The 107,882-nt window shown below is 35.4% G+C and overlaps 1 protein-coding gene, 6 long non-coding RNA genes and 1 pseudogene across 9 annotated transcripts; 4 read left to right on the forward strand and 4 right to left on the reverse strand.

Moving 5' to 3' along the window:
* The first annotated feature begins 2,586 nt into the window (after window positions 1–2,586).
* On the forward strand, window positions 2,587–6,063 carry LOC126927454 (omega-amidase NIT2-like; annotated as a pseudogene).
* A 23,785-nt stretch (window positions 6,064–29,848) lies between these two features.
* Window positions 29,849–30,456, reverse strand: LOC126927471 (uncharacterized). The gene is made up of 2 exons (XR_007715514.1): window positions 30,308–30,456; window positions 29,849–30,191 (listed from the first exon to the last, which is right to left on the reverse strand). It is a non-coding gene; the product is annotated as an uncharacterized LOC126927471 (long non-coding RNA).
* Window positions 30,457–32,339: 1,883 nt separating this feature from the next.
* LOC126927456 (G-patch domain and KOW motifs-containing protein-like) lies at window positions 32,340–55,157 on the forward strand. 3 transcript variants are annotated; one of them, XM_050743585.1, is made up of 5 exons: window positions 32,340–32,554; window positions 32,665–33,018; window positions 33,098–33,201; window positions 53,033–53,291; window positions 53,562–54,665. In XM_050743585.1, exons 4-5 carry the CDS (start codon window positions 53,073–53,075, stop codon window positions 54,084–54,086), a joined length of 744 nt encoding a protein of 247 aa, XP_050599542.1. In that variant the 5' UTR covers window positions 32,340–32,554; window positions 32,665–33,018; window positions 33,098–33,201; window positions 53,033–53,072; the 3' UTR covers window positions 54,087–54,665. The 3 variants fall into 3 exon arrangements, 1 of the variants encoding a protein (XP_050599542.1); XR_007715497.1 differs by lacking the exons at window positions 32,340–32,554; window positions 32,665–33,018; window positions 33,098–33,201 and adding exons at window positions 52,622–52,735; window positions 52,815–52,918; window positions 55,090–55,157 and having other exon boundaries at window positions 53,562–54,518; XR_007715498.1 differs by lacking the exons at window positions 53,033–53,291; window positions 53,562–54,665 and adding an exon at window positions 33,316–34,880 and having other exon boundaries at window positions 32,344–32,554.
* LOC126927467 (uncharacterized) lies at window positions 36,512–37,279 on the reverse strand. Its single transcript, XR_007715510.1, has 2 exons — window positions 37,064–37,279; window positions 36,512–36,999 (listed from the first exon to the last, which is right to left on the reverse strand). It is a non-coding gene; the product is annotated as an uncharacterized LOC126927467 (long non-coding RNA).
* Window positions 55,158–60,615: 5,458 nt separating the features above from the next.
* On the reverse strand, window positions 60,616–95,435 carry LOC126927461 (uncharacterized). The gene is made up of 2 exons (XR_007715503.1): window positions 94,724–95,435; window positions 60,616–60,987 (listed from the first exon to the last, which is right to left on the reverse strand). It is a non-coding gene; the product is annotated as an uncharacterized LOC126927461 (long non-coding RNA).
* LOC126927463 (uncharacterized) lies at window positions 64,145–98,948 on the forward strand. The gene is made up of 2 exons (XR_007715505.1): window positions 64,145–64,353; window positions 97,607–98,948. It is a non-coding gene; the product is annotated as an uncharacterized LOC126927463 (long non-coding RNA).
* LOC126927475 (uncharacterized) lies at window positions 81,351–82,092 on the reverse strand. The gene is made up of 2 exons (XR_007715518.1): window positions 81,810–82,092; window positions 81,351–81,693 (listed from the first exon to the last, which is right to left on the reverse strand). It is a non-coding gene; the product is annotated as an uncharacterized LOC126927475 (long non-coding RNA).
* LOC126927462 (uncharacterized) lies at window positions 83,852–86,388 on the forward strand. The gene is made up of 4 exons (XR_007715504.1): window positions 83,852–84,062; window positions 84,173–84,526; window positions 84,606–84,709; window positions 84,824–86,388. It is a non-coding gene; the product is annotated as an uncharacterized LOC126927462 (long non-coding RNA).
* Window positions 98,949–107,882: the final 8,934 nt, after the last annotated feature.

Here is a 107,882-nt window from a genome sequence, read left to right on the forward strand (position 1 = left end):
TATGGTTATATATGGGATTGTTAACAAATAAAAATTAATCTAGGTGTTATTAAAGAAATTTGTTTCACCTTCTAAACTTTTTGATGATTGGTTTACTTTGAATATTTTGCATATTTTTGCATATCATGAGCATTTTGTACATTTCTATACATTCAAACTTTCTATGAATATAAAATGATCCGCACTACTATCTACTTCATAGTATACTCTATACGTTTAAAATGCTCCATTAGAAGCTTAAATCTATCAAAATACAGCTCCTAGGGAAATGTGAATTTTCACATGAACACATAATATCGATTTTCTCATTGAAACGTATAGGCAGGTATATACTAGCATAAGCCACCTTCGGCATTTGGCCGTATGATGCAGCACTAGCTCTGTAACATAGAAAACCATAGGCGTCAGTTCTTCTTATTTCCTCTTTGATATATGTTTACTTTAATGTCACTTATTCAGACGCTTGATACATTGTCGGAATGAAATTTTAGTAATGTGCAAGTAATTTTGAGTAGATTAATAAAGTATAATAAGATATTAGATTCATGTACGTAGATTCAAGTGACATCAATCTTTATGTCTAGTATATACATGTGTATTGATCTATAAGTCAGTGTTAAAATAACAAATAAATGGCAGAAGAAGGAAAGAAGATTTCCTTCGGTTTTGCGAAATCTATTAAGAAACCTGTGTTAAAAAATGCTATTCCACAAGAAAAAAAGAAAGTTGATTACATTGAATGCCTTGATGAGAAAGGTATTAAAGTAATAGGGTGAGTTCAAAAAGTAAAATTTATAATCAAGAAACATATAACCTCAACCTAACCTATAAAAATCACCAATAGCGGAATATATATATTTGAAAACAATTTTTTTATTTCAATGAGGAAGAAAAAAAAGATGAACCTCTAATTATTCCATTACTAGGTTCAAAAACCTGGCATGATAGAATTCTTAATAAAATAGATGCAGACATTTTCCTTCCGAAGGCAGATAAGGAAAAGGTAGGAGACGCTAGTGTTAACGAGGCAAAATCAAAGCTATCTAATGGAAAAACATCGCCAATAATATCAATAAAGAAAGAGCCAGTTGAAGATAGTGAAAATAAAGTTGTTACTTTAGAAGAGCAAGCGACTAAAGAAATCATTGGGGAACTTAAGTCAAAGAATAAATATGAAACTAAAACAAATGATTTAACTTTACCTTTAGTAGAAGATGAATCATTAAGAGGCAAAGAACAGGTACGTTATCAACATATTGATGTGCAATGCACAGATGTATTACATTTGCATATTATAAATATCGTTTTGTATTTTTCAGTCTACGTTAGAAGATTATGAAAAAATTCCTATTGATGCTTTTGGTGTAGCAATGTTAAGGGGAATGGGATGGCAACCAGGAAAGGGAATTGGTTGAAATGAAAAGTATGAATTTTACTCTGGATTAAATTAATTATATGTATTTAATACATCACTTATTGGAAAGTAAACAGAGAACATCATTTTTTATTTCACAATCGTTTATTCTAACTATTACAGATTAGTAGCAGCTGTCATACCAGAATTACGACCAAAAGGTATGGGTCTTGGAGCAGACAAAGTAGCATTGCAGAAGAAAAATACAGATTTCAAAAAAGAAGAGGAAGAAGTTAAAATCGAGAAAGGAACATTTGTGAAAATTATAGCTGGAGAACAAAGTAATAATTATGGTCAAATAGAAGGATTCGATGATGATGCAGGAAGGCTCATAATAAAACTAGCTCTTGGTGGAAATATAATATCTGTAAATGAATTTATGGTACAGCCAGTGACTAAATCAGAATATTCTAAGAACTCAAAAGTTCAAAGTTAATATGAAGTGTTAGTTTTTCATTAAGGGACATTTAAGAAAATAAATTTGAATTGACATATACATATAAAGACATAATCGGACATGTAGAAAAACTAATTCAAGAGTACCTGTAAGTGTGTTGTTGCATGCAATTTTTTAAAGGTCCCTTCTATCTTTATATAAAATATGATAAATGTAGAGGTTTTAGATTTCAGTATTTTATGGGGTTAATTTCAGATACAAAAAAGTATGAGGAATATAAGGACAAGGAATCCAAGGGACTCAAGCAAAAGATGGATAGAAAAAGATCAATGTCCCCTGACCCCGAAGACGGTGAAGAACAAAAGTAGTAATAAAAGAAAGAAAATCGGAAGTACGATGCACAATAAGAACAAGTATGATAAAGTGGGGGATAAAAAATCAGAAAGACGAAAAAGACGCTCCGAATCTAATGATGACAGCGATAGTGATTCTGAAAAGAAGAGACGGAGAGAAAGAAGTAACTCTAATAGTAATGATTCTTATAAATTAAAAAGATTGAAGAAGTCAAAGAAACGTAAGAAGTACGATTGCTCGTCTGAAAGATCAAGTAAAAAACGAGACGACGAGAAAGATCAAGATCTCGATCATTTAGTAGGCAGTAATATTTTCCAGGAACGTATTCGGTCATTTTACTTTCAAGATAAATTGTACAATTTTATTTATACAGATTTTATAATAAAGTGTATTTTTACAAAAGTATATTTCTTTTCTTACCCTTAACTGAAAATTACATTTAATTATAATATGTAATAATGTTTACAATTACATCAAAGTTAATGTCCTAAACTTTATCAATAATTATTAAAAATCCCCGCGTATTGCTTACGTAATGTTGATATCGAGTAATACCATACATAACCTCAAAGAACATTATGATACTTACGAACATCGTTAAACAAGTAGTGCGAACGATGTCGAGTAAGTATTCACTATGTATAAAGTATTTATAAATAAAAAGTATGGGAAATATATAACCGAGTGTATTTAACTTTTCCAACATTTTAGCATTTCGCTTGGCGTTGGTACAACTTCAAGTAAATGAAGTAAAAAGCAAAAATGTAGAGCGGGCAGTTTCCTACATTTCAAGCGCGAAAGAGCATAATGCTGATATTATCGCTCTTCCTGAATGCTTTAATTCACCATATGGAATACGTAATAATTTGTTTCTTTTTCTAATAATTTATTATATGTATAACAACTATATAGAAAAAAGTAAAAGTAGACAAATTACCTTAACGTTCATACTTCCATAAAGATTGTGAATTGACTCGAGAATATAGAATTTCCCCATTTTTATGATTATCGTGATTTTTGTATAAATATATTTTTTAAGATACTAATAATTAGGTACTTATAAACTAGTATTATCAATTATTTTGTATTTATAATTCCACCTATAATAGTTAAAAATTAAAGTTAGTTAAAATCTAACTTTATGTTTCAAAAAGTACTAGCAAAGTCGTTAAGTAACAAGTCACTGGTACTGACCCAAATAGCATGATTGTAATTAAACATTTCTAAATATTCATTTTTCATCTTGAACCTGTAGAAACAATTTATTATATGTACTATTATCTAAGTAATTATATATTTAAGTAAATCTAAATATAAAATTTAGTTATTTTAATAATTTAAAAAATAAAAAATTGACAAACATTTCAACCTAATTTATGGTTGGAACAAAGGACAGTTATTTTTCATTAATTGAAATATTGCAATGCAGAATAGTTTCCAAAATACGCCGAGAGTATTCCTGATGAAACGGTGAAACGAGCGTTGCTTTATCGAAGGCAGCTAAGGAAAACAGCATTTATGTAGTTGGTGGTACGATACCTGAAATAGAGGGCGATAAATTGTACAATACCTGTACTATTTGGGGTCCCGATGGAACTTTGATAGCAAAACACCGGAAGGTAAATAATATACCTCCATGTGGCTTTGAAATTGAAAATATTGGGGTGGAGAAAGTGACTCTATCTAGGAATAATTTAGGAATATGCATATGTACATACGTGTACTATAACCAATTCTATAATTTAAAAAATATGTTATAGGTTTATAAAATACGTTTTGATACGAGAAACATACATTTTTGTCGTAATATAATATATAAATTTTTGTACAATATATTTGTTTTGTAATATAAATTTTTCACATAGGAAAAAACTTAGTTTTTCTTAAAAAATATTCCTTCTCAAATATTATTAAATGATAAAACTTTTTAATAAAAGAAAGTGATAAAAACGCTGTCAGTTATTAAATAAAAAACAATTAAAGTTTAGAAGTTCGTAACATTGATGTTAAATTACAAAAGTTACAGCAATAGAGTTAGCAACTATATTTTTATGTTATTAGGTACATCTATTCGACATCGACATTCCCAACAAGATTACTTTCCGAGAGAGTGATTCACTCAGTCCTGGTAATTCCCTAACAATGTTTGATGTGAAGGGCTGCAAAATAGGTATTGGCATTTGCTATGATATCAGATTCGAGGAAATGGCACGCATTTATCGGAACAAAGGTACAGTAGCTTAATCGAACAATACTTAACTAGCATGAAAGTAACTATCTTTCTTAAATATATTCTATATAAAATATAATCAATATAATCTGTAACTCTGTATAAAAAGGAGCTTAATTTAAAAAACCAGTATATTCGCTGAAAATGAAATAAATAAAAGAATTAGAAGCACGACAAGAGGACTGTTCTCGCATATTCATAAATTATGGAATATGGACTGTGCAGCTACAAAGTTAACTAAAATTCAGTGGTCTCGTATTTCCCGTTTCTCTGTGTTAGGTTGCCAAATGCTGATATATCCGGCGGCATTCAATATGACCACTGGACCACTGCACTGGTCATTACTTCAGCGTTCCAGAGCGAATGACAATCAATTATACGTCGCCTGTATATCACCGGCTCGTGTTCCTTCAGCAAGTTATGTCGCATGGGGACATACACAGTTGACAAATCCCTGGGAGAAAATCCTTTATGATTTGGAAACTCAGGAAAATATGGTGGTCACCGATATCGGTAATTTCCAGCTTAACATTAAAAGCGAGAAATCCATGATGTAATTAACTTTTAGTCTCGTTGGTTCATCGATTTTGCCGGCTCCCTCTGTATTTGTTGAATTTATTAGCAAGCATTACTTATTACTTCGTATGTTTTTCTTTTCTCTCAGATTTGAAAGTTGTTGAGGAAGTAAGGGCTCAGATACCTACATTTTCTCAAAGACGTACGGATTTGTACGACACTGTCTATAAAAAGGAGTAACTCTACACTGAAACAGAAAATGTTTTCTTATAATATTTCTACTACAATACCGTTTTTTTTTTTTTTTTTTTTTTTTTTATGACTTATTACTAATTACTTATCATTTGTACTAAATGAATAACTCAATTAAGAAAACCAAAATGTTATAAATAATAATCTGTATATCTTGTGTATCAATATGTAATTGGATATTGTAATAATATTGGAATGTCTTTGATCAGGGATATGATAAAGAACACGCGAAGACTACGTTCTTTTGAACATCTTTAATATCCATCATTTATAACATTAAACATCTTTTTAAATATTTAGATAGATTAATACGTAACTCTTTATATATATAAACATTAATTTGAAGTTACAAGCTTAGAGAAATTGGTCGATTAATATTTATAGATCGGCTGTCTTGATGAAAGGCTTAAAGAAAGCAAAAACATAACAATGTCGCAAATATAATTTATAGTTTAACTTCTTTCTTGTATCTGTCTGCCTTTCACGATGTTTTACCAATTACAATAAGTAATTTCGACTTCTTTGCGCTCCGTTTTAACGCATTCGAGACCGAAAGAAATTCATATCAATCAGTAGGCATAATATATATAACTGTACATAATATATTATAGTATAACATAGTATATAATTTTATATTTTAAGAACATGCGGCATAAAATTTAAGATTGTCATCGACTTAAAATTAAAATATGAAAAGAATATTCCAGAGAGAGAAAAGCACAGTATCATTCTAACAAAACATTCAGATCGTACTGACACCCAGGAATCGTATTACAATAAAATCTCGGTCTCGAATGAATTAACACGAACGATTAACATGAAACACACTTGCGGCTTAAACACCTTCGATATCGAGGAAATTCAAACTTTACAAATAAAAGCAGCCTGTTCCTCTTTCCACCACAGACTCTCATACCATATCCGCTCTTATCCAGGCTTTTACTTGAAATCTCTGTCTATTTACAATTTAAATTTACCCGGACCACTCGTTGAGTCGGCAGCCCTTTATAAATATATAATGAACCCAGAACATATACCTGTGCCCCTAGCTGGTATCAGCTCTAGTAACGTTCATACCGGAACTTTCATACGACGCCAATTTGTCACGCGTGAACATCGATTCTTTCAGGGGTCACGGCTTTATGGGATTATATCCTTTAAAGTAATTAAAGTGATACTAATGATACAGAATTTTTTACAAATATTTAATATGTCCATAAAATAGGAAGTTTCGTGCTCTCTTATTTTATATTAATTATAAATTAGTAAGTTTTACATTTGTTATCTATAGATTTAATAAATTATTAAAATTCCATGAAGACATATTCTGGAACACATTAGAAGATTTTGCTGTAATTTACAACGGATGCTCCGAGTACGAACAGGCAGTAAACGAACAAATAGAAATTCAGGCTATTGTGGTAGTATAGCTCACGTGGGATTTTAAGCTCGAATTGGACTTAAACGTTACGATCGTCGTGAATAATTACGATATATACCCTGTACGACGAGCAGAGAATCTTAAATTATTAACGGCAATTCCTTTGTGCAACGTGCAATTTTATTAACGGCCTGTAACGAATGAACGGCTCGTTTTGAATAAAGTTTACATTTAGAAAGTAAACACAGAAACACATTTTAAGAAACTAAGATATCGAGTTCTACTTGTAAACATCAAGTGCTCTTCGTTTGAGAAGATTACGAGTCTCTTCTTCGATAACGACATTAATTAAGAAGTTTCGATACCGTTTATGACATTAAGATCTCATTAGTAAAGTTATATCATTAAAATCTTACTGTTCCTAGAGAATATAATATAGTTAAAACTTCCAGAGGATCAACAGGTAAAGAAATTGTTGATAAAAGCATTGTTAGTGACAACTGACTGTAATCGATATCTGCTGGGTGAAGTCGTGTGTTCTGAGAATCTGTGTTAATGCAAGGATTCTGTTACAAATCATCAACTAATGAGCCAGCGGGCACGTCCGACCGATCGATCGATACCACGAACCTCGAATGAATTAACGCTCAAGGTGGAACGGATTTAATAGATCGAGTGTTAGTGTAATTTGACACTTTGTTTACACTTGCTTTATGCAAACAAAGTTTGATGTTCTGAACTCGATGGTTATAAGATCTTATTGAAACTCCAGTATTTCACCCGCACGGTACGACACTTTGTTGATGATTGTCCTTGTATGTTGTTGATACTCCCCATCAGCCGTTAAATTTTGTTCGTCTATCGTACTTTTCTAGCCAGAGGTTTTCCCTGATGTTTTTCCCTACTGTCTAAGTCATCAGGTTTGCAGCTCGGGGAGGACAGATAATTCGGAATTTCCCAAAGGAAGGAGAGGTGCCGTCCGAGCCATAAAGGGACGGTCACTCAAAATGCCGAATAGATTCATTTAAATAATTATGAGAAACAAGTAAGTTTTGTAAGCACAAGTTTTCAAATGTTATAGTTTGAATCTGTTCTTATAATTTTAAAAAGACCTTACAGCCAGGATCTCTAAAAAATTCGATGAAAATTCTCATGAGACATCAATTGAAACAATTAAACGCAACAGAGAATGGGTATAATCATATAATTCCTCCCCATTTCAAAATTCATTCATATACATCGATTTTTGTTTTCATATTTGTTTTATGTGTGAAGAATATGTATTTATTGGCATCAAAATATTTTCTGTTTCAATTCCTGGTCATTTTAGATCGAAACTTCCAAATATCGTTGATTAAAAATTTTTTAATTTTTAAAATGAAAGGCACTAGTTATAGGACAAAAAGTTGTTTCAATTATTTGAACATTCTGCTTCATTCCTACAATAACATATTTTATTTTAAATGAAAACAAGAAACAATACTATTGTGTATAAGTTTAACGGAGTGACACAGGTGATTTGTAGCTAACACTGTAGCTAACATAGTTTCTGCAATATACCCTTTAATCGAATAGAAACAAGGGGATTTTAGAAATTTCTATTAACCGACAGTATTGTCAACAAGTTTTAACAATGACTGAAGGTTGCAAAATTAAATATAAAATGATTTATTAATAGCATATGCAGTGTTAAATTTGTAAATAAGCAGTTTATCTTTTAAGAATAACAAAGACACCAGAAAATAAAAATAAAGAATATTCTAATTATATTGCAAACTAACGAATAATGTAAAGAATTTATTTTTGTTATCTATATCACAGATTTTAGGTAAAATATTAATTTACTTATTATTAGGAGATTGAATTTGAAATATAATTATAATTTATAAGGGACACCTTTAAACTAGCAGATATTTGGTAGCAGTTCTCTAGCCTTTGTACAATATAACACAGTTCAGTTTAATTGAGTTTAATACCTTTGACCAGCCAGTTTCCAATTTCATTTATGGCATAATCTCCTGACAATTTCATACCCTTCGAAAGAAACACGATTTTCTATTATTGTTTTACAATCGCGGAATATGATCAGTGTTTCAATTAAGCTCCACTGTTTTAATTTCCCGTCTACGCACGATGTGGGTACACCGTTTTTTTGTTGTTTTTAGATACAAGTGACGAGAAATTATGAAATGATATTTTAAATTTAAACTGATTTCATTCATTGATTTATTGTAGCGACAATGGTAACTTGTTTAAATAAAGATTTTATAAATAAAATATTTAAGGTCTAAAATAATAAATTAACACATGTGAAAACATTAAAGCTGTTACCCTTATTCATGGTCTTGTTGGAACGTGTTTAACGAGCGTAACGTAGGCGTGGAAACGAAAACGTTGAGACTCTTGTGGCGTAAAAAGACTGAATTCCTCATAAAAATACAAGAAACGAATACAAGAAACGTGCACATAGTTTATTCTCGACCTTGGATACATAGAACCAAAAAAAAAAAAGAAAAAAAAAATGGGTTTTCTGAAACTTTCGTTTCTCGTGATGAGTACTTTATGATGCAATAAAAAATTTTGTCTGAAAATTATACTCAAGATCAATTTCATGATCCATTTTCTCTAACAGATCTCCATCTTCCACAGCTATAACAAATAATTTTTTCACACTCTATACATTTAACATCGATTATAATTCTGATAATTGAAACACCGAACATCAATGTGTTTATTCACTACGCTAACACAGATAACAATTAACAACTTTGACAACTTCCTGGACACCCTGGGCAATAGATTCATAGCTGGATTCCTCGGCTGATCTCTCCTCTGATCATTCCCCCGTGATAGTAACATAAATGTCCCCTCCTATTGAACCCTTCACTTGTGCAGAGATCATAGAAGCAATCAGTCGCCTAAACCCCAAGAAAGCAGCAGGTCACCACCTAATAGGAAATAAAGCAATCAAGTAACTTCCGATAAAAGGGATTGCACTGGAAAAAAACAAGAGATTAAGAAAAAATTCTGAAAGAGACACAAATCAGTAGTATTATTTTATATTACTTTGCGAATTACTTTTCAAAGTAATTCGCAAGTAAGTAATTTCAAAGTATTTCAAAATATAGAATAAAAAAAATTAAAATATTACAATTACCATCAATAAGCTCAGCGTCCACATATGACTATGTGACACATAGTGATTGACGCTTCCAGATATGGGACTATGGTTCTGAAGTGAACCATTTCTGGGTGAGTCATCGACGGTAGTGACATTAAATTCGATCGGATCTTCTGTGGGGTTTAGGCATTCGATGTTGCAACATCTGCGTTCAAAGCGGAACTTCTTGCACTTCTGTAATAAAAAGAAATCGATTAATTGTACGGATCAATCGTCACTAGACTATTTGAAAATTCAGGTTATTCAAAGAATGAAAGAAGAAGGAATTGCTCCAATTCCACCATTGCTTTAGCAAAACTAGTATTTGAGAACCATTAGTCAAATATATTATAACACTAATACTAATACTAACGGTTTCACCGTCGAAAAGTGGATCTTTCTAGCATGTCTACGCAAATGAAGGTTGGAGGGGGGGAGGGGGAGGGGGGAACTGTACATGCGCCAAACACCTTTACGTTCGTAATTTTTCACACAAATTTACAACTGTAGGGAAAAAATTATCTCTGATGTTTCAGATGTTAGAAATTGACAATATCGCATAACGGAATGCTGTGTTCTAGATATTCTATTTTTGTTACGAAAGTGGTACAAACGAAGTCCTTAAGAATAGTACAACAAAATCGGTTGACGTTAGGTTATCATGCAGATATCGCGGCTTTTGCTTTGGAAAGCACGCAACTGCCAGTCTCGTCGTCCCTTGTAAACGAGAGAAAGATATTGTAATTGGTCGGGATTAACATAAAACTCGTCGCATGCGATCAGATGGCCTGAATGTTTAAAAAACGAGAGTAGAGTGCGTGCTACGTGGTTCTAACAGTTTAGGCGGAAACTAATTATTGTAACCGGAGCCGAGATATGTAGCGATATTACTTTCCTCGACAAAGCGTATAAGGTGAGGAAAGAATCGCGATAAGGTAGAACAAGAGACAGGAATTCTTTACGTAAAGCAGATCTGTCAACTAGATAGAGATCCTACAGCTATAACTACAGTGAATCCGTACTCTGGCGAATTGTCGTTTCACAAATAAAGCTTCTGAAAAACGGAATTCATAGAATATAACTGCTGTTGTAAGAATCTATATATCTGATTTTGCTGCCGTATTTGTCAGAACGTTTGTTTATCAAAAAAACGCATCCTCTGTAATCTTCTGTAGTTTAACAAGGCACAGTTAATAAAAGAGATAGAGCGTTAAACGGTGACGATTTAATCACAGTTAAATAGATATTGGTCTCTTTAGTTAAAATGCCCTATGATTTATTTGCATCATTTTTTTTCCATGCAATTTAAAATATTTAAATAAACAATATTTACCAAATATTCAAATATTTAAAGAAACAGTAGTCCATACAATATAATTTTATTTGATGGTTATTTGATATTTAATATTTTGGTTTACATACAAAATTGAAATTATACTTTGCTTGAGGACAAAAATTCTAATTGCATTCCTAACATATACCAATAATTATTGATCGAAATAGAAAGAACTGCAGGACTAGGAAGATTACTTAGCATCTTATATAGCCTGGCAAGGCTCGAACGTTTCATCTTCCTGTAGATTTTCTTTGCTTTTAGACTTTCCTTCCATTTCTCTGAATTGGTATCTTCTGTACACTATTTATAAAAGAAGAATAAATTACATGTTACATCCAAGTTACCAATCCAAATAATTTTAAGTAAGAAAAGAGATCTAATGCAGCAGTTTCCACTTAAATATAGATCCGACGATTATTTACGAACAAATAGTATAAATCTTTTAGCAATATGAAATTCGCAATATTTATTCAAATATTTATATTTATAGTACGCCATTAGCAAAGAAGACATGTTTGCGTGCGTTATCGATTTTACGCTTTTGCCACGCAAACATGGAAATTGCGATTCGAAATTGAATTTGCACTGGAAACGGTTGACGTTACGACATCAATAACATATTTCAAAAACACTGACGATATCATACGGAATCAGAGAGATTCTATGAGAAGTTAAACGCATAATCATCCTATTGTAAATAACAGGAACAGAAAGTACACAAGGAATAATACAGAATCATCCTATCATCCTATCCTATTATACAGGATTGCTTTGATTCGAGCTCAAACATAGGGAAATCTGAAAGAATTTTTCGCAGAATTTCCTTCCCCTTTGAATTAGCTTTTATACAGAACGACTTTAACCTTTTCAAGGAAATACCTATAGAGTGTGACGATCTATGATTTTAAATAGAGAGGTATATCTGAAAAGAGGTGGATGTAAAACGTAGCATATAAAACGTAGATCAAATCTTTATTCAAGGATTTTTTCTCTTCGCAGAGAATCAGGTTTTCAAGAACGATCGAATATGTATGCACTTGATTTACACGTGAAGTTGTCATTAAAAATATTGTTGCGTTTAAAAAGATAAATATTCATTTAAATTTAATGAAATTGTTAGTCCAATTGTTTTAAGCTTAAAGATATGTAGGTGTCACATTTATATATTGAAAACCTGGGAGCGGCATTAATTAACAAACCTAGTCACGCGCACACGTACTTTAAAACCATGCTTGAAAATCGATATTCCCTGAAACAATGCATCGTTCTGCGCTTCCAATTTATTTTCGCACGAAGAATCAGTCCATTCATCGTTGCCGTCACCATCGCTACTGTAATCTATATTACTCGAATAAATTCTATATCTTGATTGGAAAATCGCATATTTTAACGAACTTTCTGTGTTTTTTTTTTTTTTTTCTATGATTTTAATTGGCAATTTCCGAAATTGAACTATAGCTTGAGAATAAACCGATAATATTTGAGGGTATATATACATACATCATGTTTTTGATGGGTTTTGTAGTAAAATAATTGTAGAAAAAGCAAACTTTTTAAGAAAAAATTACCATATTCGAGTAATAAATTATAGAAAATTACCAATGTAATTCAGCTAATTAGTGCCCCAGTTAATTTCGATGTTCACTACCACGCCACTTAAGAAGTGGTTTCGTGTCCGAGCGGATTTCCCCCACGTAAAGAAAAAAAGAAAAAGAAACAGGAAAAAAAAAGAAAAAGAGAAAGGAAAAAAAAGAAAAAGAAAAAGGAAAAAAAAAGAAAAAGAGAAAGAAAAAGAAAACGAAAAAGAAAAAAAAAGTTAATTTGGATGTTATAAAATGTTATATAACCAAGAACTTATCTTCTACTTGGTAGTCGCATAAGAGAAGACCGAGCCATTGAATCGCTCAAATAGATTAGCTGATTCGCTTAACGTAATTTTACTTCCGATGACGTAAACAAGAGCAGAAAGTACACAAGTAATAATACAGAAATGTCAAATGTACAGAAGAATAAATTTCGTTAAATCATTAGCACGTAACATTTCCTTATAATTCCATTTGTGTATAGCAAAATAGCTTGTGTGCTTTCATGAATTATAATTGATATTTAGAAGCTTTCATGTAGGTAGATATATAACTCGTGTTAATTAGTAATTTAACAATACATCATGACAACATATCATTTTCGTTTCTTCGTTTATCTCGTTATGCGCGTAAACGAATGTGTAAATAAAGACATATAATCAACGATAACATGTAGTGGCAAACATGATAATTATCGACAAAGGAGAATATTGGTGAAATGATTGTGGGTGATTTCACTCGGTGTATCGGTACATAAACTTTGATAGACATTGCCGGTGGATTCGCTGTCGGTGAAATCGTGTCGATGAAATAATTGTCAGTGATTTAAAGATAACCCAATTTATTGATCTCCCCTTCATAGAGTTGTACGTCTCTCTATAAAACATATTCTACCTGGAAGGGCTGAAACATTTAGCTTAGTCACACTAAACTGGACTGGACTGCAAGTAAGAAGATTGAAATGCAAAATTCACGTGTGAGCGCAACGGTTTAGATGGAAAGTTCGATAAGGCGATTATGTATATTAACCCGAAAGAAAGCTCATGGCTTTGCAACGCGTTACACGCAACACGGAATTTCCCTCGCTGAAATAATCCTATTACAACGATACGATTTTCCTTAACAGATCTCGCAATGTAATTCTCCCTCTACAACTTTTTATTAGGTTTGAAACACGAGAGTTTCGAAGCTCTGCAAAGTCTCGCGAATCTAGAAGTCGAGTTTCAACGTATTTTCGCTTCTTATTTTATAGCTGTTAATAGTTATTATCTCACTCTGCACGTACATCAAACGAGTACTTATGTAAATCCAAAGGAAACGGAAACAACCGAGAATAATTGAGGATAATTCGAATACGTACCGATTAGTAAAGTGTTTGGCAAAGAAAAAAAAAAGGAAAATTGTATCGGAGAAATAGGGGAAAAACGGTGGCGTACATCAAGCAATCTTTATGGCTGTAATACATTTATTATTCATTTATGTTCATTTTCTATCGCGTAACAGACGTTGAAATAACTGGCAGAACGAGCATATAAATCTTGTATCGCTCGACCTGACTTTTCCCGATGGAAAAATATTCACCAGCCTGGGATCGTGCATCGCTAATTACTCCGTTCTACTTTTCGAACGCGTTTCCATCCATACAGGAAAGCAAGAAGGCAAACCCTATCGCACAGTCATGAAGAGATGCAAAAGCAAGAAACCAACCAACGACATGCCGATCGACATGGTGGAAGCAGTCCTACAGAGGCTATTCACCATGGGACACGGACCCTCCCATTACGAGGGCCGCGAAGAGGCAGAGACCGAAGAAGAAGGAGACATCAGCTTCAGCGTCGTCATCGGCGAAGGCGATGTCGTCGATGCCGCCGGAAGAATGAACACCAAGAAGGCTGCAGGAGTCGATGGAAGACTCCTGGACTGCTGGAAGCAGGAGCTGGAAGCAAGCTGGAACCAGACTGCTGGAAGACGGCCAGAGTAATACTGCTAAGGAAGCCGGGAAAGGATCCCAGTCTCCCTAACGCGTACCGGCCGATAAGCATACTCCCAGCCATGAGCAAGATCTGGGAAAAATGCTTTAAGAAGATCATCGAGAGATGCATCGGAACGGACCCGTTCCATCGGAGGCAGTATGGGTTCAGAAAGAAGAATTAGCTTAGCGAATACCGATAAGAACAGGAAGAAGCTGAAACGGGCACAACGAACGGCCCTGTGCATAACAACGACGGCATATCGTACCGTCTCCCACGCGGCACTTTGCGTGTTGACCGGAAATCTCCCGATCTACATAAAGATAAAGATGCTCGGAGAGACTTACGAGTGGAACAAGATCCATAAGACCAAGATCGGCGCGGATGACGGCAACGAGCTGAAGGGGGAACTGGAGGCGCAAGGAAATTAATACCGAGTGCGCTGCTATTTACCAAAAAGAAGATGGACATCGATCATCACAGCATGCAGCTGTTAACCGGGCATGGGAGTGTGGCGGCACTCGACACTAACTAGTGTCGGACGACGGCAGCGACATCTACAGCCCCCAGTGACAATTACAGCGGACCAGGCCCAACTACCACAGCTATCACGCACGTCCAATAAATATATAACGCACACACGGCCACCTCTACAGGAGTTTCGGTGTCTATAGAAAGAGGATTGGCAAGAGCAGCGACAGCAACTGTCTCGACTGTGGAGACCCTAACGACGATGCAGAGCACGCCCTCTTCACGTGCCCGAGGTGAACGGACAGAAGGATTGAGCTGGAGAACGCTCTTGGCGAGAAGATAGACGTGGACAATCTGATCGCCACGGTGACCGCCAAGAACGAGAGCTGGGATAAATTCAGGCAATTTCGCAAGACCGTCATGTCTCACAGGAGGGTGACAGCGAAGGCCTTGAAGGAGGCAAGGAGGAGAACGAGAGCAACAACAACTACGCGGAGCAGTGAAGGCAGAGATACAAGACAACAAAGAACCACAGAAGGAGATCAGCCCAGTATTCTGAACTAGCTGAGAAGATGACGAGAGCAATACTGAATATACAGAATAGCTGCCCGACGAAGAAGATACAACGGGGCATGAAAGGACAACCCTGATGACTGCCGACAGGTTTTACCGGGGTTGTCTGTCCTCAAAGCAAAGGAAAAAGGAGGAGGGGTTTTTAGTGGGTATGGCAACAACATCCGCCCGAGTCCCACATAACCCAGTGATGCGGATCACTGGGTATGCGTAACAGCATTTTCCCCTCCTCACGCAAAAAAAAAAAAAAAGAAAAAAAACTATACACTCTATCAATTTTAAGTTGATAATTTCGTTATTATATAATTTTTCTTAGTCTAAACTGAATCCAGGAAGAAGAACTTTCATCCAATTACATACTTCATTAATTCATGAATTGTATTCGTTACCGTACGTACAAAAAGAAAGTTGACTGATATAAAAATTCAAAGGATAGAACTTCTAAGCTCGCGATTGGAAACAGATTCAGTTCAATGGTTTAATTTGCCATTTAATTGAATTCTCTGGCAATTTCAGCGAACTGTGGGCTTTAAAAGTGTCCCGCATTCAAACGCAAGACTTCTCCTCCACCTTTCTCTTTCTTTCAATTCCAACCTCAAGTAATTGACCTATTAATTCGACGATATATTTACATGCTCGCAAGGGATTCAAACAACTTCGTTGCGTTAAATTCGCAATTATAACCAACAGGAATGTCTCAATCAATGTGCAGCTCGAAACAAATAATAGATAATTAACTTTTCAATATAACGATTGATATGTTTGATGAAGAAAAATGTATGAATTTTTAAAAACGTCTCCTAGTACATTTAGCATTTTTATAGTAAAAACTTAGAACACACACGCACACATATACTATTCCATGAAATGATTTACACAGCTATGAGTCTAATCCTATCATATTATAAAGGGATGAACGAACTTTTCCTAATAAATATAACTTTATACAAAATCTTGTTTAAAAAAATTAGTTTTTTATTCTCACTAAATTAATTTAATATCAGAATATATAATTTTAGTCGTTATCAAAATTTTATGTCAAATGCGTTCATAGATATATATATAAATAAATGTCTAATCCTATGTATTTATTTCAACTGAAATCTTAACTTAAATATTTATTAACAATATTCTGACGAATATGCAATGAAAGATAAAAACAAGTTTATTTTTCCTATAGAATGTCTCATGCTTCTTACTCATTTTATGTTTCTCGTTGTCAGTGCGTAACTACTTATCAGCCGCATGAATGCTAAGTTTTACTACTGAGAAACGAAGAGACATATAGATGCAAATATACGCTATCTCGCGTGAAAAAACATCAGATACATTAACCAGAAGGAATATCCGATACATATAAAATTCATAGCGTAGTTATTTATACATACGGAATATTTCTTTCTGTATGAAATATTCTTTCTTCTGAATTCTTATTATAAATGTATGTCCATTTCCTACCTTAAAATGTCTCTCCTTTGAAAAACTCCATTTAAATATAACGATCAACAAAATATTACCAATAAAAATATTGAAACGAGATGCTGAAAGAACCTTTTAATGAAGTACAAATGATTATTTCAACTTTAATTCTGTTAAATTTGAATTGAATCATTTATAAACCGAACAGGTGTATAAAATTTTATTGCGTAAAAATCGTGAAGCTGAAAATTAGGAACGAATAACGAATGAGTAACCTAGTTTCATTAAAAGGTACGTGTACGCCGATCCGTGTAACAACTTCGACACTCCAATTATTATAAAGCATGTATCCTTCAGAGATTTTTTGCGCGAACGCAAGATACCTTTTACACGTGCAACTGAATAAGTGGAACGTGATTTTCGATATTTCTTCTTGTAGAACTTGTAACAACGTAACTGTTTCACGAATATTTTCCCTGACACTTTTACAACGATGCGTAGAAATCTCCTTTTATAATTAATAATTTCAGCATTTCTCTGAACAGTTTCGTTGCGATTAAAAAATATACAAAGCTTACGACGTGCTTGTTTAAAAATATTTATATGGAACAAGATTTCGAATTTGTCGCATCAATCGCGATCTCAGCAGGTGTAAATTAATTCGTTCTAATGAACGAATAAATTAAACGACTCGTGACAAAAATTATCCCTGTCCATGTTTGTCTTTCTAAAACTAATTCAAGGCGAGTTAAATGAATCGCTGTGTACCCTATTCGCGCAGCATGTGTTTTAACGACCAGCATGCAAGCGTTAACGGTGTACTTTAGTTTCTCATGGTTGTGTTAAGCTGGTTGCTCTTAGAATGAGCATATACTTACCGCAGGAATTGAACAGCGGAGACGCCCGCAAGATGTTGACTTCGAATTGTAACATATGCAGTGTATGCAAATCCAAGGTCCCGGCACATACATCTGTCCATGTAAGACAGATCGTCCTTCGAAATCAGTACAGTTTCCTCCTAAATGCACTGAAAACGATTACCAGCGTCAATATCTTTGTCACTCGACAATCGTACGCGCAGTTACGCTAACCGTTTTAACGCCACGCAGCGTGATCACTCTATTCGCGTACCGTGGTAAATTGTGCCACGATGTATGGTCACGATCATTAATTCGCAACGCGCTCAAGCGTGCTCGTCGCGAGTCATATCAGAGTTTCCTCTCGTAATTACTCGTTTTTCAAATAATCATAAACCAAATAAAAAAAAAAACCAATATAAAAAATTACCTCTTGAATCGGAAAACCAAATCCTGCATTATAGAATGTTATCACACAAACGAAACGCAGAGCATAAATATTTCGCAAACTTTTGAGTGTTTGTTGTAACGCTTCCAGTATAACCGATGAAATGAAGCGCGAGCACGTCGAACGGTATATTTCGATGAAAAAAACAGGATGAAAAAGGGCAGCGCGATCGCGTCGATCGGTACTACTCGCAAATAAATAAACGAAGCGCTATCGCGCTGCACAGCACAAACCGATACGGAGTCTTGAAACATCCGACACTAAAACGGTTAATAACATTACGAAAACGACCGTACCAGGAAATTTTTGTTCAACGGATCCGCATTGCGGCTATCACGATGCTCCTTCGTTGCATCGATGCTTCATCGATGAGATTAAAGCACCGTTGAAATAGGTTATTCGATTTCTTACATGGGCAAAAAGTTTTTATATCGTGTTTGCTGTTTTACTTCGCAAGTGTGCTTTACAGTATACGTTAGAACTCCAAGTCGAGCTATCCGAGTTAAAGTCTCTTGAAACTTAAAACGGCACTTAAAGGATATAGGTATAATAGAAGGTTCGTTTAAAATTCAAAAGTGTATATACGTACATATACATTTGAATAAAAATAGCGGATAATCTCAAGTAAAAAAGTAGGTTCGTGTTAGTAAAATGGTTTCAAAATACTTGTCAAAAGTCAAACGACTTGACTAATTAAGAATGGATGTAAGAGATTGAAAGCAAAGGGCATCTAAGAGTATCAATTAAGTAACAAACTCACGGTGACAAAGAGGTTTTCACTCGCTCGAATTCAAATAAATCGGTTAATTTGAGCGAAACTTTAGGTGCACGAGAAGCGACACGCGTCCTCAAGGACTACGAAGGTTCTACTCGAACGAATGAAAACTTTTCTCTGGCCCGGTGTGTATACACAAGACGTGCGAATTTAAAGTGCAGATTGTATTAATTGAAATAATTGGTTGGTTTGATCAAATTAATCGTTTTAAGCTGAAATGACGAAGGTCATCCAAGTAATTGATGTCCACTGTAATTATTTGTTAATCGCGCGTGGAATCGGAACGATTCGACCTCGTTCCAACGCGAATCGTTACTAAGGCAGAGACGGCAATTAATAATTGTCGCGTCATTTGTTCGATCGTGTTCACAAATTCAAATACGGCTGAGTGGCGAAAACCATTTATAACACGTCCCGTACCGCGTAGGTCGTATACATATCTCAGGATGAATTTTTCGTACTTCGCCGCATATATTCTCCATGTCAGACATACCATAAAATATTTCGTGCAATCGCGTATTCCTGTCTAATGTCAGGAATTCTCTTTCCATAGGTCTGCGTTTTCCATATTATCTATTTTGCTTATCAGTAAACATTCTTACAATTTGTGATTAATACTGTACGTACAAGAACGTTAAGTTTTTGACGTTGTAATATTTCACATGAAATAATAATGGCTGTATATCGACTAACTTATTAATTAATTAAATTCGTGTATATCAAGTTTCCTATCATTTAATACTTTCGTGTAACTACAGAGATTTGATACTATGAAATGAAATATAAAACTTGGTAAAAAAACGCGCTTCGTTAGGAAATGAGGGTAATGATGCAAATATTTTTTGTAGCCATTATATAGAATTTCGATGGTATAATTAATCAGTATCAACTTACCAGCCCCTGACGGGAAGAAAGTGACGAAAATAACCTGCAAGCAGATGAGAATTGCAAGTATTTTCGAGTACAGGTCCTTCATGGTTGTAAAAGATCAGGGGATGTTGTCGCTCTAGAATAGGCGAAAATCAGCTGTTTCAATAACTGCTTTGTGGGCACTGGAGTGCGTAGACCAGAAATATCTGCGACAAAAATCAGAATACATTTGTTTTCACATGATTCGATCAATTTTGTGTAGGACTAAGCTGATTGAACCTAACACGGGATAATTGTCCAACTTACGACCTTAACAAGCCCGCTTGATTCTCTATAAGTGCTTGAAATTGATGCTTGTATTCTTTCCAGATTAACAAGCTTTGCCCCCCCCCAACCCCCTCCCTCTCTATTTCCTTAGATCGAGTTAGACTGCCACAACATATTATCTTTCTTCTTTTCTTTTCTTTTTTTTCGATCTTTTAAAGCCTTAAATCGCTGGTTATTATAGTGTATACATTCAATTACTCTGTAAGTCGTAAGTACATGTTTTACGTTATTTTTTATTTTCCAGCTAAATTCCACAAAAACAAGAAATATACTTCCAACGTGTTTTCACGTGTCTCTAGCAAAGATCTGAAAAACAAGTTGCGGCGCAATTTAAAACGACAAATAGCACCGTGTGTCTCGTTGTGGCAACGCACGCTTCGTCAGCTTTTTAAAAGCGCTCTCTGTCTGCTTTTTTCTCTCTTCACCGCCTATTCGTTTTTTCTTAACGAGTGAAACCGTTTTTACGAGGACGGGAGCACAGAAATGACGTACTGGCAATTCTGTTTCGTGATGACACAAGCAGCCCGGTTTCAGTGAATTAAACCTGGCCCCAAGCTTCCAATTATCTCTCCCTTCCTTTCCTTTATTTTTCCCTTCTATATCGAGTTTCAGGTTTTCTAAATTTCCATTACAATCAACTATGGCTTTTCTCTATTTTATATGTTAGCCGATGATTCATGGCAAAAACGTCGGCTGTAAAAATATTTGGAGTTGCAACAGCAACAAGTGTGTTTTCTCAAACAGAAAATATTGGAAGCGTATTCGTTGGCAAAACAGTTCACGGATAGTTCGTCCTCTGCTTGTTATTTGTTTCAATACCGTTAGCAAATAAATTCATGAAACATAGTGGTGTCGCATAAATTGAAAATAAAAGCTTTGCGTATACTTGGCAGTTGAACTTTGGCTATTATACGTATGTTATATATGTAGTATCGTGGACAAAAGGCCTAAGATATCTGCCGAACCATAAACAATGCCGCGAGAGCCGCGGCATCGTCGGGTACATCAATGTGTCGTCGGTTCTTTTTAAGTGGATAGTTTCGTGGAAAGGGCCTGCGTGACTCTGGCCACGGGCGTTTCGGGACACGTGTCCGATAGGACGGGAAAAGACAAAGAGACGCTAAAGGCAGTGTTAGTTGAGAAGCCGGAGAAGACGGATGCAAAAGGTGTGCAGAGTGTGACTTGAGAAGCGAGAGCGAGCGAGTGTAGAAGCGGAAGAGTGTGAATCGGGAAGTCGGAAGCCGTCTATGAGAATAAGACGTACGACAGCATCGTAATCATTTCGTTGCTTCGAACATTATTTATTAAATCAAAACATCATTACTTGTCCTTTCCTCTAAGACCCATTAAGATACTACATATATATATATATATATATAGAAGATTGCTTAGAATTTGGAGCTTAATAACATATGTCAAAATCATTGACATTAAAGAAGGTGAACCTTACTTACGAAATTTCCTTCCGTCAAATGATACATAAAAATTGAAAAAAATAATATACATAGTTTTGACTTTCTTCCGCATTATAATTTGAATCACTCGATTTATTCGACTAAAGATAATCAAGCAATAACCTCACTTTACACGTATTCTCATCACGTGAAATAGATCACATCAGGGATTTTCAAAAGTCGATGGAATATTAATGGCGATTAATTATTTATGGATGTATTCTGCACGGTTAAAGCAATCGCCTAGTGAATTATCGAGTTCCAGGAATATGAGCGGTAAACAGGATTGCAGCTATAAATGACTCTCTAACGTGTATATTAGAGATGAATTTGATCATTTATCCTCATAATATGAAATACGCTTTCAAGTGGAAATCATAATTAACAATTTCTGGCAGCGAAAAGTAAATAAATCGATACGTTTAAATCAATATTAGAATTTCTTAATATTTTTATCAAATATTTTTATCAAATATTTTAACATCGTAGAAGTGTCGTTGGAGAGAAATATTAGGTTGTTCCAAAAGTTTCTTTCGGTTTATAAAGAAATGATAGATGTACGATATTTTTTGCATTATATTATTTTATTCAATTATGTGCGATCCACCTTTCTCCAATTTAATATAAAATAACATAAAACAAAAAATGCTGTGTATCTATCATTTCTCTATAAAACGAAAGAAAATTTTGCGAAAATATAATAGAAATTTAGCTTTAACACAATATAAAAATGGATTGTTATGCCCCTAGGAGATAAGAACAATATGATTAATATTAATAATGAATACGTTAACGTAACGAAAAGCAGCTTTTGCAGAAGGCTATAACCTGAAAATGTTTACTAAAGAATGATAACATGAATTTTCTTAAGTACCCCATTTGATACTTAATCTGCTTTGTAAATACTGTACGTCCTAACTTTGAAAGAATGCAATTTTAGCCAGAATGTTTCAAATTACCTAGCCGTATTGTTTCCTTGTAATGTAATTTATATTTACATTATCTCGCGTAATTCTTTCCACTTTATTGACTTCTAAACGTTAATGTAATATAATTTTTATAATATAATTTTAATCGAAGTTATTTAAAATTTGTAGTATCTCATCCCTACTAGAATAATATTAACAAATGTGCAGAGCTCAAGTCGAATAACACCGGCTCAGATAAATGATCATCAAACTTACTTTTGTTATCGTCGATGTCAGTGATTTTGAACCAGCCAACGTCCATGGCAATCAATATTATTTAGCCGGTCTTAACGCAATGTAAAAAGCAAAAAAAAAGAGGAAGGAAGGAACAGGGAAGCAAAGAGATAAAACGAATTTTTCATTTTCTCGAAACTAGATCGAGTTTCAAGCTGCTCGTAAAAGAGTCTGTAGCCAATCCGACTAAATTCGACGAACCGCGCTTGAAAATTCCCAGAGAACTGTGATAACCATCGAAATCTGTACAATTTGTCGATTCATCGCTTGATTAAAAAATGGAACAAAATGAGGCTGATCAGCCGGCCTTTCAACTTCTAATGATCCCTATCGTTTTACCCTAGGTTGAATGCTACGATATAAGCCGAAACAGCTATAAGTAGGGTTCACGTGATTGCCGCCATCTATTATTCACGCGTTACACATTCGCCAGACAGACGCGTCTAACGGTTGACATTGTTTTCTACCCTCAGTTCCAACGCAATTACGTTGCTACGTGCAATCAAGTCTCGAGTGAAGCTAATGATAAGTTGTTGTTCGATCCTACACAATTACTAAAATTATTCAAATTAAACTAATTTAGTCTAAAAAAACAAGTAATTTCGTTATATATTTCCTTTCATAATAAGCCATGGTTGGAATATAGTAGCTGACGAAAATATTCGTATATTTGTAGAAACATTTTAGGGCTGTATTATGCATAACGGCACTATAGAATTAATACTGTAACAGAATTCTACTATCATGGTTATGCTGGTAATATTCGAAACAAATCTGAAAATCTATGTAGATGTTGTAAGATATTCAGTACGAGTACTGTGCATTACTGGTATGTACATAATCACGACGAGATAAGGAAGGTACTGTTCTCTATTGCTCATCGCTACCCGTTGCTAGTAGCAACGTACTATGCATATATATCTCGTAAAGATTTTAAATGTAGCCAACGAGACCATTTTTAATATTTGACTATCGTGACCCATTACAGTTTCATCACTTTCGATTAATTGAACACGACCCGCACCTTAAGACTAAAATACACAATATAAGTATGGCACAGAAAATCTTTTAAAATTTACGGACGACTATTTATGGTATTTAAAGGCAGCAAAGATAATAATTAGCTGCGGATTTTCCTCGAATCGTAGCATACAATATGGAATCTGATTATTAAAAATTACAGTGGAAATACAGTGGATTTCCATAAGATATTCGTGCTTGTGGCATTTTGGAAATAAATTCTTAACCCAAATGGACGACCTCGATACTCGAGAAATTTTGTGAAGCTGACGTCAATGGCGATATGTACTGTTGTTGTGCTATCATTTCATAGTAAGCTGTATTGATTGCACTTCTATTCACGGAATTGATTTATTCCACACAAAAGTTGACAACAATAATCGAAAAAAGAAAAATATATTACCGCCTTTCACATCAGCATACACAAGCACATAGGATTTCACACGAATATACACACTTGTAAATTCGACGAAACGATCAAATTTAATTATTTTTCGATTTTTCGGGCATCAAGTACTACATCAAACGTTACACATCAAACGTTAAAATACGGCGAGCATACAAAATGTACAAACCACTCTAAATTAATTAACTTTGAACGTTATTGATTAATTAAAACAAACCACTGTTGCGTTGAGTTTTACATTTTAAAAAGTTGTTATCCGTTTTTGCTTTGTTTAAAACTAAAAACAGGACTACGTTCATTGTAAGTCGTAAATATCCCTTTTATTTATTTAAACAAACAGATATTTAAACAAACAACTTATAAATATATAATTTATTTACGTATATTTGTAATATCTGTTTTATAAATTTGTACAACCATTTATCCATTTATCTATTTTATTTGCATATAATTTTTATAGACTTTTTTTTCTTTTTTCTTATTTTTTTTTTTTTTTTTATTTAAGAACGAAAAATTGTGATTCTATTTTAAGACATGTCAGACTGAAGCGATACGCGATATATATTTCTATTCGGATTTCACCGTCGTCGTAATCGATGCTATTGGAAACGTTTCACGATAGACGTCTTACAAGCGCTTGCAATGTCCGTCATGTGTAAGGCTCTACCACTGAATCGCGGCTGCCATTTAGTGATTAAGGTCGATCACTTAGAGACGTTAATCCGCCATAATGGTGAGCAATACATCGAAGCCATTATTGAAAGCATAGTTACGCGTTAATTTCATCGATCTTATTCACAAATAGAAGTGTACAAATTATAGGATTTCCAAATATTTAGTTTAGTTAAAAGGAGATATGAAAATGACAGGTATATTCAAAGGATAAAACAGAACCGTACGATTGTAAAGTTTCAAATCATTATAACTATTTAAATTTGAAAAATCTTACTATATTTATACAATATATTTTTATTAAGAATGGAAGAAATTTCGAAAAATCCGCCAACACTTTTTACTATCGTCTTGAAGCACACCATATGTTAAGCTTCTTCGTCGTTACAAATTTTATCGCGGATGTAACGAACGTTTCGAACATGTAGCACGCACGCGTCAACGCCTACATTTGGATTTTAAATATATGTTTTATGCATTAAATGTATTTGTACTTTCTTGCGCAATTTCTTTTAATTTGTTACGATATGGAGGGTTTAATTACGTTTAAGATATCTATCTGAATCCTTTAAATTCAATGTTCTTTAAAACATTACGTTACGTAAAATAATCGTTTTTCCACTTTATTGTATCATAAAATAGTTACTTAAATTCATATTACTTAAAGAATCTTCCTACAGAAAGAATAAAAAAGAATAAAATCCTATATGTTAAATTTTACGTGGTTGATGGAATACATAGCGATGACGAGAACTAACTACAGACAACAAGAAACTATTAGCGAAGGCAACTGGTGACTATGAATGTCGTCTTTATAATATGTGGCGACTAAGGAGAACAACTACCAACTACGGATAACAAGTAACAACCAACTGTCTCGTTTCTAAGGGGCAACTAACTTGCAATTATCCTCCTTTGATGGTTCCTGTAGCGTGATATACGTCTTGAACGTAGTTAAAGAATATGGTCGCTGCTGAATGGCGATTTGACAGCAAGGCGATCCCGCCAGTTCAAAGCTTGACATTGCAAGCTACCGAAGACCATTAATCTTGTTATCGAATATCTAGCTTTCAGAAGAACCCTTGTGATATGATATGACGTCATGACATTTTTATGACGAAGATGAACAAACACCGACCTCTAACGAAACAAATTTTTATTAAGTGCCGTATGTGGGTTGCAGGCCGGCCAACCAAGGAAATTTATCGAATGTATAAAGTAAAATATATACGAATATATTGGATATATCATAAAATGCCCGCGTTATATCGTCTAAAGAAAGCTAAATTTAAGGAATTAAAAAATTGAAATACCAATTATAAGAGAGTTAATTAAATTCAAACCTATCGATGGTCTCATAAAGACCTATATTTCCTGGAAATTGATATCTTTCGAATTCTAAATTCTCCTTAGAAAGTATCATAGAGAAAATATGAAACTTGAAAAGTACATCACGCTGATGCCTCGATAAACCGTCGTGTCGATAAATCCATGTGTCCGAGCGATGAATTTTCCCCAAACAACAAAAAACTGAAGGGAAATCTTCTTTGAAGGACGTGACAAAAGGTAGGGGAAGCGGGAACAATGATCACGCGATAAACTGATGGTGTACGTATAGAACGTGTACGTATAGAACGTTGCGAGAGAATTATCGAGAAACAAAAAAAGAAAAAAATAATCGTTGGCCGGCGCGACTATACGCTGTCGACGGGCAAACAGCGACTGAGACTAACTGAAACGAACTCTGTCGCAGTACGAGCACGGGCTGCGTTCGCGGGTCGATCGAACACGTTCTGCGCCTCTCCTCGGCACCGGCGTCAAAGCCACCCCCGATGGCTGCAACGCACTGGTGCACTTGGTGGTCCTTCCTTTTTCGTGTGATATTATACCAGCATCTGTGATGCCATTTCAAAGACCGCAATCAAAGCATTAAATGCCAGATTAAAGCGACGCGATAATATTACCCCAATATTCGTCCGTAAATGTTACCGTATAGATGTTTAATGCTTTATTATGCTTCGATAAAGCAATAACACAGAAATAATTGCATTATTATGCTTCGAATAATTTACTATCACATGAATCGTTCCACAAGAAAACATATGTTTCACTTTTCCCCGTAGTATGATTGTAATTTATAACAAATATTTATAATTTATAATTTAAAATATTTATAATTCACTGAAAGTATCTTCCTGTCACGATTATAGGCGTAAAATGTCAAATTAAAAGTACCAAATTAAAAACATATGGTATCCCGAAACCAAACGTACGACATGGCGAATCACGATGATACGATAAAAATTGATCTATGTCTTGATTTATTCAAACAGAACGAACTTACTCGAACTTTTCCAGAATAAACGATTTATCCGATAATATCCGTCACTAGCTTCTCTTCCTTCAACGGTAACAACTGACACCGAAAGCTCGAGAGACCCGAACGGTGAGACGTACCCAGAAGCAATGCAGTTACCTGGGCAAAGAGTCCCAAAGACCAAGGACGTAGGAAATTTCGAGAAACGGAAATGGAAACTGGAGTGGCGCGTCAATCAGCACTGACGGAAACTAATAAAAATGGAAAAAACCAAACTAATTCGTTTCACAAATTATTAAAACGATATTATTGAAAATTTCACTCGATTTTCTCACTGCACACGTCAATATTTGTCGAAATATCAATATTAAAAAGTTAATAAAAAAAAATATCCTCTTTCTTCATACCTGTCTTTCTCCCGGGCGGCGAAGGAATACTAGAATGTTCGAGAACAACGGATACTTTTTGATTTTATCTCAATATCAATTTCAATCTTTTTAAACGAAATATAATCTGAACGATGAAACGTTTGATCAAATAATGTTCTTCGTTCGATGCTAAAGGAAATTGAGAAGAAACATCGAAAATTCGTTAATAAAACGAATTTCTTTGTTTCTGTTAAATAATAAACTTGATATACGTATTGGTTTTTAAAATCAATATAGCTAACCAATGGGCACACTTTTAACAAGGGTGATGGAACATACCAAAAATCTTTCAAGATGGTCTTGGCAACGGAAGAGTCGAAAATATGACAATTATGAATGAAAAATTCTAATATTTTACAGCTGGCAACGATAAACAACTCCAGATATTCTCCTAATTAATTTACAACAAATTCGCGTATATGATCGATAGCTGACGTCACTGTGTCCCACAGCCCTTGTAAAACGATAAGAATTTCCTGGGAAACTTGTAGCCACGAAATGAAAAAGATGATAAAACTTCTAACAAGAGTACTGAGACGAGCAACTTTGTACTTACCCCTTCGGAGTAGGGAACGTGATTAAACGTCCGCGAGTTCGAAACTTTTGTAAGTCACTGCACGGCCGCTGCTTATGGTGGAAATGTAATAGATATAAGTACAGAGCGCGTGAGCGAACTAAAAACGCGATATAGGGGTAAAGAGAGAGACCGTTCCGTCCTTCTCTAATGCCCGCGTACTTGTACCGGAAATGTGTAACAACGGTAAACGAGCGCCGTCAGTGTCCACTAGTGTGCATGCCTGATTAAACAAGGACAGAAAATGCTTATATACAGCCTTCTCTTTCTATTTCCATGTCGCATCCATCTTACTATACAGTAGACAGGATTCGACTATTCCATCATTATATTCGCACCCTGCTTACGTGTGAACTAACATTGCCATGACAACAAATCGTTCGTCTCCTGTTTGATGCTCAGTTTTCAACGGAGTTGAAGGGAAACTTTATAAGAGAAAGGAAGTGACGGATTGTCTCAAAGTAATAAACGAAAATTCTCGTAACTATCGAAAAACGATAGTCAATACAAGGATATCATTATCACATTTAAAACTATTACAATGAACGGTGATTTATCGCTGCAAGGTACCACAAATAAGATATCTCATAATTTGCGAAAAGACTTTGGAACTTCCATGACAGTCATGAGTGTGTTTTGTCATTGATTTGCCATATTGCGTTTTTCACAATTGTTGTTCATTTTTTGTGATATTTTACACTCGCACATAGTATCTATGATTTTTTCTTTCGATAATTCTTATAATTATTGTCAATAATTAATTATTTATAACCATTTACGCTGTATTATATATCATTAAGATTTATCTTTGCACGTATCAAGATAGTAGATAACAAAATTATGTTTATATATTTATATTATGTGTATATATTTAGATATCTTCTTAGTTGCAATTTTTTCGAATAATATCGGCGACCAATCGAAATAGAAATTAGTGCGGAAAGAGGGGAAGGAACCAAAATTTGAAAATCGACATCGGTAACTCAGTAGTTATAGAGTAACTCAATCGATAACGTAGATTAACTAGTTATAAATGAAAATATATTTAAATTCAAACTTTAAAAATTAGAAATTAAAAGGCAGAAGGCAAAAAATTATCGCCGAGGATTTATATAATAATAAATAGACAGTACATTCTTTTTGTCTGTCTTACCTAGAAATAAAACAGTTAATTGATGATTATCGTATAGTGTGTACTCATAGCATAAAATTTGTTCAATGAATTAAAAATTATATTTTTTAGATATGTAGACATTAGCGATGTATTAATCCGGGAAGCTCGTCTACCTCGGAAATATCGAGTCTGCGACAACGTCGATTTGGAAATTATTCTTACAGAATATGAAAATTATTACAAGATGAAATTCCAAAAATATCCTATATTGTGCAAGAAAATAACTGAAAAGGAAATAAAGACGAGGGAAATGACAAATGCGAACAAAGTGTAAGAATTTAAATTATTTAACACTATTCAACGTTCTCAACGTATTCAACGTATCGATTACAATATCATTCAATCTTTGAAGAAGTAGTAAAACGTGTCAAATCTGTTAGCAAACAAACGAGAAGTGAGTCTGTATCTGGGTCTGTGAAAGGGAGGAATGCACAACAGAAGATGAGGGGTGATGCTACGGATGATATTAATCTCGCAATGACAGTGACATCAATTTTCGCCAATGAAAGCGATGAATCTTCATCAGAAGAGGAGAGCTATTTAACATCTTAATGGAACAATCCACGCAATCAAAGATATCAAAATAGGCTCAGAAGCTTTATATAGACAATCTGGAATTATGGAAGATTATTGAAGACATTTCATGCGTAAGTTATTTTCGATTAATATACGTATTGTAAATACTGATTTCAGTAAAGCTTTAAATAACGAATTACATAACACTTACGGAAATTAATACGGAGATTATGCGCCATTTCATCTTTGTATTGTCGTAGGAAATCATACTGACAAAATTAAATGTATATTGGGACAACATCGTAGGCCTAGAGGAATGTAAATCTGCTATTAAGGAGGCCATTGTGTATCTCCTCAAGTACCTTATCTTTTTTAAAGGCCCATTTTCTCCCTGGAATGTCAATGCACCTTTTTTAACATAACGGCCAGCTCATTGGTGAGCAAATGGAGAGGTGATTCCGAGAAGTATATCCGTGTAAGTTGATTTCCTTTGTCTATGAAGAAGAGATTCTGGAATATATCATATATAATAATAATCATATATAAATAGAATAGTTACATTAATACATTTGTTAAACTGAACAGGTTTTATTTGAACTTGCCTATAATTTTTCGCCTACAATTATTTTTATCGACGAGATTGACTGGATAGGCACAAATAAAGGAGTAAACTGTACATTGTCTGAACCTGCAAAGAGATTCAGATCAGAACTTCTTTCTAGATTGGATGGATTAGTATCTAACGAAAATTCTAATGTAGTTCTTTTGGCTGCAACTAATTGCCCTTGCTATGTATATCACGCTATTTCAATGTTTTCTAAGTAGAAAATATCTTAATATCATAATTATTCATTATCTTAATCTTAATTATTGTGTTGTGCGGAATATTCCTTTGTTATTATTAATATAACAGAACAATAATATTTATTGTAAATATATTATTAGGGACATTGATGCAGCTTTACGCAGATGCCTTGAAAAGAAAATATACGTATCATTACCAAATGAAGTTACTCGACTTGGTATGTTCAAATTATACCTTAGCAACCAGTTATTAGAGAATATGGATGTTGTAAACCACATAATAAAATCTACTGAAAAATATTCTTGCGTGGATATAAAATTGCTTTGTAAGCAAGCATGGCTGCTCGAAATAAGTCCAATATGGGAAAAACTTGAAAAAAAAAAAAAGAAAAAAGAAACATCTGTTACGACTTTGAAATATGAATTAAAGAATTATGAAATAATAGCAAAATTGTTAAAAAACAATGTCACCTACAGTTACGGATGTGGATAGATATGAAGCGTGGAATAAATATGTATGCCATAAGAACATATTTTAAAAAATATAAATGCTTATCATATAAAAATATAAAAATATAAAAATATAAAAATATAAAAATATAAATGGTTATAAATTATTAATATAATTATCGTTCGAAAAATTGTTCGTGTGCGTGCATTTATGTGTGCGCACGCGTTATAAACAAGTTTGAAATGTTCGTTCTACATATATGTATACGTGGTATACATCTTCCCTTATAATATATAATATGTGTAATCTGAGTGGTAATATCTCCACGTATTACATATGTGTTAGTGTATTTTATCGATAATCTGTCTTTTATTTCCTCTTATCTTATTAACGCATGTATGGGCGCGTATATGCGCCGGGCGAAAGCTATGGTTATATATGGGATTGTTAACAAATAAAAATTAATCTAGGTGTTATTAAAGAAATTTGTTTCACCTTCTAAACTTTTTGATGATTGGTTTACTTTGAATATTTTGCATATTTTTGCATATCATGAGCATTTTGTACATTTCTATACATTCAAACTTTCTATGAATATAAAATGATCCGCACTACTATCTACTTCATAGTATACTCTATACGTTTAAAATGCTCCATTAGAAGCTTAAATCTATCAAAATACAGCTCCTAGGGAAATGTGAATTTTCACATGAACACATAATATCGATTTTCTCATTGAAACGTATAGGCAGGTATATACTAGCATAAGCCACCTTCGGCATTTGGCCGTATGATGCAGCACTAGCTCTGTAACATAGAAAACCATAGGCGTCAGTTCTTCTTATTTCCTCTTTGATATATGTTTACTTTAATGTCACTTATTCAGACGCTTGATACATTGTCGGAATGAAATTTTAGTAATGTGCAAGTAATTTTGAGTAGATTAATAAAGTATAATAAGATATCAGATTCATGTACGTAGATTCAAGTGACATCAATCTTTATGTCTAGTATATACATGTGTATTGATCTATAAGTCAGTGTTAAAATAACAAATAAATGGCAGAAGAAGGAAAGAAGATTTCCTTCGGTTTTGCGAAATCTATTAAGAAACCTGTGTTAAAAAATGCTATTCCACAAGAAAAAAAGAAAGTTTATTACATTGAATGCCTTGATGAGAAAGGTATTAAAGTAATAGGGTGAGTTCAAAAAGTAAAATTTATAATCAAGAAACATATAACCTCAACCTAACCTATAAAAATCACCAATAGCGGAATATATATATTTGAAAACAATTTTTTTATTTCAATGAGGAAGAAAAAAAAGATGAATCTCTAATTATTCCATTACTAGGTTCAAAAACCTGGCATGATAGAATTCTTAATAAAATAGATGCAGACATTTTCCTTCCGAAGGCAGATAAGGAAAAGGTAGGAGACGCTAGTGTTAACGAGGCAAAATCAAAGCTATCTAATGGAAAAACATCGCCAATAATATCAATAAAGAAAGAGCCAGTTGAAGATAGTGAAAATAAAGTTGTTACTTTAGAAGAGCAAGCGACTAAAGAAATCATTGGGGAACTTAAGTCAAAGAATAAATATGAAACTAAAACAAATGATTTAACTTTACCTTTAGTAGAAGATGAATCATTAAGAGGCAAAGAACAGGTACGTTATCAACATATTGATGTGCAATGCACAGATGTATTACATTTGCATATTATAAATATCGTTTTGTATTTTTCAGTCTACGTTAGAAGATTATGAAAAAATTCCTATTGATGCTTTTGGTGTAGCAATGTTAAGGGGAATGGGATGGCAACCAGGAAGGGGAATTGGTTGAAATGAAAAGTATGAATTTTACTCTGGATTAAATTAATTATATGTATTTAATACATCACTTATTGGAAAGTAAACAGAGAACATCATTTTTTATTTCACAATCGTTTATTCTAACTATCACAGATTAGTAGCAGCTGTCATACCAGAATTACGACAAAAGGTATGGGTCTTGGAGCAGACAAAGTAGCATTGCAGAAGAAAAATACAGATTTCAAAAAAGAAGAGGAAGAAGTTAAAATCGAGAAAGGAACATTTGTGAAAATTATAGCTGGAGAACAAAGTAATAATTATGGTCAAATAGAAGGATTCGATGATGATGCAGGAAGGCTCATAATAAAACTAGCTCTTGGTGGAAATATAATATCTGTAAATGAATTTATGGTACAGCCAGTGACTAAATCAGAATATTCTAAGAACTCAAAAGTTCAAAGTTAATATGAAGTGTTAGTTTTTCATTAAGGGACATTTAAGAAAATAAATTTGAATTGACATATACATATAAAGACATAATCGGACATGTAGAAAAACTAATTTAAGAGTACCTGTAAGTGTGTTGTTGCATGCAATTTTTTAAAAGTCCCTTCTAATTTTATATAAAATATGATAAATGTAGATCGGTCCGTCGTGTCCAGTAGTTGGGTGACTAGTGGGTTGTGGTGGTTGTTGGCTCTTGTGTTATATCTGCTTCTGGACTTGTGTATTTCATCTTTGACTGTAGGTATCTTGATGTCACGGTGGATTGTTTCGTTGGTAACATACCAGGGTGCATTTGATAGGGATCTTAGCGTTTTCGATTGGAAGCGTTGGAGTATTTCAATGTTGGAATTACTTGCTGTTCCCCATAGTTGGATTCCATAGGTCCAGACAGGTTTTATTACGGCCTTGTAGAGGATTATTTTGTTCTGTATGTTTAGTTTGGAGCGTCGGCCCGTGAACCAATAGAATTTTCTTAATTTTTCCTTTAGTTGCTTTGTTTTTTCTGAGATATGTTTTTTCCAAGTTAGCCTCCTGTCCAGGGTCATGCCCATGTATCTTACGGAGTCCTTGCTTGGGATTATTGTGTTGTTAATGGTGACCTGGGGGCAGGTTTGTTTTCGGAGCGTGAAGGTTACATGAGAGGATTTTTTTTCGTTTATTTTGAAACCCCATTTTTGGAACCACTTTTCCATGGTGTCGATACTTCGCTGGAGAGTGGATGAGGCAATTGCCGGGTCTGCGTGGGTAGCTAATAGTGCTATGTCGTCGGCAAATGTTGCTATTGTTACCTCGTTTGCTATAGGTAAGTCGGCAGTGTAGATGGAAAACAGTAGGGGTCCGAGGACACTACCTTGGGGTATGCCGGATTCTATTGGGAATGTTGCGGAAGTGGCGCCTAGACATTTAACTATGAATTGTCTGTTGGTTAGGTAGGATTTTAAGATGGAGTAGTATGGATGAGGTAGGATCTTTTTGAGCTTGTAGAGTAGCCCTTTATGCCATACTTTGTCGAATGCCTGTTGGATGTCTAGGAATACCGCTGAGCAGTATTTTTTCTTTTCAAGGGTTTGGCTGATCATGTGGGTTATGCGGTGGATTTGCTCTACTGTTGAGTGTTGTTTTCGGAAGCCGAATTGGTGGTCTGGGAGTGTTTTCAATTCTTCTAGGAGTGGAAGGAGACGATTCGTGAGCATCCTCTCGAATAGTTTAGACAGGGTAGGTAAAAGACTGATTGGGCGATAGGAGCTGGTTTCATATATTGGTTTACCGGGTTTAGGGATGAGGGTGATCAGTGAGATTTTCCAAGCCTAGGGAAAGTGTTGAAGGCGGAGGATAGCGTTAAAGATTGATGCGATGAGTGCAATCCCTTTTATCGGAAGTTCCTTGATTGCTTTATTTCCTATTAGGTCGTGACCTGCTGCTTTCTTGGGGTTTAGGCGACTGATTGCTTCTATGATCTCTGAAGAAGTGAAGGGTTCAATAGGAGGGGACATTTGGAAGGGAGTGTGCAGATATTCGGTAACGTCCGCTGCAGCTATGGAGGAATGGAGTTGGAATACTTCAGTCAAGTGTTTGGCAAATAGGTTGGCTTTTTCTATAGGGCTACGCGCCCATCCACCCTGCGGACGGCGGATTGGAGGTATTATTTGTGGGAGGCGCGTGAGTTTCCTGGAGGCCTTCCATAGTGAGTAGTTGGAGTCGGCTGTGGGGGACAAGCTGGCGAGATATTTGTGAAAACGGTCATTATTGTAGTTTTTTATAGTTTAGGATAGTTTTCTAGTTGCGTTGTTTAGTTTGCGTTTGTCCTCCGGTGTTCTATGGGTCTGCCATATGCTTCTTAGTCTACGTTTTTCTGCTATTTTTTTTAATATGTACTGGGGGTATTCGTGATTGCTGATGGACGTTTTTGCCGGTGTGGAGAAGCGGATAGCGTTTGTTATGCTCGTGTTTAGGTATTCCGTGGCTGCTTCGATGTCTTCATTGGTTTTTAGTGAAGTTGAGGCTGAAGTTGTGTGTGTAAAGACTTCTCTAAAGAGCTGCCAGTTGGTGTGTTGGTTATGTATGGAGCCATTACGTGTATTCTCGATGATAGTTGAACTGACTGTTACTATCACGGGGGAATGATCAGAGGAGAGATCAACCGAGGAATTGATTTGGACGTGTCTTGACGAGATATTTTTAGTTATGAGGAAATCAAGGAGATCGGGTATTTTGTTTGTGTCGGTGGGCCAGTGTGTGGGTTCGTATGTGGTAAGGTAGTTGAGCTTGTTGGTTATTATGCTGTTGAGGAGGTTTTTGCCTCTTACTGTAACCAGTCTGCTGCCCCATTGGGTGTGTTTGGCGTTGTAGTCTCCTCCAGCTATGAATCTATTGCCCAGGGTGTCCAGGATGTCGTCAAAGTCTTCTTTGGCGATGGAGTGTCTGGGAGGGCAGTATACAGCTGAAGTGGTGATTGTACCATGACAGTCTTCTATTGCTACGTTTGTTGCTTGGAGGTAGTCTTTCTGGAATGGTGGAAGTTCGTAGTGCTTAATGTTTGATTTGATTATGATTCCGGTGCCGCCGTGGGCCTTTCCGCTGGGGTGTTGGGTATGGTAGAACTTGTATCCGTTTATGTTCAGGTAGTTTTTATCGGTGAAATGGGTTTCGGATATGAGCATCACATCGATTTGCTGTTGTTTTAAGAATAGTTCTAGTTCAAATTTGTGCTGAGCTAGACCGTTGGCGTTCCGCAAAGCTATTCGCATTGGTTTTATTTTGCTTCTGTGCGTATGAATTTGTCCATGAAGAGTGTGAGTAGTGACAGCAAGTTGTTAATTTGCTCTGTTTGCTTCTCGATAAGTTTTTCGAGTCTGGTGAAGTTGTCTGTGTTTTGTGGGGTGGGAATTCTATTTTCTGTGTGTACACTGTGGGTTTTCGAGTTGTTTACGTTTCCTTGTGTTGCCTGCGCGTAGGATACTGATGGTGAGGTGAGTTTTTGGGGTCTAGGTTCTTGTATGGTTATGTCCTTGGGTCTCAGTTTTGGATACTTAATATTATGTAGTGTTTTATATGCTGAGCATCCTTTGTAGTTCGTAGGATGCTCTCCTTGACAGTGGATGCACTTAGCGGGGGTTTCGGGGGATTTAGTGTATTGGTTAGTGGGGTGATTACCTGCACATTTTACGCACCGGAAGTTATGGTTGCAGTATTTCTGCGTGTGGTCGTACCTTTGGCACCTTTTACATTGTACTATTTCTTTCTCTACAAGAGGTGGTTCGAACTTAACTATGGAGTTTATCAGCCGGTTGACGTTGTAGATTTCTTTGTTGTTCCCTTTTTGTTTTAAATCTATGAAGAATAGTAATAGTGGGTTTTTTGAGATTCTATGTTTAATGTTGCTTATGTTTGTTACCTCATGGCCAAGATTTTGAAGTTCGTACTTTAGTTCATCTAGGTCGACTGAGTGGTGGATGTTGCGTAGCACCACACGAAAAGGTCTTTCTTGTTTGAGCTGATATGTATGGAATTTAGCGTTTAACGTTTTTAGCAACTTAGTTAACTTTCTACAGGCGTCTGGGTGGGTCGGCAGAATTTTCACGTGGTTGTTGTTAATTTTTAACTTGTAGTCCTCTTTTCTGATGTCTTTTTCAATGGTCCTTATCATTGACTGTATGTCGATTACGTCGTCAATGAATATTGGTGGAGGAGGGGGAATTTTTTGAGTATGGAGATTATTTACCTTTTCGGTTGTATTCATGGAGTCTTCCGTAGACTCCAGTATTGAGAATCTATTGAAGGTGGTCACCTGGCTGGCTGGTGGTTTAGTTTGACTCTTATTCACATTTGTCTTGGTTGGTTCCAGCTTGCGTTTTTTCGAGTGATGGTCGTTTACCAGGATAGATGTGTTGCCCCCTTGCCACGGGGGAGGAAAAACGGCGGAGTTATAATTTAGCTCCGGAGAGCCTGTTTGGAATGATAGAGCCATCATCGAGCTAGTTAATTCAGTGTGGAAGAACTAGACGAGAGGCTGTTAACCCTTAGCTAGGTTTGTTGGATTTGCTTTCGACAGATGGGCGTCACGTGGAGTTTTGTGAACTTCACAGGGCACTGGACACACGTCTCGGCACTCAGCAGCAACTGGATGGTCACGTGCTGTTTTGTGGACTTCGCAGGACACTGGACACACGTTTGCACGCCTCGGCACTCACCAGCAAACTGTTCACGGTAACGCTGTCGAGGAAAACTATGATGGGTGTGCCTAAGGGCACGAAATCATCGGATTCGTGGAAAAAAGCCTTCGTTCGGAAAGTGAGGGAAATTGGCGTTACTGTTAATTGGTCAATTTCCATGTTGGTGGTTAGGGAAGGGTGCTAGCCGCCCTTAAGAGAGAGTTCGAGAAGAGGAAGCGTCGTTCGTGAGAAAAATAGATTTCTCCTATTTTCTCGTAGTTGGAACGAGGACTGTTTGTCGGTTTGAAGGACTTTAGTTAAACAAATCTTAAGATTTATAGCGAATTTATATTTATTTATAGATATCCTCGGGCTAGCTGAACATGTACTGTGGAGACGCGTCGACATCTGGTAATCATCTTACTCAAAGAATAGAGTCTGCGTGTGGCGAGGCACGGGACAGAAATCGTTGAAATGCTTACCATCGTGCCCCGTCCCAAGTATTTCTTTTAAGGAGAGCTATAGAGTTACTTCATGCCTTTGTTAGACAAAACGTTCATCCCTTGACCGCGATTACGTTCGGCGACTGGTTGTCGCCTCGAGCCCGAGCTCACTATCATAAATCTCAAATAAGTACAGTCGGATCGAATGACAACAGTTTCTTAATTCGGCTATGGTGAAATCTAAATTACAGTACTGGGGGTATTCCCAAAGTTCCGAAGGGAAGGTTCCGGTGTTCTTTCATCTCCGACATATATATATATATAATTCTATATTATGCCTACTGATTGATATGAATTTCTTTCGGTCTCGAATGCGTTAAAACGGAGCGCAAAGAAGTCGAAATTACTTATTGTAATTGGTAAAACATCGTGAAAGGCAGACAGATACAAGAAAGAAGTTAAACTATAAATTATATTTGCGACATTGTTATGTTTTTGCTTTCTTTAAGCCTTTCATCGAGACAGCCGATCTATAAATATTAATCGACCAATTTCTCTAAGCTTGTAACTTCAAATTAATGTTTATATATATAAAGAGTTACGTATTAATCTATCTAAATATTTAAAAAGATGTTTAATGTTATAAATGATGGATATTAAAGATGTTCAAAAGAATGTAGTCTTCGCGTGTTCTTTATCATATCCCTGATCAAAGACATTCCAATATTATTACAATATCCAATTACATATTGATACACAAGATATACAGATTATTATTTATAACATTTTGGTTTTCTTAATTGAGTTATTCATTTAGTACAAATGATAAGTAATTAGTAATAATTCATAAAAAAACGGTATTGTAGTAGAAATATTATAATAAAACATATTCTGTTTCAGTGTAGAGTTACTCCTTTTTATAGACAGTGTCGTACAAATCCGTACGTCTTTGAGAAAATGTAAAAACATACGAAGTAATAAGTAATGCTTGCTAATAAATTCAGCAAATACAGAGGGAGCTGGCAAAATCGATGAACCAACGAGACTAAAAGTTAATTACATCATGGATTTCTCGCTTTTAATGTTAAGCTGGAAATTACCGATATCGGTGACCACCATATTTTCCTGAGTTTCCAAATCATAAAGGATTTTCCCCCAGGGATTTGTCAACTGTGTATGTCCCCATGCGACATAACTTGCTGAAGGAACACGAGCCGGTGATATACAGGCGACGTATAATTGATTGTCATTCGCTCTGGAACAGTTCGCTGTTGAGTGTCGAAGCGTGCAGACGTGTCTCTAGTGCCCAGTGAAGTTCGAAAGTAACACGTGTCACCCAACCGTCGAAAGTGAACACAGCGTGCTCTTACCCTCCCAAGTGTTTCCTATCCGCCAGGCAGAAGAAAAGCCTACGCGCCTAACCCCAACCCGAACCTTGCCTCATAGCCTCACGACTAGTTATTCATATTGAAATAGCTAGCTCAATGATGGCCCAGCAAACACGACCAGGCTCGCCTGTGCAAACTCACAACTACCCCGCGCTACTACCCCCCCCCCCCCCGTGGCAGAAGTGCAGCAGATCCCACCGTGCCAACGACGCCAATAAGGCGAAAAAACGCAAAATTGAACCAAACTCGAACGAACAGCCAACAACACAAATTAACACTCATAATAGGTTCGCAATATTGGAATCCTCAAACGACGCCATGGAAATCGCAGGCCCGCCAACAAACCACCACGCACGGAGAAGGCCCCCTCCCCCACCAATATTTGTTAATGATGTCATTGACACCCAGACTATGATCAAGTCCTTAGAGAGAGATATCTCCAAGGAGGACTACAACCTGAAGATAACCAACAATCGAGTCAAAATCCTGCCGACGAACCCAGAAGCCTACAGGAGGCTTACCAAGATACTTAGGGCCCTGAACGCCAATTTCCACACCTATCAACTCAAAGAAGAAAGACCTTTCCGGGTGGTGCTACGAAACATCCACCACTCTGCAGACATCGACGAGCTAAAAATAGAACTATCGAAACTCGGCCACGAAGTCATCAATGTCAGCAACATAAGGCATAAAGTCTCGAAAAACCCGTTATCCCTATTTTTTATCGGTTTAAAACAGAAACCCAACAATAAGGAATCTACAACATCAGTCGCCTAATGAACGCTATAGTAAAATTCGAACCACCGCAAATCAAAAAGGAGATAGTGCAATGCAAAAGGTGCCAAAGATACGGGCACACGCAGAAATACTGCAACCATACCTTCCGCTGCGTCAAATGTGCAGGTACACACCCCACCGACCAGTGCAGTAAATCACCGGAAACCCCAGCGAAGTGCATCCACTGTCAAGGTGACCATCCTGCCAACTACAAAGGCTGCTCAGCCTACAAAACACTGTACTCAAACAAGTACCCCAAACTTAGAACAAAAGAGGTAACCTACCAAACACCCAGCGCACCGAAATTCATCTTTACCCCAATCCCCCCAACCAATCAAACACCCAGCCCTACCAAATTCACCACTCCCTCAACCTCCTATGCCCAAGCGGTACAAGGCACTCAAAATATACCAAATAGCCATAGGGATCCTCCTCAAAATAGTGCCCCCAACTCACCTGATACAGACAACGTCTCTAGGCTTGAAAAGCTAATAGAGAAACAATCAGAGCAAATAAACAATTTGCTATCGCTACTAACACTCATTATGGATAAATTAATACGCCCCGACGCAAAATAAAACCAAGACGCATAGCTCTGTGGAATGCCAACGGTCTAGCGCAACGCAAACTTGAACTAGAACTCTTCCTAAAACACCAGCAAATCGACATAATGCTCATATCTGAAACCCACTTCACCGACAAAAACTACCTGAACATAAACGGATACAAGTTCTACCATACCCAACACACTAGCGGAAAGGCCCACGGCGGCACCGGAATCATAATCAAATCAAACATTAAGCACTACGAACTTCCACCATTCCAGAAAGACTACCTCCAAGCATGGTCTTGAAGACTGTCATGGTACAATCACCACTTCAGCAGTATACTGCCCTCCCAGACACTCCATCGCCAAAGAAGACTTTGACGACATCCTGGACACCCTGGGCAATAGATTCATAGCTGGAGGAGACTACAACGCCAAACACACCCAATGGGGCAGCAGACTGGTTACAGTAAGAGGCAAAAACCTCCTCAACAGCATAATAACCAACAAGCTCAACTACCTTACCACATACGAACCCACAAACTGGCCCACCGACACAAACAAAATACCCGATCTCCTTGATTTCCTCATAACTAAAAATATCTCGTCAAGACACGTCCAAATCAATTCCTCGGTTGATCTCTCCTCTGATCATTCCCCCGTGATAGTAACAGTCAGTTCAACTATCATCGAGAATACACGTAATGGCTCCATACATAACCAACACACCAACTGGCAGCTCTTTAGAGAAGTCTTTACACACACAACTTCAGCCTCAACTTCACTAAAAACCAATGAAGACATCGAAGCAGCCACGGAATACCTAAACACGAGCATAACAAACGCTATCCGCTTCTCCACACCGGCAAAAACGCCCATCAGCAACCACGAATACCCCCAGTACATATTAAAAAAAATAGCAGAAAAACGTAGACTAAGAAGCATATGGCAGACCCATAGAACACCGGAGGACAAACGCAAACTAAACAACGCAACTAGAAAACTATCCAAAACTATAAAAAACTACAATAATGACCGTTTTCACAAATATCTCGTCAGCTTGTCCCCCACAGCCGACTCCAACCACTCACTATGGAAAGCCTCCAGGAAACTCACGCGCCTCCCACAAATAATACCTCCAATCCGCCGTCCGCAGGGTGGATGGGCGCGTAGCCCTATAGAAAAAGCCAACCTATTTGCCAAACACTTGACTGAAGTATTCCAACCCCATTCCTCCATAGCTGCAGCGGACGTTACCGAATATCTGCACACTCCCTTCCAAATGTCCCCTCCTACTGAACCCTTCACTTCTTCAGAGATCATACAAGCAATCAGTCGCCTAAACCCCAAGAAAGCAGCAGGTTACGACCTAATAGGCAATAAAGCAATCAAGGAACTTCCCATAAAAGGGATTGCACTCATCGCATCAATCTTTAACGCTATCCTCCGCCTTCAACACTTTCCTCAGGCGTGGAAAATCTCACTGATCACCCTCATCCCTAAACCCGGTAAACCAATATATGAAACCAGCTCCTATCGCCCAATCAGTCTTTTACCTACCCTGTCTAAATTATTCCAGAGGATGCTCACGAATCGTCTCCTTCCACTCCTAGAAGAATTGAAAACACTCCCAGATCACCAATTCGGCTTCCGAAAACAACACTCAACAGTAGAGCAAATCCAGCGCATAACCCACATGATCAGCCAAATCCTTGAAAAGAAAAAATACTGCTCAGCGGTATTCCTAGACATCCAACAGGCATTCGACAAAGTATGGCATCAAGGGCTACTCTACAAGCTCAAAAAGATCCTACCCCATCCATACTACTCCATCTTAAAATCCTACCTAACCAACAGACAATTCATAGTTAAATGTCTAGGCGCCACTTCCGCAACATTCCCAATAGAATCCGGCATACCCCAAGGTAGTGTCCTCGGACCCCTACTGTTCTCCATCTACACTGCCGACTTACCTATATCAAACGACGTAACAATAGCAACATTTGCCGACGACACAGCACCATTAGCTACCCACGCAGACCCGGCAATTGCCTCATCCACTCTCCAGCGAAGTATCGACACCATGGAAAAGTGGTTCCAAAAATGGGGTTTCAAAATAAACGAAAAAAAATCCTCTCATGTAACCTTCACGCTCCGAAAACAAACCTTCCCCCAGGTCACCATTAACAACACAATAATCCCAAGCAAGGACTCCGTAAGATACCTGGGCATGACCCTGGACAGGAGGCTAACTTGGAAGAAACAAAGCAACTAAAGGAAAAACTAAGAAAATTCTATTGGCTCACGGGCCGACGCTCCAAACTAAACATACAGAACAAAATAACCCTCTACAAGGCCGTAATAAAACCTGTCTGGACCTACGGAATCCAACTATGGGGAACAGCAAGTAACTCCAACATTGAAATACTCCAACGCTTCCAATCGAAAACGCTAAGATCCCTATCAAATGCACCCTGGTATGTTACCAACGAAACAATCCACCGTGACCTCAAGATACCTACAGTCAAAGATGAAATACACAAGTCCAGAAGCAGATATAACACAAGAGTCAACAACCACCACAACCCACTAGTCACCCAACTACTGGACACGACGGACCAGATCCGCAGACTAAAAAGAAAATACCCTCTAGTTTAAATCCTTAGTTTCTACTAGAACCAACAATATAAAACTATTATGGTCCATGTCATTGTATCACGCCAAATTAAATTAATTACTGAAAATTCTCAACGAGAACTGATTGTAAATATTCTAATAAAAAAAAAATCTCTAAAAAATTCGATGAAAATTCTCATGAAACATCAATTGAAGCAATTAAACGCAACAGAGAATGGGTATAATCATATAATTCCTCCCCATTTCAAAATTCATTCATATACATCGATTTTTGTTTTCATATTTGTTTTATATGTGAAGAATACGTATTTATTGGCATAAAAGTATTTCTGTTTCAATTCCTGATCATTTTAGATCGAAACTTCCAAATATCGTTGATTAAAAATTTTTTAATTTTTAAAATGAAAGGCACTAATTATAGGACAAAAAGTTGTTTCAATTATTTGAACATTCTGCTTCATTCCTACAATAACATATTTTATTTTAAATTAAAACAAGAATCAATACTATTGTGTATAAGTTTAATGGAGTGACACAGGTGATTTGTAACTAACACTGTAGCTAACATAGTTTCTGCAATATACCCTTTAATCGAGTAGAAACAAGGGAATTTTAGAAATTTCTATTAACCGACAGTATTGTCAACAAGTTTTAACAATGACTGAAGGTTGCAAAATTAAATATAAAATGATTTATTAATAGCATATGCAGTGTTAAATTTGTAAATAAGCAGTTTATCTTTTAAGGATAACAAAGACACCAGAAAATAAAGATAATATTCTAATTATATTGTAAACTAACGAATAATGTAAAGAATTTATTTTTGTTATCTATATCACAGATTTTAGGTAAAATATTAATTTACTTATTACTAGGAGATTGAATTTGAAATATAATTATAATTTATAAGGGACACCTTTAAACTAGCAGATATTTGGTAGCAGTTCTCTAGCCTTTGTACAATATAACACAGTTCAGTTTAATTGAGTTTAATACCTTTGACCAGCCAGTTTCCAATTTCATTTATGGCATAATCTCCTGACAATTTCATACCCTTCAAAAGAAACACGATTTTCTATTATTGTTTTACAATCGCGGAATATGATCAGTGTTTCAATTAAGCTCCACTGTTTTAATTTCCCGTCTACGCACGATGTGGGTACACCGTTTTTTTGTTGTTTTTAGATACAAGTGACGAGAAATTATGAAATGATATTTTAAATTTAAACTGATTTCATTCATTGATTTATTGTAGCGACAATGGTAACTTGTTTAAATAAAGATTTTATAAATAAAATATTTAAGGTCTAAAATAATAAATTAACACATGTGAAAACATTAAAGCTGTTACCCTTATTCATGGTCTTGTTGGAACGTGTTTAACGAGCGTAACGTAGGCGTGAAAACGAAAACGTTGAGACTCTTGTGGCGTAAAAAGACTGAATTCCTCATAAAAATACAAGAAACGAATACAAGAAACGTGCACATAGTTTATTCTCGACCTTGGATACATAAAACCAAAAAAAAAAAGAAAAGAAAAAGAAAAAGGAACAAAAATTTTTATTGGTTATTTACCGAAACTCATTGTATCATTTTTATTACTCTATATAAAACGTAGAATCATATACTGACGAATGTTATTTCGAATTTCTAACTTCAGAACGATAATTACATATTTGAAATTACCAATAAGTGGTAGTAGCATTAAAAATATTGAATATTCAACGAGATGAAATATAGGTAAGGTAGTTAAAAGAAAAAAGATTGAAACGTTCGATGTAAAACGATGAAATTAAATGATTGGATTTGAAAACTTGATTCGGTTTAATAATTCGATGAAAAAAGTATTCATCCTATGAAAAAAGAATTCATGTTCCTGTCGATATATCAACGACGTGCGCCGTTACTTCCCACTGCTCTGCAATTCAAATGCAATACTCGAATATACATGGCGAAAGAAATGGAAATTGAGCAATTTAAGGGAACGAATTACTCTCGCGTCCACGTAACTTCAAAATGTATCACGTGTCGGTGTTTGCGAAACGAAATTCGTCGTTGTCCAACTAACACGCTTGCAGATGCTACGTTCACTTTGTTGCATATAGGGCTTAAATATATGAACAAATAGAACAGCGCAACTGTCACTAGCGTAATTTTTAAAGTGAATTAATGCATAATCTCGTCATCTACGTTTGACCATGATTATGGCAGTGATCATTGTTATATACGAATCTTCGTGCAATATATGTGAAAATTCGTGGTTGTCCAATTAACACGCTTGCTGATGCTACGTTCACTTTGTTGCATATAGGGCTTAAATATATGAACAAATAGTACTGCGCAAGTGTCACTAGCGTAATCTGAACGTGTTAAAGTGAATCAATACATAACTTCGTCATCTATGTTTGACCATGACTACGGCAGTGGTCATTGATATATGTGAAGCTTCGTGGAGTAGATGTGAAAATTCGTCGTTGTCCAGTTAACACGCTTGCAGATGCTCCGTTCACTTTGTTCCATATAAGGCTCAAATATGTGAACAAATTGAATGGAGCAACTGTCATTAGCGTAATTTTAACGCGTTAAAATAAATTAATGTATAATTTCGTCATTTACGTTTGATCTACGTTTTTTCATCTACGTCATCTACGGCACCTACGCGAATCTTATCGATTACGTCTTTGGCAGTGTTCGTTGCTATAAATGAAACTTAATAGTTGTTGAAACCGCTCGAAAGTCGTGTTCCTAAATCATTCCCTCGTCTCGTATCGTGTTTATCAAATGGAAAAGGAGATTGTGTTTTAATGAAATCGCTTGTTACTATCAATCTTGCTGTGTCACTCGCATAGGAGAAGAAAGTGAGGAAGGAGAAAAAAATTAAGGTAAGGTCATCAATGAGCAAAATGTTTAATGTACATTAAAATTGAGTCCGCTGCAACCCTCGTGACTTTTAAAATTCCATACGTATATTGTTATACGTAACATTGCCATATTAAATATATTCGATCAAATATTCAATCTCGTTCCCTGAAAGCTGTTCCTGGATATCTGGTTGGATACTTTACGCACGGAAATAGAGAGTGTTAACAGTAACAAACCCTCTATGTAGTGTTTTTGCTTTGCTCTTTTGAACAGGTAGATGACATTTTGCTTCGAAAAACGGATATATATACCACGGATATGCACATACAGAGTATGTGTATCGATATACACATTGATATACACCTTTGTACAAAGTGTCAAAAAAGTATTTATCGCGGTATTTTTTTCAAGCCATTCTACACCTTCGATTTGATGAAAATTGGTTAAATAAGTGTAGCGCAAAATTGATCTTGACCACAATTTTCAGTGTCAAATTGTTTTTCTATTGCATCATATAGTGCTCATTAGAAAGGAAAGTTCCGTTGTTTTAGAAAAAATGTTTGAAATTTCATTAATACTTAGACTGATTTTATTCATATTTTAAGGTCAAATATGGAATACAATAACATCAATACTAATATCTACTTTTTTGTGCGAATTACTTTACATTTCAATCTTCCTTGATACGCCGTGACAAGCAAAAGTGTAAACACAGCCCGTTGATTTTATGTAGAAAGCGAATGTCGAAGGTATAATGAGAAAATAGCATTATTTGACCATTCCACAAAATAATTTACCTAAATAGTAGTTAATTCTATTGGATATAATAAACGTGAAGTAGTACTAGTGGACGAAATACCTATGTTGAAACCTTGATTCGACGAGTATAATTAATGTGCAAAACTGTAAACATGGTTTGAGATGTCCATTTTTGTAAAATGTTTTGTACATTATTAATGCTAATGAAAATTAACTATTACATTTCGTTAATAATAACTTGTAGTTACTGTTACCTAATCTTTACCGATCACTTGAAAAATTAGTCTTTTACATTTATGTGTTTACTTTTTTCGCTCGTCGCAGTACATGTTTAAGTCAGATATGAAATATTTGGCGTATTCCAGCGGCTTTGATTAAATCTAAGATGTTGGACCATTGTCAAAATGAAATTACTTAGCATCATATATAGCCTGGCAAGGCTCGAACGTTTTATCTTCCTGTAGATTTTCTTTGCTTTTAGACTTTCCTTCCATTTCTCTGAATTGGTATCTTCTGTACACTATTTATAAAAGAAGAATAAATTACATGTTACATCCAAGTTACCAATCCAAATAATTTTAAGTAAGAAAAGAGATCTAATGCAGCAGTTTCCACTTAAATATAGATCCGACGATTATTTACGAACAAATAGTATAAATCTTTTAGCAATATGAAATTCGCAATATTTATTCAAATATTTATATTTATAGTACGCCATTAGCAAAGAAGACATGTTTGCGTGCGTTATCGATTTTACGCTTTTGCCACGCAAACATGGAAATTGCGATTCGAAATTGAATTTGCACTGGAAACGGTTGACGTTACGACATCAATAACATATTTCAAAAACACTGACGATATCATACGGAATCAGAGAGATTCTATGAGAAGTTAAACGCATAATCATCCTATTGTAAATAATAGGAACAGAAAGTACACAAGGAATAATACAGAATCATCCTATCATCCTATCCTATTATACAGGATTGCTTTGATTCGAGCTCAAACATAGGGAAATCTGAAAGAATTTTTCGCAGAATTTCCTTCCCCTTTGAATTAGCTTTTATACAGAACGACTTTAACCTTTTCAAGGAAATACCTATAGAGTGTGACGATCTATGATTTTAAATAGAGAGGTGTATCTGAAAAGAGGTGGATGTAAAACGTTGCATATAAAACGTAGATCAAATCTTTATTCAAGGTGTGGCGGCACTCGACAAGCCGAAAAATCAGCAGTACCCCGGCAGCGACATCTACAGCCCCCAGTGACAATTACAGCGGAACAGGCCTACTAACTACTACAAGTATAACTCACAACACGGCCACCTCAAACGATTTTTCTCTTCGCAGAGAATCAGGATTTCAAGATCGATCGAATATGTATGCACTTGATTTACACGTGAAGTTGTCATTAAAAATATTGTTGCGTTTAAAAAGATAAATATTCATTTAAATTTAATGAAATTGTTAGTCCAATTGTTTTAAGCTTAAAGATATGTAGGTGTCACATTTATATATTGAAAACCTGGGAGCGGCATTAATTAACAAACCTAGTCACGCGCACACGTACTTTAAAACCATGCTTGAAAATCGATATTCCCTGAAACAATGCATCGTTCTGCGCTTCCAATTTATTTTCGCACGAAGAATCAGTCCATTCATCGTTGCCGTCACCATCGCTACTGTAATCTATATTACTCGAATAAATTCTATATCTTGATTGGAAAATCGCATATTTTAACGAACTTTCTGTGTTTTTTTTTTTTTTTCTATGATTTTAATTGGCAATTTCCGAAATTGAACTATAGCTTGAGAATAAACCGATAATATTTGAGGGTATATATACATACATCATGTTTTTGATGGGTTTTGTAGTAAAATAATTGTAGAAAAAGCAAACTTTTTAAGAAAAAATTACCATATTCGAGTAATAAATTATAGAAAATTACCAATGTAATTTAAAACTTCAAAAGAAGAATCTATTACATGTAATAAAGAGAAGGACTTGTTCACGAACGGTAATTCAACAAATACATGCGTTGCAGAAACATAGTTTTGCAAGGGAGAAGAATCTCTCTAGGAACTCGACGATGTCACGTCAAGAGAAAATTCAATAAAGTGATTACTAACCGTATTACCAGCGGCAATTGTGTGTCGGCAATTCGTAAATAAGTTAGTCGTCTATTTGGAGAAACGTCGCTGGCAATATCGTCACATTTTAATTACGTCAGCGCTATCAATTGGTCTTGGAAGAAAATTTACCATTATGTACTTTTGCCCACGGCGTCGTTCCAACAAATGAATCCGAGTTTTGAATCGCTTACTCTTATATCACGAATTTGTAACGGTGTTTCTTCAAACTTTAAACGATTGTAATGAATGCCTTTGCGTACAAAGACTGATACCAGGTTTGACTAGAAGCTTCAGCTAATTAGTGCCCCAGTTAATTTGGATGTTCACTGCCACGCCACTTATGAAGTGGCTTCGTGTCCGAGCGGATTTCCTGCACGTAAAAAAAAAAGAAAAAGAAAAAGGAAAAAAAAGAAAAAGAGATAGGAAAAAGAGAAAAAGAAAAAGGAAAAAAAAGAAAAAGAGAAAGAAAAAAAGAAAAAGAAAAAGAAAAAGAAAAAGAAAAAAAAAGTTAATTTGGATGTTCACTACCACGCCACTTAAGAAGTGGCTTCGTGTTCGAGCGGATTTCCCCCACGTAAAAAAAACAAGAAAAAGAAAAAGAAAAAAAAAGAAAAAGAGAAAGGAAAAAAAGAAAAAGAAAAAGAAAAAAAACTGTTAATTTGGATGTCCACTACCACGCCACTTAAGAAGTGGCTTCGTGTCCCAGCGAGTTTTCCCCACGTAAAAAAAAAAAAAAGAAAAAGAAAAAGAGAAAGGGAAAAGAGAAAAAGAAAATGGAAAAAAATAGAAAAAGAGAAAGGAAAAAAAAGAAAAAGAAAAAAACAGTTAATTTGGATGTTCACTACTACGCCACTTAAGAAGTGGCTTCGTGTCCGAGCGAATTTTCCCCACGTAAAAAAAAAGAAAAAGAAAAAGGAAAAAAAAGAAAAAGAAAAAGGGAAAAAAAAGAAAAAGAGAAAGCAAAAAAAAGAAAAAGAAAAAGGGAAAAAAAGAAAAAGAAAAAAAAAGTTAATAAATAATAAATACATTTGTTAAACTGAGCAGGTTTTATTTGAACTTGCCTATAATTATTCGCCTACAATTATTTTTATCGACGAGATTGACTGGATAGGCACAAATAAAGGAGTAAACTGTACATTGTCTGAACCTGCAAAGAGATTCAGATCAGAACTTCTTTCTAGATTGGATGGATTAGTATCTAACGAAAATTCTAATGTAGTTCTTTTGGCTGCAACTAATTGCCCTTGCTATGTATATCACGCTATTTCAATGTTTTCTAAGTAGAAAATATCTTAATATCATAATTATTCATTATCTTAATCTTAATTATTGTGTTGTTCGGAATATTCCTTCGTTATTATTAATATAACAGAACAATAATATTTATTGTAAATATATTATTAGGGACATTGATGCAGCTTTACGCAGATGCCTCGAAAAGAAAATATACGTATCATTACCAAATGAAGTTACTCGACTCGATATGTTCAAATAATACCTTAGCAACCAGTTATTAGAGAATATGGATATTGTAAACCACATAATAAAATCTACTGAAAAATATTCTTGCGCGGATATAAAATTGCTTTGTAAGCAAGCATGGCTGCTAGAAATAAGTCCAATGTGGGAAAAACTTGAAAAAAAAGAAACATCTGTTACGACTTTGAAATATGAATTAAAGAATTATGAAATAATAGCAAAATTGTTAAAAAACAATGTCACCTACAGTTACGGATGTGGATAGATATGAAGCGTGGAATAAATATGTATGCCATAAGAACATATTTTAAAAAATATAAATGCTTATCATATAAAAATATAAAAATATAAAAATATAAAAATATAAAAATATAAATGGTTATAAATTATTAATATAATTATCGTTCGAAAAATTGTTCGTGTGCGTGCATGTATGTGTGCGCACGCGTTATAAACAAGTTTGAAATGTTCGTTCTACATATATGTATACGTGGTATACATCTTCCCTTATAATATATAATATGTGTAATCTGAGTGGTAATATCTCCACGTATTACATATGTGTTAGTGTATTTTATCGATAATCTGTCTTTTATTTCCTCTTATCTTATTAACGCATGTATGGGCGCGTATATGCGCCGGGCGAAAGCTATGGTTATATATGGGATTGTTAACAAATAAAAATTAATCTAGGTGTTATTAAAGAAATTTGTTTCACCTTCTAAACTTTTTGATGATTGGTTTACTTTGAATATTTTGCATATTTTTGCATATCATGAGCATTTTGTACATTTCTATACATTCAAACTTTCTATGAATATAAAATGATCCGCACTACTATCTACTTCATAGTATACTCTATACGTTTAAAATGCTCCATTAGAAGCTTAAATCTATCAAAATACAGCTCCTAGGGAAATGTGAATTTTCACATGAACACATAATATCGATTTTCTCATTGAAACGTATAGGCAGGTATATACTAGCATAAGCCACCTTCGGCATTTGGCCGTATGATGCAGCACTAGCTCTGTAACATAGAAAACCATAGGCGTCAGTTCTTCTTATTTCCTCTTTGATATATGTTTACTTTAATGTCACTTATTCAGACGCTTGATACATTGTCGGAATGAAATTTTAGTAATGTGCAAGTAATTTTGAGTAGATTAATAAAGTATAATAAGATATCAGATTCATGTACGTAGATTCAAGTGACATCAATCTTTATGTCTAGTATATACATGTGTATTGATCTATAAGTCAGTGTTAAAATAACAAATAAATGGCAGAAGAAGGAAAGAAGATTTCCTTCGGTTTTGCGAAATCTATTAAGAAACCTGTGTTAAAAAATGCTATTCCACAAGAAAAAAAGAAAGTTGATTACATTGAATGCCTTGATGAGAAAGGTATTAAAGTAATAGGGTGAGTTCAAAAAGTAAAATTTATAATCAAGAAACATATAACCTCAACCTAACCTATAAAAATCACCAATAGCGGAATATATATATTTGAAAACAATTTTTTTATTTCAATGAGGAAGAAAAAAAAGATGAACCTCTAATTATTCCATTACTAGGTTCAAAAACCTGGCATGATAGAATTCTTAATAAAATAGATGCAGACATTTTCCTTCCGAAGGCAGATAAGGAAAAGGTAGGAGACGCTAGTGTTAACGAGGCAAAATCAAAGCTATCTAATGGAAAAACATCGCCAATAATATCAATAAAGAAAGAGCCAGTTGAAGATAGTGAAAATAAAGTTGTTACTTTAGAAGAGCAAGCGACTAAAGAAATCATTGGGGAACTTAAGTCAAAGAATAAATATGAAACTAAAACAAATGATTTAACTTTACCTTTAGTAGAAGATGAATCATTAAGAGGCAAAGAACAGGTACGTTATCAACATATTGATGTGCAATGCACAGATGTATTACATTTGCATATTATAAATATCGTTTTGTATTTTTCAGTCTACGTTAGAAGATTATGAAAAAATTCCTATTGATGCTTTTGGTGTAGCAATGTTAAGGGGAATGGGATGGCAACCAGGAAAGGGAATTGGTTGAAATGAAAAGTATGAATTTTACTCTGGATTAAATTAATTATATGTATTTAATACATCACTTATTGGAAAGTAAACAGAGAACATCATTTTTTATTTCACAATCGTTTATTCTAACTATTACAGATTAGTAGCAGCTGTCATACCAGAATTACGACCAAAAGGTATGGGTCTTGGAGCAGACAAAGTAGCATTGCAGAAGAAAAATACAGATTTCAAAAAAGAAGAGGAAGAAGTTAAAATCGAGAAAGGAACATTTGTGAAAATTATAGCTGGAGAACAAAGTAATAATTATGGTCAAATAGAAGGATTCGATGATGATGCAGGAAGGCTCATAATAAAACTAGCTCTTGGTGGAAATATAATATCTGTAAATGAATTTATGGTACAGCCAGTGACTAAATCAGAATATTCTAAGAACTCAAAAGTTCAAAGTTAATATGAAGTGTTAGTTTTTCATTAAGGGACATTTAAGAAAATAAATTTAAATTGACATATACATATAAAGACATAATCGGACATGTAGAAAAACTAATTCAAGAGTACCTGTAAGTGTGTTGTTGCATGCAATTTTTTAAAGGTCCCTTCTATCTTTATATAAAATATGATAAATGTAGAGGTTTTAGATTTCAGTATTTTATGGGGTTAATTTCAGATACAAAAAAGTATGAGGAATATAAGGACAAGGAATCCAAGGGACTCAAGCAAAAGATGGATAGAAAAAGATCAATGTCCCCTGACCCCGAAGACGGTGAAGAACAAAAGTAGTAATAAAAGAAAGAAAATCGGAAGTACGATGCACAATAAGAACAAGTATGATAAAGTGGGGGATAAAAAATCAGAAAGACGAAAAAGACGCTCCGAATCTAATGATGACAGCGATAGTGATTCTGAAAAGAAGAGACGGAGAGAAAGAAGTAACTCTAATAGTAATGATTCTTATAAATTAAAAAGATTGAAGAAGTCAAAGAAACGTAAGAAGTACGATTGCTCGTCTGAAAGATCAAGTAAAAAACGAGACGACGAGAAAGATCAAGATCTCGATCATTTAGTAGGCAGTAATATTTTCCAGGAACGTATTCGGTCATTTTACTTTCAAGATAAATTGTACAATTTTATTTATACAGATTTTATAATAAAGTGTATTTTTACAAAAGTATATTTCTTTTCTTACCCTTAACTGAAAATTACATTTAATTATAATATGTAATAATGTTTACAATTACATCAAAGTTAATGTCCTAAACTTTATCAATAATTATTAAAAATCCCCGCGTATTGCTTACGTAATGTTGATATCGAGTAATACCATACATAACCTCAAAGAACATTATGATACTTACGAACATCGTTAAACAAGTAGTGCGAACGATGTCGAGTAAGTATTCACTATGTATAAAGTATTTATAAATAAAAAGTATGGGAAATATATAACCGAGTGTATTTAACTTTTCCAACATTTTAGCATTTCGCTTGGCGTTGGTACAACTTCAAGTAAATGAAGTAAAAAGCAAAAATGTAGAGCGGGCAGTTTCCTACATTTCAAGCGCGAAAGAGCATAATGCTGATATTATCGCTCTTCCTGAATGCTTTAATTCACCATATGGAATACGTAATAATTTGTTTCTTTTTCTAATAATTTATTATATGTATAACAACTATATAGAAAAAAGTAAAAGTAGACAAATTACCTTAACGTTCATACTTCCATAAAGATTGTGAATTGACTCGAGAATATAGAATTTCCCCATTTTTATGATTATCGTGATTTTTGTATAAATATATTTTTTAAGATACTAATAATTAGGTACTTATAAACTAGTATTATCAATTATTTTGTATTTATAATTCCACCTATAATAGTTAAAAATTAAAGTTAGTTAAAATCTAACTTTATGTTTCAAAAAGTACTAGCAAAGTCGTTAAGTAACAAGTCACTGGTACTGACCCAAATAGCATGATTGTAATTAAACATTTCTAAATATTCATTTTTCATCTTGAACCTGTAGAAACAATTTATTATATGTACTATTATCTAAGTAATTATATATTTAAGTAAATCTAAATATAAAATTTAGTTATTTTAATAATTTAAAAAATAAAAAATTGACAAACATTTCAACCTAATTTATGGTTGGAACAAAGGACAGTTATTTTTCATTAATTGAAATATTGCAATGCAGAATAGTTTCCAAAATACGCCGAGAGTATTCCTGATGAAACGGTGAAACGAGCGTTGCTTTATCGAAGGCAGCTAAGGAAAACAGCATTTATGTAGTTGGTGGTACGATACCTGAAATAGAGGGCGATAAATTGTACAATACCTGTACTATTTGGGGTCCCGATGGAACTTTGATAGCAAAACACCGGAAGGTAAATAATATACCTCCATGTGGCTTTGAAATTGAAAATATTGGGGTGGAGAAAGTGACTCTATCTAGGAATAATTTAGGAATATGCATATGTACATACGTGTACTATAACCAATTCTATAATTTAAAAAATATGTTATAGGTTTATAAAATACGTTTTGATACGAGAAACATACATTTTTGTCGTAATATAATATATAAATTTTTGTACAATATATTTGTTTTGTAATATAAATTTTTCACATAGGAAAAAACTTAGTTTTTCTTAAAAAATATTCCTTCTCAAATATTATTAAATGATAAAACTTTTTAATAAAAGAAAGTGATAAAAACGCTGTCAGTTATTAAATAAAAAACAATTAAAGTTTAGAAGTTCGTAACATTGATGTTAAATTACAAAAGTTACAGCAATAGAGTTAGCAACTATATTTTTATGTTATTAGGTACATCTATTCGACATCGACATTCCCAACAAGATTACTTTCCGAGAGAGTGATTCACTCAGTCCTGGTAATTCCCTAACAATGTTTGATGTGAAGGGCTGCAAAATAGGTATTGGCATTTGCTATGATATCAGATTTGAGGAAATGGCACGCATTTATCGGAACAAAGGTACAGTAGCTTAATCGAACAATACTTAACTAGCATGAAAGTAACTATCTTTCTTAAATATATTCTATATAAAATATAATCAATATAATCTGTAACTCTGTATAAAAAGGAGCTTAATTTAAAAAACCAGTATATTCGCTGAAAATGAAATAAATAAAAGAATTAGAAGCACGACAAGAGGACTGTTCTCGCATATTCATAAATTATGGAATATGGACTGTGCAGCTACAAAGTTAACTAAAATTCAGTGGTCTCGTATTTCCCGTTTCTCTGTGTTAGGTTGCCAAATGCTGATATATCCGGCGGCATTCAATATGACCACTGGACCACTGCACTGGTCATTACTTCAGCGTTCCAGAGCGAATGACAATCAATTATACGTCGCCTGTATATCACCGGCTCGTGTTCCTTCAGCAAGTTATGTCGCATGGGGACATACACAGTTGACAAATCCCTGGGAGAAAATCCTTTATGATTTGGAAACTCAGGAAAATATGGTGGTCACCGATATCGGTAATTTCCAGCTTAACATTAAAAGCGAGAAATCCATGATGTAATTAACTTTTAGTCTCGTTGGTTCATCGATTTTGCCGGCTCCCTCTGTATTTGTTGAATTTATTAGCAAGCATTACTTATTACTTCGTATGTTTTTCTTTTCTCTCAGATTTGAAAGTTGTTGAGGAAGTAAGGGCTCAGATACCTACATTTTCTCAAAGACGTACGGATTTGTACGACACTGTCTATAAAAAGGAGTAACTCTACACTGAAACAGAAAATGTTTTCTTATAATATTTCTACTACAATACCGTTTTTTTTTTTTTTTTTTTTTTTTATGACTTATTACTAATTACTTATCATTTGTACTAAATGAATAACTCAATTAAGAAAACCAAAATGTTATAAATAATAATCTGTATATCTTGTGTATCAATATGTAATTGGATATTGTAATAATATTGGAATGTCTTTGATCAGGGATATGATAAAGAACACGCGAAGACTACGTTCTTTTGAACATCTTTAATATCCATCATTTATAACATTAAACATCTTTTTAAATATTTAGATAGATTAATACGTAACTCTTTATATATATAAACATTAATTTGAAGTTACAAGCTTAGAGAAATTGGTCGATTAATATTTATAGATCGGCTGTCTTGATAAAAGGCTTAAAGAAAGCAAAAACATAACAATGTCGCAAATATAATTTATAGTTTAACTTCTTTCTTGTATCTGTCTGCCTTTCACGATGTTTTACCAATTACAATAAGTAATTTCGACTTCTTTGCGCTCCGTTTTAACGCATTCGAGACCGAAAGAAATTCATATCAATCAGTAGGCATAATATATATAACTGTACATAATATATTATAGTATAACATAGTATATAATTTTATATTTTAAAAACATGAGGCATAAAATTTAAGATTGTCATCGATTTAAAATTAAAATATGAAAAGAATATTCCAGAGAGAGAAAAGCACAGTATCATTCTAACAAAACATTCAGATCGTACTGACACCCAGGAATCGTATTACAATAAAATCTCGGTCTCGAATGAATTAACACGAACGATTAACATGAAACACACTTGCGGCTTAAACACCTTCGATATCGAGGAAATTCAAACTTTACAAATAAAAGCAGCCTGTTCCTCTTTCCACCACAGACTCTCATACCATATCCGCTCTTATCCAGGCTTTTACTTGAAATCTCTGTCTATTTACAATTTAAATTTACCCGGACCACTCGTTGAGTCGGCAGCCCTTTATAAATATATAATGAACCCAGAACATATACCTGTGCCCCTAGCTGGTATCAGCTCTAGTAACGTTCATACCGGAACTTTCATACGACGCCAATTTGTCACGCGTGAACATCGATTCTTTCAGGGGTCACGGCTTTATGGGATTATATCCTTTAAAGTAATTAAAGTGATACTAATGATACAGAATTTTTTACAAATATTTAATATGTCCATAAAATAGGAAGTTTCGTGCTCTCTTATTTTATATTAATTATAAATTAGTAAGTTTTACATTTGTTATCTATAGATTTAATAAATTATTAAAATTCCATGAAGACATATTCTGGAACACATTAGAAGATTTTGCTGTAATTTACAACGGATGCTCCGAGTACGAACAGGCAGTAAACGAACAAATAGAAATTCAGGCTATTGTGGTAGTATAGCTCACGTGGGATTTTAAGCTCGAATTGGACTTAAACGTTACGATCGTCGTGAATAATTACGATATATACCCTGTACGACGAGCAGAGAATCTTAAATTATTAACGGCAATTCCTTTGTGCAACGTGCAATTTTATTAACGGCCTGTAACGAATGAACGGCTCGTTTTGAATAAAGTTTACATTTAGAAAGTAAACACAGAAACACATTTTAAGAAACTAAGATATCGAGTTCTACTTGTAAACATCAAGTGCTCTTCGTTTGAGAAGATTACGAGTCTCTTCTTCGATAACGACATTAATTAAGAAGTTTCGATACCGTTTATGACATTAAGATCTCATTAGTAAAGTTATATCATTAAAATCTTACTGTTCCTAGAGAATATAATATAGTTAAAACTTCCAGAGGATCAACAGGTAAAGAAATTGTTGATAAAAGCATTGTTAGTGACAACTGACTGTAATCGATATCTGCTGGGTGAAGTTGTGTGTTCTGAGAATCTGTGTTAATGCAAGGATTCTGTTACAAATCATCAACTAAAGAGCCAGCGGGCACGTCCGACCGATCGATCGATACCACGAACCTCGAATGAATTAACGCTCAAGGTGGAACGGATTTAATAGATCGAGTGTTAGTGTAATTTGACACTTTGTTTACACTTGCTTTATGCAAACAAAGTTTGATGTTCTGAACTCGATGGTTATAAGATCTTATTGAAACTCCAGTATTTCACCCGCACGGTACGACACTTTGTTGATGATTGTCCTTGTATGTTGTTGATACTCCCCATCAGCCGTTAAATTTTGTTCGTCTATCGTACTTTTCTAGCCAGAGGTTTTCCCTGATGTTTTTCCCTACTGTCTAAGTCATCAGGTTTGCAGCTCGGGGAGGACAGATAATTCGGAATTTCCCAAAGGAAGGAGAGGTGCCGTCCGAGCCATAAAGGGACGGTCACTCAAAATGCCGAATAGATTCATTTAAATAATTATGAGAAACAAGTAAGTTTTGTAAGCACAAGTTTTCAAATGTTATAGTTTGAATCTGTTCTTATAATTTTAAAAAGACCTTACAGCCAGGATCTCTAAAAAATTCGATGAAAATTCTCATAAGACATCAATTGAAACAATTAAACGCAACAGAGAATGGGTATAATCATATAATTCCTCCCCATTTCAAAATTCATTCATATACATCGATTTTTGTTTTCATATTTGTTTTATGTGTGAAGAATATGTATTTATTGGCATCAAAATATTTTCTGTTTCAATTCCTGGTCATTTTAGATCGAAACTTCCAAATATCGTTGATTAAAAATTTTTTAATTTTTAAAATGAAAGGCACTAGTTATAGGACAAAAAGTTGTTTCAATTATTTGAACATTCTGCTTCATTCCTACAATAACATATTTTATTTTCAATGAAAACAAGAAACAATACTATTGTGTATAAGTTTAACGGAGTGACACAGGTGATTTGTAGCTAACACTGTAGCTAACATAGTTTCTGCAATATACCCTTTAATCGAATAGAAACAAGGGGATTTTAGAAATTTCTATTAACCGACAGTATTGTCAACAAGTTTTAACAATGACTGAAGGTTGCAAAATTAAATATAAAATGATTTATTAATAGCATATGCAGTGTTAAATTTGTAAATAAGCAGTTTATCTTTTAAGAATAACAAAGACACCAGAAAATAAAAATAAAGAATATTCTAATTATATTGCAAACTAACGAATAATGTAAAGAATTTATTTTTGTTATCTATATCACAGATTTTAGGTAAAATATTAATTTACTTATTATTAGGAGATTGAATTTGAAATATAATTATAATTTATAAGGGACACCTTTAAACTAGCAGATATTTGGTAGCAGTTCTCTAGCCTTTGTACAATATAACACAGTTCAGTTTAATTGAGTTTAATACCTTTGACCAGCCAGTTTCCAATTTCATTTATGGCATAATCTCCTGACAATTTCATACCCTTCGAAAGAAACACGATTTTCTATTATTGTTTTACAATCGCGGAATATGATCAGTGTTTCAATTAAGCTCCACTGTTTTAATTTCCCGTCTACGCACGATGTGGGTACACCGTTTTTTTGTTGTTTTTAGATACAAGTGACGAGAAATTATGAAATGATATTTTAAATTTAAACTGATTTCATTCATTGATTTATTGTAGCGACAATGGTAACTTGTTTAAATAAAGATTTTATAAATAAAATATTTAAGGTCTAAAATAATAAATTAACACATGTGAAAACATTAAAGCTGTTACCCTTATTCATGGTCTTGTTGGAACGTGTTTAACGAGCGTAACGTAGGCGTGAAAACGAAAACGTTGAGACTCTTGTGGCGTAAAAAGACTGAATTCCTCATAAAAATACAAGAAACGAATACAAGAAACGTGCACATAGTTTATTCTCGACCTTGGATACATAGAACCAAAAAAAAAAAAAAGAAAAAAAAAATGGGTTTTCTGAAACTTTCGTTTCTCGTGATGAGTACTTTATGATGCAATAAAAAATTTTGTCTGAAAATTATACTCAAGATCAATTTCATGATCCATTTTCTCTAACAGATCTCCATCTTCCACAGCTATAACAAATAATTTTTTCACACTCTATACATTTAACATCGATTATAATTCTGATAATTGAAACACCGAACATCAATGTGTTTATTCACTACGCTAACACAGATAACAATTAACAACTTTGACAACTTCCTGGACACCCTGGGCAATAGATTCATAGCTGGATTCCTCGGCTGATCTCTCCTCTGATCATTCCCCCGTGATAGTAACATAAATGTCCCCTCCTATTGAACCCTTCACTTGTGCAGAGATCATAGAAGCAATCAGTCGCCTAAACCCCAAGAAAGCAGCAGGTCACCACCTAATAGGAAATAAAGCAATCAAGTAACTTCCGATAAAAGGGATTGCACTGGAAAAAAACAAGAGATTAAGAAAAAATTCTGAAAGAGACACAAATCAGTAGTATTATTTTATATTACGTTGCGAATTACTTTTCAAAGTAATTCGCAAGTAAGTAATTTCAAAGTATTTCAAAATATAGAATAAAAAAAATTAAAATATTACAATTACCATCAATAAGCTCAGCGTCCACATATGACTATGTGACACATAGTGATTGACGCTTCCAGATATGGGACTATGGTTCTGAAGTGAACCATTTCTGGGTGAGTCATCGACGGTAGTGACATTAAATTCGATCGGATCTTCTGTGGGGTTTAGGCATTCGATGTTGCAACATCTGCGTTCATACCGGAACTTCTTGCACTTCTGTAATAAAAAGAAATCGATTAATTGTACGGATCAATCGTCACTAGACTATTTGAAAATTCAGGTTATTCAAAGAATGAAAGAAGAAGGAATTGCTCCAATTCCACCATTGCTTTAGCAAAACTAGTATTTGAGAACCATTAGTCAAATATATTATAACACTAATACTAATACTAACGGTTTCACCGTCGAAAAGTGGATCTTTCTAGCATGTCTACGCAAATGAAGGTTGGAGGGGGGAGGGGGAGGGGGGAACTGTACATGCGCCAAACACCTTTACGTTCGTAATTTTTCACACAAATTTACAACTGTAGGGAAAAAATTATCTCTGATGTTTCAGATGTTAGAAATTGACAATATCGCATAACGGAATGCTGTGTTCTAGATATTCTATTTTTGTTACGAAAGTGGTACAAACGAAGTCCACTTAAGAATAGTACAACAAAATCGGTTGACGTTAGGTTATCATGCAGATATCGCGGCTTTTGCTTTGGAAAGCACGCAACTGCCAGTCTCGTCGTCCCTTGTAAACGAGAGAAAGATATTGTAATTGGTCGGGATTAACATAAAACTCGTCGCATGCGATCAGATGGCCTGAATGTTTAAAAAACGAGAGTAGAGTGCGTGCTACGTGGTTCTAACAGTTTAGGCGGAAACTAATTATTGTAACCGGAGCCGAGATATGTAGCGATATTACTTTCCTCGACAAAGCGTATAAGGTGAGGAAAGAATCGCGATAAGGTAGAACAAGAGACAGGAATTCTTTACGTAAAGCAGATCTGTCAACTAGATAGAGATCCTACAGCTATAACTACAGTGAATCCGTACTCTGGCGAATTGTCGTTTCACAAATAAAGCTTCTGAAAAACGGAATTCATAGAATATAACTGCTGTTGTAAGAATCTATATATCTGATTTTGCTGCCGTATTTGTCAGAACGTTTGTTTATCAAAAAAACGCATCCTCTGTAATCTTCTGTAGTTTAACAAGGCACAGTTAATAAAAGAGATAGAGCGTTAAACGGTGACGATTTAATCACAGTTAAATAGATATTGGTCTCTTTAGTTAAAATGCCCTATGATTTATTTGCATCATTTTTTTTCCATGCAATTTAAAATATTTAAATAAACAATATTTACCAAATATTCAAATATTTAAAGAAACAGTAGTCCATACAATATAATTTTATTTGATGGTTATTTGATATTTAATATTTTGGTTTACATACAAAATTGAAATTATACTTTGCTTGAGGACAAAAATTCTAATTGCATTCCTAACATATACCAATAATTATTGATCGAAATAGAAAGAACTGCAGGACTAGGAAGATTACTTAGCATCTTATATAGCCTGGCAAGGCTCGAACGTTTCATCTTCCTGTAGATTTTCTTTGCTTTTAGACTTTCCTTCCATTTCTCTGAATTGGTATCTTCTGTACACTATTTATAAAAGAAGAATAAATTACATGTTACATCCAAGTTACCAATCCAAATAATTTTAAGTAAGAAAAGAGATCTAATGCAGCAGTTTCCACTTAAATATAGATCCGACGATTATTTACGAACAAATAGTATAAATCTTTTAGCAATATGAAATTCGCAATATTTATTCAAATATTTATATTTATAGTACGCCATTAGCAAAGAAGACATGTTTGCGTGCGTTATCGATTTTACGCTTTTGCCACGCAAACATGGAAATTGCGATTCGAAATTGAATTTGCACTGGAAACGGTTGACGTTACGACATCAATAACATATTTCAAAAACACTGACGATATCATACGGAATCAGAGAGATTCTATGAGAAGTTAAACGCATAATCATCCTATTGTAAATAACAGGAACAGAAAGTACACAAGGAATAATACAGAATCATCCTATCATCCTATCCTATTATACAGGATTGCTTTGATTCGAGCTCAAACATAGGGAAATCTGAAAGAATTTTTCGCAGAATTTCCTTCCCCTTTGAATTAGCTTTTATACAGAACGACTTTAACCTTTTCAAGGAAATACCTATAGAGTGTGACGATCTATGATTTTAAATAGAGAGGTATATCTGAAAAGAGGTGGATGTAAAACGTAGCATATAAAACGTAGATCAAATCTTTATTCAAGGATTTTTTCTCTTCGCAGAGAATCAGGTTTTCAAGAACGATCGAATATGTATGCACTTGATTTACACGTGAAGTTGTCATTAAAAATATTGTTGCGTTTAAAAAGATAAATATTCATTTAAATTTAATGAAATTGTTAGTCCAATTGTTTTAAGCTTAAAGATATGTAGGTGTCACATTTATATATTGAAAACCTGGGAGCGGCATTAATTAACAAACCTAGTCACGCGCACACGTACTTTAAAACCATGCTTGAAAATCGATATTCCCTGAAACAATGCATCGTTCTGCGCTTCCAATTTATTTTCGCACGAAGAATCAGTCCATTCATCGTTGCCGTCACCATCGCTACTGTAATCTATATTACTCGAATAAATTCTATATCTTGATTGGAAAATCGCATATTTTAACGAACTTTCTGTGTTTTTTTTTTTTTTTTTCTATGATTTTAATTGGCAATTTCCGAAATTGAACTATAGCTTGAGAATAAACCGATAATATTTGAGGGTATATATACATACATCATGTTTTTGATGGGTTTTGTAGTAAAATAATTGTAGAAAAAGCAAACTTTTTAAGAAAAAATTACCATATTCGAGTAATAAATTATAGAAAATTACCAATGTAATTCAGCTAATTAGTGCCCCAGTTAATTTCGATGTTCACTACCACGCCACTTAAGAAGTGGTTTCGTGTCCGAGCGGATTTCCCCCACGTAAAGAAAAAAAGAAAAAGAAAAAGGAAAAAAAAAAGAAAAAGAGAAAGGAAAAAAAAGAAAAAGAAAAAGGAAAAAAAAAGAAAAAGAGAAAGAAAAAGAAAACGAAAAAGAAAAAAAAAGTTAATTTGGATGTTATAAAATGTTATATAACCAAGAACTTATCTTCTACTTGGTAGTCGCATAAGAGAAGACCGAGCCATTGAATCGCTCAAATAGATTAGCTGATTCGCTTAACGTAATTTTACTTCCGATGACGTAAACAAGAGCAGAAAGTACACAAGTAATAATACAGAAATGTCAAATGTACAGAAGAATAAATTTCGTTAAATCATTAGCACGTAACATTTCCTTATAATTCCATTTGTGTATAGCAAAATAGCTTGTGTGCTTTCATGAATTATAATTGATATTTAGAAGCTTTCATGTAGGTAGATATATAACTCGTGTTAATTAGTAATTTAACAATACATCATGACAACATATCATTTTCGTTTCTTCGTTTATCTCGTTATGCGCGTAAACGAATGTGTAAATAAAGACATATAATCAACGATAACATGTAGTGGCAAACATGATAATTATCGACAAAGGAGAATATTGGTGAAATGATTGTGGGTGATTTCACTCGGTGTATCGGTACATAAACTTTGATAGACATTGCCGGTGGATTCGCTGTCGGTGAAATCGTGTCGATGAAATAATTGTCAGTGATTTAAAGATAACCCAATTTATTGATCTCCCCTTCATAGAGTTGTACGTCTCTCTATAAAACATATTCTACCTGGAAGGGCTGAAACATTTAGCTTAGTCACACTAAACTGGACTGGACTGCAAGTAAGAAGATTGAAATGCAAAATTCACGTGTGAGCGCAACGGTTTAGATGGAAAGTTGGATAAGGCGATTATGTATATTAACCCGAACGAAAGCTCATGGCTTTGCAACGCGTTACACGCAACACGGAATTTCCCTCGCTGAAATAATCCTATTACAACGATACGATTTTCCTTAACAGATCTCGCAATGTAATTCTCCCTCTACAACTTTTTATTAGGTTTGAAATACGAGAGTTTCGAAGCTCTGCAAAGTCTCGCAAATCTAGAAGTCGAGTTTCAACGTATTTTCGCTTCTTATTTTATAGCTGTTAATAGTTATTATCTCACTCTGCACGTACATCAAACGAGTACTTATGTAAATCCAAAGGAAACGGAAACAACCGAGAATAATTGAGGATAATTCGAATACGTACCGATTAGTAAAGTGTTTGGCAAAGAAAAAAAAAAGGAAAATTGTATCGGAGAAATAGGGGAAAAACGGTGGCGTACATCAAGCAATCTTTATGGCTGTAATACATTTATTATTCATTTATGTTCATTTTCTATCGCGTAACAGACGTTGAAATAACTGGCAGAACGAGCATATAAATCTTGTATCGCTCGACCTGACTTTTCCCGATGGAAAAATATTCACCAGCCTGGGATCGTGCATCGCTAATTACTCCGTTCTACTTTTCGAACGCGTTTCCATCCATACAGGAAAGCAAGAAGGCAAACCCTATCGCACAGTCATGAAGAGATGCAAAAGCAAGAAACCAACCAACGACATGCCGATCGACATGGTGGAAGCAGTCCTACAGAGGCTATTCACCATGGGACACGGACCCTCCCATTACGAGGGCCGCGAAGAGGCAGAGACCGAAGAAGAAGGAGACATCAGCTTCAGCGTCGTCATCGGCGAAGGCGATGTCGTCGATGCCGCCGGAAGAATGAACACCAAGAAGGCTGCAGGAGTCGATGGAAGACTCCTGGACTGCTGGAAGCAGGAGCTGGAAGCAAGCTGGAACCAGACTGCTGGAAGACGGCCAGAGTAATACTGCTAAGGAAGCCGGGAAAGGATCCCAGTCTCCCTAACGCGTACCGACCGATAAGCATACTCCCAGCCATGAGCAAGATCTGGGAAAAATGCTTTAAGAAGATCATCGAGAGATGCATCGGAACGGACCCGTTCCATCGGAGGCAGTATGGGTTCAGAAAGAAGAATTAGCTTAGCGAATACCGATAAGAACAGGAAGAAGCTGAAACGGGTACAACGAACGGCCCTGTGCATAACAACGACGGCATATCGTACCGTCTCCCACGCGGCACTTTGCGTGTTGACCGGAAATCTCCCGATCTACATAAAGATAAAGATGCTCGGAGAGACTTACGAGTGGAACAAGATCCATAAGACCAAGATCGGCGCGGATGACGGCAACGAGCTGAAGGGGGAACTGGAGGCGCAAGGAAATTAATACCGAGTGCGCTGCTATTTACCAAAAAGAAGATGGACATCGATCATCACAGCATGCAGCTGTTAACCGGGCATGGGAGTGTGGCGGCACTCGACACTAACTAGTGTCGGACGACGGCAGCGACATCTACAGCCCCCAGTGACAATTACAGCGGACCAGGCCCAACTACCACAGCTATCACGCACGTCCAATAAATATATAACGCACACACGGCCACCTCTACAGGAGTTTCGGTGTCTATAGAAAGAGGATTGGCAAGAGCAGCGACAGCAACTGTCTCGACTGTGGAGACCCTAACGACGATGCAGAGCACGCCCTCTTCACGTGCCCGAGGTGAACGGACAGAAGGATTGAGCTGGAGAACGCTCTTGGCGAGAAGATAGACGTGGACAATCTGATCGCCACGGTGACCGCCAAGAACGAGAGCTGGGATAAATTCAGGCAATTTCGCAAGACCGTCATGTCTCACAGGAGGGTGACAGCGAAGGCCTTGAAGGAGGCAAGGAGGAGAACGAGAGCAACAACAACTACGCGGAGCAGTGAAGGCAGAGATACAAGACAACAAAGAACCACAGAAGGAGATCAGCCCAGTATTCTGAACTAGCTGAGAAGATGACGAGAGCAATACTGAATATACAGAATAGCTGCCCGACGAAGAAGATACAACGGGGCATGAAAGGACAACCCTGATGACTGCCGACAGGTTTTACCGGGGTTGTCTGTCCTCAAAGCAAAGGAAAAAGGAGGAGGGGTTTTTAGTGGGTATGGCAACAACATCCGCCCGAGTCCCACATAACCCAGTGATGCGGATCACTGGGTATGCGTAACAGCATTTTCCCCTCCTCACGCAAAAAAAAAAAAAAAAGAAAAAAAACTATACACTCTATCAATTTTAAGTTGATAATTTCGTTATTATATAATTTTTCTTAGTCTAAACTGAATCCAGGAAGAAGAACTTTCATCCAATTACATACTTCATTAATTCATGAATTGTATTCGTTACCGTACGTACAAAAAGAAAGTTGACTGATATAAAAATTCAAAGGATAGAACTTCTAAGCTCGCGATTGGAAACAGATTCAGTTCAATGGTTTAATTTGCCATTTAATTGAATTCTCTGGCAATTTCAGCGAACTGTGGGCTTTAAAAGTGTCCCGCATTCAAACGCAAGACTTCTCCTCCACCTTTCTCTTTCTTTCAATTCCAACCTCAAGTAATTGACCTATTAATTCGACGATATATTTACATGCTCGCAAGGGATTCAAACAACTTCGTTGCGTTAAATTCGCAATTATAACCAACAGGAATGTCTCAATCAATGTGCAGCTCGAAACAAATAATAGATAATTAACTTTTCAATATAACGATTGATATGTTTGATGAAGAAAAATGTATGAATTTTTAAAAACGTCTCCTAGTACATTTAGCATTTTTATAGTAAAAACTTAGAACACACACGCACACATATACTATTCCATGAAATGATTTACACAGCTATGAGTCTAATCCTATCATATTATAAAGGGATGAACGAACTTTTCCTAATAAATATAACTTTATACAAAATCTTGTTTAAAAAAATTAGTTTTTTATTCTCACTAAATTAATTTAATATCAGAATATATAATTTTAGTCGTTATCAAAATTTTATGTCAAATGCGTTCATAGATATATATATAAATAAATGTCTAATCCTATGTATTTATTTCAACTGAAATCTTAACTTAAATATTTATTAACAATATTCTGACGAATATGCAATGAAAGATAAAAACAAGTTTATTTTTCCTATAGAATGTCTCATGCTTCTTACTCATTTTATGTTTCTCGTTGTCAGTGCGTAACTACTTATCAGCCGCATGAATGCTAAGTTTTACTACTGAGAAACGAAGAGACATATAGATGCAAATATACGCTATCTCGCGTGAAAAAACATCAGATACATTAACCAGAAGGAATATCCGATACATATAAAATTCATAGCGTAGTTATTTATACATACGGAATATTTCTTTCTGTATGAAATATTCTTTCTTCTGAATTCTTATTATAAATGTATGTCCATTTCCTACCTTAAAATGTCTCTCCTTTGAAAAACTCCATTTAAATATAACGATCAACAAAATATTACCAATAAAAATATTGAAACGAGATGCTGAAAGAACCTTTTAATGAAGTACAAATGATTATTTCAACTTTAATTCTGTTAAATTTGAATTGAATCATTTATAAACCGAACAGGTGTATAAAATTTTATTGCGTAAAAATCGTGAAGCTGAAAATTAGGAACGAATAACGAATGAGTAACCTAGTTTCATTAAAAGGTACGTGTACGCCGATCCGTGTAACAACTTCGACACTCCAATTATTATAAAGCATGTATCCTTCAGAGATTTTTTGCGCGAACGCAAGATACCTTTTACACGTGCAACTGAATAAGTGGAACGTGATTTTCGATATTTCTTCTTGTAGAACTTGTAACAACGTAACTGTTTCACGAATATTTTCCCTGACACTTTTACAACGATGCGTAGAAATCTCCTTTTATAATTAATAATTTCAGCATTTCTCTGAACAGTTTCGTTGCGATTAAAAAATATACAAAGCTTACGACGTGCTTGTTTAAAAATATTTATATGGAACAAGATTTCGAATTTGTCGCGTCAATCGCGATCTCAGCAGGTGTAAATTAATTCGTTCTAATGAACGAATAAATTAAACGATTCGTGACAAAAATTATCCCTGTCCATGTTTGTCTTTCTAAAACTAATTCAAGGCGAGTTAAATGAATCGCTGTGTACCCTATTCGCGCAGCATGTGTTTTAACGACCAGCATGCAAGCGTTAACGGTGTACTTTAGTTTCTCATGGTTGTGTTAAGCTGGTTGCTCTTAGAATGAGCATATACTTACCGCAGGAATTGAACAGCGGAGACGCCCGCAAGATGTTGACTTCGAATTGTAACATATGCAGTGTATGCAAATCCAAGGTCCCGGCACATACATCTGTCCATGTAAGACAGATCGTCCTTCGAAATCAGTACAGTTTCCTCCTAAATGCACTGAAAACGATTACCAGCGTCAATATCTTTGTCACTCGACAATCGTACGCGCAGTTACGCTAACCGTTTTAACGCCACGCAGCGTGATCACTCTATTCGCGTACCGTGGTAAATTGTGCCACGATGTATGGTCACGATCATTAATTCGCAACGCGCTCAAGCGTGCTCGTCGCGAGTCATATCAGAGTTTCCTCTCGTAATTACTCGTTTTTCAAATAATCATAAACCAAATAAAAAAAAAAACCAATATAAAAAATTACCTCTTGAATCGGAAAACCAAATCCTGCATTATAGAATGTTATCACACAAACGAAACGCAGAGCATAAATATTTCGCAAACTTTTGAGTGTTTGTTGTAACGCTTCCAGTATAACCGATGAAATGAAGCGCGAGCACGTCGAACGGTATATTTCGATGAAAAAAACAGGATGAAAAAGGGCAGCGCGATCGCGTCGATCGGTACTACTCGCAAATAAATAAACGAAGCGCTATCGCGCTGCACAGCACAAACCGATACGGAGTCTTGAAACATCCGACACTAAAACGGTTAATAACATTACGAAAACGACCGTACCAGGAAATTTTTGTTCAACGGATCCGCATTGCGGCTATCACGATGCTCCTTCGTTGCATCGATGCTTCATCGATGAGATTAAAGCACCGTTGAAATAGGTTATTCGATTTCTTACATGGGCAAAAAGTTTTTATATCGTGTTTGCTGTTTTACTTCGCAAGTGTGCTTTACAGTATACGTTAGAACTCCAAGTCGAGCTATCCGAGTTAAAGTCTCTTGAAACTTAAAACGGCACTTAAAGGATATAGGTATAATAGAAGGTTCGTTTAAAATTCAAAAGTGTATATACGTACATATACATTTGAATAAAAATAGCGGATAATCTCAAGTAAAAAAGTAGGTTCGTGTTAGTAAAATGGTTTCAAAATACTTGTCAAAAGTCAAACGACTTGACTAATTAAGAATGGATGTAAGAGATTGAAAGCAAAGGGCATCTAAGAGTATCAATTAAGTAACAAACTCACGGTGACAAAGAGGTTTTCACTCGCTCGAATTCAAATAAATCGGTTAATTTGAGCGAAACTTTAGGTGCACGAGAAGCGACACGCGTCCTCAAGGACTACGAAGGTTCTACTCGAACGAATGAAAACTTTTCTCTGGCCCGGTGTGTATACACAAGACGTGCGAATTTAAAGTGCAGATTGTATTAATTGAAATAATTGGTTGGTTTGATCAAATTAATCGTTTTAAGCTGAAATGACGAAGGTCATCCAAGTAATTGATGTCCACTGTAATTATTTGTTAATCGCGCGTGGAATCGGAACGATTCGACCTCGTTCCAACGCGAATCGTTACTAAGGCAGAGACGGCAATTAATAATTGTCGCGTCATTTGTTCGATCGTGTTCACAAATTCAAATACGGCTGAGTGGCGAAAACCATTTATAACACGTCCCGTACCGCGTAGGTCGTATACATATCTCAGGATGAATTTTTCGTACTTCGCCGCATATATTCTCCATGTCAGACATACCATAAAATATTTCGTGCAATCGCGTATTCCTGTCTAATGTCAGGAATTCTCTTTCCATAGGTCTGCGTTTTCCATATTATCTATTTTGCTTATCAGTAAACATTCTTACAATTTGTGATTAATACTGTACGTACAAGAACGTTAAGTTTTTGACGTTGTAATATTTCACATGAAATAATAATGGCTGTATATCGACTAACTTATTAATTAATTAAATTCGTGTATATCAAGTTTCCTATCATTTAATACTTTCGTGTAACTACAGAGATTTGATACTATGAAATGAAATATAAAACTTGGTAAAAAAACGCGCTTCGTTAGGAAATGAGGGTAATGATGCAAATATTTTTTGTAGCCATTATATAGAATTTCGATGGTATAATTAATCAGTATCAACTTACCAGCCCCTGACGGGAAGAAAGTGACGAAAATAACCTGCAAGCAGATGAGAATTGCAAGTATTTTCGAGTACAGGTCCTTCATGGTTGTAAAAGATCAGGGGATGTTGTCGCTCTAGAATAGGCGAAAATCAGCTGTTTCAATAACTGCTTTGTGGGCACTGGAGTGCGTAGACCAGAAATATCTGCGACAAAAATCAGAATACATTTGTTTTCACATGATTCGATCAATTTTGTGTAGGACTAAGCTGATTGAACCTAACACGGGATAATTGTCCAACTTACGACCTTAACAAGCCCGCTTGATTCTCTATAAGTGCTTGAAATTGATGCTTGTATTCTTTCCAGATTAACAAGCTTTGCCCCCCCCCCAACCCCCTCCCTCTCTATTTCCTTAGATCGAGTTAGACTGCCACAACATATTATCTTTCTTCTTTTCTTTTCTTTTTTTTCGATCTTTTAAAGCCTTAAATCGCTGGTTATTATAGTGTATACATTCAATTACTCTGTAAGTCGTAAGTACATGTTTTACGTTATTTTTTATTTTCCAGCTAAATTCCACAAAAACAAGAAATATACTTCCAACGTGTTTTCACGTGTCTCTAGCAAAGATCTGAAAAACAAGTTGCGGCGCAATTTAAAACGACAAATAGCACCGTGTGTCTCGTTGTGGCAACGCACGCTTCGTCAGCTTTTTAAAAGCGCTCTCTGTCTGCTTTTTTCTCTCTTCACCGCCTATTCGTTTTTTCTTAACGAGTGAAACCGTTTTTACGAGGACGGGAGCACAGAAATGACGTACTGGCAATTCTGTTTCGTGATGACACAAGCAGCCCGGTTTCAGTGAATTAAACCTGGCCCCAAGCTTCCAATTATCTCTCCCTTCCTTTCCTTTATTTTTCCCTTCTATATCGAGTTTCAGGTTTTCTAAATTTCCATTACAATCAACTATGGCTTTTCTCTATTTTATATGTTAGCCGATGATTCATGGCAAAAACGTCGGCTGTAAAAATATTTGGAGTTGCAACAGCAACAAGTGTGTTTTCTCAAACAGAAAATATTGGAAGCGTATTCGTTGGCAAAACAGTTCACGGATAGTTCGTCCTCTGCTTGTTATTTGTTTCAATACCGTTAGCAAATAAATTCATGAAACATAGTGGTGTCGCATAAATTGAAAATAAAAGCTTTGCGTATACTTGGCAGTTGAACTTTGGCTATTATACGTATGTTATATATGTAGTATCGTGGACAAAAGGCCTAAGATATCTGCCGAACCATAAACAATGCCGCGAGAGCCGCGGCATCGTCGGGTACATCAATGTGTCGTCGGTTCTTTTTAAGTGGATAGTTTCGTGGAAAGGGCCTGCGTGACTCTGGCCACGGGCGTTTCGGGACACGTGTCCGATAGGACGGGAAAAGACAAAGAGACGCTAAAGGCAGTGTTAGTTGAGAAGCCGGAGAAGACGGATGCAAAAGGTGTGCAGAGTGTGACTTGAGAAGCGAGAGCGAGCGAGTGTAGAAGCGGAAGAGTGTGAATCGGGAAGTCGGAAGCCGTCTATGAGAATAAGACGTACGACAGCATCGTAATCATTTCGTTGCTTCGAACATTATTTATTAAATCAAAACATCATTACTTGTCCTTTCCTCTAAGACCCATTAAGATACTACATATATATATATATATATATAGAAGATTGCTTAGAATTTGGAGCTTAATAACATATGTCAAAATCATTGACATTAAAGAAGGTGAACCTTACTTACGAAATTTCCTTCCGTCAAATGATACATAAAAATTGAAAAAAATAATATACATAGTTTTGACTTTCTTCCGCATTATAATTTGAATCACTCGATTTATTCGACTAAAGATAATCAAGCAATAACCTCACTTTACACGTATTCTCATCACGTGAAATAGATCACATCAGGGATTTTCAAAAGTCGATGGAATATTAATGGCGATTAATTATTTATGGATGTATTCTGCACGGTTAAAGCAATCGCCTAGTGAATTATCGAGTTCCAGGAATATGAGCGGTAAACAGGATTGCAGCTATAAATGACTCTCTAACGTGTATATTAGAGATGAATTTGATCATTTATCCTCATAATATGAAATACGCTTTCAAGTGGAAATCATAATTAACAATTTCTGGCAGCGAAAAGTAAATAAATCGATACGTTTAAATCAATATTAGAATTTCTTAATATTTTTATCAAATATTTTTATCAAATATTTTAACATCGTAGAAGTGTCGTTGGAGAGAAATATTAGGTTGTTCCAAAAGTTTCTTTCGGTTTATAAAGAAATGATAGATGTACGATATTTTTTGCATTATATTATTTTATTCAATTATGTGCGATCCACCTTTCTCCAATTTAATATAAAATAACATAAAACAAAAAATGCTGTGTATCTATCATTTCTCTATAAAACGAAAGAAAATTTTGCGAAAATATAATAGAAATTTAGCTTTAACACAATATAAAAATGGATTGTTATGCCCCTAGGAGATAAGAACAATATGATTAATATTAATAATGAATACGTTAACGTAACGAAAAGCAGCTTTTGCAGAAGGCTATAACCTGAAAATGTTTACTAAAGAATGATAACATGAATTTTCTTAAGTACCCCATTTGATACTTAATCTGCTTTGTAAATACTGTACGTCCTAACTTTGAAAGAATGCAATTTTAGCCAGAATGTTTCAAATTACCTAGCCGTATTGTTTCCTTGTAATGTAATTTATATTTACATTATCTCGCGTAATTCTTTCCACTTTATTGACTTCTAAACGTTAATGTAATATAATTTTTATAATATAATTTTAATCGAAGTTATTTAAAATTTGTAGTATCTCATCCCTACTAGAATAATATTAACAAATGTGCAGAGCTCAAGTCGAATAACACCGGCTCAGATAAATGATCATCAAACTTACTTTTGTTATCGTCGATGTCAGTGATTTTGAACCAGCCAACGTCCATGGCAATCAATATTATTTAGCCGGTCTTAACGCAATGTAAAAAGCAAAAAAAAAGAGGAAGGAAGGAACAGGGAAGCAAAGAGATAAAACGAATTTTTCATTTTCTCGAAACTAGATCGAGTTTCAAGCTGCTCGTAAAAGAGTCTGTAGCCAATCCGACTAAATTCGACGAACCGCGCTTGAAAATTCCCAGAGAACTGTGATAACCATCGAAATCTGTACAATTTGTCGATTCATCGCTTGATTAAAAAATGGAACAAAATGAGGCTGATCAGCCGGCCTTTCAACTTCTAATGATCCCTATCGTTTTACCCTAGGTTGAATGCTACGATATAAGCCGAAACAGCTATAAGTAGGGTTCACGTGATTGCCGCCATCTATTATTCACGCGTTACACATTCGCCAGACAGACGCGTCTAACGGTTGACATTGTTTTCTACCCTCAGTTCCAACGCAATTACGTTGCTACGTGCAATCAAGTCTCGAGTGAAGCTAATGATAAGTTGTTGTTCGATCCTACACAATTACTAAAATTATTCAAATTAAACTAATTTAGTCTAAAAAAACAAGTAATTTCGTTATATATTTCCTTTCATAATAAGCCATGGTTGGAATATAGTAGCTGACGAAAATATTCGTATATTTGTAGAAACATTTTAGGGCTGTATTATGCATAACGGCACTATAGAATTAATACTGTAACAGAATTCTACTATCATGGTTATGCTGGTAATATTCGAAACAAATCTGAAAATCTATGTAGATGTTGTAAGATATTCAGTACGAGTACTGTGCATTACTGGTATGTACATAATCACGACGAGATAAGGAAGGTACTGTTCTCTATTGCTCATCGCTACCCGTTGCTAGTAGCAACGTACTATGCATATATATCTCGTAAAGATTTTAAATGTAGCCAACGAGACCATTTTTAATATTTGACTATCGTGACCCATTACAGTTTCATCACTTTCGATTAATTGAACACGACCCGCACCTTAAGACTAAAATACACAATATAAGTATGGCACAGAAAATCTTTTAAAATTTACGGACGACTATTTATGGTATTTAAAGGCAGCAAAGATAATAATTAGCTGCGGATTTTCCTCGAATCGTAGCATACAATATGGAATCTGATTATTAAAAATTACAGTGGAAATACAGTGGATTTCCATAAGATATTCGTGCTTGTGGCATTTTGGAAATAAATTCATAACCCAAATGGACGACCTCGATACTCGAGAAATTTTGTGAAGCTGACGTCAATGGCGATATGTACTGTTGTTGTGCTATCATTTCATAGTAAGCTGTATTGATTGCACTTCTATTCACGGAATTGATTTATTCCACACAAAAGTTGACAACAATAATCGAAAAAAGAAAAATATATTACCGCCTTTCACATCAGCATACACAAGCACATAGGATTTCACACGAATATACACACTTGTAAATTCGACGAAACGATCAAATTTAATTATTTTTCGATTTTTCGGGCATCAAGTACTACATCAAACGTTACACATCAAACGTTAAAATACGGCGAGCATACAAAATGTACAAACCACTCTAAATTAATTAACTTTGAACGTTATTGATTAATTAAAACAAACCACTGTTGCGTTGAGTTTTACATTTTAAAAAGTTGTTATCCGTTTTTGCTTTGTTTAAAACTAAAAACAGGACTACGTTCATTGTAAGTCGTAAATATCCCTTTTATTTATTTAAACAAACAGATATTTAAACAAACAACTTATAAATATATAATTTATTTACGTATATTTGTAATATCTGTTTTATAAATTTGTACAACCATTTATCCATTTATCTATTTTATTTGCATATAATTTTTATAGACTTTTTTTCTTTTTTCTTATTTTTTTTTTTTTTTTTATTTAAGAACGAAAAATTGTGATTCTATTTTAAGACATGTCAGACTGAAGCGATACGCGATATATATTTCTATTCGGATTTCACCGTCGTCGTAATCGATGCTATTGGAAACGTTTCACGATAGACGTCTTACAAGCGCTTGCAATGTCCGTCATGTGTAAGGCTCTACCACTGAATCGCGGCTGCCATTTAGTGATTAAGGTCGATCACTTAGAGACGTTAATCCGCCATAATGGTGAGCAATACATCGAAGCCATTATTGAAAGCATAGTTACGCGTTAATTTCATCGATCTTATTCACAAATAGAAGTGTACAAATTATAGGATTTCCAAATATTTAGTTTAGTTAAAAGGAGATATGAAAATGACAGGTATATTCAAAGGATAAAACAGAACCGTACGATTGTAAAGTTTCAAATCATTATAACTATTTAAATTTGAAAAATCTTACTATATTTATACAATATATTTTTATTAAGAATGGAAGAAATTTCGAAAAATCCGCCAACACTTTTTACTATCGTCTTGAAGCACACCATATGTTAAGCTTCTTCGTCGTTACAAATTTTATCGCGGATGTAACGAACGTTTCGAACATGTAGCACGCACGCGTCAACGCCTACATTTGGATTTTAAATATATGTTTTATGCATTAAATGTATTTGTACTTTCTTGCGCAATTTCTTTTAATTTGTTACGATATGGAGGGTTTAATTACGTTTAAGATATCTATCTGAATCCTTTAAATTCAATGTTCTTTAAAACATTACGTTACGTAAAATAATCGTTTTTCCACTTTATTGTATCATAAAATAGTTACTTAAATTCATATTACTTAAAGAATCTTCCTACAGAAAGAATAAAAAAGAATAAAATCCTATATGTTAAATTTTACGTGGTTGATGGAATACATAGCGATGACGAGAACTAACTACAGACAACAAGAAACTATTAGCGAAGGCAACTGGTGACTATGAATGTCGTCTTTATAATATGTGGCGACTAAGGAGAACAACTACCAACTACGGATAACAAGTAACAACCAACTGTCTCGTTTCTAAGGGGCAACTAACTTGCAATTATCCTCCTTTGATGGTTCCTGTAGCGTGATATACGTCTTGAACGTAGTTAAAGAATATGGTCGCTGCTGAATGGCGATTTGACAGCAAGGCGATCCCGCCAGTTCAAAGCTTGACATTGCAAGCTACCGAAGACCATTAATCTTGTTATCGAATATCTAGCTTTCAGAAGAACCCTTGTGATATGATATGACGTCATGACATTTTTATGACGAAGATGAACAAACACCGACCTCTAACGAAACAAATTTTTATTAAGTGCCGTATGTGGGTTGCAGGCCGGCCAACCAAGGAAATTTATCGAATGTATAAAGTAAAATATATACGAATATATTGGATATATCATAAAATGCCCGCGTTATATCGTCTAAAGAAAGCTAAATTTAAGGAATTAAAAAATTGAAATACCAATTATAAGAGAGTTAATTAAATTCAAACCTATCGATGGTCTCATAAAGACCTATATTTCCTGGAAATTGATATCTTTCGAATTCTAAATTCTCCTTAGAAAGTATCATAGAGAAAATATGAAACTTGAAAAGTACATCACGCTGATGCCTCGATAAACCGTCGTGTCGATAAATCCATGTGTCCGAGCGATGAATTTTCCCCAAACAACAAAAAACTGAAGGGAAATCTTCTTTGAAGGACGTGACAAAAGGTAGGGGAAGCGGGAACAATGATCACGCGATAAACTGATGGTGTACGTATAGAACGTGTACGTATAGAACGTTGCGAGAGAATTATCGAGAAACAAAAAAAGAAAAAAATAATCGTTGGCCGGCGCGACTATACGCTGTCGACGGGCAAACAGCGACTGAGACTAACTGAAACGAACTCTGTCGCAGTACGAGCACGGGCTGCGTTCGCGGGTCGATCGAACACGTTCTGCGCCTCTCCTCGGCACCGGCGTCAAAGCCACCCCCGATGGCTGCAACGCACTGGTGCACTTGGTGGTCCTTCCTTTTTCGTGTGATATTATACCAGCATCTGTGATGCCATTTCAAAGACCGCAATCAAAGCATTAAATGCCAGATTAAAGCGACGCGATAATATTACCCCAATATTCGTCCGTAAATGTTACCGTATAGATGTTTAATGCTTTATTATGCTTCGATAAAGCAATAACACAGAAATAATTGCATTATTATGCTTCGAATAATTTACTATCACATGAATCGTTCCACAAGAAAACATATGTTTCACTTTTCCCCGTAGTATGATTGTAATTTATAACAAATATTTATAATTTATAATTTAAAATATTTATAATTCACTGAAAGTATCTTCCTGTCACGATTATAGGCGTAAAATGTCAAATTAAAAGTACCAAATTAAAAACATATGGTATCCCGAAACCAAACGTACGACATGGCGAATCACGATGATACGATAAAAATTGATCTATGTCTTGATTTATTCAAACAGAACGAACTTACTCGAACTTTTCCAGAATAAACGATTTATCCGATAATATCCGTCACTAGCTTCTCTTCCTTCAACGGTAACAACTGACACCGAAAGCTCGAGAGACCCGAACGGTGAGACGTACCCAGAAGCAATGCAGTTACCTGGGCAAAGAGTCCCAAAGACCAAGGACGTAGGAAATTTCGAGAAACGGAAATGGAAACTGGAGTGGCGCGTCAATCAGCACTGACGGAAACTAATAAAAATGGAAAAAACCAAACTAATTCGTTTCACAAATTATTAAAACGATATTATTGAAAATTTCACTCGATTTTCTCACTGCACACGTCAATATTTGTCGAAATATCAATATTAAAAAGTTAATAAAAAAAAATATCCTCTTTCTTCATACCTGTCTTTCTCCCGGGCGGCGAAGGAATACTAGAATGTTCGAGAACAACGGATACTTTTTGATTTTATCTCAATATCAATTTCAATCTTTTTAAACGAAATATAATCTGAACGATGAAACGTTTGATCAAATAATGTTCTTCGTTCGATGCTAAAGGAAATTGAGAAGAAACATCGAAAATTCGTTAATAAAACGAATTTCTTTGTTTCTGTTAAATAATAAACTTGATATACGTATTGGTTTTTAAAATCAATATAGCTAACCAATGGGCACACTTTTAACAAGGGTGATGGAACATACCAAAAATCTTTCAAGATGGTCTTGGCAACGGAAGAGTCGAAAATATGACAATTATGAATGAAAAATTCTAATATTTTACAGCTGGCAACGATAAACAACTCCAGATATTCTCCTAATTAATTTACAACAAATTCGCGTATATGATCGATAGCTGACGTCACTGTGTCCCACAGCCCTTGTAAAACGATAAGAATTTCCTGGGAAACTTGTAGCCACGAAATGAAAAAGATGATAAAACTTCTAACAAGAGTACTGAGACGAGCAACTTTGTACTTACCCCTTCGGAGTAGGGAACGTGATTAAACGTCCGCGAGTTCGAAACTTTTGTAAGTCACTGCACGGCCGCTGCTTATGGTGGAAATGTAATAGATATAAGTACAGAGCGCGTGAGCGAACTAAAAACGCGATATAGGGGTAAAGAGAGAGACCGTTCCGTCCTTCTCTAATGCCCGCGTACTTGTACCGGAAATGTGTAACAACGGTAAACGAGCGCCGTCAGTGTCCACTAGTGTGCATGCCTGATTAAACAAGGACAGAAAATGCTTATATACAGCCTTCTCTTTCTATTTCCATGTCGCATCCATCTTACTATACAGTAGACAGGATTCGACTATTCCATCATTATATTCGCACCCTGCTTACGTGTGAACTAACATTGCCATGACAACAAATCGTTCGTCTCCTGTTTGATGCTCAGTTTTCAACGGAGTTGAAGGGAAACTTTATAAGAGAAAGGAAGTGACGGATTGTCTCAAAGTAATAAACGAAAATTCTCGTAACTATCGAAAAACGATAGTCAATACAAGGATATCATTATCACATTTAAAACTATTACAATGAACGGTGATTTATCGCTGCAAGGTACCACAAATAAGATATCTCATAATTTGCGAAAAGACTTTGGAACTTCCATGACAGTCATGAGTGTGTTTTGTCATTGATTTGCCATATTGCGTTTTTCACAATTGTTGTTCATTTTTTGTGATATTTTACACTCGCACATAGTATCTATGATTTTTTCTTTCGATAATTCTTATAATTATTGTCAATAATTAATTATTTATAACCATTTACGCTGTATTATATATCATTAAGATTTATCTTTGCACGTATCAAGATAGTAGATAACAAAATTATGTTTATATATTTATATTATGTGTATATATTTAGATATCTTCTTAGTTGCAATTTTTTCGAATAATATCGGCGACCAATCGAAATAGAAATTAGTGCGGAAAGAGGGGAAGGAACCAAAATTTGAAAATCGACATCGGTAACTCAGTAGTTATAGAGTAACTCAATCGATAACGTAGATTAACTAGTTATAAATGAAAATATATTTAAATTCAAACTTTAAAAATTAGAAATTAAAAGGCAGAAGGCAAAAAATTATCGCCGAGGATTTATATAATAATAAATAGACAGTACATTCTTTTTGTCTGTCTTACCTAGAAATAAAACAGTTAATTGATGATTATCGTATAGTGTGTACTCATAGCATAAAATTTGTTCAATGAATTAAAAATTATATTTTTTAGATATGTAGACATTAGCGATGTATTAATCCGGGAAGCTCGTCTACCTCGGAAATATCGAGTCTGCGACAACGTCGATTTGGAAATTATTCTTACAGAATATGAAAATTATTATTACAAGATGAAATTCCAAAAATATCCTATATTGTGCAAGAAAATAACTGAAAAGGAAATAAAGACGAGGGAAATGACAAATGCGAACAAAGTGTAAGAATTTAAATTATTTAACACTATTCAACGTTCTCAACGTATTCAACGTATCGATTACAATATCATTCAATCTTTGAAGAAGTAGTAAAACGTGTCAAATCTGTTAGCAAACAAACGAGAATTGAGTCTGTATCTGGGTCTGTGAAAGGGAGGAATGCACAACAGAAGATGAGGGGTGATGCTACGGATGATATTAATCTCGCAATGACAGTGACATCAATTTTCGCCAATGAAAGCGATGAATCTTCATCAGAAGAGGAGAGCTATTTAACATCTTAATGGAACAATCCACGCAATCAAAGATATCAAAATAGGCTCAGAAGCTTTATATAGACAATCTGGAATTATGGAAGATTATTGAAGACATTTCATGCGTAAGTTATTTTCGATTAATATACGTATTGTAAATACTGATTTCAGTAAAGCTTTAAATAACGAATTACATAACACTTACGGAAATTAATACGGAGATTATGCGCCATTTCATCTTTGTATTGTCGTAGGAAATCATACTGACAAAATTAAATGTATATTGGGACAACATCGTAGGCCTAGAGGAATGTAAATCTGCTATTAAGGAGGCCATTGTGTATCTCCTCAAGTACCTTATCTTTTTTAAAGGCCCATTTTCTCCCTGGAATGTCAATGCACCTTTTTTAACATAACGGCCAGCTCATTGGTGAGCAAATGGAGAGGTGATTCCGAGAAGTATATCCGTGTAAGTTGATTTCCTTTGTCTATGAAGAAGAGATTCTGGAATATATCATATATAATAATAATCATATATAAATAGAATAGTTACATTAATACATTTGTTAAACTGAACAGGTTTTATTTGAACTTGCCTATAATTTTTCGCCTACAATTATTTTTATCGACGAGATTGACTGGATAGGCACAAATAAAGGAGTAAACTGTACATTGTCTGAACCTGCAAAGAGATTCAGATCAGAACTTCTTTCTAGATTGGATGGATTAGTATCTAACGAAAATTCTAATGTAGTTCTTTTGGCTGCAACTAATTGCCCTTGCTATGTATATCACGCTATTTCAATGTTTTCTAAGTAGAAAATATCTTAATATCATAATTATTCATTATCTTAATCTTAATTATTGTGTTGTGCGGAATATTCCTTTGTTATTATTAATATAACAGAACAATAATATTTATTGTAAATATATTATTAGGGACATTGATGCAGCTTTACGCAGATGCCTTGAAAAGAAAATATACGTATCATTACCAAATGAAGTTACTCGACTTGGTATGTTCAAATTATACCTTAGCAACCAGTTATTAGAGAATATGGATGTTGTAAACCACATAATAAAATCTACTGAAAAATATTCTTGCGTGGATATAAAATTGCTTTGTAAGCAAGCATGGCTGCTCGAAATAAGTCCAATATGGGAAAAACTTGAAAAAAAAAAAAAAAAAAAAAAGAAACATCTGTTACGACTTTGAAATATGAATTAAAGAATTATGAAATAATAGCAAAATTGTTAAAAAACAATGTCACCTACAGTTACGGATGTGGATAGATATGAAGCGTGGAATAAATATGTATGCCATAAGAACATATTTTAAAAAATATAAATGCTTATCATATAAAAATATAAAAATATAAAAATATAAAAATATAAAAATATAAAAATATAAATGGTTATAAATTATTAATATAATTATCGTTCGAAAAATTGTTCGTGTGCGTGCATTTATGTGTTCGCACGGGCTATAAACAAGTTTGAAATGTTCGTTCTACATATATACGTGGTATACATATTCCCTTATAATATATAATATGTGTAATCTGAGTGGTAATATATCCACGTATTACATATGTGTTAGTGTATTTTATCGATAATTTGTCTTTTATTTCCTCTTATCTTATTGACGCATGTATGGGCGCGTATATGCGCCGGGCGAAAGCTATGGTTATATATGGGATTGTTAACAAATAAAAATTAATCTAGGTGTTATTAAAGAAATTTGTTTCACCTTCTAAACTTTTTGATGATTGGTTTACTTTGAATATTTTGCATATTTTTGCATATCATGAGCATTTTGTACATTTCTATACATTCAAACTTTCTATGAATATAAAATGATCCGCACTACTATCTACTTCATAGTATACTCTATACGTTTAAAATGCTCCATTAGAAGCTTAAATCTATCAAAATACAGCTCCTAGGGAAATGTGAATTTTCACATGAACACATAATATCGATTTTCTCATTGAAACGTATAGGCAGGTATATACTAGCATAAGCCACCTTCGGCATTTGGCCGTATGATGCAGCACTAGCTCTGTAACATAGAAAACCATAGGCGTCAGTTCTTCTTATTTCCTCTTTGATATATGTTTACTTTAATGTCACTTATTCAGACGCTTGATACATTGTCGGAATGAAATTTTAGTAATGTGCAAGTAATTTTGAGTAGATTAATAAAGTATAATAAGATATCAGATTCATGTACGTAGATTCAAGTGACATCAATCTTTATGTCTAGTATATACATGTGTATTGATCTATAAGTCAGTGTTAAAATAACAAATAAATGGCAGAAGAAGGAAAGAAGATTTCCTTCGGTTTTGCGAAATCTATTAAGAAACCTGTGTTAAAAAATGCTATTCCACAAGAAAAAAAGAAAGTTTATTACATTGAATGCCTTGATGAGAAAGGTATTAAAGTAATAGGGTGAGTTCAAAAAGTAAAATTTATAATCAAGAAACATATAACCTCAACCTAACCTATAAAAATCACCAATAGCGGAATATATATATTTGAAAACAATTTTTTTATTTCAATGAGGAAGAAAAAAAAGATGAATCTCTAATTATTCCATTACTAGGTTCAAAAACCTGGCATGATAGAATTCTTAATAAAATAGATGCAGACATTTTCCTTCCGAAGGCAGATAAGGAAAAGGTAGGAGACGCTAGTGTTAACGAGGCAAAATCAAAGCTATCTAATGGAAAAACATCGCCAATAATATCAATAAAGAAAGAGCCAGTTGAAGATAGTGAAAATAAAGTTGTTACTTTAGAAGAGCAAGCGACTAAAGAAATCATTGGGGAACTTAAGTCAAAGAATAAATATGAAACTAAAACAAATGATTTAACTTTACCTTTAGTAGAAGATGAATCATTAAGAGGCAAAGAACAGGTACGTTATCAACATATTGATGTGCAATGCACAGATGTATTACATTTGCATATTATAAATATCGTTTTGTATTTTTCAGTCTACGTTAGAAGATTATGAAAAAATTCCTATTGATGCTTTTGGTGTAGCAATGTTAAGGGGAATGGGATGGCAACCAGGAAGGGGAATTGGTTGAAATGAAAAGTATGAATTTTACTCTGGATTAAATTAATTATATGTATTTAATACATCACTTATTGGAAAGTAAACAGAGAACATCATTTTTTATTTCACAATCGTTTATTCTAACTATCACAGATTAGTAGCAGCTGTCATACCAGAATTACGACAAAAGGTATGGGTCTTGGAGCAGACAAAGTAGCATTGCAGAAGAAAAATACAGATTTCAAAAAAGAAGAGGAAGAAGTTAAAATCGAGAAAGGAACATTTGTGAAAATTATAGCTGGAGAACAAAGTAATAATTATGGTCAAATAGAAGGATTCGATGATGATGCAGGAAGGCTCATAATAAAACTAGCTCTTGGTGGAAATATAATATCTGTAAATGAATTTATGGTACAGCCAGTGACTAAATCAGAATATTCTAAGAACTCAAAAGTTCAAAGTTAATATGAAGTGTTAGTTTTTCATTAAGGGACATTTAAGAAAATAAATTTGAATTGACATATACATATAAAGACATAATCGGACATGTAGAAAAACTAATTTAAGAGTACCTGTAAGTGTGTTGTTGCATGCAATTTTTTAAAAGTCCCTTCTAATTTTATATAAAATATGATAAATGTAGATCGGTCCGTCGTGTCCAGTAGTTGGGTGACTAGTGGGTTGTGGTGGTTGTTGGCTCTTGTGTTATATCTGCTTCTGGACTTGTGTATTTCATCTTTGACTGTAGGTATCTTGATGTCACGGTGGATTGTTTCGTTGGTAACATACCAGGGTGCATTTGATAGGGATCTTAGCGTTTTCGATTGGAAGCGTTGGAGTATTTCAATGTTGGAATTACTTGCTGTTCCCCATAGTTGGATTCCATAGGTCCAGACAGGTTTTATTACGGCCTTGTAGAGGATTATTTTGTTCTGTATGTTTAGTTTGGAGCGTCGGCCCGTGAACCAATAGAATTTTCTTAATTTTTCCTTTAGTTGCTTTGTTTTTTCTGAGATATGTTTTTTCCAAGTTAGCCTCCTGTCCAGGGTCATGCCCATGTATCTTACGGAGTCCTTGCTTGGGATTATTGTGTTGTTAATGGTGACCTGGGGGCAGGTTTGTTTTCGGAGCGTGAAGGTTACATGAGAGGATTTTTTTTCGTTTATTTTGAAACCCCATTTTTGGAACCACTTTTCCATGGTGTCGATACTTCGCTGGAGAGTGGATGAGGCAATTGCCGGGTCTGCGTGGGTAGCTAATAGTGCTATGTCGTCGGCAAATGTTGCTATTGTTACCTCGTTTGCTATAGGTAAGTCGGCAGTGTAGATGGAAAACAGTAGGGGTCCAAGGACACTACCTTGGGGTATGCCGGATTCTATTGGGAATGTTGCGGAAGTGGCGCCTAGACATTTAACTATGAATTGTCTGTTGGTTAGGTAGGATTTTAAGATGGAGTAGTATGGATGAGGTAGGATCTTTTTGAGCTTGTAGAGTAGCCCTTTATGCCATACTTTGTCGAATGCCTGTTGGATGTCTAGGAATACCGCTGAGCAGTATTTTTTCTTTTCAAGGGTTTGGCTGATCATGTGGGTTATGCGGTGGATTTGCTCTACTGTTGAGTGTTGTTTTCGGAAGCCGAATTGGTGGTCTGGGAGTGTTTTCAATTCTTCTAGGAGTGGAAGGAGACGATTCGTGAGCATCCTCTCGAATAGTTTAGACAGGGTAGGTAAAAGACTGATTGGGCGATAGGAGCTGGTTTCATATATTGGTTTACCGGGTTTAGGGATGAGGGTGATCAGTGGGATTTTCCAAGCCTAGGGAAAGTGTTGAAGGCGGAGGATAGCGTTAAAGATTGATGCGATGAGTGCAATCCCTTTTATCGGAAGTTCCTTGATTGCTTTATTTCCTATTAGGTCGTGACCTGCTGCTTTCTTGGGGTTTAGGCGACTGATTGCTTCTATGATCTCTGAAGAAGTGAAGGGTTCAATAGGAGGGGACATTTGGAAGGGAGTGTGCAGATATTCGGTAACGTCCGCTGCAGCTATGGAGGAATGGAGTTGGAATACTTCAGTCAAGTGTTTGGCAAATAGGTTGGCTTTTTCTATAGGGCTACGCGCCCATCCACCCTGCGGACGGCGGATTGGAGGTATTATTTGTGGGAGGCGCGTGAGTTTCCTGGAGGCCTTCCATAGTGAGTAGTTGGAGTCGGCTGTGGGGGACAAGCTGGCGAGATATTTGTGAAAACGGTCATTATTGTAGTTTTTTATAGTTTAGGATAGTTTTCTAGTTGCGTTGTTTAGTTTGCGTTTGTCCTCCGGTGTTCTATGGGTCTGCCATATGCTTCTTAGTCTACGTTTTTGTGTGAAACATTGTGTCAAACATGTGAAAACATTAAAGCTGTTATCCTTATTCATGGTCTTGTTGGAACGTGTTTAACGAGCGTAACGTAGGCGTGAAAACGAAAACGTTGAGACTCTTGTGGCGTAAAAAGACTGAATTCCTCATAAAAATACAAGAAACGAATACAAGAAACGTGCACATAGTTTATTCTCGACCTTGGATACATAAAACCAAAAAAAAAAAAAAAAAAAAAGAAAAAGAAAAAGGAACAAAAATTTTTATTGGTTATTTACCGAAACTCATTGTATCATTTTTATTACTCTATATAAAACGTAGAATCATATACTGACGAATGTTATTTCGAATTTCTAACTTCAGAACGATAATTACATATTTGAAATTACCAATAAGTGGTAGTAGCATTAAAAATATGGAATATTCAACGAGATGAAATATAGGTAAGGTATTTAAAAGAAAAAAGATTGAAACGTTCGATGTAAAACGATGAAATTAAATGATTGGATTTGAAAACTTGATTCGGTTTAATAATTCGATGAAAAAAGTATTCATCCTATGAAAAAAGAATTCATGTTCCTGTCGATATATCAACGACGTGCGCCGTTACTTCCCACTGCTCTGCAATTCAAATGCAATACTCGAATATACATGGCGAAAGAAATGGAAATTGAGCAATTTAAGGGAACGAATTACTCTCGCATCCACGTAACTTCAAAATGTATCACGTGTCGGTGTTTGCGAAACGAAATTCGTCGTTGTCCAACTAACACGCTTGCAGATGCTACGTTCACTTTGTTGCATATAGGGCTTAAATATATGAACAAATAGTACTGCGCAAGTGTCACTAGCGTAATTTTTAAAGTGAATTAATGCATAATCTCGTCATCTACGTTTGACCATGATTATGGCAGTGATCATTGTTATATACGAATCTTCGTGCAATATATGTGAAAATTCGTGGTTGTCCAATTAATACGCTTGCTGATGCTACGTTCACTTTGTTGCATATAGGGCTTAAATATATGAACAAATAGTACTGCGCAAGTGTCACTAGCGTAATTTTTAAAGTGAATTAATGCATAATCTCGTCATCTACGTTTGACCATGATTATGGCAGTGATCATTGTTATATACGAATCTTCGTGCAATATATGTGAAAATTCGTGGTTGTCCAATTAACACGCTTGCTGATGCTACGTTCACTTTGTTGCATATAGGGCTTAAATATATGAACAAATAGTACTGCGCAAGTGTCACTAGCGTAATCTGAACGTGTTAAAGTGAATCAATACATAACTTCGTCATCTATGTTTGACCATGACTACGGTAGTGGTCATTGATATATGTGAAGCTTCGTGGAGTAGATGTGAAAATTCGTCGTTGTCCGGTTAACACGTTTGCAGATGTTCCGTTCACTTTGTTCCATATAGGGCTCAAATATGTGAACAAATTGAATGGAACAACTGTCATTAGCGTAATTTTAACGCGTTAAAATAAATTAATGTATAATTTCGTCATTTACGTTTGATCTACGTTTTTTCATCTACGTCATCTACGGCACCTACGCGAATCTTATTGATTACGTCTTTGGCAGTGTTCGTTGCTATAAATGAAACTTAATAGTTGTTGAAACCGCTCGAAAGTCGTGTTCCTAAATCATTCCCTCGTCTCGTATCGTGTTCATCAAATGGAAAAGGAGATTGTGTTTTAATGAAATCGCTTGTTACTATCAATCTTGCTGTGTCACTCGCATAGGAGAAGAAAGTGAGGAAGGAGAAAAAAATTAAGGTAAGGTCATCAATGAGCAAAATGTTTAATGTACATTAAAATTGAGTCCGCTGCAACCCTCGTGACTTTTAAAATTCCATACGTATATTGTTATACGTAACATTGCCATATTAAATATATTCGATCAAATATTCAATCTCGTTCCCTGAAAGCTGTTCCTGGATATCTGGTTGGATACTTTACGCACGGAAATAGAGAGTGTTAACAGTAACAAACCCTCTATGTAATGTTTTTGCTTTGCTCTTTTGAACAGGTAGATGACATTTTGCTTCGAAAAACGGATATATATACCACGGATATGCACATACAGAGTATGTGTATCGATATACACATTGATATACACCTTTGTACAAAGTGTCAAAAAAGTATTTATCGCGGTATTTTTTTCAAGCCATTCTACACCTTCGATTTGATGAAAATTGGTTAAATAAGTGTAGCGCAAAATTGATCTTGACCACAATTTTCAGTGTCAAATTGTTTTTCTATTGCATCATATAGTGCTCATTAGAAAGGAAAGTTCCGTTGTTTTAGAAAAAATGTTTGAAATTTCATTAATACTTAGACTGATTTTATTCATATTTTAAGGTCAAATATGGAATACAATAACATCAATACTAATATCTACTTTTTTGTGCGAATTACTTTACATTTCAATCTTCCTTGATACGCCGTGACAAGCAAAAGTGTAAACACAGCCCGTTGATTTTATGTAGAAAGCGAATGTCGAAGGTATAATGAGAAAAGAGCATTATTTGACCATTCCACAAAATAATTTACCTAAATAGTAGTTAATTCTATTGGATATAATAAACGTGAAGTAGTACTAGTGGACGAAATACCTATGTTGAAACCTTGATTCGACGAGTATAATTAATGTGCAAAACTGTAAACATGGTTTGAGATGTCCATTTTTGTAAAATGTTTTGTACATTATTAATGTTAATGAAAATTAACTATTACATTTCGTTAATAATAACTTGTAGTTACTGTTACCTAATCTTTACCGATCACTTGAAAAATTAGTCTTTTACATTTATGTGTTTACTTTTTTCGCTCGTCGCAGTACATGTTTAAGTCAGATATGAAATATCTAGCGTATTCCAGCGGCTTTGATTAAATCAAAGATGTTCATATCCTTAATATTGAGAATGTTGTTAGTAAAGTAACTATTTCTATCCAAAAACAAGATATCTTTGAGACAACGTGAATTTTCGTTCCAATTTTCTTAACTTACAAGTATAAAATTTTCATCGCATGATACAATCTATCCTACAAAGTTCTTGCACACGACGAAGCTGAGAACATAGATCTTCTTCAAATATTATTTTTCTCACTGCTTCGTGTGGAATTTCTACTCGACGAGATGTTATTAAACGCTTAAAAGCTTATTATTAAACGATAACATACTTTTTCCTACATGAATGAACATGAAAGACGTCGAGTGAGGAATTAGAACAATTGTGGATGGTTGGAAACTATTATGCTGCGGTCTACCATTCGTTTTTGCCTATATATACCACGGAACAAAGGATAATTTTCACCGAATTCATCCAGAGCATATTTTCTAAGTTTTACTGTATATGATTACGCCCATTATATTATATTATGTTATTACGATGTTATCTAATTAATTGTTGTCTATTTATTTTGATACTTATATTAACCATTATTTATAACATAATATACTAAATACAATTAGTATACACAATTAGTATAGGGATTAGTATAAGAAATTTTAAACAGCTTTTTTCAAAAGAACGAATTATTTACGATCCAGGGGTTTTCTGAAACTTTCGTTTCTCGTGATGAGTACTTTATGATGCAATAAAAAATTTTGTCTGAAAATTATACTCAAGATCAATTTCATGATCCATTTTCTCTAACAGATCTCCATCTTCCACAGCTCTAACAAATAATTTTTTCACACTCTATACATTTAACATCGATTATAATTCTGATAATTGAAACACCGAACATCAATGTGTTTATTCACTACGCCAACACAGATAACAATTAACATTGATATATAATATATATTTGACGATATATATCTGAAAGAATAGAAATTTCATTTAATCGACTATATGACCATACTCGGTTAAGTACCAACAACGACTATCTATCAACCTTATCTTACTTCCTCAAAGATATAGAAAGACTTTAAAAATTTCAGCCATGTGATTTGGTCACATTAAAATGGTCACATTTAAAATTTAGAAGTAATATAACGATAAAATACCATCAAAACCTTTAAATTTAACGCACGAAAACATGTCTTCTTTGCTAATGGCGTACTATAAATATAAATATTTGAATAAATATTGCGAATTTCATATTGCTAAAAGATTTATACTATTCGTTCGTAAATAATCGTCGGATCTATATTTAAGTTGAAACTGTTGCATTAGATCTCTTTTCTTACTTAAAATTATTTGGATTGGTAACTTGGATGTAACATGTAATTTATTCTTCCTTTATAAATAGTATACAGAAGATACCAATTCAAAGAAATGGAAGGAAAGTCTAAAAGCAAAGAAAATCTACAGGAAGATAAAACGTTCGAGCCTTGCCAGGCTATATAAGATGCTAAATAATTTCATTTTGACAATGGTCCTACATCCTATTATGCATAAATTTAATATTAATATCAGCAGGTTTCATGCCAAGTATTACATCTAACGTATAACCACAAGCCCTGGTTTTAAATGCCTTATAGTAACACCGAAAAGATTATTCAGTTGGATGTCTGACTCAACATCAATATTTTACTTAGAAGATAATACGTCGAGAGCATGTTGGTGGATGGAATGGGAGATGAATGAAGGCTTACTTCTGTAAAATACGTAAAATGGTAGTCGGAATGAATTTTGGCGCTTGGGGACAGAAAAAGAGCTGACTGACACTGTCATACACCTGAATTTATAAAATTTTGAAAATCGATGTAACCTTTGAACTTTATCGTATTCTGTTTCATAGCACAAATTATTCTTCCCGAAATGTACGTTTAGTGTTATAATATATTTGACCAACGGTTCTCAAATACTAGTTTTGCAAAAGCAATGGTGGAATTGGAGCAATTCTTTCTTCTTTCATTCTTTGAATGACCTGGATTTTCGAGTAGTCTAGTGACGATTGATCCGTACAATTAATCGATTTCTTTTTATTACACAAGTGCAAGAAATTCCGCTTTGAACGCAGATGTTGCAACATCGAATGCCTGAACCCCACAGAAGATCCGACCGCATTTAATGTCACTACCGTCGATGATTCACCCAGAAATGGTTCACTTCAGAACCATAGTCCCATATCTGGAAGCGTCAATCACTATGTGTCACATAGTCATATGTGGATGCTGAGCTTATTGATGGTAATTGTAATATTTTAATTTTTTTTATTCTATATTTTCGACTTCTTTTTTCGAGTAGAATCACCAATTTTCCGCTTGTACTATCAATTACCAACCAGCCCGTATGACAAAATTCTATTTTAAACACAAAACTCGCCATGAGTGGCTATTTTGTTTACGAAATTAAACGAATTTAATAAATGAAATGGCAAGGAAGGAACTACAAGTGACCGTCAAACTATTTTTATGCTTGAAAAGTAATTCGCGAAGTAATATAAAATAATACTACTGATTTGTGTCAGAATTTTTCAGAATTTTTTCTTAATCTCTTGTTTTTTCCCTTCAAATTTATTATTTATTATTTATTCGGTGTCACGAAAACCGATTAAATATTGTCAGTTTGCTGAACTTTCTTTGAATTGGTATCTTCTGTATACTATTTATAAAGGAAGAATAAATTACATGTTACATCCAAGTTACCAATCCAAATAATTTTAAGTAAGAAAAGAGATCTAATGCAACAGTTTCAACTTAAATATAGATCCGACGATTATTTACGAACGAATAGTATAAATCTTTTAGCAATATGAAATTCGCAATATTTATTCAAATATTTATATTTATAGTACGCCATTAGCAAAGAAGACATGTTTTCGTGCGTTAAATTTAAAGGTTTTGATGGTATTTTATCGTTATATTACTTCTAAATTTTAAAGGACCAAATCACATGGCTGAAATTTTTAAAGTCTTTCTATATCTTTGAGGAAGTAAGATAAGGTTGATAGATAGTCGTTGTTGGTACTTAACCGAGTATGGTCATATAGTCGATTAAATGAAATTTCTATTCTTTCAGATATATATCGTCAAATATATATTATATATCAATGTTAATTGTTATCTGTGTTGGCGTAGTGAATAAACACATTGATGTTCGGTGTTTCAATTATCAGAATTATAATCGATGTTAAATGTATAGAGTGTGAAAAAATTATTTGTTATAGCTGTGGAAGATGGAGATCTGTTAGAGAAAATGGATCATGAAATTGATCTTGAGTATAATTTTCAGACAAAATTTTTTATTGCATCATAAAGTACTCATCACGAGAAACGAAAGTTTCAGAAAACATACTTTTTGCTTCAAATAATTAAGATAAAATTTAGATACGGGGCTTTCAGCTTATGAAAGTCGAAGAGAAGATATATATTCCATTTGGTCATATTCTATTTAAATTCGTAACTACTCGTTCCATTTACGTTATTAATAAAACATTTTTCTCGTCAAGCTACCTAACAGAAAGACCTTTTTGTCACTCTAAATTGCCTCAAAAGAAAATCCCTTGTCAAACATACCATGTTTCTCGTACGAAAATCCAAAAAGGATTTTCCAAAAAGATATATTCAGTGAACCATGGTTTGTGACTGGTGAGCTTGAAAAGAGATGAAGCGTCGAAGCGTCAAAGTTTATATTCCACGAAGCTCTCGACCCTTCTATCTCAATAATCCTGATCAAAATTCGAATGAACTACCCAACGAAACGATCACCGTTTTCTATAGAATCTCTTTAAGCATTCTTCATTAAGGAATAGTCAGATTTTACCCCATTACGTTCTTCCATCACAATCTTCGTAATGATGAATAAAAAAATAAAAGCTTTTAAAACCCGACAGCGCTGTCATTTTCTAAAAACGTCGTCTTTATACTCCTGATGGCCACGAGCACATCCGACTATCAAATATAAAATGCATTGTGAGTGTGTCATCAGCATAATTTTCGTGAAAAGAGCAATTTTTCTTGATAACTATAATTTGTAACATAGATTAAAATCGCTGATTTGATCCCTCTGATATTGTTGTCTTATGAGAGTTTCGCCTGGTCTTAATTGGTTCTGTTGATTCTTATCGTTGTGAAAAGTCGATTCGCTATATATCTTTTGTATAGAGAACTATTATGTGATGTAAGAGTGTAATGTTGTAATATTTGTGATCCTTACTTTATTAATTTTGTCACTGAGCCGTTCTTTGGTTCGCTGAGCAGTTCATGTTCCCTACTTGTTTCGCTTGGGACTTTCATAATTTTCGTAATTACAATAAAAGGTTTAATTTGTAATAAGTTAAAGATTTGGTCCCTTGCTTTATGATGTATGAGAACCTTTGAACTAACAACTTTGAAGTGACAATTGAACGAGAACTGACAATATTTAATCGGTTTTCGTGACACCGAATAAATAATAAATAATAAATTTGAAGGGAAAAAACAAGAGATTAAGAAAAAGTTCTGAAAGAGACACAAATCAGTAGTATTATTTTATATTACTTCGCGAATTACTTTTCAAGCATAAAAATAGTTTGACGGTCACTTGTAGTTCCTTCCTTGCCATTTCATTTATTAAATTCGTTTAATTTCGTAAACAAAATAGCCACTCATGGCGAGTTTTGTGTTTAAAATAGAATTTTGTCATACGGGCTGGTTGGTAATTGATAGTACAAGCGGAAAATTGGTGATTCTACTCGAAAAAAGAAGTCGAAAATATAGAATAAAAAAAATTAAAATATTACAATTACCATCAATAAGCTCAGCATCCACATATGACTATGTGACACATAGTGATTGACGCTTCCAGATATGGGACTATGGTTCTGAAGTGAACCATTTCTGGGTGAATCATCGACGGTAGTGACATTAAATGCGGTCGGATCTTCTGTGGGGTTCAGGCATTCGATGTTGCAACATCTGCGTTCAAAGCGGAATTTCTTGCACTTGTGTAATAAAAAGAAATCGATTAATTGTACGGATCAATCGTCACTAGACTACTCGAAAATCCAGGTCATTCAAAGAATGAAAGAAGAAAGAATTGCTCCAATTCCACCATTGCTTTTGCAAAACTAGTATTTGAGAACCGTTGGTCAAATATATTATAACACTAAACGTACATTTCGGGAAGAATAATTTGTGCTATGAAACAGAATACGATAAAGTTCAAAGGTTACATCGATTTTCAAAATTTTATAAATTCAGGTGTATGACAGTGTCAGTCAGCTCTTTTTCTGTCCCCAAGCGCCAAAATTCATTCCGACTACCATTTTACGTATTTTACAGAAGTAAGCCTTCATTCATCTCCCATTCCATCCACCAACATGCTCTCGACGTATTATCTTCTAAGTAAAATATTGATGTTGAGTCAGACATCCAACTGAATAATCTTTTCGGTGTTACTATAAGGCATTTAAAACCAGGGCTTGTGGTTATACGTTAGATGTAATACTTGGCATGAAACCTGCTGATATTAATATTAAATTTATGCATAGTAGGATGTAGGACCATTGTCAAAATGAAATTATTTAGCATCTTATATAGCCTGGCAAGGCTCGAACGTTTTATCTTCCTGTAGATTTTCTTTGCTTTTAGACTTTCCTTCCATTTCCTTGAATTGGTATCTTCTGTACACTATTTATAAAGGAAGAATAAATTACATGCTACATCCAAGTTACCAATCCAAATAGTTTTAAGTAAGAAAAGAGATCTAATGCAGCAGTTTCCACTTAAATATAGATCCGACGATTATTTACGAACGAATAGTATAAATCTTTTAGCAATATGAAATTCGCAATATTTATTCAAATATTTATATTTATAGTACGCCATTAGCAAAGAAGACATGTTTGCGTGCGTTATCGATTTTACGCTTTTGCCACGCAAACATGGAAATTGCGATTCGAAATTGAATTTGCACTGGAAACGGTTGACGTTACGACATCAATAACATATTTCAAAAACACTGACGATATCATACGGAATCAGAGAGATTCTATGAGAAGTTAAACGCATAATCATCCTATTGTAAATAACAGGAACAGAAAGTACACAAGGAATAATACAGAATCATCCTATCATCCTATCCTATTATACAGGATTGCTTTGATTCGAGCTCAAACATAGGGAAATCTGAAAGAATTTTTCGCAGAATTTCCTTCCCCTTTGAATTGGCTTTTATACAAAACGACTTTAACCTTTTCAGGGAAATACCTATAGAGTGTGACGATCTATGATTTTAAATAGAGGGGTATATCTGAAAAGAGGTGGATGTAAAACGTAGCATATAAAACGTAGATCAAATCTTTATTCAAGGATTTTTTCTCTTCGCAGAGAATCAGGTTTTCAAGAACGATCGAATATGTATGCACTTGATTTACACGTGAAGTTGTCATTAAAAATATTGTTGCGTTTAAAAAGATAAATATTGATTTAAATTTAATGAAATTGTTAGTCCAATTGTTTTAAGCTTAAAGATATGTAGGTGTCACATTTATATATTGAAAACCTGGGAGCGGCATTAATTAACAAACCTAGTCACGCGCACACGTACTTTAAAACCATGCTTGAAAATCGATATTCCCTGAAACAATGCATCGTTCTGCGCTTCCAATTTATTTTCGCACGAAGAATCAGTCCATTCATCGTTGCCGTCACCATCGCTACTGTAATCTATATTACTCGAATAAATTCTATATCTTGATTGGAAAATCGCATATTTTAACGAACTTTCTGTGTTTTTTTTATGATTTTAATTGGCAATTTCCGAAATTGAACTATAGCTTGAGAATAAACCGATAATATTTGAGGGTATATATACATACATCATGTTTTTGATGGGTTTTGTAGTAAAATAATTGTAGAAAAAGCAAACTTTTTAAGAAAAAATTACCATATTCGAGTAATAAATTATAGAAAATTACCAATGTAATTTAAAACTTCAAAAGAAGTATCTATTACACGTAATAAAGAGAAGGACTTGTTCACGAACGGTAATTCAACAAATACAGTCGTTGCAGAAACATAGTTTTACAAGGGAGAAGAATCTCTCTAGGAACTCGACGATGTCACGTCAAGCGAAAATTCAATAAAGTGATTACTAACCGTATCACCAGCGGCAATCGTGTTGCGGCAATTCGTAAATAAGTTAGTCGTCTATTTGGAGAAACGTCGCTGGCAATATCGTCACATTTTAATTACGTCAGCGCTATCAATTGGTCTTGGAAGAAAGTTTTCCATTATCTACTTTTGCCCACGGCGTCGTTCCAACAAATGAATCCGAGCTTTGAATCGCTTTCTCTTATATCACGAATTTGTAACGGTGTTTCTTCAAACTATAAACGATTGTAATGAATGCCTTTGCGTACAAAGACTGATACCTGGTTTGACTAGAAGCTTCAGCTAATTAGTGCCCCAGTTAATTTGGATGTTCACTACCACGCCACGTCCCCCCCCCCCCCCCTCAAAAGTGGCTTGGTGTCCTCCACGTAAAAAAAAAAAGAGAAAGAAAAAGGAAAAAAAAAGAAAAAGAGAAAGGAAAAAAAAAGAAAAAGATAAAGGGAAAAAAAAGAAAAAAAGAAAGGAAAAAAAAAGAAATAGAAAAAGGGGAACAAAAGAAAAAGAGAAAGAAAAAGAAAAAGAAAAAAAAAGTTAATTTGGATGTTATAAAATGTTATATAACCAAGAACTTATCTTCTACTTGGTAGTCGCATAAGAGAAGACCGAGCCATTGAATCGCTCAAATAGATTAGCTGATTCGCTTAACGTAATTTTACTTCCGATGACGTAAACAAGAGCAGAAAGTACACAAGTAATAATACAGAAATGTCAAATGTACAGAAGAATAAATTTCGTTAAATCATTAGCACGTAACATTTCCTTATAATTCCATTTGTGTATAGCAAAATAGCTTGTGTGCTTTCATGAATTATAATTGATATTTAGAAGCTTTCATGTAGGTAGATATATAACTCGTGTTAATTAGTAATTTAACAATACATCATGACAACATATCATTTTCGTTTCTTCGTTTATCTCGTTATGCGCGTAAACGAATGTGTAAATAAAGACATATAATCAACGATAACATGTAGTGGCAAACATGATAATTATCGACAAAGGAGAATATTGGTGAAATGATTGTGGGTGATTTCACTCGGTGTATCGGTACATAAACTTTGATAGACATTGCCGGTGGATTCGCTGTCGGTGAAATCGTGTCGATGAAATAATTGTCAGTGATTTAAAGATAACCCAATTTATTGATCTCCCCTTCATAGAGTTGTACGTCTCTCTATAAAACATATTCTACCTGGAAGGGCTGAAACATTTAGCTTAGTCACACTAAACTGGACTGGACTGCAAGTAAGAAGATTGAAATGCAAAATTCACGTGTGAGCGCAACGGTTTAGATGGAAAGTTCGATAAGGCGATTATGTATATTAACCCGAAAGAAAGCTCATGGCTTTGCAACGCGTTACACGCAACACGGAATTTCCCTCGCTGAAATAATCCTATTACAACGATACGATTTTCCTTAACAGATCTCGCAATGTAATTCTCCCTCTACAACTTTTTATTAGGTTTGAAACACGAGAGTTTCGAAGCTCTGCAAAGTCTCGCGAATCTAGAAGTCGAGTTTCAACGTATTTTCGCTTCTTATTTTATAGCTGTTAATAGTTATTATCTCACTCTGCACGTACATCAAACGAGTACTTATGTAAATCCAAAGGAAACGGAAACAACCGAGAATAATTGAGGATAATTCGAATACGTACCGATTAGTAAAGTGTTTGGCAAAGAAAAAAAAAAGGAAAATTGTATCGGAGAAATAGGGGAAAAACGGTGGCGTACATCAAGCAATCTTTATGGCTGTAATACATTTATTATTCATTTATGTTCATTTTCTATCGCGTAACAGACGTTGAAATAACTGGCAGAACGAGCATATAAATCTTGTATCGCTCGACCTGACTTTTCCCGATGGAAAAATATTCACCAGCCTGGGATCGTGCATCGCTAATTACTCCGTTCTACTTTTCGAACGCGTTTCCATCCATACAGGAAAGCAAGAAGGCAAACCCTATCGCACAGTCATGAAGAGATGCAAAAGCAAGAAACCAACCAACGACATGCCGATCGACATGGTGGAAGCAGTCCTACAGAGGCTATTCACCATGGGACACGGACCCTCCCATTACGAGGGCCGCGAAGAGGCAGAGACCGAAGAAGAAGGAGACATCAGCTTCAGCGTCGTCATCGGCGAAGGCGATGTCGTCGATGCCGCCGGAAGAATGAACACCAAGAAGGCTGCAGGAGTCGATGGAAGACTCCTGGACTGCTGGAAGCAGGAGCTGGAAGCAAGCTGGAACCAGACTGCTGGAAGACGGCCAGAGTAATACTGCTAAGGAAGCCGGGAAAGGATCCCAGTCTCCCTAACGCGTACCGGCCGATAAGCATACTCCCAGCCATGAACAAGATCTGGGAAAAATGCTTTAAGAAGATCATCGAGAGATGCATCGGAACGGACCCGTTCCATCGGAGGCAGTATGGGTTCAGAAAGAAGAATTAGCTTAGCGAATACCGATAAGAACAGGAAGAAGCTGAAACGGGCACAACGAACGGCCCTGTGCATAACAACGACGGCATATCGTACCGTCTCTCACGCGGCACTTTGCGTGTTGACCGGAAATCTCCCGATCTACATAAAGATAAAGATGCTCGGAGAGACTTACGAATGGAACAAGATCCATAAGACCAAGATCGGCGCGGATGACGGCAACGAGCTGAAGGGGGAACTGGAGGCGCAAGGAAATTAATACCGAGTGCGCTGCTATTTACCAAAAAGAAGATGGACATCGATCATCACACCATGCAGCTGTTAACCGGGCATGGGAGCGTGGCGGCACTCGACACTAACTAGTGTCGGACGACGGCAGCGACATCTACAGCCCCCAGTGACAATTACAGCGGACCAGGCCCAACTACCACAGCTATCACGCACGTCCAATAAATATATAACGCACACACGGCCACCTCTACAGGAGTTTCGGTGTCTATAGAAAGAGGATTGGCAAGTGCAGCGACAGCAACTGTCTCGACTGTGGAGACCCTAACGACGATGCAGAGCACGCCCTCTTCACGTGCCCGAAGTGAACGTACAGAAGGATTGAGCTGGAGAACGCTCTTGGCGAGAACATAGACGTGGACAATCTGATCGCCACGGTGACCGCCAAGAACGAGAGCTGAGATAAATTCAGGCAATTTCGCAAGACCGTCATGTCTCACAGGAGGGTGACAGCGAAGGCCTTGAAGGAAGCAAAGAGGAGAACGAGAGCAACAACAACTACGCGGAGCAGTGAAGGCAGAGATACAAGACAACAAAGAACCACAGAAGGAGATCAGCCCAGTATTCTGAACTATCTGAGAAGATGACGAGAGCAATACTGAATATACAGAATAGCTGCCCGACGAAGAAGATACAACGGGGCATGAAAGGACAACCCTGATGACTGCCGACAGGTTTTACCGGGGTTGTCTGTCCTCAAAGTAAAGGAAAAAGGAGGAGGGGTTTTTAGTGGGTATGGCAACAACATCCGCCCGAGTCCCACATAACCCAGTGATGCGGATCACTGGGTATGCGTAACAGCATTTTCCCCTCCTCACGCAAAAAAAAAAAAAAAAAAAAAAAAAAAAAAAACTATCACACTCTATCAATTTTAAGTTGATAATTTCGTTATTATATAATTTTTCTTAGTCTAAACTGAATCCAGGAAGAAGAACTTTCATCCAATTACATACTTCATTAATTCATGAATTATATTCGTTACCGTACGTACAAAAAGAAAGTTGACTGATATAAAAATTCAAAGGATAGAATTTCTAAGCTCGCGATTGGAAACAGATTCAGTTCAATGGTTTAATTTGCCATTTAATTGAATTCTCTGGCAATTTCAGCGAACTGTGGGCTTTAAAAGCGTCCCGCATTCAAACGCAAGACTTCTCCTCCACCTTTCCCTTTCTTTCAATTCCAACCTCAAGTAATTGACCAATTAATTCGAAGATATATTTACATGCTTGCAAGGGATTCAAACAACTTCGTTGCGTTAAATTCGCAATTATAACCAACACGAATGTCTCAATCAATGTGCAGCTCGAAACAAATAAAAGATAATTAACTTTTCAATATAACGATTGATATGTTTGATGAAGAAAAATGTATGAATTTTTAAAAACGTCTCCTAGTACATTTAGCATTTTTATAGTAAAAACTTAGAACACACACGCACACATATACTATTCCATGAAATGATTTACACAGCTATGAGTCTAATCCTATCATATTATAAAGGGATGAACGAACTTTTCCTAATAAATATAACTTTATACAAAATCTTGTTTAAAAAAATTAGTTTTTTATTCTCATTAAATTAATTTAATATCAGAATATATAATTTTAGTCGTTATCAAAATTTTATGTCAAATGCGTTCATAGATACATATATAAATAAATGTCTAATCCTATGTATTTATTTCAACTGAAATCTTAACTTAAATATTTATTAACAATATTCTGACGAATATGCAATGAAAGATAAAAACAACTATATTTTTCTTATAGAATGTCTCATGCTTCTTACTCATTTTATGTTTCTCGTTGTCAGTGCGTAACTACTTATCAGCCGCAGGAATGCTAAGTTTTACTACTGAGAAACGAAGAGACATATAGATGCAAATATACGCTATCTCGCGTGAAAAAACATCAGATACATTAACCAGAAGGAATATCCGATACATATAAAATTCAGAGCGTAGTTATTTATACATACGGAATATTTCTTTCTGTATGAAATATTCTTTCTTCTGAATTCTTATTATAAATGTATGTCCATTTCCTACCTTAAAATGTCTCTCCTTTGAAAAACTCCATTTATATATAACGATCAACAAAATATTACCAATAAAAATATTAAAACGAGATGCTGAAAGAACCTTTTAATGAAGTACAAATGATTATTTCAACTTTAATTCTGTTAAATTTGAATTGAATCATTTATAAACCGAACAGGTGTATAAAATTTTATTGCGTAAAAATCGTGAAGCTGAAAATTAGGAACGAATAACGAATGGGTAACCTAGTTTCATTAAAAGGTACGTGTACGCCGATCCGCGTAACAACTTCGACACTCCAATTATTATAAAGCATGTATCCTTCAGAGATTTTTTGCGCGAACGCAAGATACCTTTTACACGCGCAACTGAATAAGTGGAACGTGATTTTCAATATTTCTTCTTGTAGAACTTGTAACAACGTAACTGTTTCACGAATATTTTCCCTGACACTTTTACAACGATCCGTAGAAATCTCCTTTTCTAATTAATAATTTCAGCATTTCTCTGAACAGTTTCGTTGCGATTCAAAAATATACAAAGCTTACGACGTGGTTGTTTAAAAATATTTATATGTAACAAGATTTCGAATTTGTCACATCAATCGCGATCTCAGCAGGTGTAAATTAATTCGTTCTAATGAACGAATAAATTAAACGGCTCGTGACAAAAATTATCCCTGTCCATGTTTGTCTTTCTAAAACTAATTCAAGGCGAGTTAAATGAATCGCTGTGTACCCTATTCGCGCAGCATGTGTTTTAACGACCAGCATGCAAGCGTTAACGGTGTACTTATTAATTAACGGTAACTTATTAATTAATTAAATTCGTGTATATCAAGTTTCCTATCATTTAATACTTTCGTGTAACTACAGAGATTTGATACTATGAAATGAAATATAAAACTTGGTAAAAAAACGCGCTTCATTAGGAAATGAGGGTGATGATGCAAATATTTTTTGTAGCCATTATATAGAATTTCGATGGTATAATTAATCAGTATCAACTTACCAGCCCCTGACGGGACGAAAGTGACGAAAATAATTTGCAAACAGATGAAGATTGCAAGTATTTTCGAGTCCTTCATGGTTGTAAAAAATCAGGTAATGTTATCGCTGTAGAATATGGGAAAATCAGGCGTTTCAATATGAGTTGTGCGGGCACTGGAGTGCGTAGACCAGAAATATCTGCGACAAAAATCAGAATACATTTGTTTTCGCATGATTGGATCAGTTTTGTGTAGGACTAAGCTGATTGAACCTAACACGGGATAATTGTCCAACTTACGACCTTAACAAGCTCGCTTGATTCCCTGTAAGTGCTTGAAACTGATGCTTGTATTCTTTCCAGATTAACAAGCTTTGCCCCCCCTTCCCTCTCTATTTCCTTAGATCGAGTTAGACTGCCACAACATATAATCTTTCTTCTTTTCTTTTCTTTTCTTTCGATCTTTTAAAGCCTTAAATCGCTGGTTATTACAGTGTATACATTCAATTACCCTGTAAGTCGTAAGTACATGTTTTACGTTATTTTTCATTTTCCAGCTAAATTCCACAAAAACAAGAAATATACTTCCAACGTGTTTTCACGTGTCTCTAGCAAAGATCTCAAAAACAAGTTGCGGCGCAATTTAAAACGACAAATAGCACCGTGTGTCTCGTTGTGGCAACGCACGTGTAACGTAAATCACATCAGAGACCAGGACACACACACACACACCGCGGGCAGGATGGTGTCCCGGTTGGCATACTTCGAACCCGATGGACCGATGAGGGAAACACATGGCGACCTTGGCGACAATGTATATTGCCGGAGTACCTGAGGATTCATTTATGGACTAACGGTCCTTCCACAAAATGTTCTAGAAGCGTAGCAACGGTCACGTACGCCTACAGGGTAGTGGGGATAATGAGGGAACAGATGTCACCGAAAGTAAAAAGATTGTAAGAGACTCAGTCTCGTACGGTCACGGCTAGAGCTCAGAAGTGTCTTATAAGTGTATAAACGAAGGAAAAATAAAGTTTTCTTCTTTCTTTTAAATTTTCTTTTATTTTACGTGACACACGCTTCGTCAGCTTTTTAAAAGCGCTCTCTGTCTGCTTTTTTCTCTCTTCACCGCCTATTTTTTTTTAACGAGTTTTTTCTTAACGAGTGAAACCGTTTATACGAGGACGGGAGCACAGAAATGACGTACTGGCAATTCTGTTTTGTGATGACACAAGCAGCCCGGTTTCAGTGAATTAAACCTGGCCCCAAGCTTCCAATTATCTCTCCCTTCCTTTCCTTTATTTTTCCCTTCTATATCGAGTTTGAGGTTTTCTAAATTTCCATTACAATCAACTATGGCTTTTCTCTATTTTATATGTTAGCCGATGATTCATGGCAAAGGCGTCGGCTGTAAAAATATTTGGAGTTGCAACAGCAACAAGTGTGTTTTCTCAAACAGAAAATATTGGAAGCGTACTCGTTGGCAAAACAGTTCACGGATAGTTCGTCCTCTGCTTGTTATTTGTTTCAATACCGTTAGCAAATAAATTCATGAAACATAGTGTGTTTCAACCGTTCGCGGAGAGACGCGAACGCTGGATAACGCGTCAACGAGAGTCATAAATTCTCGTTACTATTAAACAATCGACGCCACTAACTGATTGATCCTCTATTTCTATTACCAGAATAGAGGTGGTTAGGTTTGAGTGTATACGAACAACTATACTGGGTTGGTTGATAAAAGTTTAATAAAAATAACGAAACAACAAGTTCAGTCAAAGATCAACAATTATAAACGAAAAAGATAACAGTCAAGGTTTGTTTAGCGGTTTGCTTATAACGAGACCTATCGCACAAGCAACAGCTTGAGACAGACGTTATGTGTTAGATTCGATTCAATGTGTAACGTTCGACGCGTCACAAGGAACTGATCGACTTTAGATGATTTCTTTGTCTCATCTTTAAGACGACCCCCACTATACTTAGGTCACGCCACCGTTCGCGCCTATGATCACGTATGTCTGTTCTTGCGTGGAAAACGTAACGGACCAAATTCGACGTTTCGAGAACTCGCTGCTTGGCGATAGCTATGCGCTCGTCGATACATTGTATATGATCCGGCGGTCAGATAAGACGATCTGACTGAGACATTGTAGGGCCGCGAGTGACGGTTAGAAAATACAGCCTGTGTTAAGCCTCGTGGCGTAACATCCTCCCCCCGTTGAGAGGGTACCGATCAAATGATATGGTGTGGAGTCAGGTGCGTCGCTGACGAATCTCCTTCGCTCCGTGTGGGTGGTCGGACTCGTCTGGATCTGGGTGAATGGGTAAGGGGACCAGTCTTTTGACGCCACGATCCAGGGTAGTTGTTGCCGTCTGCACGGTAGCGGTCCGTATGATTCCGTCGACTCCTGGATGGACCTTGATCACGCGGCCCAAAGGCCATTGCATGGATGGTACGTTATCCTCCCTGAGGACTACTACGGTGCCTTCTCGGATGTCGTGACTGCCCTTGCTCCATTTGTTTCGGATGTTTAGCTCGTTCAGGTACTCTCGATGCCAGCGGCACCAGAAATGTTGTTTGACCCTTTGAATGTGTTGCCAGCTGGAGAGACGATTGGATGGAGTGTCCCGGAAATCTCGTTCTCGAAAGCTTGTTAATGCATCTCCGATGAGGAAGTGACCGGGAGTAAGGACAAGAAGATCGTTTGGGTCAGATGATATTGGAGTCAGAGGACGGGAGTCGAAGATAGACTCGATTTCAATGATCAGTGTGTTCAAGTTTTCGAATGTTAAGAGCTCGTTACCTGCGACACGTCTGAGATGTCGTTTGAAGGACTTCACCGCAGCCTCCCACAACCCGCCAAAGTGAGGTGAGTTGGGAGGAATGAAGTGCCATTCGATCCGTCGATCGGCTAAAAAGGAGTGAACCTTTACCTTATGATCGTCGGACTGCAGGAGGTTTCGGAGCTCTCGTAATTCGTTGTTGGCGCCAACGAAGTTGGCACCGTTGTCAGAATAAATTGTTACACAGAATCCTCGGCGAGCGATGAATCTTCGCCGAGCAGCAATGAAGGCCTCGCTAGTGAGATCGGTGACCAGCTCGAGGTGGACTGCTTTAACTGCAAGACATACGAAGATTGCTACATATACCTTGATTTTGCGTCGGTTGCGATCCTTTCGTTCCTTGATGTAGAACGGTCCGCAATAATCAATTCCGACGTTGGTAAATGGACGAGATTCCGTTATCCGTGCAGCTGGAAGGTCGCCCAGTACGTAATCCACTGGAGGTGGATTGGCTCGGCAGCAACATACGCACTTCTTCAGCGTGCTCCAAACTTGACTACGGCCGTCGATAGGCCAATAAGATCTCCTTAAGGCATATAAGGTAGCTTGAGTTCCGGAGTGGAGATTTAGGAGGTGTTCATGCTCGATAATGTGTGCTGTAACTGAGGATTTGGGTAGAATGATTGGGTGTTTCTGAGTGAAGGGCATTGGTGAGTGACTGAGTCGGCCTCCGACTCGCAATATCTCGTCCTTGTCCAGAAATGGATTGAGTCGTTGCACCTTCCCCTTCACTGCAGAATTTCGATCTGTTCGGAGAGTACGTATTTCATCTGGAAAATAGCAGAGCTGTAACAATTTGACCAATTTGTTATGCGCATTGGTTAAATCATGTGTGGTTAGAGGTCCCCCCCGATCCTGTTTTTGTCTCCATCGGAAGCAACGAGCGGCAATTCTTATCAGCTTGGGCCAAGAAGAAAATCTCTCCAGTCCAGTAGACTGTGGTCAGGCGGAGTCACGGACAGACATGTTGCCTTCTTCTGCTCTGGTATTTCAGCTAATGGTACCGGGTTCCACGTCGGCCAGTATTTTTCAGGTTGTTGGAGCCATTCCGGTCCATGTTGCCAAATGGTTGATCGCAAGAAGTCTTCGGGTGATTGGCCTCGCGATATGAGATCTGCAGGGTTTTCGGTAGTGGGAATGTGGCGCCAATCGGAGGTGTGAGTTTTCTGTTGAATCTCTGTCACACGATTCGCGACGAAGGCTTTCAGCGTATGGGGTGATGTATTAATCCAATGTAGAACGATTGTAGAATCAGTCCAGTAAACGGTCCGAGAAATGTTGCTTGGTAACGCTTGAAGGACTGTAGTGGCCAATGATGTGAGAAGAAGTGCTCCACTCAGTTCCAGCCTTGGAATGGTTTGTGATTTGAGTGGAGCCACCTTTGACCTTGCAGTGAGGAGTCGTGTCCAGGCATGACCCTCCGGAGTGATGGTGCGAAGGTAGACGCATGCCCCATACGCCCTTTCGCTGGCGTCGCAGAATCCGTGTAATTCAATTTCCGCTGCAGTCTTGATTATAGTTTTACGTGGAAACTTCACGTTATTTAGCAAAGGTAGCTGTGAATAATATTTGCTCCATTCTGTGTGTACGTCAGCCGGAAGAGATTCGTCCCAGTCAATTTTTAAAGTCCAAAGTCGTTGGAGCAACATTTTAGCGCGAACGATCACTGATGCCAGTAATCCAAGAGGGTCGTAGATCTTGGCAATTTCGGAGCTGACTGTTCTCTTCGTAATTCGAGAGGTGGTAGGATTGATTTTGACGGAATATAGGATCGAATAGTCAAAGGAATTCCAAACAACACCCAGAGTTTTGAAAGTTTGCGATTCGCCTAGTAGCAGCTTATCGTTTATGTCCTGCTCGGAAAGTCCTCGTAGCAGTTCCCGGTCGTTCGCTGCCCATTTTCGAATGTTTAAGCCGGCTAGTTTAAGCAATTCTATGTGCTCCGTTCTCAGTGATAGTGCCTCGTCCTTTGTATCAGCTCCTGTGAGAACATCGTCGACGTAGAAGTCTCGCTGTAAGACCATCGCTGCTCGTGGGTATCGATGTCCCTCGTCGTCTGCCCGTTGTTTCAGGCACCGAATGGCTAGATAGGGGGCCGCTGATAGCCCGAATGTCACTGTGTTAAGTTGATAGGTGTCAACTTCTCCATCAGAGTTGCGCCACAAAATTTGTTGGAATTTCCGATCC

The sequence above is a fragment of the Bombus affinis genome, unplaced genomic scaffold (genome assembly GCF_024516045.1).
Source record: "Bombus affinis isolate iyBomAffi1 unplaced genomic scaffold, iyBomAffi1.2 ctg00000119.1, whole genome shotgun sequence".
Taxonomy (NCBI): Eukaryota; Metazoa; Arthropoda; class Insecta; order Hymenoptera; family Apidae; genus Bombus; species Bombus affinis.

Bases quoted from the DNA above. Each gene is read 5' to 3' on its own strand.
- LOC126927456 (XM_050743585.1), top strand. From the start codon at position 53,073: ATGGGTCTTGGAGCAGACAAAGTAGCATTGCAGAAGAAAAATACAGAT. The intron at 53,292-53,561 runs GTACAGCCAGTG...GGTTAATTTCAG, and splicing joins TATCTGTAAATGAATTTATG to ATACAAAAAAGTATGAGGAA.